At 40.6% G+C, this 144179-nt stretch overlaps 1 protein-coding gene across 1 annotated transcript; it reads right to left on the reverse strand.

The window, feature by feature from the left end:
• Positions 1-23741: 23741 nt before the first annotated feature.
• Positions 23742-118874, reverse strand: LOC128689604 (uncharacterized). Its single transcript, XM_070087680.1, is given in 3 exon segments — positions 23742-25006; positions 118064-118188; positions 118826-118874. Coding segments are annotated over 3 exon segments (1128 nt in total). The 3' UTR covers positions 23742-24052.
• Positions 118875-144179: the final 25305 nt, after the last annotated feature.

Consider the following 144179-nt stretch of genomic DNA (forward strand, 5'->3'; position numbering starts at 1 on the left):
TTTCGCCAGGAGGGGGGTATCAGCCCCCTTCAGCCCCTTTCAGCCCCTTTCAGCCCTGAGGGGCCCAGCCCTCTCAGAAGGGGCAAGCATCTTGTTTACTGCTACAGCAAGTAATTGATAGCAGATGCAGTATGAGTATGGGACGTGGTCGCTTCGACCGACGCTCCTTGCAGTGTTGCAAAGTGTAGTTTAATAAGAGACAGTACAACTCTTACTTTAGCAGGACAATTAAGGAAAATTCTGCTCCCTCTTTATTACCATAGTAAAGATAGTGGACATTGTTGTCTATGCTTAAGACAGCAAGAATCAAACATTCTGCTTTACTTCATCGAGGAAGTGGCATGGAAGCAAAAGTACTAGGTCAGCTTTTTCTTTGTGCTAGGGGAATAACAGCGTGGGGTGCTGTGGTGTCTTCAGATTACTTTTGACTCTACTGAGAGTGACACTGACGCCAGGATAACCAACAAAGAACGATCTGTGCATTAGTGTGAACAATTGTCTCATAAAACACAATAAACACTTAAGAGAAGTGTGATCAGCTTCTTTAGTGATAAGATTGTGAACAATAAAGACAAATCTTGTGGAACATAGTGTACCAGTGTGCGTATTCCTAGACTATGGAAGACGGACATCCAAGGACACTTCAGCTTCTATCAAGTCACCGATATCTGCCGAAGGTGTGAAGAACACCATATCTCACGCTACAAGAGCAAGGTAGGTTACGAATTTCTTGTAGTACGGGGGACTGTGCAGTTCTTGAGTCGCAAGAAGTTTGTAATCAACCTATAGTCGGCAATAAGGTGCAGACTTTTGAGTCCAAACAAGTATGTAATTTGTCAGCCATTAGTGAATGAAATATGCTGACGTAACACCCCCTAGGGGTAATTTATAATCTTACAAATTATAACTCTTGACAGCCCGTTGAGAGATGACATCGACAGCTTCTCAAGACCTCGTCTGCAGGGGCGGCTGTGCAGGCGATGAGCTGTCTTTCTAAGTTACGTACAAACTCTTTAAACTTAGCTGGTAATGCCATTTCTCAACATATTGGTCGTGCTCGAACCGGATAAAGGCCACACTGTGGTCCAAATATGTTGTTCTACAGTGTACAAATAACCTACGAGCCAAGGTCCTTCGAAAAAAGCTGTAAAACTAGTGTTTTACAATTTAAATCAGTATAAATGAGTCCCTCCAGACTCAATCACAGAGAATGGGCAGCCAAAAGAAAACGGGCGCTCACCCAGCGTTCACCCAAAGAAAACGGGAGCTGGGTGACTCACCCAACAAGAAAACGGGGGATGGCACCCGGCATCCACTGCTCAAAACTTTAAGAAGTGCTGACTAAGACAACAACAACCCCAGTGATGTTCGGTTTGTCTGAGTGTATATACACATAGTGTTTATAATGTTTATAGACAGAAATTAAGAGACAATATTGTGTTAAAGTTTGTTTCTTATAGATCTACCTGTTATGTTAAAGGAACTTATATATAAAGTGTAAGCTTTCAAATATATATTAACAGTGACATTTATATGTGTGTAAGTAATATTCACGTGTGATTTACAGTTATACAGTGACATAGTGTATAGTGAATGAAGTGTATAACGTTATTTACGATTAATCACCGTGGTCAGGCTGACACGGCAAACTCAAGCCATAAACACCAGCCATATGTACTCTGTACCCTTCATGGTCATTGACCCTGAGGTTAAACTTAGTGGGTCAGTAGTGTCTGACTCGATTATTGCTGACTTAAGCATAACAAAAACTCAGCTGTTTATAGCAGTACAGTGTTTTTTAAACACTCTAAGTGTGGTGCTAGAATTTACAGTATACCATTAAAATGGCTTGTTTGAAAACTCAGTTTCAGTCTTTACAGACTAAGATTACAGAATTAGAAAATCTAATTTCAGTATGTATAGGATTAACTCAAGATACAAATATAGATTTTGATGATCTCGAGGTCAAATTTGGATTACTTACACAACGTCTGAAAATAATTAATTCAGACTATACACATTATGAAAAGGAATTTCTTGAATCAGATCCATCTGAGGATGAAATTAAAAATGTTTTGGATACTTTTAGTAATCAACAGTTAAGGTGAACAGGAGTACAGGCTATCTGCCGCAAAACTTTGTCACAGAGACCTACTGTAACTAGTGGTCAAACACCTGTTACACCTGTAACAACAACAAGTGTCCCATTACCAAGCTTACCTACATTGTCATTACCTATTTTCCAAGGTCATAATTATGAAGAATTCATTAGTGGTTTTCAATCCATAGTAAATTCACGAACTGACATAGATGAGATTGCTAAGTTCAATTACATTAAATGTCTTGTGAAGGGAGAACCCTATGAACTGATTAAGTCATTTCCGGTGGTTAAAGGTAATTATCAAATAGCCTTACGTGTCTTAGCAGACAATTACTTCGATGCTGACAAGGCTAGAGTTAGACATGCAGTCTTAATATCAAGCTTGAAGCCACCCAAACATTGTTTTTCAGACTTACAGGCATTTAGAATCACATTAGACAATAGTCTCAGACCTCTAGGTGCTAAATATGAAATATGACCTAAGGCAATGTGATTGGTTTATCAGTGGTATTGTACAGGATAAGTTGTCACCACAAACTATTGATCGATTAAATATTATGTTCAATAAACGCTATTTCACTTGTGAAGAAATTAGCAATGGTTTACAAACAATAGTTTCATGCATGCAAGCAACGAGACAAGATGAAATATCCACAAATCTGGTGGATAATAAACCTTCAACTCAGTACAAAAAGAGTATACCTACTCCCACTAAAACACAGAATTGGAAATCCCATATAGGCATTTATCAGGCTGTGAATACAACAGACAGTAAACAGACTGTCATACATAAACGTACTCCAAAATGTGTACTTTGTGACGGAACACATTGGGCACAGTACGTACTGTATTCAATACACATCAATGGAGGCACGTAAACAACGTGTTCATCAGCTGAAAAGGTGCATCAAGTGTTTAGGTGAACACAAGGGAGGTAAATGCTCACTGAAGAAGTGTTTTAAATGCAAGGGTATGCATCATACAGCATTATGCCCAAATACTTTTGCTGAACAGCAGCAGACTTCCACAGAATCAGGAAGTCAACAAGCAACAGCATTAAATGTGAGAGATAAGTTTAAAGCAACTGCTCTCCCGATAGCTCGAGTTGAGTTATCTAATAAATTACACAAAACCAATGTGCTAACACTATTTGATCAAGGCTCACGAAGGTCCTTCATAAGAAGATCAGTGTTGCAGAAACTGAATAAACAACCCTATGCCAAAATACAGTTAGAAATAGCTGGTTTTTTCCACAATTCTGGTAAACAGACATATGACCTAGCCAGAATCACTGTTGGTCTAGGAAACAGGAAAAAGACAGTAGAAGCTGTGGTAGTAGATGATTTGCCTAAGTCTGTGCAGATCCAGGGATTAAAAGAAACAGTTGCAGCACTGAAAGCAGCTAAGGTCAAGTTAGCCTGTCCTGACATACAGACGGACACTATTAGTCCAATTGATTTAATCATTGGAAGTGATTATTATCACTGTTTTGTGCAAAATATAGTAAGTAAACATGATGTTCACTTGCTGAAAACAGCAGGAGGCCACATGATATGTGGTCCCATTCCCTCTCAAAGTGGGAAAGAAGCTGATATTGATTCGGTGGAAAATGTACTAGTTACAAGAATAACCGCTGATCATGTACCACAGCAAAAATTATCATTACTGGAAGAAATGAATGAACCAGTTGATAAGTTGTGGGATTTAGATGCGATAGGTATTGATGTAAATAAACCAAGCCCACAAGAGTCTCAGACTTATAACCAATATTTGGACACTGTCAAATATAAAGATGGACAGTATTGAGTTAGGTTACCATGGAAATTAAATCCACCACAACTACCTAGCAATTATCGCATGGCTTTCGGACAAATGAAAGCACAAATACATGAGCTCAGGAAGAATCCAAAGCTACTGACTGTCTATGATAATATCATACAAGAACAGTTGGACAATAAATTCATTGAGGAAATAGTCGAAGATAAGTTGAAGACAGAAGCTCATTATCTCCCGCACCAGGGAGTCAGAAAGGATTCTGAAACCACTCCACTACATGTTGTATATAATTGCAGCGCACGTGCAAATAAAGATGTAGCAAGTCTTAATGACTGTCTGATGACCGGACCCTCACTAACTGAGAAGCTTGGAGACGTGCTTATGAAATTTCGCACAAACCCATATGCCTACACGGCTGATATTTCCAAGGCTTTCTTAAGAGTAGGACTACAAGAAATAGATAGAGATTATACTCGATTCTTGTGGCCTGAAAATCCACATGATCCTCAAAGTCCTGTGAAAACTTATCGTTTCAAATCAGTATTATTTGGTGCAACATCCTCTCCATTCTTACTAGAAGCTACTCTAAATACACATTTGAAGAAATCTGAAAGTCCCTTCAAAGAAATCTTGAAGAAAAGTTTCTATGTGGACAATCTTCAAGGTAGTGTGAATAAAGAGGAAGATTTGAAATCCTTATACAGAGAAGCTAACAAGGAGATGAAAGAAGCAAATATGCCTCTAAGGATGTGGAATACAAATTCAAAACAATTAAGGGAACTTATCAAAGAAGATTTCGCTGAAACTGAAATTCCTGATTGCAACAATATGCTGGGACTTAATTGGAACACACAGGAAGATACTTTGAGTCTCAAAAAGATAAACAATAAATCATGCAGTACACTCACTAAACGTAGTTTACTGTCAGAGGTATCACAATGTTTTGATCCTCTAGGACTCGTCTCACCAATTACCATAAAGGGTAAAATACTTATGCAAGATGCATGCAAGCTCAACATTGGATGGGATGAGAATTTGCCTCTAGAAATGAGTCAAGCATGGGATGAAATATCCAAGGAGTTTAAACAACTTCATCAAATTCAATTTCCCAGACAAATAGGTCAAGAGGGAAACAAGTACACATTACATGTGTTCTGTGATGCGTCAACCAGAGGTTATGGCGCTGTAGCTTACAAGAGTAATGCTGAAGGAAGTACACTAATTACTTCAAAGGCCAGGGTAACACCCTTGAAGGTCAGAACAGTACCACAATTGGAACTGACAGCACTCTATGCAGGTACAAAATTAGCTGTCTATCTCAACAAAGTACTTGATCATCTCACTATTGAAAAAACCAGTGATCTGGAGTGATAATGAAGCAGTTCTCCAGTGGTTAAGAAATAATAAGAGTAAGTTGGTCTATGTACAGAACAGAGTAGCAGAAATAAAAGAGATGCAGAGAGATTATCTCTTTCTTCACGTCTCTACATAAGAGAATCCAGCTAACATGTTGTCACGTGGTGTCCCACTCAAGAAATTTGTGGATAATAAATTATGGCTCCACGGATAGAACTGGCTCTCTAATGAAAATAACTGGCCTCAGCAAAAAGCTCACATTGTGCCAGAAGAAACAGTCTGCTTGAACACAGCAGAAATAAGTTGTGTAAATACTGCAGACACAACAGAAATAGTCATTGATGGATCTAAATACTCATCTTTGGGTAAACTCTTAAGAGTTACAGCTCTTGTCCATAAATTCATTAAAGGAATAAAACCTGATTATGAATATCTTGAACCCATTAAATACTGGATGAAACTAATACAGAAAGATGTTTTCTCTACAGAATATAAATTTCTAGAAACACAAGATAAATCCCCAAAGAAACCTGTCATGATTAATTCGTTAGGACTTTATCTCGACTCAGAAAAGATTATAAGATGTCGAGGAAGAATTCATAATCCTTCACTACCTAAAGAAGCCATACATCCAATATTGATCCCCAAGAACCATTGGCTAACAAAACTGATTGTGCAAAACGCCCACAGTAACGTGTTACACGGTGGGGTAGTTGACACACTTTGTCATATACGACAATCCTACTAGATACCTTAAGGTCGACAAAGTGTGAAAAAACAAATAAGGGACTGTATTGCTTGTCGTCACTATGATATGCGAGTATGTCAGTATCCAGGTCCACCTCCATATCCCTCTGAAAGAGTTTGTCATATCACTCCATTTGAGGTGACAGGTGTAGATTACACTGGACCAATAATTTTAACCAAAACAGTTGACAAAGTTCCCATCAAGGTGTACATCTGTTTGTTCACTTGTGCTACGACTGGAACAGTACATCTAGAAGTAGCCACTGACATGTCTGCTGAAACCTTTATCAAACATATTCAGAAGGTTTGCAGCCAGAAGGGCATGTCCCAGACTGATGATTTCAGATAATGCAACGAACTTTGTTGCTGGTGCTGCTTATATAAGCAAGATCTTTGATCAACCAAAAGTACAACAGATGCTGAATCAACGCAGTTGTCGTTGGAAATACATTCCTCCTAAATCTCCATGGCACGGCGGATTTTATGAAAGAATGACCGGCATTGTAAAACGTTGTTTAAGGAAAACTCTTCATCGTCAGAGAATAGACGTAGAAGAATTCCGTACAGTTGTGACTGGAATAGAAAATAGATTTAACAACAGACCTCTAACTTATGTTACCGATGATCTGGACAATTTAGAAGTGTTAAGTCCATCTCATTTACTCCATGGCAGATGGCTCGAATCTGTTCCTCCCATGAATGATAAAGAAATCATAGAGGATCCTACTTATTTTGAACCTGAGCAACTCAGACGTAAATTCAAACACCTTAATAAAGTGATTGAACGTTGGGAGAAAATTTGGCGAGAAGACTATCTCACCTCATTGAGAGAACACTTCTACGGAGCTGGTGTTCCTGAAAATCACAAGTCCTTAAGACCTGGTGACATAGTGATTATTGACAATGATGGTCCGCGGTCCCAATGGCCACTTGGAAAAATTGTGACCATATATCCTGATGCAAATGGAATCATCAGGACAGTTGATGTTTTAAGCAAAGGTGTAGTGAATAAGCGGACAATAAATAAACTAGTACCGTTAAAATTACACAGTGTTGAAAACAAAATTAGTGATTCTCCAGAAACCACACAGACTAAAGCTGTTCAAAAAAGACAAGCAGCAGTGGTGGCGAGTGAGAAAATCAAATTAATGTTAAGTGATGAATAGTTCACCTGCAACGAACCTCCTCCACTCCCCAGTGTAGAGAAATTTTCTCCAGGAGAGAGGTATCAGCCCCCTTCAGCCCCTTTCAGCCCCTTTCAGCCCTGAGGGGCCCAGCCCTCTCAGAAGGGGCAAGCATCTTGTTTACTTCTACAGCGAGTAATTGATAGCAGATGCAGTATGAGTATGGGACGTGGTCGCTTCGACCGACGCTCCTTGCAGTGTTGCAAAGTGTAGTTTAATAAGAGACAGTACATCTCTTACTTTAGCAGGACAATTAAGGAAAATCCTGCTCCCTCTTTATTACCATATTAAAGATAGTGGACATTGTTGTCTATGCTTAAGACAGCAAGAATCAAACATTCTGCTTTACTTCATCGAGGAAGTGGCAAGGAAGCAAAAGTACTAGGTCAGCTTTTTCTTTGTGCTAGGGGAATAACGGCGTGGGGCGCTGTGGTGTCTTCAGATTACTTTTGACTCAACTGAGAGTGACACTGACGCCAGGATAACCAACAAAGAACGATCTGTGCGTTAGTGTGAACAAAGTGTCTCATAAAACACAATAAACACTTAAGAGAAGTGTGATCAGCTTCTTTAATGATAAGATTGTGAACAGTAAAGACAAATCTTGTGGAACATAGTGTACCAGTGTGCGTATCCCTAGACTATGGAAGACGGACATCCAAGGACACTTCAGCTTCTATCAAATCACCGATATCAGTCGAAGGTGTGAAGAACACAATAGCTCACGCTACAAGAGCAAGGTAGGTTAAGAATTTCTTGTAGTACGGGGGACTGCGCAGTTCTTGAGTCGCAAGGAGTTTGTAATCAACCTATAGTCGGCAGTAAGGTGCAGACTTTTGAGTCCAAACAAGTATGTAATTTGTCAGCCATCAGTGAATGAAATATGCTGACATAACACTCCCTAGAGGTAATTTATAATCTTACAAATTATAACTCTTTACAGCCCGTTGAGAGATGACTTCGACAGCTTCTCAAGACCTCGTCTGCAGGGGCGGCTGTGCAGGCAATGAGCTGTCTTTCTAAGTTACGTACAAACTCTTTAAACTTAGCTGGTAATGCCATTTCTCAGCAGACATAACACCCCCTAGGGGTAATTTATAATCTTACAAATTATAACTCATTTACAGCCTGTTGAGAGATGACTTCGACAGCTTCTCAAGACCTCGTCTGCAGAGGCGGTTGTGCAGGCGATGAGCTGTCTTTCTAAGTTAAGTACAAACTCTTTAAACTTAGCTGGTAATCCCATTTCTCAACATATTGGTCGTGCTCGAACCGGATAAAGGCCACACTGTGGTCCAAATACGTTGTACTACAGTGTACAAATAACCTACGAGCCAAGGTCCTTCGAAAAAAGCTGTAAAACTAGTGTTTTACAATTTAAATCAGTATAAATGAGTCCCTCCAGACTCAATCACAGAGAATGGGCAGCCAAAAGAAAACGGGCGCTCACCCAGCATTCACCCAAAGAAAACGGGAGCTGGGTGACTCACCCAACAAGAAAACGGGGGAGGGCACCCTGCATCCACTGCTCCAATCTCGAAAATTGCTGACTACGACGACAACAACAACCCAACTGATGTTCAGTTTGTCTGAGTGTATATACACATAGTATTTATAATGTTTATAAACAGAAATTAAGAGACAAGATTGTGTTAAAGTTTGTTTCTTATAGATATACCTGTTATATTAAAGGAACTTATATATAAAGTGTAAGCTTTCAAATACATATTAAAGGTGACATTTATATATGTGTAAGTAATATTCACGTGTGATTTACAGTTATACAGTGACATTTATAGTGTATAGTGAATGAAGTGTATAACATCGTTATTTACGATTAATCATCGTGGTCAGGCTGTGTGGAGAAATTTTCTCCATGAGGGGGGTATCAGCCCCCTTCACCCCCTTTCAGCCCTGAGGGGCCCAGCCCTCTCAGAAGGGGAAAATATCTTGTTTACTGCTACAGCGAGTAATTGACCCCAGATGCAGTACCAGTATGTGACGTGGCTCGACGCTCCGTGCGGTCCTCTGTTGCAAAGTGTAGCTTAATAAAAGACAGTTCATCTCTTACCTTAGCCAGACAATTAAGGAAAATCCTGCTCCCACTTTATTACCATAGTAAAGATAGTGGACATTGTTGTCTATGCTTAAGACAGCAAGAAACAAACATTCTGCTTTGCATCATCGAGGAAGTGGCAAGGAAGCAAAAAGTACTAGGTCAGCTTTTCCTTTGGGCTGGGGGCAGTGATGGCATGGGGTGCTGTGGCGTCTTCAGATTACTTTTGACTCTACTGAGAGTGACACTGACGCCAGGATAACCAACAAAGAACGATCTGTGCATTAGTGTGAACAAAGTGTCTCACAAAACACAATAAACACTTAAGAGAAGTGTGATCAGCTTCTTTAGTGATAAGACTGTGAACAATAAAGACAAATCTTGTGGAACATAGTGTACCAGTGTGCGTTTTCCTAGACTATGGAAGACGTGGACATCCAAGGACACTTCAGCTTCTATCAAAACACCAATATCTGTCGAAGGTGTGAAGAACACCATAGCTCACCCTACAAGAGCAAGGTAGGTTACGAATTTCTTGTAGTACGGGGGACTGCGCGGTTCTTGAGTCGCAAGGAGTTTGTAATCAACCTATAGTCGGCAGTAAGGGGCGGACTTTTGAGTCCACACAAGTAAGTTTGTCAGCAATCAGTGAATGAAATATGCTGACATAACACCCCCTAGGGATAATTTATAATCTTACACATTATAACTCATTTACTGCCCGTTGAGAGATGACTTCGACAGCTTCTCAAGACCTCGTCTGCAGGGGCGGCTGTGCAGGCAATGAGCTGTCTTTCTAAGTTAAGTACAAACTCTTTAAACTTAACTGGTAATGCCATTTCTCAACAGGCTGACACAACAAACTCAAGCCATAAACACCAACCATATGTACTCTGTACCCTTCATGGTCATTGACCCTGAGGTTAAACTTAGTGGGTCAGTAGTGTCTGACTCGATTATTGCTGACTTAAGCGTAACAAAAACTCCGCTGTTTATAGCAGTACAGTGTTTTTTAAACACTCTAAGTGTGGTGCTAGAATTTGCAGTATACCATTAAAATGGCTTGTTCGAAAACTCAGTTTCAGTCTTTACGGACTAAGATTACACAATTAGAAAATCTAATTTCAGTCTGTATAGGATTAACTCAAGATACAAACATAGATTTTGATGATCTTGAGGTCAAATTTGAATTACTTACACAATGTCTGGAAATAATTAATTCAGACTATACACATTATGAAAATAAATTTCTTGAATCAGACCCATCTGAGGATGAAATTAAAAATGTTTTGGATACTTTTAGTAATCAACAATTAAGGTGGACAGGAGTACAGGCTATCTGCCGCAAAACTCTGTCACAGAGACCTACTGTAACTAGTGGTCAAACACCTGTTACACCTGTAACAACAACAAGTGTACCATTACCAAGCTTACCTACATTGTCATTACCTATTTTCCAAGGTCATAATTACGAAGAATTCATTAGTGGTTTTCAATCCATAGTAAATTCACGAATTGACATAGATGAGATTGCTAAGTTCAATTTCCTTAAATGTCTTGTGAAGGGAGAACCCTATGAACTGATTAAGTCATTTCCGGTGGTTAAAGGTAATTATCAAATAGCCTTACGTGTCTTAGCAGACAATTACTTCGATGCTGACAAGGCTAGAGTTAGACATGCAGTCTTAATATCAAGCTTGAAGCCACCCAAACATTGTTTTTCAGACTTACAGGCATTTAGAATCACATTAGACAATAGTCTCAGATCTCTAGGTGCTAAATATGACCTAAGGCAATGTGATTGGTTTATCAATGGTATTGTACAGGATAAGTTGTCACCACAAACTATTGATCGATTAAATATTATGTTCAATAAACGCTATTTCACTTGTGAAGAAATTAGCAATGGTTTACAAACAATAGTTTCATGCATGCAAGCAACGAGACAAGATGAAGAATCCACAAATCCAGTGGATAATAAACCTTCAACTCAGTATAAAAGGAGTATGCCTACTCCCACTAAACCACAGAATGGGAAATCTCATATAGGCATTTATCAAGCTGTGAATACAACAGACAGTAAACAAACTGTCGCACATAAACGTACCCCCTTAAATTTTTTACTTTGTGATGGAACACATTGGGCACAGTATTGTATTCAATGCACATCAGTGGAGGCACGTAAACAACGTGTTCATCAGCTGAAAAGGTGCATCAAGTGTTTAGGTGAACACAAGGGAGGTAAATGCTCACTGAAGATGTGTTTTAAATGCAAGGGTATGCATCATACAGCATTATGCCTAAATACTTTTGCTGAACAGCAGCAGACTTCCACAGAATCAGGAAGTCATCAAGCAACAGTATTAAATGTGAGAGATAAGTTTAAAGCAACTGCTCTCCCGATAGCTCGAGTTGAGTTATCTAATAAATTACACAAAACCAATGTGCTAACACTATTTGATCAAGGCTCACAAAGGTCCTTCATAAGAAGATCAGTGTTGCAGAAACTGAATAAACAACCCTATGCCAAAATACAGTTAGAAATAGCTGGTTTTTTCCACAATTCTGGTAAACAGACATATGACCTAGCCAGAATCACTGTTGGTCTAGGAAACAGGAAAAAGACAGTAGAAGCTGTGGTAGTAGATGATTTGCCTAAGTCTGTGCAGATCCAGGGATTAATAGAAACAGTTGCAGCACTGAAAGCAGCTAAGGTCAAGTTAGCCTGTCCTGACATACAGACGGACACTATTAGTCCAATTGATTTAATCATTGGAAGTGATTATTATCACTGTTTTGTGCAAAATATAGTAAGTAAACATGATGTTCACTTGCTGAAAACAGCAGGAGGCCACATGATATGTGGTCCCATTCCCTCTCAAAGTGGGAAAGAAGCTGATATTGATTCGGTGGAAAATGTACTAGTTACAAGAATAACCGCTGATCATGTACCACAGCAAAAATTATCATTACTGGAAGAAATGAATGAACCAGTTGATAAGTTGTGGGATTTAGATGCGATAGGTATTGATGTAAATAAACCAAGCCCACAAGAGTCTCAGACTTATAACCAATATTTGGACACTGTCAAATATAAAGATGGACAGTATTGAGTTAGGTTACCATGGAAATTAAATCCACCACAACTACCTAGCAATTATCGCATGGCTTTCGGACAGATGAAAGCACAAATACATGAGCTCAGGAAGAATCCAAAGCTACTGACTGTCTATGATAATATCATACAAGAACAGTTGGACAATAAATTCATTGAGGAAATAGTCGAAGATAAGTTGAAGACAGAAGCTCATTATCTCCCGCACCAGGGAGTCAGAAAGGATTCTGAAACCACTCCACTACATGTTGTATATAATTGCAGCGCACGTGCAAATAAAGATGTAGCAAGTCTTAATGACTGTCTGATGACCGGACCCTCACTAACTGAGAAGCTTGGAGACGTGCTTATGAAATTTCGCACAAACCCATATGCCTACACGGCTGATATTTCCAAAGCTTTCTTAAGAGTAGGACTACAAGAAATAGATAGAGATTATACTCGATTCTTGTGGCCTGAAAATCCACATGATCCTCAAAGTCCTGTGAAAACTTATCGTTTCAAATCAGTATTATTTGGTGCAACATCCTCTCCATACTTACTAGAAGCTACTCTAAATACACATTTGAAGAAATCTGAAAGTCCCTTCAAAGAAATCTTAGAGAAAAGTTTCTATGTGGACAATCTTCAAGGTACTGTGACTAAAGAGGAGGATTTGAAATCCTTATACAGAGAAGCTAACAAGGAGATGAAAGAAGCAAATATGCCTCTAAGGATGTGGAATACAAATTCAAAGCAATTAAGGGAACTTATCAAAGAAGATTTTCCTGAAGCTGAAATTCCTGATTGCAACAATATGCTGGGACTTAATTGGAACACACAGGAAGATACTTTAAGTCTCAAAAGGATAAACAATAAATCATGCAGTACACTCACTAAACGTAGTTTACTGCCAGAGGTATCACAATGTTTTGATCCTCTAGGACTCGTCTCGCCAATAACCATAAAAGGTAAAATGCTTATGCAAGATGCAGGGAAGCTCAAAATTGGATGGGATGAGAACTTGCCTCTAGAAATGAGTCAAGCATGGGATGAAATATCCAAGGAGTTTATACAACTTCATCAAATTCAATTTCCCAGACAAATAGGTCAAGAGGGAAACAAGTACACATTACATGTGTTCTGTGATGCGTCAACCAGAGGTTATGGCGCTGTAGCTTACATGAGTAATGCTGAAGGAAGTACACTAATTACTTCAAAGGCCAGGGTAGCACCCTTGAAGGTCAGAACAGTACCACAATTGGAAGTGACAGCACTCTATGTAGGTACAAATTTAGCTGTCTATCTCAACAAAGTACTTGATCATCTCACTATTGAAAAAACCAGTGATCTGGAGTGATAATGAAGCAGTTCTCCAGTGGTTAAGAAATAATAAGAGTAAGCTGGTCTATGTACAGAACAGAGTAGCAGAAATAAAAGAGATGCAGAGAGATTATCTTTTTCTCCACGTCTCTACCCAAGAGAATCCAGCTGACATGTTGTCACGTGGTGTCCCACTCAAGAAATTTGTGGATAATAAATTATGGCTCCACGGACCGAACTGGCTCTCTAATGAAAATAACTTGTCTCAGCAAAAAGCTCACATTATGCCAGAAGAAACAGTCTGCTTGAACACAGCAGAAATAAGTTGTGTAAATACTGCAGACACAACAGAAATAGTCATTGATGGATCTAAATACTCATCTTCGGGTAAATTCTTAAGAGTTACAGCTCTTGTCCATAAAATCATTAAAGAAATAAAACTTGATTATGAATGTCTTGAACCCATTAAATACTGGGTGAAACTAATACAGAAAGATGTTTTCTCTACAGAATATAAATTTCTAGAAACACAAGATAAATCCCCAAAGAAACCTGTAATGATTAATTCTTTAGGACTTTATCTCGACTCAGAAAAGATTATAAGATGTCGAGGAAGAATTCATAGTTCTTCACTACCTAAAGAAGCCATACATCCAATATTGATCCCAAAGAATCATTGGCTAACAAAACTGATTGTGCAAAACGCCCACAGTAACGTGTTACATGGTGGGGTAGCTGACACATTTTGTCATATACGACAATCCTACTGGATACCTCAAGGTCGACAAAGTGTGAAAAAACAAATAAAGGACTGTATTACTTGTCGTCACTACGATATGCGAGTATGTCAGTATCCAGGTCCACCCCCATATCCCTCTGAAAGAGTTTGTCATATCACTCCATTTGAGGTGACAGGTGTAGATTACACTGGACCAATAATTTTAACCAAAACAGTTGACAAAGTTCCCATCAAGGTGTACATCTGTTTGTTCACTTGTGCTACGACTAGAGCAGTACATCTAGAAGTAGCCACTGACATGTCTGCTGAAACCTTTATCAAATTATTCAGAAGGTTTGCAGCCAGAAGGGCATGTCCCAGACTGATGATTTCAGATAATGCAACGAACTTTGTTGCTGGTGCTGCTTATATAAGCAAGATCTTTGATCAACCAGAAGTACAACAGATGCTGAATCAACGCAGTTGTCGTTGGAGATACATTCCTCCTAAATCTCCATGGCACGGCGGATTTTATGAAAGAATGATCCGCATTGTAAAACGTTGTTTAAAGAAGACTCTTCATCGTCAAAGAATAGACTTGGAAGAATTCCGTACAGTTGTGACTGAAATAGAAAATTGAGTCAACAACAGACCTCTAACTTATGTTACCGATGATCTGGACAATTTAGAAGTGTTAAGTCCATCTCATTTACTCCATGGCAGAAGGCTCGAATCTGTTCCTCCCATGAATGATAAAGAATCATAGAGGATCCTATTTATTTCGAACCTGAGCAACTCAGACGTAAATTCAAACACCTTAATGAAGTGATTGAACGTTGGGAGAAAATTTGGCGAGAAGACTATCTCACCTCATTGAGAGAACACTTCTATGGAGCTGGTGTTCCTGAAAATCATAAGTCCTTAAGACCTGGTGACATAGTGATTATCGACAATGATTTTCCGCGGTCCCAATCGCCACTTGGAAAAATTGTGACCATATATCTTGATGCAAATGGAATCATCAGGACAGTTGATGTTTTAAGCAAAGGTGTAGTGAACAAGCGGACACTAAATAAACTAGTGCCATTAGAATTACACAGTGTTGAAAACAAAATTGGTGATTCTCCAGAAACCACACAGACTAAAGCTGTTAAGAAAAGACAAGCAGCAGTGGTGGCGAGTGAGAAAATTAAATTAATGTTAAATGATGAATAGTTCACCTGCAGCGAACCTCCGCCGCCCCCCAGTGTGGAGAAATTTTCTCCAGGAGGGGGGTATCAGCCTCCTTCAGCCCTTTTCAGCCCTTTCAGCCCTGAGGGGTCCAGCCCTCTCAGAAGGGGCAAGCGTCTTGTTTACTGCTACAGTGAGTAATTGATCGCAGATGCAGTACGAGTATGCGACGTGGTCAAGCGACCGCTGCTCCTTGCAGTCCAGTGTTGCAGAGTGTATTTTGATAAGAGACAGTACATCTCTTACTTTAGCAGGACAATTAAGGAAAATCCTGCTCCCACTTTATTACCATAGTAAAGATAGTGGACATTGTTGTCTATGCTTAAGACAGTAAGATTTAAACATTCTGCTTTGCTTCATCGAGGAAGTGGCAAGGAAGCAAAAGTACTAACTCAGCTTTTCCTTTGTGCTGGGGGCAGTGACGGCGTGGGGCGTTGTGGCGTCTTAAGATTACTTTTGACTCTACTGAGAGTGACACTGACGCCAGGATAACCAACAAAGAACGATCTGTGCGTTAGTGTGAACAAAGTGTCTCATAAAACACAATAAACACTTAAGAGAAGTGTGATCAGCTTCTTTAGTGATAAGATTGTGAACAATAAAGACAAATCTTGTGGAACATAGTGTACCAGTGTGCGTATTTCTAGACTATGGAAGACGTGGACATCCAAGGACACTTCAGCTTCTATCAAGTCACCGATACCTGTCGAAGGTGTGAAGAACACCATAGCTCACGCTACAAGAGCAAGGTAGGTTACGAATTTCTTGTAGTACGGGGGACTGCGCAGTTCTTGAGTTGCAAGGAGTTTGTAATCAACCTATAGTCGGCAGTAAGGGGCGGACCTTTGAGTCCACACAAGTAAGTTTGTCAGCCATCAGTGAATGAAATATGCTGACATAAGACCCCCTAGGGGTAATTTATAATCTTACAAATTATAACTCATTTACAGCCCGTTGAGAGATGACTTCGACAGCTTCTCAAGACCTCGTCTGCAGGGGCGGCTGTGCAGGTGATGAGCTGTCTTTCTAAATTAAGTACAAACTCTTTAAACTTAGCTGGTAATCCCATTTCTCAACAATTATTATTATTATTATTATTATTATTATTATTATTATTATTATTATTATTATTATTATTATTATTGTTATTATTATTATTATTATTATTAACTGGTGGCGGTATTGGTACAAGTGCTGCATATAGTGGGGAGTCAGGAAAAACTGCATCAGTAGGAAATCCAGCCACAATGAATCCTAGCAAACAAAAATCACGTTTGTGCAGTTTCTGTCTTCGGTATCTGTAGGCATGGAATATCAGGAAAAGCAGGTGGGACGAGCAATTTTGATCATCCAAGAAAATGCCACTACCTCATGACAACAAGAGTATTCAGTTCTTCTTGTAATCTATTTCATCAGTCCATGAAAGACAAACTTACAGCATATTCTGCCAGATACACCATTTAAAGGGGACCAGATCCCACAAACCTTGGGAAACAAACCAAGGTAGTTACAACTACTTCATAGAAAGACTTTATAGTACCAGGAAGAAAAAAACTGGTAGGAAATAACAGAAATACTATACCACATCGGATCACTACTGGAGTGGAGGCACAGTCAGTGGCCCCCACTCCAGGACAACAGATAATAATGCCAGCAAATAGAGGGCCCCCAGCATACAATCAATACAACAACATTTGTATTTGTAAATATACAGGATCTAAAGTCATAAACCAACAACAAAATACCTTTCATCAGAGGATTCTTCAAAGAGTCCATTGCAAAGTTTGCAGCTTTCACAGAGACCCACATAAAAGATCACTTTGACGACGAAATATGGATCCCAAGGTACAACTTATTCAGATATGACAGAAAGAACAGGCAACAAGGGGAAGAGGTGGTTGGCCTGTATGTCACAGAATCATTCATTTGCTCAGAGTTACTAAACACAAATTATGTAGTTGATGTTTTGGCAGTAAAGACTCTCATTGTGGAATGTACACAAGCCACTGGAGTTTACCTGGAGTTTACCTGGAGAGAGTTCCGGGGGTCAACGCCCCACCGGCCCGGTCCGTGACCAGGCCTCCTGGCGGATCAGAGCCTGATCAACAAAGCTGTTACTGCTGGCTGCACGCAAACCAACGTACGAGCCACAGCCCGGCTGGTCAGGAACCGACTTTAGGTGTTTGTCCAGTGCCAGCTTGAAGACTGCCAGGAGTCTGTTGGTAATCCCCCTTATGTATGCTGGGAGGCAGTTGAACAGTCTCGGGCCCCTGACACTTACTGTATGGTCTCTTAACGTGCTAGTGACACCCCTGCTTTTCATTGGGGGGATGTTGCATCGTCTGCCAAGTCTTTTGCTTTCGTAGAGAGTTATTTTCGTGTGCAAGTTCGGTACTAGTCCCTCTAGGATTTTCCAGGTGGATATAATCATGTATCTCTCCCGCCTGCGTTCCAGGGAATACAGGTTCAGGAACCTCAAGCGCTTCCAGTAATTGAGGTGTTTTATCTCCGTTACGCGCGCCGTGAAGGTTCTCTGTACATTTTCTAGGTCAGCAATTTCACCTGCCTTGAAAGGTGCTGTTAGTGTGCAGCAATATTCCAGCCTAGATAGAACAAGTGACCTGAAGAGTGTCATCATGGGCTTGGCATCCCTAGTTTTGAAGGTTCTCATTATCCATCCTATCATTTTTCTAGCAGATGCTATTGATACAATGTTATGGTCCTTGAAGGTGAGATCCTCCGACATGATCACTCCCAGGTCTTTGACGTTGGTGTTTCGCTCTATTTTGTGGCCAGAATTTGTTTTGTACTCTGATGAAGATTTAATTTCCTCGTGTTTACCATATCTGAGTAATTGAAATTTCTCATCGTTGAACTTCATATTGTTTTCTGCAGTCCACTGAAAGATTTGGTTGATGTCCGCCTGGAGCCTTGCAGTGTCTGCAATGGAAGACACTGTCATGCAGATTCGAGTGTCATCTGCAAAGGAAGACACGGTGCTGTGGCTGATATCCTTGTCTATGTCAGATATGAGGATGAGGAACAAGATGGGAGCGAGTACTGTGCCTTGTGGAACAGAGCTTTCCACCGTAGCTGCCTCGGACTTAACTCTGTTGACTACTACTCTCTGTGTTCTGTTAGTGAGGAAATTATAGATGTCTTTTATGTGCGGGTTATTTGTGTATAGATCCATCGACCGACTTTTCCTGTTATTCCTTCAGCACGCATTTTGTGCGCTATTACGCCATGGTCACACTTGTCGAAGGCTTTTGCAATGTCTGTATATATTACATCTGTTCTAAACCCATGTTGCCCTGGGTTGTGTAACTGATGGGTTTCTAGATGGGTGGTGATCTTGCTTCTTAGGACCCTTTCAAAGATTTTTATGATATGGGATGTTATTGCTATCGGTCTGTAGTTCTTTGTTGTTGCTTTACTGCCCCCTTTGTGGAGTGGGGCTATGTCTGTTGTTTTTAGTAACTGTGGGACGATCCCCGTGTCCGTGCTCCCTCTCCATAGGATGGTAAAGGCTCGTGATAGGGGCTTCTTGCAGTTCTTGATGAACACGGAGTTCCGTGAGTCTGGCCCTGGGGCAGAGTGCATGGGCATGTCATTTATCGCCTGTTCGAAGTCATTTGGCGTCAGGATGACATCAGATAGGCTTGTGTTAACCAAATTCTGTGGCTCTCTCATAAAAAATTCATTTTGATCTTCGACTCTCAGTCTGGTTAGCGGCTTGCTAAAAACTGAGTCATATTGGGACTTGAGTAGCTCACTCATTTCCTTGCTGTCATCTGTGTAGGACCCATCTTGTTTAAGTAGGGGCCCAATACTGGACGTTGTTCTCGACTTTGATTTGGCATAGGAGAAGAAATACTTTGGGTTTCTTTCGATTTCATTTATGGCTTTTAGTTCTTCCCGCGATTCCTGACTCCTATAAGATTCCTTTAGCTTAAGTTCGATGCTTCCTATTTCTCTGACCAGTGTCTCCCTACGCATTTCAGATATATTGACCTCTTTTAGCCGCTCTGTTATTCTTTTCCGTCGCCTGTAAAGGGAGCGCCTGTCTCTTTCTATTTTACATCTACTCCTCCTTTTTCTTAGAGGAATAAGCCTTGTGCATACATCGAGTGCCACCATGTTAATCTGTTCTAGGCATAAGTTGGGGTCTGTGTTGCTTAGTATATCTTCCCAGCTTATATCGGTTAGGACTTGGTTTACTTGGTCCCACTTTATGTTTTTGTTATTGAAGTTGAATTTGGTGAATGCTCCCTCGTTATGTCGGTCTGGGGCTCCGCGCATACATGTCTGAACCTCAATTGATATGGTGACATTTCTTATCAGATCATCATTGTTAGTGAAGATGAGGTCTAGTGTATTCTCCAGTCTAGTAGGCTCTATTATTTGCTGGTTTAAATTGAATTTTGTGCAGAGATTTAAAAGCTCGTGTGAGTGTGAGTTTTCATCAGAGCTGCCTCCTGGTGTTATTACTGCAACAATATTATTTGCTATATTCCTCCATTTTAGGTGCCTTAAGTTGAAATCCCCCAGGAGCAAGATGTTGGGTGCAGGAGCTGGAAGATTTTCTAGACAGTGGTCAATTTTTAACAGCTGTTCCTGGAATTGCTGGGATGTTGCGTCCGGAGGCTTGTAGACTACCACAATGACTAGGTTTTGGTTCTCGATCTTTACTGCTAAAACTTCCACTACATCATTTGAGGCATTAAGCAGTTCTGTGCAAACAAGGGACTCTGCAATGTACAGGTCAACCCCTCCCTATTGCCTGTTCACTCTGTCACATCTGTATAGGTTGTAACCTGGGATCCATATTTCGTTGTCCAAGTGATCCTTCATGTGGGTCTCAGTGAAAGCCGCGAACATTGCCTTTGCCTCTGCAAGCAGTCCACGGATGAAAGGTATTTTGTTGTTTGTTGCTGGCTTTAGACCCTGTATATTTGCAAAGAAGAATGTCATCGGACTGGTGATATTATTGGTACTGGGGGGGGGGTATTTTTTTTCTGGCATTAGTATCTGTATCTGTTGGTTTGGAGTGGAGGCCATCGACTGTGCTTCCACTCCAGGAATGACTGGATTTGGTGTACGATTTCTGCCATTTCCTGCCAGTTTTTTTTTTCCTTCCTGGCACTAAAAAAACTCTCACTCTTGAGTGGCTGTGGCTACCCAGGTTTTCCCATGGCCTGGATGTTTTGTATCTTTTTGTCCCCTTAAGATGGTGTGCCTGGCAATTTAAGTTATAGCACAGTCTTTCCTGTACTGAAGAGGTACACATTTCAGGGTGAAAAAGCTTACAGGAAGAGAGTTTGCATTTTCCTGTTGTCATATGGGCACGGCATTTTCTAGGGTGGTCATAGTTGCACATCCCATCTGTTTTTCCAGATTTCCCATGTCTGCAGATACCAAGTGCATAGTATGTGCACAGGCTTGGTTTCCGTTTGCCTTGGGTTTCTGTGACTGTATTCCCTGTTGGTGCATGTTTACCTATCTTATTCCTATCCTCCCTAGCACCAACAATGGAGCTCCCACCCGTTGTTTTTGGTAATATATCCTCACTATTGCTAGTGGAGTCCTCTTGTTTGCTATTTCCTGTGGTATTTCTAGTTTGCAATATTGGTTTTATCTTATCTTTGACTACACTTATTTCCCCACTACGGCTCCTGTCCCCTATGAGGTCATTTATATGCATTCCTTCCTGCGTATAATTCCCGACTACCTGGACAAAATCTCCAGCTTCACCATTACTGTCTCCCAAGACAGCACCTCCAGCTTCACCATTACTGTCTCCCAGGACAACACCTCCAGCTTCACCATTACTGTCTCCCAGGACAGCACCTCCAGCTTCACCATTACTGTCTTCCAGGACAGCACTATCAGCCCCACATTTACTAACTACCAGGACATTACCTCCAGCCTTACAGTTTCTGACTACATGGCCAGTATCAAGGGCAGTACCATTCAGTCCAGACTTTTTATGTTCCCATCTGTTGTAGAAAGCTTCCAGGTTGTCTATGAAAGCAGCTTTGATGTTATCCTCTTTTAATACCCTTGTGATTTTAGTCCACAGATTTATCTCATTTGGGCATACCCAAAAACACTTCCTTGTTTTAATACTGCTTGTAGCTAGTTCTTGGATATCTGCACAAGGGGCGTGACACCAATTTCCACAAAAATGACAATTTATCCATGTGGAAGCCCGTTTGTTTGATTGATTGCAGACTACACAGAGCTTCATAATGATTTGAATGGTTGATTTACTGTAATTCTACTAGCAACCTCTTGAATACTCTATTAATAACCTCCTTAAATGAAGCTCTAGCTATTTGTATTTCTATTTCTAACTGTACTTGTATATTAGGACAGCTTACCGGAGTACGCTCCTGAAAATTGATAACTGTCTGGAAAATACGAAAAATAGCAGTATCAAAGTCAATACACTCAAATCACAACATAATCGATGCACAGACATGTATGTGCAGGGCTCCTGACCAGCAAAATGAGATCCGTTATGAAGGTGCCTTCATCAAATTCAATTTCAATATCAAAAACATCCAGTGGGATCAAATTAGCGATGTCCTAAATAAAGCAACCTGGGAAGATATCCTAAACAACACTGATCTGAAGCTTTGCCTGGAAAGAATTAACTCTGTGGCACTTGAGGTATGTTCAAGGCACATTCCCCAGAGAAAAAAAGAAGAGATGTAAACCAGAAAGAGAGAGATGCTCCCTCTACAGGCAAAGGTGAAGAATCACAGAGCTGCTCAAAGGGGCCAGTATATCTGGAATACAGAAGGAGGAACTGGCCAGAGAAATAGAAAATATCAAAATCAAGCTTAAGGAATCATACAGGAGCCAAGAAACACAGGAAGAACTTAAAGAAATAAATGAAATTGAAAGAAACCCAAAATATTTCTATTCTTAAGCCAAATCAAGGCAAAAACCACATTCAGTATTGGACCCTTGCTTAAATGAGATGGGACTTACACAGATGACAGCAGAGAAACGAGTGAGCTACTGAAGTCCTAATATAACTCAGCATTTAGTGTGCCATTAATCAGACTATAGGTCGACAATAAATATTTTTTTATGACTGGGACTTAAGGTTTGGTTAATTCTGGGCCCCTGGCCCAGACTCGTGGAATTCCATATTCATCAAGAATTGCAAGAAACCCCTTTCACATGACTTAAATATTCTATGGAGAGGAAACATAGTCACAGGAATTACAATTGGTTTTTAAGTCCTGTGCAAGCCGGGGATCAATAATAAGGCTACGGAGGCATCGTGTAGTTTTGTTGGGTTCTTGGTACACAAGCAGTGTGTTTAAGTTGTGCAGGCCCTAAGGGCCATGCCTGTGAGAGAGAGTGATGGAATAGACCTTGTTGACTGAGTGAAATCGGCTGCCAGAGTGTGGCAGGGTAAGTATGGCACAGGCTGAGATTGGTAGGCCTATGCCACTAGGTGGTGTCACCACCACAGTGCCACGAAATATGAACCCAACTGGGCATACATCTTTTGGCCACCTACCCATGGTCATCCTCGACCATGATTGACAAAATAAAAATTCGGGCTCTCTCAGGAACAGGGCACAGAACACAGAATAAAAACATATATATACCTGTGGACATGGACAAAAAAAACTTCCTTCACGGAGGGAAGAAAAAAAGTGGAATGTGCTAAATATCGTGGTCCAAGGCAGTGAGCCTCGGCGGGCATCACTGTAGACAGCCATTTCTGTCTGCTAGTTTCATATTCCACGGCACTCAGGTGCTGCCCTCTCTAGGCCTGCCCAAGTCAGTGGGACGCTGGACCCACTCGCTCTCACTCCACGGCCTACTGACTCGAGAGGTTCAACTGCTCCCCTCCACGGACTGGCTATCGGTCATTTCCTCACCTTGCCCGTCGTGTACTCACTCCTATCCAATTAAAGCCAAACTAGTCCACGGCCGTATCTTTGCTACCTACGCTACCCCCATCGGCACTAAACCGCTGTTCAACAGCAAGAACAGCAATAACAGTGGTGGCAGCGGTGGGATAAACAAGACAGAATTTTTTTTTCAGATATCAGCAGCAAAACACCTTTTAACACCCAGAGAAAAGGGTATTTGTAATTTATGTGACAAATGCCACTCAAAAAAATTAAACACACAAAAATATTTGGTATCTATTCATAGCTGAAATATGCCATGCTTACTTATGTCAGAAATTTTAAACATATCTTGAGATAAACAAATATGTACAAATGACTTACAGGAAATACTGTACAAGGAAGGTGCACACAGGCAAATCCAATATAATAAAGAGGCTCTAATAGCACAGGATCAAGAGTTCAAGGAATTTTGGTTAAGCTATGACAAGTGAGATTCATGTGTTGTACACATCCGCTGCCTTCAAGGATTTCCCAACAGTCTGAACTTACTCTAAACAACACTACAGAAACAAAAGATGCAGTATTTAGATTTTCATTTTTTTACCTCTCCCAACTTGAGTGGGAGATTCTGGAACTTTCCTCTTCAGCATGCCCATAGCCTCAATCATCTTCTGTGAAGGTTGTCTGCGGCGTTTCCCAGTATCTTCTCCTGCGGTGCCATCTGTAACTTCGTCTACGTCTTCATCACCTACACCTTCTGCGTCTACTCCATCTGTGGTGGCAGAGATAACACCTGCTTCGTCTTCCTCTGCTACATCTCCCAGGCAAGGTATAGATGCACCAACCTCAGCTCGGTCATCTGACCCATCTCCATCAAGGCTTGGCATGCCAGGTCCCACTTCAGTTGCCTCTTCACTAGCGCCATTCTCATTTTCTGTGGGCTGCTTTTCACCAAGCTTGACCAGGGACCCTACGACACTCATGGTTTCTAGTGCACCTGTATCCCCAACAACTGCACCACTTGATGTTACTGGCACACCACTTGTTTCTTGGTTGTGTGTAAGTACTTGGCCTTCCATCTGTGTCAACACCTGCTCAACTGGGTCTAGTCCTTCAACAACCTGGCCTCCATTTACTGCAGCTCCCAGGTCTCCTTGAACCATTTCAGCCGGCACAAAACTGATGTTGTCGCCTTCTTGCACTGCAGCATAAGTCTGACCAGATCCAGTAACTACACACTGCCCCTCAACCATTTGGAGGGTCTGTTCTGAACCATAGTCAGCAGTCTGAAGGATAGCCTGGCCAGATGACAATGCTTGTTGTAGTTCTTCTAGTGTAGTAGGTGAGGACTCCTGCTGCTGGTGCTGTTGAGTGTGATGCCCTCCACCTACACTCTCCTCTGACTGATGTAGTTGCTGTACCTGTTCCTCTTGCACCTACTGGGGCTGCTCTTGTATAACCTGTTGCACTGTTTGTTGTGGTTGTGTCTGCTGCACAGCTTGCTGATGTACAGTTTGTTACGGCCGCATCTTTGCTACCTACACTACTCCCATCGGCACTAAACCACTGTTTAACAGCAAGAACAGCAATAACATCACTGCATGTCTTCCTGCGTTTGGCCAGATACTGCAACATGGGGGAAACATCACTGCAGCTGTGCTATGGTACGGTCTCATCTGGAATGGTGGAGCAGTCATTGTGGAGTAGTTGCTGCAGGGTTCACTCAACCTAGGGCACATCCTGCTGGTGCCCTCGAGTGAGGCATTGTCAGTACTTGGCAACTGGGCAGGCATTCTTCTGAAAAGCAACTCAGGAGGACATTTCTCGACTGGTACTGTCGATGGGGCTGTCACTACCGGTGAGAATGGAATGAGTCACAGCAGGGACGACTCAGGCAAAACATATGGGAGTTGTATCAGCATACACCATAACTGAAGTGAGCGGGCTAGCAGTCAAAGTGACATCATATTTTGTGCAGGCTGCTCACTGAAGCTGTGACATGAGTTAGACAGTTGCCTGCTAACAGGGCTACTGTGGCTTGACGATGTCATCCTCTTGACAGTTGGAGTCATAGCAAAGGTTAGTCTAAGCATCCTCACACTAGTTTTCTACACATAACTACACACTGATGGTCAGGAGGTGAGTGAAACGAGTCTCAACGGGAAGTCGTAGTAGGTACGACTCTGGCATGGCATCTACGAATGGAGAGCTTAAGAGTTTTCTGTACATGGGGGCTCAGATGCTCATAAACTGATGCCTAGACTGACTGGTGTCAATTGTCAAATGGTCACAGTGCAGTGACATGTAACACGAGGGTGTTACCAATGGTCTGGGCTCAGACCACATTGTGGTCTACAAACACATCTGGGCTCAGAACACACATCGGGACACACACAAAACTGCATACACCCTGCACTGCACATGTGGCTACTGGATGGCTTGCACTAGCAAAAGATGCTTTTCTGTGCAAACATCGACACTAGGCATTCACGAACATATGAGAACACTAGTGAGGAACACTGACTGAGAGGAATTAACACGTGACATATCTTCTTTCAGTCCTTGACAATACTGCAACAAATTGCTCACTGTGAAACTATAACACTGTCGATGTGACATCATGTGGTGATATCAGGTGTGACATCATGTGTGGTTACATCGTGAGGTAACGTCGGGGCAGACGTCCTGTGTGACGCCAGGCAGACGTCGCGAGGTGACATTGGACACACATTGCAAGGATACATCCTAGAGTGACGTCAAGCAGCATTGTTGGTGATATTGGGCAGACGTTGTGAATGCCATCGCGAGATGATGTCGCATGGTGATGCCAGGCAGCAAACAACAGCATGTGGCTTTGGACATCTGGCTTGATAAGTCACGTGGCTCGCTCCACATGGCTTGTAGATCCAAGTGGCCCTATCCACATGTGGCTTCATGATCCAAGTGGCTTTGAGTGACCTCGGGCACTTGGATACACAGTTCTGGCTAAGAACTCACACTGAATTCATAAAAAAAAAACAGCAGAGAGGGAGTGAGAGTGTAGTGATGTATGGTGGTGTGAAATGAGCATGGGTAGTGTACGGAGACGAGAATCCTGCCGCTTCTTCTGCACCCCACTTACCCACTTGGAGAATCAATCACACTAGATGCAGAGCACCACGCAAACTCACTTCTGACTTGCTGAAATAGCCATGCTGAGCTGAACAGCAGCAACAGCAAAATCATAGTGGTGCCACTGAACACATGACTGAAGAACAGTGTGGGATGCTGTAAAGATCCAGGTGATGCCATGAAGATTTCTTGAGGAAAATTCTGCAAATTTCGACCTGCATCCTGCTGAACCTGTGACTGAATGATGAAATTTCAGACACGACTTCAAGACAACTCATAGAGAGATGGATGCTTCTTGTATGGGGCGATGAAGTGGAGACAATATCTTCGGCTGCCTTCCTTCTTGCTGCGACCACCGCTTGCACGAGTCTTGCAATTGATTTGAGTCCTGTGCAAGCCAGGGATCAATAATATGGCTTCAGAAGTGTCATGTAGTTTAATTGGGTTCTTGATATACAGGTAGTGTGGTCAAGTTGCTCAGGCCCTGATGGCCTTGCCCAGGAGTGACAGAGTAGACCTTGTTGACTGAGTGAAGTTAGCTGCCAGAGTGAGACAGATTAAGCATGGTGCAGGCTGAGATTGGTAAGTATTACAACCCAGGTACTCAAAGGCCTGTTATCCTGGGTGTAAAGTGAGCAAGATAAACACAGCAGAAAAACTTTGAATTATATTATCCTTCACTAAGTATAAACAGTAGTATATACACTATATACACTATGTTCAGCAATAGGTATTAGTGCACGCCACGGTAATCAAGGCAAAATTTAAGCCAGTAGAAAGCAGACCACTGTGCTTCAACAAGCTCTTGAATGGAAATGACAAGGGTGAAAACGTGAATGGTAACCACGTCACCTTTACAATTGCCAGATCCACCGTTTCATTGGCTGAACCTAGACACTGATCTGATGATGGGGCCCTGATCGACCGACCCTTAGCATCTGGTTTGCTGGTTGGTGAGGCAGCCTATGCAAGTGTGTTAACATGCTCCGAATAAAGATTACACACTCTTTGCATGCAACAGTAGGCCTATGCCACTAGATGCCAGCACCATAGTGCCACGAAATGTGAACCCAGCTGGGCATACACAGGGGTCATCCCACATTCACAAAAAAATAACAGCTATAGCCCCACTCCACAAAGGCGGTAATAAAGCAATTTTAAAAAAATGCAGACCAGTAGTATTAATGTCCCACATCATAAAAATCTTTGAAAGGGTTCTAACAAGCAAGATCCTCAACTACCTGGACACCAGATAATTGCACAACCCAGGACAGCATGGGTTTAGAGCAGGTCGCTCCTGCCTCTAATAACTAATGGACCACTATGACATGGTCTTGGATGCACTTGAGGACAAACAAAATGCAGATGTAGTATACATAGAGTTTGTGAAAGCCTTCAGCAAGTGCGATCATGGTGTAATAGCACACTAACTGAGTGATAAAGGAATAACAGTAAACGTGGGTAGATGGATCTATGACTTCCCAACCAACAGAACATAAAGAATAATGATAAACAGAGTAAAGTCAGAGGCGGCTGCAGTGAATAACTTTGTTCCACAAGGTACAGTACTCACTCCCATCCTTTTCCCCATCCTCATATCTGACACAGACAGAGATGTAAGCCACAGCACAGTGTCCTTCTTTGCTGACGATACCAGATGGACCTCAGAAAACATTATGAAGTTCAATGAGGACAAATTTAAATTTCTCCGCAATATAAAACTCGGGGAAATAAAAACTGGATCGGAATATAAAACAAATTCCAACAACACAATAGAGCGACAAGCTAATGTGAAGGACCTGGGAGCGATAATATTAAAAAATTTCACTTTCAGAGATCCCAACAATGTATCTACCACATCTGCTAGGAAAATGATAGAATGGATAATGAGAACCTTCAAAATTAAAGATGCCAAGCCAATGATGATTTTTTTTCAAATAGCCAGTTCTCTCTAGGTTGGAATACTGTACACTAACTTCCCCAACCAAGGCAAGAGAAATTGCTCACCTGGGGTCAACGTAAAGAAATTCCCTGACCAGTCACACTGGCGTGAAGTGTATTCATATGCCCACCCATCGCAGAAGTGATATGATCCCAATGATAAGAGAATACCTTAAGCTGTATTGATGACTTAGTAATACAGCACACTATCACAAATTATTTATGTTGTTGGTTCTGTTCACCAATCTACTGGTGCAGCTGGTAGTGCTGTTGTTGTCTTACAGAGTGATGGCTCTCAAAAAAAGCCATCAATAACTCTCATAAAGAGCATCAATAACTGCTCCTCTACCCTTCAAATTGAATTTATACTCAAATGCGTCCATTTGGCACTTTAATTGTAACTGGTTCTCTATCATCCATAAATGTTCTCAACTCCTCAAATTTCAACTGTGACAAGCTTGTGTCAGAAACCAGACACAAGTGTGATAGGATTGTGGACAGTGGAGTCGGAGTGCACCTTCTGTGGATTCCGTCTCACATTGGCCTTCAGATGTATGATAGAACTGATGAATTGGCTTAGATATATACGTTCACAGAGGGAGTGGATTACAATCTTGAGCTGTCAGTTATCAGTTTGAGAACAATAATACGAAAAAAATTTCAACCTACTTTATTGACCTAAGACTCAGGGAGACTGGCACCAGTCAATCCAACTATCATCATTCTAACATGCAGGAGGAGCCACATGTCTATGGTGCATCCAACAAAATAAGCAGACTCTTGAATGTCACTACCGCCCGGCTCCGGCTGGGTTACAGGTATCTTTGGCAAGTTAAATCATCACCACCAGATGTAGACCAAACGAAATGTAAACTTTGCTAGATGGACAATTGTCACACCTTGCGTGATTTTTGTACTGGAGTACAATAAAATTAATGAATTCAGAGACAACTCACTCAGAAATGCTCAAGAAATGTCAAAGAATTTTATCCACAAACCATTCTCGAGAAATACCCTGTCTTTACTCACTGTAAATAGAGCATTACCACTTGTGTGTGTGACCTATTAATTTTTTGCGTAAATAACTCATTACTATTGTGACCAGATATAAACATGTAAATAATTCATTACCTTTGTAACTTGTTCAGGTATCAAAACTTTGTGGCCCAGTCCCTAGACCCATTATGTACCTTTGTAATTCTTTGCTACCGCCCACAGGATGGGTATGGGGTGACTACCGCCCACAGAATGGGTATGGGGTGACTACCGCCCACAGAATGGGTATGGGGTGACTACCGCCCACAGGATGAGTATGGGGTGACTACCGCCCACAGGATGGGTATGGGGTGACTACCGCCCACAGGATGAGTATGGGGTGACTACCGCCCACAGGATGGGTATGGGGTGACTACCGCCCACAGGATGGGTATGGGGTGACTACCGCCCACAGGATGAGTATGGGGTGACTACCGCCCACAGGATGGGTATGGGGTGACTACCGCCCACAGGATGGGTATGGGGTGACTACCGCCCACAGGATGGGTATGGGGTGACTACCGCCCACAGGATGGGTATGGGGTGACTACCGCCCACAGGATGGGTATGGGGTGACTACCGCCCACAGGATGGGTATGGGGTGACTACCGCCCACAGGATGGGTATAGGGTGACTACCGCCCACGGGATGGGTATGGGGTGACTACCGCCCACAGGATGGGTATAGGGTGACTACCGCCCACGGGATGGGTATGGGGTGACTACCGCCCACAGGATGGGTATGGGGCGCATAATAAAGATGCTAAACTTTAACCATTGATTAGCACATAATGGGACCAGGAACTGCTCCCAGAAGTTTTAATAGTAAAATAAGTTACATTGGTAATGCACTATGTATTTACAACTTACTAATATTGTAACAAGTATAATGAGTTATTTATTTATTTATTTATTCTTAACACATGGGCAGTTTCCCACTAAGCATGACCCGGAAAAGAACACTTTCATTATCACTCATTTCATCACTGTTTTGCCAGAGGCGCGCCGATATTACTATTCAAAAGCCGCAACTTATCTCCACCCCTCCATCAGAGTGCAGGCACTGTACATCCCACCTCCAGGACTCAAGTCCGGCTAAGAAGTTTCCCTGAATCCCTTAATGAATGTTACTTTGCTCACACTCCAACTGCACGTCAAGGCATAAAACCCATTTGCATTCACTCGCTCCTAACACTTTCACGCACTCTTGCTGGAAGTCCAAGCCCCTTGCTCACAAAACCGCCTTTATCCCCCTCCCTCCAACCTTTCTTAGGACTACCCCTACCCCGCCTTTCTTCCACTACAGATTTATACACCCTCCAAGTCATTTTATTTTGTTCCAGCCTCTCTAAATGTCCGAACCACTTCAACCCCTCCTCAGCTCTCTGGATAATATTTTTAGAAACCCCACACATCCTAATCTCCAAAATATGGATTCTCTGCATAAAATTCGTACCACACATTGCCTTCAGACACAACATCACTGCTTCCAGCCTTCTCCACGTTGCAACATTCACAACCCATGCTTCACACCCATATAAGGGCATTGGTACCAGTATACTCTCATACATTCCTCTCTTTGCTTCCATGGATAATGTTCTTTGTCTCCATAGACTCCACACTGCACCACTCACCTTTTTCTCTTCGTCAGTTCTGTGGTTTACCTCGTCTTTCATATACCCATCTGCTGACAAATCCACTTCCAGATATCTGAACACATTCACTTCCTCAATGCTGCCTCTCTCCAATCTGATCTCCAGCCTTTCATTACCTAAATGTTTTATTATCCTCATCACCTTGTTAGCTCCTATATTCACTTTTAATTTCCTTCTTTTAGATACCTTCCCAAATTCGTCCACTAGCTCTTGCAACTTCTCTTCAGAATTTCCCAAAAGCACAGTGACATTAGCAAAAAACAACTGCATCAACTCCCACTTTATGTTAGATTCTCTATCTTTTAATCCCACACTTCTTCCCATCACCCGAGCTTGCACTTCTCTTACAGCTCCATCTTAAAAATTTCCCCGAGTTAAGCCTGAATGCCTTCCACATCCCCCCCCCCAGGCGCTGTATAATCCTCCGGGTTTAGCGCTTCCCCCTTGGTTATAATAATAATAATAATCCATCTTAAAATATATTAAACAACCATGGTGACATCACGCATCCCTTTTCTTAGGCCTACTTTTACTGGGAAATGATCTCCTTCTCTCCTACATACTCTAACCTGAGCCTAACTATCCTCGTGGCCCGGTGGCCTGGTGGCTAAAGCTCCCGCTTCACACACGGAGGGCCCGGGTTCGATTCCCGGCGGGTGGAAACATTCGACACGTTTCCTTACACCTGTTGTCCTGTTCACCTAGCAGCAAATAGGTACCTGGGTGTTAGTCGACTGGTGTGGGTCGCATCCTGGGGGACAAGATTAAGGACCCCAATGGAAATAAGTTAGACAGTCCTCGATGACGCACTGACTTTCTTGGGTTATCCTGGGTGGCTAACCCTCCGGGGTTAAAAATCCGAACAAAATCTTATCTTATCTCTCTTATCTTCTCATAGAATCTCTCAACTGCTTTCAGTAACCTACCAACTATTCCATACAATTGCAACATCTGTCACATTGTATCCCTGTCCACCCTAACATATGCTTTTTCCAAATCCATAAATCAACGAATACTTCTTTACCCTCATCTAAATACTGTTCACTAATATGTTTCACTGTAAACATTTGGTTTACATATGAATTAATCGCAAAAAATTACATTGTAGCGCAAATGGAGTTTAATTCTTATTTGTAATAACCTATATTTTACAAGGCATGACTGAATTTAAACATGTTTACGTGGTAATAAGTATTTAAAATATGTAAAGCAAAGGGATTTTTACAAAATGGCTGATAATACACAGCCGTGGATATAATACTTCGAAATTTTTTGATTATCTAAGAGTGAATTGTTTCTGAATTCATAATATTTTTCACATTCTTCTCAATTACGCAGTGTGTGATAATATTTCCTTTAACAAAGTTTGCACTTAATTATTACTACATCAGCTGGTAGTGTAAACACAGATAGCGGTACCTGGCAGCTGGTAGTGTAAACACAGATAGCGGTACCTGGCAGCTGGTAGTGTAAACACAGATAGCGGTACCTGGCAGCTGGTAGTGTAAACACAGATAGCGGTACCTGGCAGCTGGTAGTGTAAACACAGATAGCGGTACCTGGCAGCTGGTAGTGTAAACACAGATAGCGGTACCTGGCAGCTGGTAGTGTAAACACAGATAGCGGTACCTGGCAGCTGGTAGTGTAAACACAGATAGCGGTACCTGGCAGCTGGTAGTGTAAACACAGATAGCGGTACCTGGCAGCTGGTAGTGTAAACACAGATAGCGGTACCTGGCAGCTGGTAGTGTAAACACAGATAGCGGTACCTGGCAGCTGGTAGTGTAAACACAGATAGCGGTACCTGGCAGCTGGTAGTGTAAACACAGATAGCGGTACCTGGCAGCTGGTAGTGTAAACACAGATAGCGGTACCTGGCAGCTGGTAGTGTAAACACAGATAGCGGTACCTGGCAGCTGGTAGTGTAAACACAGATAGCGGTACCTGGCAGCTGGTAGTGTAAACACAGATAGCGGTACCTGGCAGCTGGTAGTGTAAACACAGATAGCGGTACCTGGCAGCTGGTAGTGTAAACACAGATAGCGGTACCTGGCAGCTGGTAGTGTAAACACAGATAGCGGTACCTGGCAGCTGGTAGTGTAAACACAGATAGCGGTACCTGGCAGCTGGTAGTGTAAACACAGATAGCGGTACCTGGCAGCTGGTAGTGTAAACACAGATAGCGGTACCTGGCAGCTGGTAGTGTAAACACAGATAGCGGTACCTGGCAGCTGGTAGTGTAAACACAGATAGCGGTACCTGGCAGCTGGTAGTGTAAACACAGATAGCGGTACCTGGAACAAAGGTGAAGTGATTTCCAGAAGTATGCTGATTTTGTTCTATTTGCCATAGACATGTGGCTTCTTTTGTTTGACAGTAATGATAGCTTGACTGACTGTTGTCAGTCTGCCTCTCTCTCAAGTTAATGAAGTTCAATTGAAGTTGTTTTTGTACTAATTTTCTTTTACCACTCATTGACAACACAAAGCTGTACTCTGCTCACTCCTTGAAGGCAAGCGTCTTAGCTCAGTCATCAATTCTATCATGCATTTGAAATTCTAATGCGAGAGGGAATCCACAGAAGATATACTTTGACTCCAGTGTCTACAGTTCAACTATACCTGTATCAGGTTTTGACATGAACATGTCACAATTGATATTCATGGAGTTAAGAGCATTTATGCAAGAAAAACAGTCATTTGCAATTAAATCATCAACTTTAGATTCATGGACACATTTGAGTGGAAGAAGTACATCAAACATTTACTTTGATGGGTAGAGGCCCAGCTGTTGATGCGTGCTCCAATTTTTATATGAGAACCGTCACTCTGTATGACAACAGCAGCACTACCAGCTGCACCATTGGACTGGTGAACACAACCATCATCAAACATAATTTGTGGAGGACAGTGTTGTGTGACTAAGATGTCAATACAAGCATTGGCTTCAAGAAAAAGCTTTGATTTTGATGTAAAAAAGTTTTTTGGGAAAAAAGTGAGGAGCAGTGATTTGGAAATATGTTATCTCCCATGGTGCAGGAGAGAGTCGTTGTTGCCTTCCCTGACACAGATAGTGTATCTTATGTTCGGAGGTCAGTTCCAGTTTTCGTGATCCATTTCACGGAATGCTCACCTGTGACGAAGAAAGTTTGGAGGGCTCGAATTCAAGGAATTTATCTGATTATAAAAACATTAATTTCTTTCTGTGAATCAAACTCTGATGGTTGAGATATCAATTTCTTGACTCATTCGTGGTATTTTACTCAAACCATAGATATACTAGGATGATCCTCATTGCTATATTTTACAGCTTTTCAAGCTCTCCAAGCTTACTGTGAAGTACAAGATAAGCCGAAATGCAGCATAGCTAAGAAGTGATCTGATATAAGCAAAATATTCACTATACTCACATTAGGAACATAGGTAAAATCCTGCTACAACCCTAAGTACTCAAACTCTCAGTTTTTTTTCTTTGTATTGACTTACTCTTATTTTTTCTTTGTATTGACTTTGTATGAACGAAACCCAAAATTTGATCATCCCAAAAATCTCGGATATTATTCTAACTCCACAAGACTTTGAAGAAGCAATTAATGACATGCCCATGCACTCTGCCCCAGACCCAGACTCGTGGAACTCCGTGTTCATCAAGAATTGCAAGAAGCCCCTATCGCGTGCCTTCAGCATTTTATGGAGAGGGAGCATGGACACAGGGGTCATTCCACACACACTAAAAACAACAGACATAGCCCCACTCCACAAAGGTAGCAGTAAAGCAAATTGCAAAGAACTACAAACCGATAGCACTAACATCCCATGTCAAAAAATCTTTGAGAGGGTTCTAAGAAGCAAGTTAGCCAATCACCTAGATACCCATCAGTTACACAACCCAGGGTAACACGGGTTTAGAGCAGGTCGGTCCTGCCTGTCCCAGCTACTGGGCCACTATGATAAGGTCCTGGATGCTATAGAGGATAAACCAAATACAGATGTGTGTGTGTGTGTGTGTGTCTGTGTGTGTCTGTGTGTGTCTGTGTGTGTCTGTGTGTGTACTCACCTATTTGTGGTTGCGTGTGTGTGTACTCACCTATTTGTGGTTGCAGGGGTCGAGTCTTAGCTCCTGGCCCCGCCTCTTCACCGGTTGCTACTGGGCCCTCTCTCTCCCCGCTCCATGAGCTTTATCAAACCTCGTCTTAAAACTGTGTATGGTTCCTGCCTCCACTACGTCATTTTCTAGGCTATTCCACTGCCTTACAACTCTATGACTGAAGAAATACTTCCTAATATCTCTCTGACTCATTTGTGTCTTCAATTTCCAATTGTGGCCTCTTGTTTCTGTGTCCCCTCCCTGGAACATCCTGTCTTTGTCCACCTTGTCTATTCCACGCAGTATTTTATATGTCGTTATCATGTCTCCCCTGACCCTCCTGTCCTCCAGTGTCGTCAGGCCGATTTCCCTTAATCTTTCTTCATAGGACATTCCCCTTAGCTCTGGAACTAACCTTGTTGCAAACCTTTGTACTTTCTCTAGTTACTTGACGTGCTTTATCAAGTGCGGGTTCCAAACAGGTGCTGCATACTCCAGTATGGGCCTGACATACACGGTGTACAGTGTCTTGAACGATTCCTTACTAAGGTATCGGAATGCTGTTCTCAGGTTTGCCAGGCGCCCATATGCTGCAGCAGTTATCTGGTTGATGTGTGCTTCCGGAGACATGCTCGGTGTTATACTCACCCCAAGATCTTTCTCCTTGAGTGAGGTTTGCATTCTTTGGCCACCCAGCCTATACTCGGTCTGTGGTCTTCTGTGCCCTTCCCCTATCTTCATGACTTTGCATTTGGCAGGATTAAATTCGAGAAGCCATTTGCCTGACCAGGTATCCAGTCTGTCCAGGTCTCTTTGAAGTCCTGCCTGGTCCTCATCAGATTTAATTCTCCTCATTAACTTCACATCATCTGCAAACAAGGACACTTCTGAGTCTAACCCTTCCATCATGTCGTTCACATATACCAAAAATAGCACTGGTCCTAGGACCGACCCCTGTGGTACCCCGCTCGTCACAGGTGCCCACTGTGATACATCATTACGTACCATGACTCGTTGTTGTCTCCCTGTCAGGTATTCTCTGATCCATTGCAGTGCCCTTCCTGTTATATGCGCCTGATGCTCTAGCTTCTGCACTAATCTCTTGTGAGGAACTGTGTCAAAGGCCTTCTTGCAGTCCAAGAAGATGCAATCAACCCACCCCTCTCTCTCGTGTCTTACTTCTGTTATTTTATCATAAAACTCCAGAAGGTTTGTGACACAGGATTTGCCTTCCATGAATCCGTGCTGGTTGGCATTTATACTCTTGTTCCATTCCAGGTGCTCCACCACTCTCCTCCTGATAATCTTCTCCATAATTTTGCATACTATACACGTCAATGACACAGGTCTATAGTTTAGTGCCTCTTTTCTGTCTCCTTTTTTTAAAAATGGGAACTACATTTGCCGTCTTCCATACCTCAGGTAGTTGCCCAGTTTCCAGGGACGTGTTGAAGATTGTGGTAAGTGGCACGCACAACATATCTGCTCCCTCTCTAAGGACCCACGGGGAGATGTTGTCCGGTCCCATTGCCTTTGAGGTATCGATGTCCCTTAGCAGTTTCTTCACCTCCTCCTCATCTGTATGTATGTCGTCCAACACTTGTTGGTGTATTCCTTGCTGGTGTCCCCATCTGGTCTGTCCCCCCAGAGTCCTTCCTGTCTCTACTGTAAATACTTCCTTAAATCTCGTGTTGAGCTCCTCACATACCTCTTGATCGTTTCTTGTGAGTTCTCCACCTTCTTTCCTCAGCCTTATCACCTGGTCCTTGACTGTTGTCTTCCTCCTAATGTGGCTATACAGCAGTTTCGGGTCAGATTTGACTTTCGATGCTATGTTGTTTTCATACTGTCGCTGGGCCTCCCTCCTTATCTGTGCATACTCGTTTCTGGCTCTTCTACTAATCTCCTTGTTTTCCTGGGTCCTATACCTCCTGTACCTTTTCCATTCTCTGTTGCACTTAGTTTTTGCCTCCCTACACCTTCGGGTAAACCAAGGACTCGTTTTGGTCTTCCTATTATTTCTGTTTCCCTTGGGAACAAAACTTTCCTCTGCCTCCTTGCACTTTGTTGCCACATATTCCATCATCTCGTTTACTGATTTTCCTACCATTTCTCTGTCCCACTGAACCTTCTGCAGGAAGTTTCTCATACCTGTGTAGTCCCCCCTTTTATAGTTTGGCCTGACCCCTTCAGTTCCTGTTACCTTCTCCACTTGTAACTCTACTATATAATCAAAACTCAGAACCACATGATCGCTAGCTCCAAGGGGTCTCTCGTAAGTGATGTCCTCAATGTCTGAACTGCTCAGGGTGAACACAAGATCCAGTCTTGCTGGCTCATCCTCCCCTCTCTCTCTGGTTGTGTCCCTGACATGTTGATGCATGAGGTTTTCAAGTACCACATCCATCATCTTGGCTTGTGTGTGTGTGTGTGTGTGTGTGTGTGTGTGTGTGTGTCTGTGTGTGTGTGTCTGTGTGTGTGTGTGTTTGTGTGTGTGAGTGTGTGTGTGAGTGTGTGAGTGTGAGTGTGAGTGTGTGTGTGTGTGTGTACTCACCTATTTGTACTCACCTATTTGTGGTTGCAGGGGTCGAGTCACAGCTCCTGGCCCCGCCTCTTCGCTGATTGCTACTAGGTCCTCTCTCTCCCTGCCCCATGAGCTCTATCATACCTCGCCTTAAAACTATGTATGGTTCCTGCCTCCACCACATCACTTTCTAGGCTATTCCATGGCCTGACTACTCTATGACTGAAGAAATACTTCCTAACATCCCTTTGATTCATCTGAGTCTTCAACTTCCAATTGTGTGTGTGTGTGTGTGTGTGTGTGTGTGTGTGTGTGTGTGTGTGTGTGTGTGTGTGTGTGTGTGTGTGTGTGACTCAACAATCAATATTTGCACCAATAACTTATTACAGTTGTGACCGGGTGTGGAAGTGTGAATTGCTCATTACACTATAATTTGTTCATGATTGTAGCCGTGTATAAACGTAAGTAACCATTCTTACAGAATTCATTGCCTTTGTAACTTGTGAGCTCATTACCTTTGTACCTAGTTCAGCTATCAAAACTTTGGGGGCCCAGTCCCTGGACCCATTACGTACCTCTGTAATCTGTAAATACCTTCGTAACTTGTCATGATTGTGACCAGACCTACCTGGAGTTCATTGCCTTTGTAAATTGTGAGTTCATTACCTTTGTAAATTGTGAGTTCATTACCTCTGTAACTTGCTCAGCTATCAAAACTTTGGAGTCCAGTCCCTGGACCAATTATGTACCTCTGTAATCTTTTGATTACCGCCCACAGGATGGGTATGGGGTGCATAATAAGCATATTAAACTAACTAACAAGTGTGACCATGGTGTAATAGCACACAAAATGCGTAATAAAGGAATAACGGGAAAAGTTGGTAGATGGATCTACAACTTCCTGACAAATAGAACACAAAGAGTAATAGTAAATAGAGTAAAGTCCCAGGCAGCCATGGTAAAAAGCTCTGTTATACAAGGCACAGTACTCGCTCCCATTCTATTCCTCATCCTCATTTCTGACATAGACAGAGATGTACGCCATAGCCCCGTGTCTTTTTTTGCGGATGACACCCGGATTACCATGGCAGTGACCTCCATCGAAGACATCGTGAGACTCCAAGCGGACATCAACCAAATCTTCGAATGGGCTACTCAAAACAATATGAAGGTCAACGAGGAGAAATTTCAACTACTCAGATATGGAAAGCTTGAAGAAATTAAAAATGTGTCAGGGTATACAACAAATTCTAACCATACAATAGAGCGGGAAAGTAATGTGAAGGACCTGGGAGTGATAATGTCAGAGGATCTCGCCTTCAAAGACTACAACATGTATCAACCTCATCCGCTAGGAAAATGATAGGATGAATAACGAGAGCCTTCAAAACTAGGGACACCAAGTCCATGATGATTCTCTTCAAATCGCTTGTGCTCTCTAGGCTGGAATACTGCTGTACACTAACGGCCCCCTTCAAGGCTGGCGACATTGCAGACCTGGAGAGTGTACAAAGAACTTTCACGGCACACATAAGTACGATAAGGCACCTAAACTACTGGGAACGGTTGAAGGTCCTTGATCTGTATTCCTCGAACGCAGGCGAGAGAGATACATGATACATATAAACTTGGAAGGTCCTTGAGGGATTGGTACCAAACCTGCACGCGAAAATCACTCGCTATGAAAGCAAAAGACTCGGCAGGAGATGTAACATTCCCCCGGTGAAAAGCAGGGGCGCCACGAGCACACTGAGAGACAACACAATAAGTGTCCGGGGCCCAAGACTGTTTAATTGCCTCCCAGTATACATAAGGGAGATTACCAATAGATCCCTGGCTGTCTTCAAGAAGGCGCCTAAAGACAGTACCTGACCAACAGGGCTGTGGTTCGTACTTCAGCTTGCGTGCGGCCAGCAGTAACAGCCTGGTTGATCAGACCCTGACCCTAATCCACCATGAGTCCTGGTCTCAGACCGGGCCTCGGGGGCGTTGACCCCCGAAACCTTCTCTAGATAAACTCCAGGTAAACTTGATATATGCAAGTGCATGGCCTCTTATACTGTAATGATCAAGCTTAAGTAGGATGCTGCGGTCTACTGTATCAAAAGCTTCCTTAAGGTCGATAAAGAGTCAAACGGGTATTATTTTTTCGAGTGCTGTGTAAATTACGTCTAGCATTTTTATTATTGCGTCATTTGTTTTTGTTTCTCGTGAAGTCAAACTGGCAGGGGTTGAGGATGCTTTGTGATGTTATGAAGGAATATAACCCTTTGTGTATGAGATTCTCGAAGATTTTGGAAAGTAAAGACAAGTTTGATATTGTCCTATAATCTATAACATGGTTAAAAATATTTTGGGAGTTCGATAACCGCATATGTAAATGATTACATCGTCAGCAAACTTAATCATATAATGATTAGTCTGATTGATACAACATTTAATCAAGCATTAATCAGAATATTGACTGTGGGGTTCCTAATTCAAAGTCTTTAGTTGCAATTCTATGCCCCTGGAATAAAAGACAAAGATTTACTGCTGGACAGGTAGCCTTTAATCCAACGAAGCCATCCCCCTAAATCCATTCTGGTAGGCTGAATAATGATTACATGTCTGTTAAGTATGTCAAATGCAGCCTTGAGATCAAAGAGCATAGTGTAAAAGCTGTCGTGTGCAGGATGAGGAAGGCTGCCATGCAATGATGCACACTGCTTCCACTCCTTCCATGCATGGAACTTTGTTGCTGGGCGGACAAAAATTTATTGATTCTGTGTATGAGGCGATTCAGGAATATCCTCTTAAATGTATTACACAAGCAGCTAGTAAGAAATATTGGGAGAAATGCATTTTGTTGATTGAGTTTGGAATGGAAAAAATGAGACTATTAGTCCAAGATTTACTGAGCTTCCCAGTTACTTAGCCCATAGTGTATATTTTAAATAAAAGATTTCCTTTAAGTAGATTTGATTTAGTGCATCCTCGAGTTCAATTCTAGCTAAAAAATATTTGCAATTACTATCCTTGTAAAACATGAAACAAACCAGTCTCTCTCTGGCATAATAAATAGCATTAAGTTTTGTGTGTTAATTGATGGGTAAATTGTAATAGCTAAATGTAGCAGCCCAAGCATAGATTAATTCATTCTCTGTGTTGAGGATCTGTCTGCGACACCTGACGTCTTGTTACCCTTAATTCTATTTACATCACTCCATGCCGAGCTAAGTTGGGTGTGGACACAGACCAATAATAAATGCTTCCCAGTCTGTCTGTCGTAGCTATCACACACTCTCAGGCAGCAACGAAGGCATTTTGAGAGCTTCAGCAATTCAGAGGTTAAATTATTTCCATAGGCTAGGACTGTTATAACAGTACGTGTCGATGCTCGAAGTTGGGAATCCTTATAGTATATACAATTATTATAACAACTAGTTGACTTTGAAATACAAGGAAGTGGTGGAAACCGAGTTAATATTATCTACAAAGTCGTTGTTAAAGCTCTTGGCAGAAGAACATTCATAGAATTATACCAATCGGCAACACGAGCAATAAAACTGTCAGGCTAGTCAGGGGTAACATGCAAGCATTTCTGTTTGAATATCCCTCCAAGGAGGATATTATTACCAATATTGATAGTGGTTAATCTTGGAAGATGCTCTGATTCTATATCTGTTACAATGAAAAGTTCACAGCTGGCAAGGGTAATGATGTCTTCATACATGTTTGGGGGCTCAAAATAACCTCCACTCTGCATTTCATCATGAATATTTAAGAGTGGCAAAAATAATTTACCAATAAGGTTACTAAAGGAGTTTCCAATATTTTATGTTTAGCGTCGTAATGGCGAACAATGACTTCATTATTTATTCAATAAATATTCATTGAACATCACAATTTATTCAGTAAAATTGACAGATTAGGACCTATGCCACACTACAACCCATACTGGTGAAAATTTTAAACCAATTACATGAGTCATTCTCCAGTTATGACTCGGATTCCAACGATTTTTTTTTTTTGACTGAGAATACTGTGATAGGTCCATAAAATAAAACTTATTAGAAGCATACATATTAAACACGCTGAAAACAGAGATTCTTACATAAATCCTAACACCATGGCACTGAAGGCCTTTGTCTTATTAACTGCATGAGATTGATGGGGGAAGCATTTTTTTTTAATAAATGAAACAAGATATAATAAATTTGAGGTTATATGAGGGGTAATTTAGGGCATGGGGATCTTCCAGGGACTCTGCTCTTGTAGTCAAACATCAATGGGTTCAGCAGTTACTTTATTGTCAAGGTCAGGAAATCTTTTTCTTATGCAATGTTACAATTAAGAATGGAAAAACTTCCGTGACCCCAGTTCTGTCACATAAGTCTTGGGAGAGTTTCTCACCATAAAAGTGAAGTTTATTTCTAAACAGCTGACAGACGCTGTCCATTTGGTTTGCATGTCCCTCTGCTAACTTTAAAATGTGCTTCCACTTTTTGGCACAGTTCACTGTGGGTTTTTTTTCCTGTGAATTTATGACAGTTGGCATCATCACAGATATCCCCCCACTACTTACACTAAAGATGACAATAGTCCTTGACACCGATACAATCAACAACAATGTCACCATCACTACACTCATTACCATCATCGACACCATCTCCACCCTGAACACTGTTTTATTATCATCAACAACACCCTAAACGCCATTTCGTTCCACTGAAATGTGTCAGTCACTCTGGGAGTTAGAGCGTCACATCGAGAGTGCAAGAGATTCGCACACAACACCTCAGGCGACCCAGAAGCCTTCGGCCTAATGCTCTGCATAACAGTGGCTTTCTGCACGCACACCTAAATGTAACCCATTTCTGTACAAACATTGTAGCATACTGAAATAAAGATTATTATTAAATGATACTCTCAGGACCAGAGGTTTGGTGTGCTGCCTCAAGGACACCAGTGGAAATAAGTAACTTTTTCTGTTGTTGCTTTTTTTTTTAGGGGGGGGGATTACCCTAGGTAATTTATGCTATGTATGATAATTGTACCTATGTGTACCTGTGCCTAAATAAACTTGCTTACCTCCAGGTAACCTAATAACGGCGACTTTTCCTTTTTGCATACAACTGGGACTAATGAGGATGTCATACACCATCGTGGTGCATGACAGGAGCTGGGAGTCCACCTGCTTACCATCGCATAAAGATGTCCATGACCCCTCCATGAGTCTGAATATCGGTTAATGATTGACTTCAAGTAATTGTGTTGAGCACTCAGCTAGGAAAGGCTCACCAGAGCTCCATCGCGTTTATTTCCAACATTAGTCGTGTAGAATTAGACACATGTGCAACAACTGGGTATTTTTATTTAAGTAGACTTTTCGCCAACTAGTGGCTGTGCAATACAGAAGACTGGAGAGGTAAACGAGGTAATCAGTCCCTCAGCCTAGGATGAGGGACTGATTACCTCATTCTTCAGTTTTCTGTATTTACATATAAAGCCACTGGTTGGCGAAACGTCTACTTATTAAAGATACCCAGCTCTTGCACATGTGCCTAATTCAGTAACTTGTCGGTATTATATACCATTAATGTTTGATTGCTTGATTACAGTCAGTGTGCATCACACACAATCACATTACTGCATACCATCAATGACTAGCTTTAATGCACAGTATTTCACAGTCTGAATGAATGCATCATGTGTGATTCATGGGGTGACTTCTAATCTGTGTTGGAGATCTGCCACTCAGGATAAGGGGAAGGGGATGGAATAGGGTAAGCTAACCTGTATGTAGGGGCAGGTTTAGATCTTCACAAGCCTCGAGGTGATCAACGCCATACTAGAGTGCATCATCTCTTGGGTATCTAAAACTGCAGCTAGTGTTCTCTTATAACTCTCTCTTGTCAAACACATTCGTGTTGTGATATCTGATAAACCCTCTGTATATAGTGTGAATAACTGTAAATAAGTTTTTGGTGGTGGGAATAATTACGGTAAATCAGAAATTAACATCTGGAGTATACTTTGTTCCTCATTCTCTTGATTGTTCTATTGACTGCACTTATGATGTTCTGCATAGCCAGGTACAACAAGCCTTTACAAGTATCAAGTACATGATTATTATGATTATCTAACACTCCCAGGACCACAGGTTTAGTGCGCTACCTCAAGGACCCCAGTGAAAATAAGTTTCGGACTTTTTGGGTTATCCTACGTGATTTATACTATGTATGATAATTGTACTTATGTGTACCTGGGCCTAAATAAACGTGTTGCTTGTTGCATTGTTTTATTGCTGCTTGGCATTGCTGATTATCTTGCTTTATTGCTATTTAGCAATTGTTCCTGTTAAGCATAAGTGAGGCATTTACTGATGTCACTCGCATTACGTGCGTTTCCTAGATTATCTCTGCAGCTTTGTTGTCATATGCTTTTTCTATTGCCATTGAACATCGTTGCCATTTAACTACTGTGCAGTTAATGTCTGATCCATCAATTATAGCTTCTCTGTCTCTATCTGATGTGTCTAATGTCTGCTCTAATGAAGCTTCCCAACCCTTTGAATTATGTCACATGTGGTGTACAAATTGTCTTTGTAAAAGGCTTCAGAGAAGGTAATCATTACTATCATTAATATTATCAGTATTATTATTACTACTTATAATAATAATACTATTCATATCTAATTAATGTGAGATACACAACCCATAGGTTCGAACCCCCCCCATCTACTTCACTAGTGGTTCACCAATGCTTTTTCCTCACCCATACTTCTTTCATAGCCTTGACGAGCCATATCAAGCACCCCGTCGGGGATGAGTACACTAGGGCTTCGACAGGATCCGACGGTCGGGCGTACCCATGCCCCTGCCGGAGAAACCGATGGAAGTCATGAGATACACCTACTAACTGACAACTGTATGGGATTACCCTGTGGAAATTTATTTGGTCCCTAAAGTTCCACAGGACAGATCCAGCATGGCCGTAATGGGACGGCTGAGCTGGGTAGCCCTTAAACCCTCCCAAACAAACAGCATTTTTCTCTAGTTGGCATGGATTGTTGGTAGGCATTTATTTAATTTATAGATTTACTCTTCAGGGAAGGAGTAGGTAGTTTTACTGGTAGTACACTAATATTAGGATTATTGAGTCAACTGTAGATAATAATAATGTAGACCTAAGACCTTAACATAGGTAGTAATAGGCCGATAATGTAGGCAAACACTAGGTTAAGTTAGCTAGGGAGAACTGGCAGCCCTAGCTTGAATGACGAGGCGCGGGTCTCAAAGACACAATAGCGTCCTTCTTAAGACAGACACCAACTGGACAAGATGTGCCATGATCAGCAGACGGCGCCCCCCACGTGTCTTCACATTTGAGACCTGGAGAAATATGGTAGAGGCACTTCAATGTACCATAGATGACCTCCTCCGTCAGGCCCATACAGTAAGACAAGACCTCCACTTTATCTCGTAGATTTCTGGCCAGTGTCTGGGGAGATTGTGAGTGAGTTGATCTGTGGGCCCGGTGTGCAACAGGCAGTGCATGCCCAGTAAGTACCAGTGTCTCAAGGCAGTCTGGAAGCTAGTGTCCGTGTCTGCATAGTTATACTAGGGGATACATACCCTCTTGGATATAGGAATTTCTGAGGTGCAGGCAGGACACTAATAACGATTGAATATTGCAGGAATTAAGGCTCCCGGTTGCACGTGGTTTCTGAGGGGAAGTCCAAAGGGGCTAAGGCTAAGTAAGTTAGTCCTTTATATGTGCATGCAGGCGAGTTTTCTTGCAACATCAATCATTTGTGAAAATCTGTCCTATAAGCCACTTGTGAGGCTGAGGTACCCACCTCAGAGCTCGGTGTCAACAGAGTTTGCCAGGGTAGGTGACTCACTTGGAGGCAGTCCACACAAATTTTCACATACCCCTTCATTGGTATAGTATGTTTTAAACTTATCACAGTCTGTGTTAAAGGTATTTGATGCAGCCGGGAGTTTACTTACTAGTGTTGATGCGACAGATGTTTAGAAGGAACTAAACAATTTGCCATTTTAGTATTTTCACCCAGTAACTCTATGCAACTGAGAATATAGTGAAATGAATACTTAGTGTAACATCAGTGAAGTATCATAAACATCATTATTATTGTTGTAAATGTTACAAGACTAGATTAGGTAGTAGGCTGGTAGACAGCAACCACCCAGGAGGGTACTACTGTCCTGCCAAGTGAGTGTGAAAAGGAAACCTGTAATTGATGGTAGGATTGATGGTAGGATTGCTGGTCTCTTTTTCCTGTCTCATAAACACGCGGGATACCAGGTACATCATGCTTCTTCTACTTACACTTAGGTCACACTACACATGTATATGTATACGTGTATATGTATACCTAGGGTTATAACTTTGTTACTTTTTTCCAAATAAAACATCTGTATCATAAATCGACGAACTTTTGTTTGAAGACAATGAAAAAGTCCCTAATTCCTCTCAGCTTTCAAAAAAGGTCACCCCTAAATAAGAACTATGAATCACCATATATCTGCATTACTACTCATATGTAGCAACCTAGGAAAGTACTAATTGGCAACTCAAATTAATGAAAAATATTAATAAAAAGAATAATAAGAGAAGGAGATTAGCAAACCACAATTTATCAGCTGTCTGCATCACGTTCTGGACAGGATTCTCCGTTTAGTAATGGATGAAAATCTTGGTGCTAAAACCAGTTCTCCAAACATCGAGTTTCCATTTGTATCCCAACTGGTGAAGAATTATGAAGAACTAAAGGCACAGTTTGTTAATGGAACAGAGATCCTCCATAAATCAAGATGGAGAAATAATATGAAATTTTTGTACCATCTGACACGAACGTTTAGATTCTTTGAGAAAAAGGGCACTTTCCTTTGATTAACTTTCAGAAAATTCCAAACATCAGCAATGCGAGGTGGAATTCAAGAGCCATTCTAGCTATTCTTGCATTCATTCTTATACCTACAAGACGGAAGACTTTGGAGAAGATATGCAGATTCATTCCATTACACTGGGGTCGTCCCACAGTGCCGTGTATTCCTTTGCAGATGACACCCGAATCTGCATGACAGTGTCTTACATTGCAGACACTGCAAGGCTCCAGGCGGACATCAACCAAATCTTTCAATGGGCTGCAGAAAACAATATGAAGTTCAAAGATGAGAATCAGGCTGGTTATTGAGTGCCATTGTACAGAATAAATTAAGCTGTAAAACACAAGTATCACAAAGGTTATTTTGGTCTGGAGGAAATAAGACTAGGTCTACAAGAATTAATTGTTCAGTTGCAGACGAACCAACTAACTCATTTTAAAGATGCAACACATAATAACTCTGAGGTATCTGTCAAGTTACACAAAGGGAAAAATTATCCCAATGTTAATAATCAAAATTCAATTCCTAAACAGAGTTGCATAGGTGCATATCAAGTAGCAGGAATCAGAAATAATGATTCTCCACAAGGTAAGAAGAATAAGTACCCTCCTAAGAATAGCCCAGTTAATAAGAAACCAGTCAAAGAAAAGAGAGATTGTCTCTTCTGCAAGGGTACTTATTTTTCTAAGAATTGCAATGCATACAATTCATGGAATGATAAAGTTGAAAGATTGGAGGAACTTGACAGATGTATCAGATGTCTAGGTAATCACAATGTAAAGGATTATCATGCCAAATTAAACAACTGTTATCAATGTCACAATAGAAGACACCATATAGTCATGTGTAAGGGTCTATATGATAATGTTGATAATAATGATAACGTTGACAATCCAGACACAACAGTGGCTAATGTAAAAATTGCTGCTAATGTTAATAATGATGGTTTTGCTGAAGTAGCCTTACCTGTGTTACAGGTAAAAATTGATGGCATAAATCAAAAAATGTAACTGCATTATTAGACCAGGGACCCCAGCGTACTTTCATAAAACGTAAATGTCTGATGGTATGAAAGTACAGATGGGAGATCCTACAGCTCTAAAATTATCTGGTTTTCTCTCAGATAAAAGGGCTCAATTGCTTGACAATGTTTATGTAACCGTCAGGTTGGGCAATGAGAAAAAAAGTGTTAATGCAGCAATTGTAGATAGACTTATAGAGAAAATATCTACAATAGGGCTTAGTAAAGCTACAGAAAGACTTTCACATAATGTAAATTTAGCACCTTCTGATGTAAATGATGATTCTGTAGGCCCAATAAATATTTTGATAGGTAGTGGCTATTATGCCTCCTTTGTAAAGGGTATGGTAAAGAAATGTGGTGTCACCCTTTTGAAGACTGCAGGAGGCCATGTAATGTATGGTAGGATTCCTCGTAATAACAATGCATGACTAGAGGAAACTGTAAATACTGTAACTGTGTGTCTTACTCATGAAATCGTGCCCCAGTATAATTCTTCCATAGAAGATGGTGTTGAACCAGTGCATAAATTGTGGAAATTAGACAGCATTGGAATAAATGTAAGTGAAGAAAGCCCAGACGATTCTTTTACTCAGGAACAGTACCTGAGAGATGTAAAATTTGAATCTGGACAATACTGGGTACGACTTCCGCGGAGACTGAACCATCCAGAATTGCCCACTAATTACTGAATGGCATATGGACAATTAAAGGCTCAACTTCGCGAACTGAGTAAGACACCAGAATTGTTGACTGCCTATAATGATATAATTACTGAACAGTTAATTAATAAATTTATAGAAGAGGTACCTCCTGAGCAAGCCAAAATTTATGGTCACTATTTGCCACATCACAGAGTGAAGAAGGATTCTAAGACCACTCCTCTGAGGATTGTGTTTAATTGTAGTGCCAGGAGTAACAAAAATGTACCTAGTTTAAATGACTGTTTGATGACAGGTCCGTCATTGACGGAAAAATTAGGAGATATCTTATTAAATTTCAGGATGAAGAATTATGCCTTTACGGCTGACATAAGTAAAGCTTTCCTAAGAGTGGGTTTACAAGAGGCTGACCGGGATTGTACCCGCTTCTTATGGCCTGAGAATCCTAGTGACCCACTTAGCCCTCTGAAAACCTTTCGCTTTAGGAGCGTATTATTTGGTGCTACATCCAGTCCGTTCCTACTTCAAGCGACGATAAATGCACACCTTAAACGTACGGGAAGTGCACTGAGTAAAGTAATGAGCAAACAATTTTATGTGGACAATTTCCTGGGTGTGACGTCAACTGAAGAGGAACTGTTAATGACTTATGGAGAGTCTAATAAAATAATGCAAGGTGCAAATATGCCTCTGAGGGAATGGAATAGTAATTCGTCCAAATTAAAGCACAAAATAAGTAAATATTACCCTGGAGATGAAGTGCAAAATGTAGTAATGTATTGGGATTAACTTGGGATACTGAGAGAGATTTGTTAATGTTAAAACCTAATAATTACTGTATGCCCAATAAATTAACTAAGAGAGTTTTGCTTGCTGAAGTTTCCAAATGTTTTGATTCATTAGGTTTAGTGTCACCCCTTACTATAATTACTATAAGAGGGAAATTATTAATACAAGAAGCATGGAAGCTTAAATGTGCTTGGGATGAAACTCTACCTGAGGAATTCATTAACAGGTGGGATGAATTAATTGGTGATTATGAAAAAAATTCCAATGTTGGAGTTGCCACGCCAGGTGGCCAATCCAAATGGGAAAAATATACTCCACATTTTTTGTGATGCTTCAAAATTGGCATATGGAGCAGTTGCTTACCTTCAATGTAATTGTGTTATTTCTCTTGTTATTACTAAGGCTAAAGTGTCTCCAATTAAATCATGTACCATACCTCAGTTGGAATTAACAGCCATTTATGTAGGTGTCAAATTAGCTAATTATATAAGAAATAAGTTGCAGGACATAAATATTAGCGACACTGTAATTCGGTCTGATAATGAGGCATCCTTACAATGGATTCGTAATGGAAACAGTAAAATTGTGTACGTACAAAACAGAGTCGCTGAAATTAATCAGATGCAAGAGAAGTATAATAGTTTGGATCAGCATATGTTAACATTTAATCATATACCTTGTGATGAGAATCCAGCTGATTTCTTGTCTCAAGGTTTACCTTATGCTAAATTTATAAATGCTGTATCATGGTTTAAAGGACCAGGCTGGTTGGTAAATAAAGCTAATTGGCCTGTACAAAAGGCGTATATTGCTCCTGTTGAAATTACTGTGACCACCACTCCTATAGTTTGTCCTTCCTTAGCCATTGATATAAATAGGTATTCTTCTTTACCCAAACTAAGTTGGTGTTTAAATTTCTAAACAAGATGAATATCTCATATAAGTTTTCACATCCTCTTGAATATTGGATAAAGAGGGTACAGGAAGAAATCTATAGAAATGAGATTAAATTGATGATGGAAAGTAAAATTTTGAAAGGTTTCATAATAGAGAAAATGGGACTGTATTTAGAGAACAATGTAATTAGGTGCAGAGGTAGGTTACAAAATGCTGAATTGGGTGATTATGCTAAACACCCTATCTTACTCCCCAAAACTCATCATCTAACAAATTCAATTGTTTTAAATGCCCATAGAAATGTAATGCATGGTGTGGTACAAGATACCTTAAATTGTATTAGGGAAACTTTCTGGATTCCACAGGGACGGCAAAGTGTAATATGTCGCCGTGTGGATGCCAGATCCTATATGTACCCAGGTCCTTCACCATTGCCAAAGGAGCGTGTACAATTAGTGAAACCATTTGATGTAACAGGTGTAGACTATAGTGGTCCAATCATTTTAACCAGTACTTCAGATGGTGTTCCACTGAAAGTGTATGTATGCTTGTTCACTTGTACTGCTACTAGGGCAGTTCATTTAGAAGTGGCTCATGACTTGTCTGCAGAAACGTTTATACAGCTGTTTCAAAAATTTGCAGCTAGGAAATCCTGTCCGAGATTGACGATTTCGGATAATGCCACAAATTTTGTAGCAGGTGCTAAACACTTGATAGAATTAAATAATAGTAACGATGTTCAATCTCTGTTAACCCAGCGAGGGTGTACCTGGAAATTTATTACTCCTAGAGCCCCTTGGCAGTGGGGGGCTGTACGAAAGACTGATAGGCACAGTGAAGAGGTGTCTCCGTAAAGTACTACACCGGAAGAGAATTAATTTGGAAGAATTCCGTGCAGTGTTAGTGGAGGCGGAGAATCGTATAAATAATAGGCCTCTCTCGTACATGAGTGATACACCTGATGCAGATGTAGTAACCCCTTCTCACCTAATAAGTGGAAGGAAATTGGAAGCTGCCCCTGTCTATAGAAATAATCCTGAAGAAAGTGATGAAGATTACAATAATGCGGCAGTGTTGTGTGATAAATTTAAAATGTTAAATAAAGTAATTGATCATTGGTCTAATGTGTGGAGTAAGGAATATCTTCTTACACTACGTGAACACTTTTATGGTGCGACAGAGGCAGTAAATCGACAGAACATTCAACCAGGTGACATTGTGTTAATTGATACTGAGCAACATCGAACATTGTGGCCTCTGGGCAAAGTATTGACATTGTACGCAGATGCACAAGGTGTTGTCCGGAATGTCAAAGTGTTGTGTCATGGCCAAGAGAGTTTATGCACAATTAATAAATTGATTCCCTTGGAATTAAATGGCATTCAATCAAATGTAAATGAAAATCTAAGGGAAAGTGACACGAGTGATACGGAAGGTAACAATGACCAAGTGATGCAGGAAGATGAAATCATAGTAAGACCTACTAGGAGAACAGCCACTCAAGCCAGAACTGGCTGGAATCGTCTCCTAAAGGAAGGAGTAATTTGAGTCGTTTAGCAACTAACTCTACCCGGCCGCAGTGTGGAAAATATATAGTATATTTTCAGAAAATAGTGTATTTGTATGTAAATTAATAAAATATATTGTATTTAATAAAATTTATATTTTAAAAAATGGGAAGCTCGGCGCCTGTGCGGACGAGCAGGGAGACTCGCCATTGTGTTTTGAATGGAGTACAAAAACGTTAGTGAAAATAAGGTGTATAATTTTCGTCGCTCTAGAGGTTATATTGAGCTTACACCTCTCCAATAGTAGCCGAAATTATTGGATGTGCATTTCCGCATAATTTGAGCATTAAATCGATGTACAGGACAGCTCCAGGAACCTCAGATAAGCTATCTAAATTATGTTTGTAATTCTGGCCAGTATTATCATCATAAATTTAGTTAGTGTGAGGTTTTTGAGTATTATACACAGTAATCTCCAGACTAATTGGTGAGTGTTATGATTATAAATTCTCCTTCTGTAATATAAATGTGTATATGTAATCATTTATTAATTTTAATATACAGTCCACAAAAATTATAATAATTTTACCAGAATTCCTGGTGTGTATGTACATTTCATTTGCAATTAATATAGGTCTAGAGCAACTTGTGGAGAAATAGATGGTAGATATCGAAGGGGGACATTTTTGCGACCTAGATGTTCTAAAAATTCCTACTTGTTTCTGTAACTTTGATAAATAATAATTATCTTTGTTACCATTTACTTGTATATATGTAATGAGATTCATCCAGGTAAATGTAATTTTCCACAAACTTTTCCTAATCTGATTAATCGTGACATCTGTTGCAGCATGCAAATGAAAAGGTCAGAATTGGGCAAAAACCTTTGGGATGTGATGGAATGGGAGATTCGTAGCATGCATATTCAGCCAACAAAGCTGCAACAACTACGTGAAGAATTCAGGCTGTTCTGGGGGCAAAGAAGATCCCTACCCAAAATTAGAATGGTGCACCTAATAAAGTGGCCACTGAGTGTAGGAAATGACAGCTATGTGCTGAAGATCTGCTTTGTTCATAAAACATCCTTGTGGAAGCCACGGCACTGCCAGAGGATTAAATATCCATGTGAGATAGTATCAATATCAAGGGAATGCTCGCTCAGAAGAATTTAGGTGGCAACAGAAAATCAAGAAAGTAAATCCAAAATGTTTGGGAGTGATGAGAGATCATACTGTTTCGGTTAATGTGATGAAGTTTCCTGTGGAATTACTGTTAAGATTTGGTTATAAACTATTTTTTTGGGAGTTTTTAATTTTTAATTTCATTCTTATGTGTATGAAATAGGCTATCCTGAGAGATGACAATTCAAATTGATAATAACTCCAGCCATACTGGAACGAAGCCTTTGAAGGTCCCGTAGCTGATGAACCCTTGCTGAAATACTTGACGATATCCTCATTACCCAACAGAAGTCTTTCAGTTCAGGTTGAAAGATTTAAAACCTTGTACGAGCCTTATCCTGCATGGTGGAATATGACAGGGAAAGCTTTACCTTTGGTTTCCCGTGTGTAATTATATACAGTAGAATAAGGTAGCAGCACACTGTTGATGTATCCAATTTTGTTAAATTAAAACAACAGGCATAGCCCCACTCCACAAAGGCGGTACTTAAGCAATTACAAAGAATTACAAACCAATAACACTAATGTCTCACGTAACAAAAATCTTTGAAAGGGTTCTAGGAAGCATGATTGCCACCCACTTAGATACTCATCAGCTGCACAACCCAGGGCAGCATGGGTTTAGAGCAGGTCGCTCCTGCCTATCCCAACTACTGGTCTTTGATGCTCTGAAGGACAACAAAGTGCAGATGTAGAATATACAGACTTTGCGAAAGCCTTCGACAATTGCGATCACTTGTAATAACACACAAAATGAGTGATTATGGAATAACAGTAAAATTGGGTACATGGATCTACAACTTCCTAACAAACAGAACACTCTTCGTAACAGTAAACACATAGAAGTCAGAGGTGGCTACAGTGAAAAGCTCTGTTCCACAACGTACAGTACTCGCTCCTATCCTGTTCCTCATCCTCATGTCTAACATAGACAGAGATGTAAGCCACAGCACTGTGTCTACCTTTGCCGATGACACCTCAGTCTGCATGATAGTGTCGTCCATCGAAGACACTGCAAATCTCAAAGCGAACATCAACCAAGTCTTTAAGATAGGATGTAACAAAGTACATTGAACACTTTCATGACTGCCAGCTAGGGGGGAACCAGGGCATTACATTAAACAGGTGCCTTTGGGCCCTATACCTGGAGTATACCTGGAGAGGATTTCGGGGGTCAGCGCCCCCGCGGCCCGGTCTGAGACCAGTCCTTATGGTGCATCAGGGTCTAATGAACCAGGTTGTTACTGCTGGCCGCGCATAAACCGATGTACTAACCAAAGCCCGGCTGATCAGGTACTGTTACAAAAAGGCGATATCCATAAAGTATAGACTTCTCCAGAGAATAATAGGTTTCTTACCTCTAGCATTCAGCCTGTTTCTGGTTTTTGTAACAAGTGATCAGAAAGCATTCTGGTCCAGTTATCCTTTAAAATTATGATAATGGTGCTTTAGGATTGCAGCTGATATAACACTAACTAACGAAATAAAAATATTAACAAAGTTGTCTAGGTGAATTTGATATAATTTAGGATGTAACCTCCTACACTTCTCTTGTAGTGCAAAGTTCTATTGTACATACAGTAGTATAGTGCTGAAGGCACATTTCGTAACAGTACGACTCTTAAGTACCGTCTGGTACATTACTATCAAGTATAAAAGTGCTAGTACATACAATTGTGTGTGTGAATGTGTGCGTGTGTGCTCAAAGTGCTCGTTATGTCTCAGTAAGACTCGACTCGACTCTACTTAGACTTAAAAAGTGGCTGACTAGACATCCTCAAATAATCTGTCTTCTTGACCAACAAAGCAATCAAAACAGTTTGCTTGAACAATATGACGAATCATTCGCCAACAGCAATAATGTAACAAACAGCAGCACAGCGTCAGGAACAAGGAGACAAAATAACGACCCTAACTGGGGACCATCAGCAGATCCTCCGTGAAAGTCATAAACTCTCTTAATACTGAATGTAAGTTCAGCATAACCATATCCCCGACTACGATAGTGCGTAGATGACACAAAATAGGTCAGAAGCTTTAGCTTGAGACCTGGGTTGACTTAGTGTCATTATAACAACTTCAGTGAAACGTCAAAAATCACAAAATCTGAACAATGCTCTGTGAACAGTTACACACAATTACAAGAAGTATGTTTCGGCTCACCAGTGAAATCATACTCTACCAGAGTCTAAATAACGAACGAACAGAGATGAGAGACATACTCCCCAGACTAGGAGCAGATGGAGAGAGAGCCGTGCTGGTCTAGCGATGACCAGCTGTAGAGAGAGAGCGATTTCTCTACTACAGGCCTCACATTCAATTCAATTCAATTCAATTCAAAGTTTATTCTCTATAAGGATTACAATGCTGAGTTAACAGAAATTTGGTTATTGTGTGGTTTACATGTAGTAAAATTGTGATTACAGAGTGTACCACTAGAACGCTTAGCATGGCTAGGCATTTCGGGCATACTTAGTTTTATTCTTAATTGTAAAATATTACAAATTATGAGGTAAGTTGGTATTATGGCTAAGTGACTAAATACTAGTTTGTGAGTTTAGCAATGTGAATGCTTTTGTTTTGGCACAGTACATAGTTTCAGTATTGGAGTATCACAGGATTCATTATTTTAAGATTGAGATTAATATTTCTGTTTATGGTCAAATGAGTGAGTGAGTGTAAGTGTGAACCATCAGGTGGTATTCGTGTAGTTAGTTGACGGGGTGTATCAGGGAGATAAGATGTTTTCTAATGGTAGTTTTGAAGGTGATGAATGTGTCTGCAGTTCTAGAGTTCTCAGGTAGGGTATTCCAGATTTTAGGGCCTTTGACATACATTGAATTTTTGTAAAGGTTTAGTCGGACACGGGGAATGTCGTAGAGATGTTTGTGTCTGGTGTTATGCCTGTGGGTTCTGTCACAACTATCAAGAAAGCGCTTTAGGTCAAGGTTGATATTAGAGTTTAAGGCCCTGTAGATGTAGATTGCACAGTAGTAAGTGTGGATGTACTGAACTGGGAGTAAGTTTAGGTCTATGAAGAGTGGGGGGGGTGTGTTGCCAGGGATGGGATTTAGTGATTATTCTTACTGCAGCTTTTTGTTGGGTTATTATTGGCTTTAGGTGTGTTGCTGTAGTTGATCCCCAAGCACAAATAGCATAGGTGAGGTATGGATAAATAAGTGAGTGGTATAGTGTGAGAAGGGCATTTTGCGGCACGTAGTATCGTATCTTGGAGAGGATCCCAACCGTTTTGGATACTTTTTTGGTTATATGCTGGATATGGGTGCTGAAATTCAGGCTGTTGTCAAGGTATAAGCCTAGGAATTTGCCCCCATTATTTCTGGTAATTAGAGTGTTGTCAATCTTAATGTTAATTTGAGCATCTCCTGCTCTGCTACCAAACATAATATAGTAGGTTTTGTCAGTGTTAAGCGTAAGTTTATTGGCTGTCATCCAAGTCGATATTTTAATCAGCTCCTCATTCACAATGGTATTGAGGGTGGCAAGATTAGGGTGAGAGATGACATAAGTCGTGTCATCAGCAAAGAGAATGGGTTTCAGGTGTTGGGATACGTTTGGAAGGTCATTGATGTATATGAGGAAGAGCAGGGGACCAAGGACACTTCCCTGCGGAACTCCAGTATCAAGTGGCCGTGTTGCTGATGCTGTGTCTTTAATGGTGACGTACTGATACCTATTAGTAATGTAAGATTTGAAATAAGCAAGCGCATGGCCTCTTATACCGTAATGATCAAGTTTGTGGAGTAGGATGTCGTGGTCTACTGTGTCAAAAGCTTTTCTTAGGTCAATAAAAATTCCTAGCGGATATTCCTTATTTTCCAATGCTGTGTAAAGCAGATCTAGCATTTTTATGATTGCATCATTAGTGCTTTTATTTTTCCTGAATCCAAATTGGTAGGGGTTGAGTATGTTTTGAGCCGTTATAAATGAATACAGTCTCCTGTGCACGAGTTTCTCAAAGATTTTGGATAGCAATGGTAAGTTAGATATTGGCCTATAGTTGTTTAAGTCTGTAGGGTCACCACCTTTATGTATTGGTGACTCGCCCGTGCTACTCCACCAATGGTGCAAGTTACCGCCTGACACAAACAAGCAGTAGTTAGCAAAGCAGTTTGCGATGGTGGACAGCCAATCACAAATCTTTCAACAGCGAGCACAGTGAAAAGTGTAACTGTTACATCCTACCTACATACACAGCTAATATACTAAGTCAAATAATAATATAAAGCAAGATATTTTAATTTTAGCTATTAATGAAAATATAAAATTATACGAAATAAAATTATACGAAAAGGTAAATATGTACATACAATTTACATTACATACAATGGGTTCCATTCAGGGGGCACAATAGATACTGAATTTAGGTGCCTGTCTAGTACCTTCCTGAAGACAGACAGGGGTCTATTGGTAATCCTTCTTATGTATGCTGGGAGGATGTTGAACAGTCTTGGGTCCCTAACACTTATTGCATTGTCTCTTTGTGTACTCGAGGTCCCATTGCTTTCCATTGGGGGAATGTTATCTCCTGCTGAGTCTTTTGCTTTCATAGGGAGTGATTTTTGTGTGGAAATTTGGTACTAATTCGTCTATGATTTTCCAAGTGTATATTATCATGTATCTTTCTCGCCTGCATTCCAGGGAATACAAATCCAGGGACATCAACCGTTCCTAGTAATTTAGATGCTTTATCGTAGTTGTGTGTGCTGTGAAAGTTCTCTGTACATTCTCCAGGTCAGAAATTTTGCCTGCCTTGAAGGGGGCGATTTGTGTACTGCAGTATTCCAGCCTAGAGAGAACAAGCGATTTGAGGAGAATCATCGTGGGCTTGGCATTCCTAGTTTCGAAGGTTCTCATTATTCATCCTATCATTTTTTCCAGCAGATGAGGTAGATACATTGTTGTGTTCTTTGAAAGTGAGATCTTCTGACATTATTCCTCCCAGGTCCTTCACATTAGTTTTTCGCCCTATTATATGGTCAGAATTTTTTTTAAACCCTAATAGTTTAGTTTCCTCAAGTTTTCCATATCTGAGTAGTTGAAATTTCTCTTCACTGAGCTTCATACTGTTTTCTGCGGTCCATTTGAAAATTTGGTTGATGTCCGTTTGGAGTCTTGCAGTGTCTGCGATGGAGGACATTGTCGTGGCAATTCGAGAGTCATCCGCAAAGGAAGACACAGAGCTATGGCTTGTTTCTTTCTATGTTAGATATGAGGATGAGGAACAGGATGGGGGCGAGTACTGTGCCTTGTGGAACAGAGTTGTTCACCGTAACCACCTCAGACTTTACTATGTTTACCATTGCTCTTTGTGTTCTATTTGTTAGAAAGTTATAGATCCATCTATCAACTTTTCCTGTTAATCCTTTATCACGTATTTTGTGCACTATTACACCGTGGTCGCGCTTGTCGACGGCTTTCACAAAGTCTGTTTATACTACATCTGCATTTTGCTTATCCAGGACCTCGTCATAGAGGTTCAGTAGCTGAGACAGGCAGGAGAAACCTGCTCTAAACCTGTGTTGCCCTGGGTTGTGTAACTGATGGGTATCTAGGTGGATGGCGATCTTGCTTCTTAGAACCCTTTCAAAGGTTTTTATGAACTGGGATGTTATCGCTATCAGTTTGTAGTTTTTTGCAATTGCTTTACTGCCACCCTTGTGGAGCGGGGCTATGTCTGTTGTTTTTAGTGACTGTGGGATGACTCCTGTGTCCATGCTCCTTCTTCATAGAATGATGAACATGGAGTTCCACAAGCTCGGGCCTGAAGCAGAGTGCATGGGCATATCATTAATTGCCTTTTTGAAGTCTTGTGGTGTTAAGATAATATCAGAGATTTTTGAAATGACCAAATTTTGAGTTTCGGTCATAAAAAATCATTTAGATTGTCTAGTTAACGGCTCGCTGAACACTGAGTCATACTGGGACTTTAATGTCTCATTCAAGTCTTTGCTGTCATCTGTGTAGGTCCCATCTCGTTTAAGGAAGGGTCCAACACTGAGCGTTGTTTTCGGTTTACATTTGGCATAAGAAAAAAAGCATTTTGGGTTTCTTCCAATTTCATTGATGGCTTTAAGTTCCTCATGAGAATCTTGTCTCCTGTAAGCTTCCTTAAGCTTAAGTTCGATGTTTACTATATATCTGACCAATGCCTCCCTTCGTAGATATACCTCTTCTGTGATGCTTTGCCTTCACTGAGGAAGCATCTTTCTCTTTCTAGACATCTTCTCTTTCTTTTTCTTAGTAATGTGCCTTGAGCTGACTTCAGAGTTAATTCCGCCAGAGGTTCGGAATGTTGTTTAGCATAATTTCCCAGCTTGGTGGTTGACTTTTCCTAGTTATGTTTTTGTAACTGAAGTATTTTGTGAATTCAAATCACATTTTGTTGGTCAGGAGTCCTGCACATACATGTCTGTACCTCTGTTATGTTGTGATCTAAGTGTATTGTCTTTGATACGATAATATTATGTATCAGATCGTTAGTGAAGATGAGGTCCAATGTATTTTCTAGTCTTGTAGGTTCTATTATTAGCTGGTTTTAGGTGAATTTGGTGCAGAGATTTAATATTTCGAACAAAGTAGCACAATAGATTTTCCAGACAATGGTCAATTTTCAAAAGTTGCTCCTGGAATTGCTGGGAAGTTGCATCCGGAGGCTTGTATACAATCACAGACAAGATTTTGGTTTTCGATTTTACAAAAACTTCCACTCTGTGACGTACATAATAGGTTTTAACCTGAGATCCATATTTCGTTGTCAAAACGATCCTTTATGATTGCATTTGACTTCGTGAGCATTCCCTTGAAGTAAGGTATTTTGTTGTTTGTTGATGGCTTTAGACCCTGTATGATTGCAGTGATAAATGTCGTTATACTGATGGAATTTAGGGGGGCTTTGTATGCCTGCTTTAATATCTGTTGTTCTGGAGTGGAAGCCAATGACTGCCCCTCCATTCCAGAAGTGTTTTCAGTTGGTGTAAGATTTCTGTCATTTCTTGCCAGCCTTTTTTTCCTTCCTGGCACTAAAAAGCCTCCTTCTCTGGAGAGGTTTTGGCTCCCCTTTTTTGTTTCCCATGGTCTGGGTGATCTGTATCTTCTTGTCCCGTTTAGATGGTGTGCCTGACAGTATATGGTGTAGCATTGTCTTTCATGGAGTGACGAGTGACACATTTCGGGGTGAAATAAGTTACAGGAAGAAGATTTGCGCCCTCCTGTTTTCATGTGGGTGCGGCATTTTTTGAGATGGTCAAAAGTGCATGTCCCACCTGTATTTCCAGATATACCATGCCTGCAGATACCCAAGGCATAGAATTTGGATTTTTGTTTCCAGTATTTTTTGTGGCTACATTCCTTACTGGTGCAATTTTTTCTGTTGCCCCACTTCCTACAGCCCCTGTCCGGACATCAGTGCATCCGGCAAATGGGGCACCATTTAAGTACTTCTAACTGACTGAGTAGGGCCTCAACTGAAGTCTTAGTCACGTAATCAGTTTCTTACTATAATACTCGACAAGGCAGTTAGATACCCCTGAGTGCTGCCAATGTGTACCATTAACATCAAGGCCATGCCCTGAAATTGAGCAAACCTTCTCGGCGGCCTTTCACTCCCAATCGTAAGGTGCTCTTGAAAGATTCTATCAAACCCTAAAGACCATGATACGAACTTGCTGCCTACATTTTCTTACAGACTGGGACGAGTCCTTATCCTATCTGTTCTTCACTATCATAGAAACTCTACTGGATTCCACCAGCTATATCCCCTTTGAGATGTTGCTCAGCCAAGTTTTAAAAGAGAGCAGTTGGTTTGAATGTGACTAAAGTAAAGCTTCACCTTTTTACTTAGATGATTTTATCTACTGCTGTTTTCAAGCAGGAGATAAAATTGTCGAGGAACCAGTGACTGGTCATACTCTGAAGGTGGATTTTGTTGACTCTATGCAGATAGAGAAGAAGACTGGCCTCATTTATGTGGTTGCTCATGTAAATCACTCTCCGAGGGGTACGATTTACCACCTGAACAAAATAAAACTGTTTCATGAACCTCACTCTCCAGAAAATATCATATCTTCTGTTCCCACAAACTCTAGTGCTGAGCTAGATTCATAACAAAAGATAAGTGGAATGGAAGCAGACTGTTCGGCCCACAACTGAAGTGAAAATAACCATTGTTATGGCCTTACCTCAAAATTACTCCGACATCATTTTGGATGTCTAAAGTATATAACCTTGATTTTCATGTGGGAGTGTTCACTGCTAAACCGATCAGTTTATGTCCTTACAGAGAACATTCCGAGAAGCCTAAACTACTGCAACAATAGATTACCTTTCTAACTGAAAATGACTTAGTGAAAGAGTCCACAAGCATATGGGTATTTCTTTGCATATTAATAAAGAAGTCAGACGGAGTGCGGAATGTGCACGGGCTACAAGAAAATGAACAAAGTCACAATATTAGACTATTCCTTGAGGAAGAATACTATCTCATCTTCAACTCACCCAGACACGATACCACCAAGAGAAGATACATAGTCCTCCCCACCAACTCCGTCACCAAACACGTCTCCATCTTTTATAATACCGCATTCCTAGTATCTACCTCTATATCCACCACAATTAAAGATGTCCCCAGTAAGGGACACCACCAGCTTCAGTCCTCCAAACATGTATTTCAGAACACCAATATGCAAGCAGAATGGATGATTTGAGAAATGTCTGTTTTGCACAGAAACTCTCACATCCAGCGAAGGCGAAGTATCACAGAGCTACTCCAAGGGGCGAATCTGTCTGAAATATGGATGGAGGTACTGGCCAGAGAAATAGAAAATATCGAACTCAAGCTTCAAGAATCATATGGGTGCCAGGAAACCCGGGAAGAACTTAAAGCAACAAATTGAAACCCAAAATATTTCTTTTCCTATGGTAATTCTAGGGCAAAAACCACATCCAGTATTGGACCCTTGATTGCAAGAAATGAGTGAGATACTGAAGTCCCAATCTGACTCAGTGATTAGTGAGCCTTTATTTTTTATGACTAAGATTCAAAATTTGGTTAATTCCCGAATTTCTGATATAACCCTAACACCCTGGGACAGAGTGCCCATGCACTCTGCCCCAGGCTCAGACTCGTGTTTATCAAGAACTGCAAGAAACCCCCTCTTGCGTGCCTTAAATATTCTATGGAGAGGGAGCATATATACAGGGGTCATCCAACAGTCACTATAAACAAAGGATACAGTCAGAAGCGGACTTGGTCTTAAAATCGGCCCGAGCATCCTTTACCTATCACGTCTGCTCAACCACTGTCAGTGCGACGCTAACAGACTGCTGAGGGGCAGGGGTGTGAGAAATTACGTGTACGAACTTCACTCTTGTGTTCATACAACTAAGGTAATTATTACTTACCAATTTTTGTTGCACCTCTGAGGTAAGTGGGACTTAAGACATTTAGGTCGCAGGAAAGTGCCTCCCTCGATGCCCACAACCCTCAAACCATTCTCACAAAAGTTGGACCTATTATTAGTTAATTGTATTTAAGAAATCAGTAGTTCTGGTAATTAATTTGTGTGGACTGTATTAAATTGGGGTTGACTTAACAAGAAACACGTGGTAGGGTGGATTACATTATAATAGTATATGGTGAACACATTTATTACAAATTTTTATAATCACACTTATAAATTTGGACCACCGGTGGAACACACCCTAACGCTACCTAGCTATCTACAAATAAGAAGGCCAACGTAAAACTACTGTACAAATGGGTGCAGCACTTAGTCAAGGCGTGATGCGGTGAAGTCACCGGTGTCCTACATTTTCCAATTTGACCACTCTATTGTAGTGGTTTCCCACATATCTTCTTTCCAGGTTGCAATGTAGGGCATTACCGCATTATTTTCTAGTCGTCTGAGGCCGTTCCACTCCAATTTAGTCCGATGAAGACCGATACCATTTGCCAGTTACTGGGAACACTCTTCGCCAAATTTCCAATATGGCGTCTCCCTCCCTCCGCCCGTCTCTCTCATCCACTGGTTCCTTTTTCAAACGTAAATTAATTTTAAACCAACAGCAACACAATTTTCACTTATTTACATTATAGAAAATTTATGCACTATAAATCTGGAAAAATTATATCAAAATTTTTCACAAGAGGCATGTTTTCATTGCTCAGCTAAGGAGTGTTCCATTTTCGTCTCAATCTTTACCTGGAGAGTTCCGGGGGTCAACGCCCCCACGGCCCGGTCTGTGACCAGGTCTCACGTGATCAACCAGGCTGTTACTGCTAGCCGCACGCAGTCCAACGTACGACCCACAACCCGGCTGGTCAGATACTGACTTTAGGTACCTGTCCAGTGCCTGCTTGAAAAGAGCCAGGGGTCTTTTGGTCTTTTACCCAGCCCAGCAGCCCACATGGTATTGCCCAAATGCCCATGTGGCCAGTCTGCCTTTGGATACAGCCCCATTTATAATAATAATAATAATAAATAATAATAATATAATAATAATAATCTTTATTTTTACAAGTACTGTACATGTACAAGGTATACAAGCCTAGCTGGCATCATTGACATACAACAACAACAACAACGACGATAGAGTTTAGGTATGACCCCATGCAGTGGCATGCAGAGGTTTGGTGATGCCCGGGCCAATTCCTTGATTGTTTGCCCCAAAAGACTCAAGTATAAGGCCTAGTATTCAAATTCAAATTCAAATGTTTATTTCTCTGTAAAGATTACAATGGGTGGTTTACATATTATAAAACAATAGGGGACCAAGATCACTTCCCTGTGGCACTCCAGTATCAAGTGGTCGTGTAGATGAGGTTGGGTCCTTAATGGTGACATATTGATACCTGTTAGTAAGGTAGGATTTGAAATATATAAGTGTGTGGCCTCTTATACTGTAATGGTCAAGTTTTTGGAGCAGGATGCCGTGGTCTACTGTATCAAAAGCTTTCCTTAAGTCAATAGTCCTAATGCACTCGGAAATGTTATGAGAAAGGAAGACATTTTGAATACGTAAACACAGATGAAACATGAAATAAGCACTTAATTCGATTGAAATATAAATCAACCAAATTTAAGTTCTTTTCCCCAAATGATACCTCCTGTCACAAAACACTGGAACTACTTCTCTTTTTACATCAGCTGTGAGAAATTCTTTTTCGATGTTTATTAAAACCAGGTTGGTTAGTCGCTCCTGTGACACTGAAGACCTCAAACAGCCAACGTCAAGGGTCCTTAATGCTGGTGAGGGGCTCTTGATCTACGGAATTAGATCTGTGCTCCAGTTCCCTAAATTAATATTAATAATTATAACTGTGGAAATTTATTCTGTCCTAAAGTTCCACAGGGCAGATACTGCGTACAAAGATCCCATCAGGTAGTGGATAGAACAGCTTGGTAGGGTGGCCCTTACACCCACCCAAAACACACACATACACCCGGGTTGGCGAAGGTGGTTGGAAAGGTACATGTGAAGGCTTACTCAGCCCTGTAACAACTTCAGTATTACCAAGGCTGGCTCCTCAGGAAAATTAATGAATAGAAAAAGAATGATAAGTCAAATATAAACACTTTATTATTTAGAAATGAAAATATAAAACAATTAAATATGAATTTTTATCCTACTTGAAAGAGAAATGAAAAATGAAATATAAAAATATCTGGATTCAACGCTGATATGTACAGTTAGACTGGGGTATCTGGTTGATGTTGACACCACATGTTGTAGAAACTGTAGTCATTGCTGATGATGGTTGGGGGGGTCACAGATGTTGAGTGACATCCCAACAACTAGTTCTTCACAGAGTCTTTAGCCTTGAATGGTCCATCAGGATGATAGGAACACAGGTCTTTCACCACTGCAAAGATGAGAGGTAGTTGCCTGGGGTTGACTACACTTAGGTATGCAGATAAAATGGTGACGTCCCAGAGCTTATGTAAAGTTCGTCTCTTTCAACACTGTTTCTTTGGTTGTCTGATGACCCGAGCTGACATTCCAAGCTAAAAAGAGACAAAGGTTACCCACTGCCTAAAAAATCACTCTCCATGATAAGTAAAGTATTTAAAAAACATGGTGATTATCTAAAAGCACATGGAAATCAAGGCAGAATGAACTACGTCTTAAAATTGGTTAAAAGTGAAGCTTTTAACCAATATATCCATTAAAAACAGGAGCAGAGGCTTTTACTTACAGTTGTGTTGGGAGCTGTGAGTCAAGTGATTACCATTTGGTCGGAGCCCCACACGTCACCTTTCTGGGTGGAAAAAGGGGGAGGGGATAGCAGGAGCTAGACACTGACCCTACCTTAACAAGCAGACTGGCAATCAAACTATCGTCACCATATACTCGCTTGCTACTCCTATCTGTTGAACTTTTCCCTCACAGTACATCTTAATTGATAGATTTACCCTTCAGGGAAGAAGTAGGTAGTTTATACTGTTAGTACACTAATATTAGGATTATTGAGGCAGCTATTGATAATAATAATGTATACCTAAGACCTTAACGTAGGTAGTAATAGGCCGATAATGTAGGCAAACACTAGGTTATGTTAGCCAGGGAGAACTGGCAGCCCAAGTTTGAATGTTGGGCACGGGGTTTTGAGACCACAGTGCCCTTCTTCTAAGACCAGACACCGTCGGAGCAACAAGTGCCATGATCAGCACGCGGCGCCCCCACGTGTCTTCACATACTAGACCTGGGGAAATCTGGTGGAGGCACCTCGGCGTACAGTAGATGTCCTCCTCCGTCAGGCCCATACGGGATTCTGGCCAGTTTCTGGGAGGAAATTGCGAGTGAGTTGAGCTGTGGGCCTTTGTGAAGGCAGACAGCCCATGACCAGTACCTACCGGCATCTCTTGTCAGCCTTAGAAACTAGTGTCACTTTCTGCATAGTTATACTAGGGGATACACACCCCCCTTGGAAACAGGAATTTCTGAGGTGCAGGCAGGTCACTAATAACGACTGAATATTGCAGGAATTCAGGCTCCCGGTTGCACGTGGTTCTGAGGGGAAGTCCAGAGGGGTTAAAGCTTAGGGAGGTTGAAGACCAGAATAGATTCTCCAACAATAAGTAAGTTAGCTCTTTATTCGTGCATGCAGGCGAGATTTTCTTGCAACATCAGTCATTTGTCGAAATCTGTCCTATAAGCCACTTGTGAGGCTGAGGTGCCGACCTCGGAGCTCGGTGTCAACAGAGCTGGCTAGGGTAAGCAACTCACAGGGAGGCAGTCGAGACAAATTTTCACAATAATAATAATCACAAGCGAGTGAGCTTCAGTTCCTTAAATTAATAATATTAATAATAATAATAATAATAATAATAATAATAATAATAATAATAATAATAATAATAATTGTGGAAAATACTGTATATATTTTCCAGAAATTCAGTATTTATATGTAAATAGATGGCCATACTGTATTTAATAATATTTATGTCATAGAAAACGGAAAGCCTGCGTCTGCGCAGACGAGACTCGCCATCTTGGTTTTGAATTTTGTACAAACATTGGTGTAATGGGAAGAATTTTTCGTGCTCTAGAGGTTAAAATTGTGTTGACACCTCTCAAATAGGAGGCGAAATTGGTGGATGTGCATTCCTGCATAACATGAGATATCAGACGACTGGACAAGACAGCTCCAGGAACCTCAGATAAGCTCTCTAGATTTGTGTGTAATTCTGGCCAGCATTATTTTCATAGATTTAGTTAGAGTGAGGTTTTCTGAGTATGATACACATTAATCTCCAGTCAAATTGGTGAGTGATATTAAGATATATTTTCCTTCTGTTATGAAATTGTGTATATTCATAACCATTTATTATTTTTAATATACAGTCCACAAATTTATATATTTACCAGTATTCCTGGTGTATGTATATTTCATTTAATTAATAGGTCCAGAGCAACTTGTGGTTATGACAGTGGTAGGTATCGAAGGGGGACATTTTTTGCGACCTAGGTGTCCCAAATTCCTACTTGTCTATGTAACATTGATAAATAATAATTATCTTTGTTATCATTTACTGTTATGTACATAATTAGTTACATTCAGATAAATGCAATTTTCCACATTTAATTTGCCCGTTGGTCCTTCTTGAACCGGAGGTAATTAGTGAAGTCATTAATTAGTTGAAGGAGGGGTGTTAATGTTGCAGTTTAAAAACTGTAGTGTAAAGCACCCTTCTGGCAAGACAGTGATGGAGTGAATGATGGTGAAAGTTTTTCTTTTTCGGGCCACCCTGCCTTGGTGGGAATCGGCCAGTGTGATAATAAAAAAAAAATTAATTAGTTAATTACTTAATAATTATATGTGAAATGACAGGAGGTGGATGTTAAGTTCACAAATTTACTTAATGTGTAGTGGATTATAATTATTACAATATTAATTTTGATAAGCTACGCTCGTCTGGCTAAGTTTATATTAATTTGTATAATACTAATTTGATAAGACAATTCTGGCCAAGATTTATATCAGTGTATGTGTAATTGATAAGACAAGTGTGGATAAAGATTATATTGTGCATAATATTAATTTTGCTATGCCAAATTCTGGCAAGGATTTATTAATTTGTATAATATTAATTTTGATGAGCCAAGTTTGTATTAATGTACATTTAAAATTTATATTATACATGTAATTGCTAAGCTCAAGTAGCTAAGAGTTATTCAAAGGTAAGTTGTATCAGTGTTGTAAGTTGTAATCAGTGTTATTAATAAACACAACAATAAATAAATAAATATAAATCAGGAACGTACGCGGTAAGCTGTCCAATACACAAGTACAGTTAGAAATAGAACTACAAATAGCTAGAGCTTCATTTAAGGAGGTTATTAATAGAGTATTCAAGAGGTTGCTAGTAGAATTACAGTAAATCAACCATTCAAATCATTATGAAGCTCTGTGTAGTCTGCAGTCAATCAAACAAACGGGCTTCCACATGGATAAATTGTCATTTTTGTGGAAATTGGTGTCACGCCCCTTGTGCAGATATCCAAGAACTAGCTACAAGCAGTATTAAAACAGGGAAGTGTTTTTGGGTATGCCCAAATGAAATAAATCTGTGGACTAAAATCACAAGGGTATTAAAAGAGGATAACATCAAAGCTGCTTTCATAGAAAACCTGGAAGCTTTCTACAACAGATGGGAACATAAAAAGCCTGGGCTGAATGGTACGGCCCTTGATACTGGCCATGTAGTCAGAAACTGTAAGGCTGGAGGTGATGTCCTGGTAGTTAGTAAATGTGGGGCTGATAGCGCTGTCCTGGGAGACAGTAACGGTGAAGCTGGAGGTGCTGTCCTGGGAGACAGTAATGGTGAAGCTGGAGGTGCTGTCCTGGGAGACAGTAATGGTGAAGCTGGAGGTGCTGTCCTGAGAGACAGTAATGGTGAAGCTGGAGATTTTGTCCAGGCAGTCGGGAATTATACGCAGGAAGGAATACATATAAATGACCTCATAGGGGACAGGAGCCGTAGTGGGGAAATAAGTGTAGTCAAAGATAAGATAAAACCAATATTGCAAACTAGAAATACCACAGGAAATAGCAAACAAGAGGACTCCACTAGCAATAGTGAGGATATATTACCAAAAACAACTGGTGGGAGCTCCATTGTTGGTGCTAGGGAGGATAGGAATAAGGCAGGTAAACATGCACCAACAGGGAATACAGTCACAGAAACCCAAGGCAAACGGAAACCAAGCCTGTGCACATACTATGCACTTGGTATCTGCAGACATGGGAAATCTGGAAAAACAGACGGGACGTGCAACTATGACCACCCTAGAAAATGCCGTGCCCATATGACAACAGGAAAATGCAAACTCCCTTCCTGTAAGCTTTTTCACCCTGAAATGTGTACCTCTTCAGTACAGGAAAGACTGTGCTATAACTTAAATTGCCAGGCACACCATCTAAAGGGGACAAAAAGATACAAAACATCCAGGCCATGGGAAAACCTGGGTAGCCACAGCCACTCAAGAGGGAGAAGTTTTTTAGTGCCAGGAAGGAAAAAAAAACTGGCAGGAAATGGCAGAAATCGTACACCAAATCCAGTCATTCCTGGAGTGGAACCACAGTCGATGGCCTCCACTCCAAACCAACAGATACAGATACTAATGCTGGAAAAAAAATCCCCCCCAGTACCAACAATACCACCAGTCCGATGACATTCTTCTTTGTAAATATACAGGGTCTAAAGCCAGCAACAGACAACAAAATACCTTTCATCCGTGGACTGCTTGCAGAAGCAAAGGCAATGTTCGCGGCTTTCACTGAGACCCACATAAAGGATCACTTGGACAACGAAATATGGATCCCAGGTTACAACCTATACAGATGTGACAGAGTGAACAGGCAAAAGTGGGGGGGGGCTGTACATTGCAGAGTCACTTGTTTGCACAGAACTGCTTAATGCCTCAAATGATGTAGTGGAAGTTTTAGCAGTAAAGGTCGAGAACCAAAACCTAGTCATTGTGGTAGTCTACAAGCCTCCGGATGCAACATCCCAGCAATTCCAGAAACAGCTGTTAAAAATTGACCACTGTCTGGAAAATCTTCCAGCTCCTGCACCCAACATCTTGCTCCTGGGGGATTTCAACTTAAGACACCTAAAATGGAGGAATATAGCAAATAATATTGTTACAGTAATAACACCAGGAGGCAGCTCTGATGAAAACTCCCACTCACACGAGCTTTTAAATCTCTGCACAAAATTCAATTTAAACCAGCAAATAATAGAGCCTACTAGACTGGAGAATACACTAGACCTCATCTTCACTAACAATGATGATCTGATAAGAAATGTCACCATATCAAAAACAATATACTCAGATCACAACATAATTGAGGTTCAGACATGTATGCGTGGAGCCCCAGACCGACATAATGAGATTAGTCACGAGGGAGCATTCACCAAATTCAACTTCAATAACAAAAACATAAAGTGGGACCAAGTAAACCAAGTCCTAACCGATATAAGCTGGGAAGATATACTAAGCAACACAGACCCCAACTTATGCCTAGAACAGATTAACTTGGTGGCACTCGATGTATGCACAAGGCTTATTCCTCTAAGAAAAAGGAGGAGTAGATGTAAAATAGAAAGAGACAGGCGCTCCCTTTACAGGCGACGGAAAAGAATAACAGAGCGGCTAAAAGAGGTCAATATATCTGAAATGCGTAGGGAGACACTGGTCAGAGAAATAGCAAGCATCGAACTTAAGCTAAAGGAATCTTATAGGAGTCAGGAATCGCGGGAAGAACTAAAAGCCATAAATGAAATCGAAAGAAACCCAAAGTATTTCTTCTCCTATGCCAAATCAAAGTAGAGAACAACGTCCAGTATTGGGCCCCTACTTAAACAAGATGGGTCCTACACAGATGACAGCAAGGAAATGAGTGAGCTACTCAAGTCCCAATATGACTCAGTTTTTAGCAAGCCGCTAACCAGACTGAGAGTCGAAGATCAAAATTATTTTTTTATGAGAGAGCCACAAAATTTGGTTAACACAAGCCTATCCGATGTTATCCTGACGCCAAATGACTTCGAACAGGCGATAAATGACATGCCCATGCACTCTGCCCCAGGGCCAGACTCATGGAACTCTGTGTTCATCAAGAACTGCAAGAAGCCCCTATCACGAGCCTTTTCCATCCTATGGAGAGGGAGCATGGACACAGGGGTCGTCCCACAGTTACTAAAAACAGACATAGCCCCACTCCACAAAGGGGGCAGTAAAGCAACAGCAAAGAACTACAGACCGATAGCACTAACATCCCATATCATAAAAATCTTTGAAAGGGTCCTAAGAAGCAAGATCACCACCCATCTGGAAACCCATCAGTTACACAACCCAGGGCAACATGGGTTTAGAACAGGTCGCTCCTGTCTGTCTCAACTATTGGATCACTACGACAAGGTCCTAGATGCACTAGAAGACAAAAAGAATGCAGATGTAATATATACAGACTGAAAATTTGTGTGGGCTGCCTCCAAGTGAGTCGCCTACCCTGGCAAAATGTTCTCTACAACACTTGAAACAGTCTCAACTCCCTTAGTCGGTGAACCCTTTGGTTATAGGTGGTGAAGTTTGAACACCCTGAACTAGCATGATCTTCTTCACAAAACACGCACGGTCTCATAATGGCCGCTTGAGTGACTTCTTCCTTTTCTCTGGGGGTGGAGGACTTTTTTTTTTTATTATTATTATCACACTGGCCGATTCCCACCAAGGCAGGGTGGCCCGAAAAAGAAAAACTTTCACCATCATTCACTCCATCACTGTCTTGCCAGAAGGGTGCTTGACACTACAGTTTTTAAACTGCAACATTAACACCCCTCCTTCAGAGTGCAGGCACTGTACTTCCCATCTCCAGGACTCAAGTCCGGCCTGCCGGTTTCCCTGAACCCCTTCATAAATGTTACTTTGCCCACACTCCAACAGCACGTCAAGTATTAAAAACCATTTGTCTCCATTCACTCCTATCAAACACGTTCACGCATGCCTGCTGGAAGTCCAAGCCCCTCGCACACAAAACCTCCTTTACCCCCTCTCTCCAACCTTTCCTAGGCCGACCCCTACCCCGCCTTCCTTCCACTACAGACTGATACACTCTTGAAGTCATTCTGTTTCACTCCATCCTCTCTACATGTCCGAACCACCTCAACAACCCTTCCTCAGCCCTCTGGACAACAGTTTTGGTAATCCCGCACCTCCTCCTAACTTCCAAACTACGAATTCTCTGCATTATATTCACACCACACATTGCCCTCAGACATGACATCTCCACTGCCTCCAGCCTTCTCCTCGCTGCAACATTCATCACCCATGCTTCACACCCATATAAGAGCGTTGGTAAAACTATACTCTCATACATTCCCCTCTTTGCCTCCAAGGACAAAGTTCTTTGTCTCCACAGACTCCTAAGTGCACCACTCACTCTTTTTCCCTCATCAATTTATGATTCACCTCATCTTTCATAGACCCATCCGCTGACACGTCCACTCCCAAATATCTGAATACATTCACCTCCTCCATACTCTCTCCCTCCAATCTGATATTCAATCTTTCATCACCTAATCTTTTTGTTATCCTCATAACCTTACTCTTTCCTGTATTCACTTTTAATTTTCTTCTTTTGCACACCCTACCAAATTCATCCACCAATCTCTGCAACTTCTCTTCAGAATCTCCCAAGAGCACAGTGTCATCAGCAAAGAGCAGCTTTGACAACTCCCACTTTGTGTGTGATTCTTTATCTTTTAACTCCACGCCTCTTGCCAAGACCCTCGCATTTACTTCTCTTACAACCCCATCTATAAATATATTGAACAACCACGGTGACATCACACATCCTTGTCTAAGGCCTACTTTTACTGGGAAAAAATTTCCCTCTTTCCTATATACTCTAACTTGAGCCTCACTATCCTCGTAAAAACTCTTCACTGCTTTCAGTAACCTACCTCCTACACCATACACTTGCAACATCTGCCACATTGCCCCCCTATCCACCCTGTCATACGCCTTTTCCAAATCCATAAATGCCACAAAGACCTCTTTAGCCTTATCTAAATACTGTTCACTTATATGTTTCACTGTAAACACCTGGTCCACACACCCCCTACCTTTCCTAAAGCCTCCTTGTTCATCTGCTATCCTATTCTCCGTCTTACTTTTAATTCTTTCAATAATAACTCTACCATACACTTTACCAGGTATACTCAGCAGACTTATCCCCCTATAATTTTTGCACTCTCTTTTATCCCCTTTGCCTTTATACAAAGGAACTATGCATGCTCTCTGCCAATCCCTAGGTACCTTACCCTCTTCCATACATTTATTAAATAATTGCACCAACCACTCCAAAACTATATCCCCACCTGCTTTTAACATTTCTATCTTTATCCCATCAATCCCGGCTGCCTTACCCCCTTTCATTTTACCTACTGCCTCACGAACTTCCCCCACACTGACAACTGGCTCTTCCTCACTCCTACAAGATGTTATTCCTCCTTGTCCTATACACGAAATCACAGCTTCCCTATCTTCATCAACATTTAACAATTCCTCAAAATATTCCCTCCATCTTCCCAATACCTCTAACTCTCCATTTAATAACTCTCCTCTCCTATTTTTAACTGACAAATCCGTTTGTTCTCTAGGCTTTCTTAACTTGTTAATCTCACTCCAAAACTTTTTCTTATTTTCAACAAAATTTGTTGATAACATCTCACCCACTCTCTCATTTGCTCTCTTTTTACATTGCTTCACCACTCTCTTAACCTCTCTCTTTTTCTCCATATACTCTTCCCTCGTTGCATCACTTCTACTTTGTAAAAACTTCTCATATGCTAACTTTTTCTCCCTTACTACTCTCTTTACATCATCATTCCACCAATCGCTCCTCTTCCCTCCCGCACCCACTTTCCTGTAACCACAAACTTCTGCTGAACACTCTAACACTACATTTTTAAACCTATTCCATACCTCTTCGACCCCATTGCCTATGCTCTCATTAGCCCATCTATCCTCCAATAGCTGTTTATATCTTACCCTAACTGCCTCCTCTTTTAGTTTATAAACCTTCACCTCTCTCTTCCCTGATACTTCTATTCTCCTTGTATCCCATCTACCTTTTACTCTCAGTGTAGCTACAACTAGAAAGTGATCTGATATATCTGTGGCCCCTCTATAAACATGTACATCCTGAAGTCTACTCAACAGTCTTTTATCTACCAATACATAATCCAACGAACTACTGTCATTTCGCCCTACATCATATCTTGTATACTTATTTATCCTCTTTTTTTTTAAAATATGTATTACCTATAACTAAACCCCTTTCTATATAAAGTTCAATCAAAGGGCTCCCATTATCATTTACACCTGGCACCCCAAACTTATCTACCACACCCTCTCTAAAAGTTTCTCCTACTTTAGCATTCAGGTCCCCTACCACAATTACTCTCTCACTTGGTTCAAAGGCTCCTATACATTCACTTAACATCTCCCAAAATCTCTCTCTCTCCTCTGCATTCCTCTCTTCTCCAGGTGCATACACGCTTATTATGACCCACTTCTCGCATCCAACCTTTACTTTAATCCACATAATTCTTGAATTTACACATTCATATTCTCTTTTCTCCTTCCATAACTGATCCTTCAACATTACTGCTACCCCTTCCTTTGCTCTAACTCTCTCAGATACTCCAGATTTAATCCCATTTATTTCCCCCCACCGAAACTCCCCTACCCCCTTCAGCTTTGTTTCGCTTAGGGCCAGGACATCCAACTTCTTTTCATTCATAACATCAGCAATCATCTGTTTTTTGTCATCCGCACTACATCCACGCACATTTAAGCGTTCTCCACAACACTTGAAACAAAGTCTCAACTCCCTTAGTCGGTGAACCCTTTGGTTATAGGTGGTGAAGTTTGAACACCCTGAACTAGCATGTTCTTCTTCACAAAACACGCACCGTCTCATGCTGGCCGCTTGAGTGACTTCTTCCTTGGCTCTGGGGGTGGAGGACTTGGCCTGGGCATAATATGAGCCAACCCTAGTAGGAGGTGGCTTACCTTTATCTCTCGAGTATCTGGAGGGGTTGATCGATTCCAGCTTGGTCGGCAATTTCTTCCCCCGACCTATGCTCAGGTGAGACACGAGCTCTCCCAACCCCTCAACGATCTGTTGTATTGTGAACCGGTTCGTCCGATATTTTAAGTGCAACTCGTGCACTGTAGTGCCAGCTAGTTTCCTCTGAATCACCTGACTGATGACCTGGAGTTTACCTGGAGAGAGTTCCGGGGGTCAACGCCCCCGCGGCCCGGTCTGTGACCAGGCCTCCTGGTGGATCAGAGCCTGATCAACCAGGCTGTTGCTGCTGGCTGCACGCAAACCAACGTACGAGCCACAGCCCGGCTGATCAGGAACCGTTCTGACTTACCCCAATCATGTAAATCTTTAAGACTATTCGTCAAAACTCATAACTTCGATTCAGAACTTCTCTAGGCTCTGACGGTCATGGCGACAAGCCTCTAGATCCAACGTGTCCTTTAATTGGTCTTTGGCATGTTGGTAATTGGTGTCGGTGGTTTGGTAATGCCGGACCAAGTCCAAGGCTTTACCCTTGAGCTGTGAACGTAAATATTGTAATTTGACGGCATCTGACAAATCGCCTCTGTCATCTATCTGGGCTTTAAACTGATCCCAGAAAGCAATGTATTCTGTTAAGGTTCCGTCGAACGTTGGTAAATTCAACTGGGGCAATCTGGGCAACACATTAACAGGCGTGCTGTTGTTCGTGTTCCTTGAAACATTTGCTCCCCCTGCTGTACCGGCCTTCAAAGTTTTTAGTAACTGCCTGCAGAGTCTCATCTCTGCTTTACACTCTTCCCTTCGTTCGTCATAGTCTGTCCGTGCTACTTCGACTGTATATTCAGACTCACCTGTAGTATAGGCCTCTGTCTCATAAAGGATAAATGATCTCTCAAAGGCCTCCAGTCTTCGCTCCAAAGGTTTCAGGCAACTCTCTAGTTCCTCCCGGTCTACTTCCTGATCTTGCCTGACAGTACGACACTCCTCAAATGCTTTGCTCAGGCTTCCCTTATAGGCTCCCATAGACCGCTTTAATTGACTTAGAGCTGGGACAGCTGGTACTACATCTTCACCTACCATAGTTGCGGTTTAGTTAAGATCACAGTACTAATTTGTACTTCAATTAGCCCACCCCACAGCACGAACGGTATTAGGTGAGAATGAACGAGTCTCAAGGCTTCTCAACAAGCTTGACAACTACCTTTATTATATTGACTCTACTCTGAATCAAAAATGTACACTGTTAGCTCTCAAATCCCAATCAAAATGCATATCGATGTGAAAGCTTAACCTAGCACTTTCTTGTACAATGTCAGCAAATAATTACAGGACTTAACCTAGTCTCAGGTACAATTCACAAATCCCACATTAAAATGAATCAAAGACAATGAAAATCGCACAATGAAAAGTGCAGTATACAAATTAAAATCACTTGGTTAACACAAATAAATTCAACAATTCAACTTGTGAAACAGTGAATGAATGTGTGTAAACAGCTTGACCTAGCTTACTCAGTCTAGCGTGGATGGTTGGATAAGGTAAATCCTAACCTAACTAGTGTGCTAGCTTAATTTAACCTAGCTTTAGAAATCCCTGTAAATAATAACTATGTTAAATCTGTCCTAGCTACTATAACTGTTTTAAATATTGCACAAGCCTAGCCTAACTGTGGCTACCTTGCAAATCCACTGTAAGTAATCAACACACAAGTCTCCTACTCTGGATTACTTGTAATCACTGTAAATAATTAAATTCACAAGCTTCTCTAGCCTACCTGGCCTGCCTGTAAATTACTGCAAATAACAACTTCTGTGTATAGTCAGCTTGGCCTAGCCTCTGTGTAACTCTTGGCCTAGGTGTGCTAACTTAACCTAACTCTGTTAAACTGGTTCCTAACTGTGGCCTAGCTATGATAGCTTAACCTAGCAATTCCACTTCACGGTTTTCGAAGGACCACTTTTTTGAAAATTTGTGTGGACTGCCTCCAAGTGAGTTGCCTACCCTGGCAAACTCTGTTGACACCGAGCTCTGAGGTCGGTACCTCAGCCTCACAAGTGGCTTATAGGACAGATTTTCACAAATAATTGATGTTGCAAGAAACTCGCCTGCATGCACGTGTAAAGGACTAACTTACTTGCTGTTGCAGTGTGTATCCTGATCTTCAACTTCCCTAAGCTTAGCCTTAGCCCCTTTGGACTTCCCCTCAGAAACCACATGCAACTGGGAGCCTTAATTCCTGCAATATTCAATCGTTATTAGTGACCTGCCTTCACCTCAGAAATTCCTATATCCAAGAGGGTATGTATCCCCTAGTATAACTATGCAGACACGGACACTAGCTTCAAGACTTACGAGAGACACTGGTACTTACTGGGCATGCACTCCCAACTGCAACACAGGCCCACAGATCAAACTCACTCACAATTCTCCCCAGACACTGGCCAGAAATCTACGAGATAAAGTGGAGGTCTTGTCTTGCTGTATGGGCCTGACGGAGGTCATCTACTGTACATCGAGGTGCCTCTACCAGATTTCCCTAGGTCTCAAAAGTGAAGACACGTGGGGGCGCCGTCTGCTGATCACAGCACGTCTTGTCCAATTGGTGTCTGTCTTAAGAAGAACGAGCTGGTCTCTCTTCCAGACCCTCGTCTCTTCGTTCAAACTAGGGCTGCCAGTTCTCCCTAGCTAACTTATCCTAGTGTTTGCCGACATTATCGGCCTATTACTACCTATGTTAAGGTCTTAGGTCTACATTACTATGATCTACAGTAGCCTTAGTAAACCTAATATTAGTGTACTAACAGTAAAACTACCTACTCCTTCCCTGAAGGGTAAATCTATAAATTAAATAAGCTTACCAACAATCCACGCCAACTCGAGAGAATGCTTTGTTTTTGGAGGGTATAAGGGCCACCCAGCTCAGCTGTTCCATTATGGCCATGCTGGATCTGTCCTGTGGAACTTTAGGTACCAAATAAATTTCCACACAGACTTTGCAAAAGCCTTCGACAAGTGTGACCATGGCGTAATAGCGCACAAAATGCATGCTAAAGGAATAACAGGAAAAGTCGGTCAATGGATCTATAATTTTCTCACTAATAGAACACAGAGAGTAGTCGTCAACACAGTAGTCTGAGGCAGCTACGGTGAAAAGTTCTGTTCCACAAGGCATAGTACTCGCTCCCATCTTGTTCCTCATCCTCACATCCGACATAGACAAGGATGTCAGCCACAGCACCGTGTCTTCCTTTGCAGATGACACCCGAATCTGCATGACAGTGTCTTCCATTGCAGACACTGCAAGGATCCAGGCGGACATCAACCAAATCTTTCAGTGGGCTGCAGAAAACAATATGAAGTTCAACGATGAGAAATTTCAATTACTCAGATATGGTAAACACGAGGAAATTAAATCTTCATCAGAGTACAAAACAAATTCTGGCCACAAAATAGAGCGAAACACCAACGTCAAAGACCTGGGAGTGATCATGTCGGAGGATCTCACCTTCAAGGACCATAACATTGTATCAATTGCATCTGCTAGAAAAATGACAGGATGGATAATGAGAACCTTCAAAACTAGGGAGGCCAAGCTCATGATGACACTCTTCAGGTCACTTGTTCTATCTAGGCTGGAATATTGCTGCACACTAACAGCACCTTCCAAGGCAGGTGAAATTGCTGACCTAGAAAATGTACAGAGAACCTTCAAGGCACGCATAACAGAGATAAAACACCTCAATTACTGGGAGCACTTGAGGTTCCTAAACCTGTATTCCCTGGAACGCAGGCAGGAGAGATACATGATTATATACACCTGGAAAATCCTAGAGGGACTAGTACCGAACTTGCACACAAAAATCACTCACTACGAAAGCAAAAGACTTGGCAGACGATGCAACATCCCCCCAATGAAAAGCAGGGGTGTCACTAGCACGTTAAGAGACCATACAATAAGTGTCAGGGGCCCAAGACTGTTCAACTGCCTCCCAGCATACATAAGGGGGATTACCAACAGACCCCTGGCATTGGACAAGCACCTAAAGTCGGTTCCTGACCAGCCGGGCTGTGGCTCGTACGTTGGTTTGCATGCAGCCAGCAGCAACAGCCTGGTTGATCAGGCTCTGATCCACCAGGAGGCCTGGTCACAGACCGGGCCGCGGGGGCGTTGACCCCTGGAACTCTCTCCAGGTAAACTCCAAGTAATGCATTGCATCATGGCTGAAAATGAGAAAATTAATATAGAAGACAAACATGTGAAATATAGAGTAAAGAAAGCATCAATACAGGCTAGAAAAGTTCATGTAACCAAGGCATATAATAAGTGCTTGGAATTAATGAATCAAGAAACTGTGAATACTTATGATTTAAAATTGTACTTAGATGCTTTAGGGAATAGATATAATTCATCCAAATTATATTACAACAAATATGAAGGAGATTTATTAGTAAACTGTGTAGATGAGACTGAAATAGATCTCATGATTAATCAGTATTATGAATTAGAGGAAAAGATTTTTTCTTGTAAAAGTCAGGCCTTGAATAAACTAAAATGTGTAAACCAGGCAGTTAGTCAGTCTGCTCCAACAAATAACATGTCTTTGCCAAAACTCCCAGAATTGTGTTTGCCTGTGTTTAATCCTGGAGAAAATTGGGAGGAATTTTGGTAAATTTTTAAAGCAGCTGTGCATGACAGGAGTTTACCTGGAGTTTACCTGGAGAGAGTTCCGGGGGTCAACGCCCCCGCTGCCCGGTCTGTGACCAGGCCTCCTGGTGGATCAGAGCCTGATCAACCAGGCTGTTGCTGCTGGCTGCACGCAAACCAACGTACGAGCCACAGCCTGGCTGATCCGGAACTAACTTTAGGTGCTTGTCCAGTGCCAGCTTGAAGACTGCCAGGGGTCTGTTGGTAATCCCCCTTATGCGTGCTGGGAGGCAGTTGAACAGTCTCGGGCCCCTGACAGTTATTGTATGGTCTCTTAACGTGCTAGTGACACCCCTGCTTTTCATTGGGGGAATGGTGCATCGTCTGCCAAGTCTTTTGCTTTCGTAGTGAGTGATTTTCGTGTGCAAGTTCGGTACTAGTCCCTCTAGGATTTTCCAGGTGTATATAATCATGTATCTCTCCCGACTGCGTTCCAGGGAATACAGGTTTAGGAACCTCAAGCGCTCCCAATAATTGAGGTGTTTTATCTCCGTTATGCGCGCCGTGAAAGTTCTCTGTACATTTTCTAGGTCGGTAATTTCACCTGCCTTGAAAGGTGCTGTTAGTGTGCAGCAATATTCCAGCCTAGATAGAACAAGTGACCTGAAGAGTGTCATCATGGGCTTGGCCTCCCTAGTTTTGAAGGTTCTCATTATCCATCCTGTCATTTTTCTAGCAGATGCGATTGATACAATGTTATGGTCCTTGAAGGTGAGATCCTCCGACATGATCACTCCCAGGTCTTTGACGTTGGTGTTTCGCTCTATTTTGTGGCCAGAATTTGTTTTGTACTCTGATGAAGATTTAATTTCCTCATGTTTACCATATCTGAGTAATTGAAATTTCTCATCGTTGAACTTCATATTGTTTTCTGCAGCCCACTGAAAGATTTGGTTGATGTCCGCCTGGAGCTTTGCAGTGTCTGCAATGGAAGACATTGTCATGCAGATTCGGGTGTCATCTGCAAAGGAACACACGGTGCTGTGGCTGACATCCCTGTCTATGTCGGATATGAGGATGAGGAACAAGATGGGAGCGAGTACTGTGCCTTGTGGAACAGAGCTTTTCACCGTAGCTGCCTCGGACTTTACTCTGTTGACGACTACTCTCTGTGTTCTGTTAGTGAGGAAATTATAGATCCATCGACCGACTTTTCCTGTTATTCCTTTAGCACGCATTTTGTGCGCTATTACGCCATGGTCACACTTGTCGAAGGCTTTTGCAAAGTCTGTATATATTACATCTGCATTCTTTTTGTCTTCTAGTGCATTTAGGACCTTGTCGTAGTGATCCAATAGTTGAGACAGACAGGAGCGACCTGTTCTAAACCCATGTTGCCCTGGGTTGTGTAACTGATGGGTTTCTAGATGGGTGGTGATCTTGCTTCTTAGGACCCTTTCAAAGATTTTTATGATATGGGATGTTAGTGCTATTGGTCTGTAGTTCTTTGCTGTTGCTTTACTGCCCCCTTTGTGGAGTGGGGCTATGTCTGTTCTTTTTAGTAACTGTGGGACGACCCCCGTGTCCATGCTCCCTCTCCATAGGATGGAAAAGGCTCGTGATAGGGGCTTCTTGCAGTTCTTGATGAACACAGAGTTCCATGAGTCTGGCCCTGGGGCAGAGTGCATGGGCATGTCATTTATCGCCTGTTCGAAGTCATTTGGCGTCAGGATAACATCGGATAGGCTTGTGTTAATCAAATTTTGTGGCTCTCTCATAAAAAATTCATTTTGATCTTCGACTCTCAGTCTGGTTAGCGGCTTGCTAAAAACTGAGTCATATTGGGACTTGAGTAGCTCACTCATTTCCTTGCTGTCATCTGTGTAGGACCCATCTTGTTTAAGTAGGGCCCCAATACTGGACGTTGTTCTCGATTTTGATTTGGCATAGGAGAAGAAATACTTTGGGTTTCTTTCGATTTCATTTATGGCTTTTAGTTCTTCCCGCGATTCCTGACTCCTAAAGGATTCTTTTAGCTTAAGTTCGATGCTTGCTATTTCTCTGACCAGTGTCTCCCTACGCATTTCAGATATATTGACCTCTTTTAGCCGCTCTGTTATTTTTTTCCGTCGCCTGTAAAGGGAGCGCCTGTCTCTTTCTGTTTTACATCTACTCCTCCTTTTTCTTAGAGGAATAAGCCTTGTGCATACATCGAGTGCCACCGAGTTAATCTGCTCTAGGCATAAGTTGGGGTTTGTGTTGCTTAGTATATCTTCCCAGCTTATATCGGTTAGGACCTGGTTTACTTGGTCCCACTTTATGTTTTTGTTATTGAAGCTGAATTTGGTGAATGCTCCCTCGTGACTAATCTCATTATGTCGGTCTGGGGCTCCGCGCATACGTGACTGAACCTCAATTATGTTGTGATCTGAGTATATTGTTTTTTGATATGGTGACATTTCTTATCAGATCATCATTGTTAGTGAAGATGAGGTCTAGTGTATTCTCCAGTCTAGTAGGCTCTATTATTTGCTGGTTTAAATTGAATTTTGTGCAGAGATTTAAAAGCTCGCGTGAGTGTGAGTTTTCATCAGAGCTGCCTCCTGGTGTTATTACTGCAACAATATTATTTGCTATATTCCTCCATTTTAGGTGCCTTAAGTTGAAATCCCCCAGGAGCAAGATGTTGGGTGCAGGAGCTGGAAGGTTTTCCAGACAGTGGTCAATTTTTAACAGCTGTTCCTGGAATCGCTGGGATGTTGCATCCGGAGGCTTGTAGACTACCACAATGACTAGGTTTTGGTTCTCGACCTTTACTGCTAAAACTTCCACTACATCATTTGAGGCATTTAGCAGTTCTGTGCAAACAAGTGACTCTGCAATGTACAGACCAACCCCCCCCCCCTTTTGCCTGTTCACTCTGTCACATCTGTATAGGTTGTAACCTGGGATCCATATTTCGTTGTCCAAGTGATCCTTTATGTGGGTCTCAGTGACCTAGCCTGTGTAACTAAATTATTTTACCTCAAAGGACAGGTAAGAGGAGATGCTCACATACTGATACAAGCCTTTCCCAATGTAGATGACTCTTACAAGGAAGCAGTTGACTGGTTGAAGGTCACTTATGGTAATATAGAACAAAGTAGGTTGGATCTAGTGAATATCATTGTTAATTTAAAATCTCCAGATAACACTTACAAAGGTTTACAGCAGTTTAGAGTTAAACTGGAGAGCACTCTCAAAACTTTAAGTAAAAAATATAATCTGAAGGAATCAGACTGGTTATTGAGTGCCATGGTACAGAATAAATTTAGCTGTAAAACACTTCAATGGCTCTCAAACAAATATAACAAGGGTTATTTTGGTCTGGAGGAAATAAGACTAGGTCTACAAGAATTAATTGTGCAGTTGCAGACCAGCCAACTAACTCAATTTAAAGATGCAACATATAATAACTCTGAGGTATCTGTCAAGTTTCACAAAGGGAGAAATTATCCCAACAGTAATAATCAAAATTCATTTCCTAAAAAGAGTTGCATAGGTGCATATCAAGTAGCAGGAATCAGAAATAATGATTCTCCACAAGGTAAGAAGAATAAGTACCCTCCTAAGAATAGCCCAGTTAATAAGAAACCAGTCAAAGAAAAGAGAGATTGTCTTTTCTGCAAGGGTACTCATTTATCTAAGAATTGCAATGCATACAATTCATGGAATGATAAAGTTGAAAGATTGGAGGAACTTGACAGATGTATCAGATGTTTAGGTAATCACAATGTAAAGGATTGTTATGCCAAATTAAACTTCTGTTATCAATGACACAAAGGAAGACACCATATAGTCATGTGTAAAGGTCTATATGATAATGTTGATAATAACGATAATGTTGATAATCCTGACACAACAGTGGCTAATGTAAAAATTGCTCCTAATGTTAATAATGATGGTTTTGCTGAAGTAGCCTTACCTGTGTTACAGGTAAAATTTGATGATAAAAGGCATAAATCAAAAATTGTAAATGCATTATTGGCCAGGGATCCCAGCGTACTTTCATAAAACGTAAATGTCTTGATGGTATGAAAGTACAGATGGGAGATCCCACAACTTTAAAATTGTCTGGTTTTCTCTCGGATAAAAGGGCTCAATTGTATGACACTGTTTATGTAACTGTCAGTTTGGGCAATGAGAAAAAACGTGTTAATGCAGTAATTGTAGATAGACTTCCAGAGAAAATATCTACAGTAGGGCTTAGTAAAGCTACAGAAAGACTTTCACATAATGTAAATTTAGCACCTTCTGGGGTAAGTGATGATTCTGTAGGCTCAATAAATATTTTGATAGGTAGTGACTATTATGCCTCCTTTGTAAAGGGTATGGTAAAGAAATGTGGTGTCACCCTTTTGAAGACTGCAGGAGGCTATGTAATGTATGGTAGGATTCCTCGTAATAATAATTCATGACTAGAGGAAACTACAAATACCATAACTGTGTGTCTTACTCATGAAGTCGTGCCCCAGTATAATTCTTTCATATTATTATTATTATTATAATCAAGGGGGAAGCGCTAAACCCGGAGGATTATACAGCGCCTGGGGGGGGGGGATGTGGAAGGCATTCAGGCTTAATTCGGGGAACTGGAGCACAGATCCAATTCCCTAAATCAAGAGCCCCTCACCAACATCAAGGAACCTTCCTTGAGGGGATAATTCTTTCATAGAGGATGGTGTTGAACCAGTGCATAAATTGTGGGAATTAGACAGCACTGGAATAAATGTAAATGAATTAAGTCCAGACGATTCTTTTACTCAAGAACAATACCTTAGAGATGTAAAATTTGAATCTGGACAATACTGGGTACGACTTCCGTGGAGACTGAACCATCCAGAATTGCCCACTAATTACAGAATGGCATATGGACAATTAAAGGCTCTGCTCCGCGAACTGAGTAAGACACCAGAATTGTTAACTGCCTGGTATTATATAATTGCTGAGCAAGGCTCAAGGTGGACATCAACCAAATCTTTCAGTGGGCTGCAGAAAACAATATGAAGTTCAACGATGAGAAATTTCAATTACTCAGATATGGTAAACACGAGGAAATTAAATCTTCATCAGAGTACAAAACAAATTCTGGCCACAAAATAGAGCGAAACACCAACGTCAAAGACCTGGGAGTGATCATGTCGGAGGATCTCACCTTCAAGGACCATAACATTGTATCGATCGCATCTGCTAGAAAAATGACAGGATGGATAATGAGAACCTTCAAAACGAGGGATGCCAAGCCCATGATGACACTCTTCAGGTCACTTGTTCTATCTAGGCTGGAATATTGCTGCACACTAACAGCACCTTTCAAGGCAGGTGAAATTGCTGACCTAGAAAATGTACAGAGAACCTTCACAGCGCGCATAACAGAGATAAAACACCTCAATTACTGGAAGCGCTTGAGATTCCTGAACCTGTATTCCCTGGAACGCAGGCGGGAGAGATACATGATTATATACACCTGGAAAATCCTAGAGGGACTAGTACCGAACTTGCACACGAAAATCACTCACTATGAAAGCAAAAGACTTGGCAGACGATGCAACATCTCCCTAATGAAAAGCAGGGGTGTCACTAGCACGTTAAGAGACCATACAATAAGTGTCAGGGGCCCGAGACTGTTCAACTGCCTCCCAGCATACATAAGGGGGATTACCAACAGACCCCTGGCAGTCTTCAAGCTGGCACTGGACAAGCACCTAAAGTCGGTTCCTGATCAGCCGGGCTGTGGCTCGTACGTTGGTTTGCGTGCAGCCAGCAGTAACAGCCTGGTTGATCAGGCTCTGATCCACCAGGAGGCCTGGTTACAGACCGGGCCGCGGGGGCGTTGACCCCCGGAACTCTCTCCGGGTAAACTCCAGGTAGAGGTACCTCCTGAGCAAGCCAAAATTTATGGTCACTATTTGCCACATCACGGAGTGAGGAAGGATTCTAAAACCACTCCTTTGAGGATTGTGTTTAATTGTAGTGCCAGGAGTAACTAAAATGTACGTAGTTTAATTGACTGTGTGATGACAGGTCCGTCGTTGACGGAAAAATTAGGAGATATCTTATTAAATTTCAGAGTAAAGAATTATGCTTTTACGGCTGACATAAGTAAAGCTTTCCTAAGAGTGGGTTTACAAGAGGCTGACCGGGATTGTACCCGCTTCTTATGGCCTGAGAAGCATATTGACCCACTTAGCCCTCTGAAAACCTTTCGCTTTAGGAGCGTATTATTTGGTGCTACATCCAGTCCGTTCCTACTTCAAGCGACGATAAATGCACACCTTAAATGTACGGGAAGTCCATTGAGTAAAGTAATGAGCAAACAATTTTATGTGGACAATTTCCTGGGTGTGACGTCAACTGAAGAGGAACTGTTAATGACTTATGGAGAAGCTAATAAAATAATGCAAAGTGCAAATATGCCTCTGAGGGAATGGAATAGTAATTCGTCCAAATTGAAGGACAAAATAAGTAAAGATTACCCTGGAGATGAAGTGCCAAAATGTAGTAATGTATTGGGTTTAAATTGGGATACTGAGAGAGATTTGTTAATGTTAAAACCTAATAATTACAGTATGCCCAATAAATTAACTAAGAGAGTTTTGCTTGCTGAAGTTTCCAAATGTTTTGATCCACTAGGTTTAGTGTCACCCCTTACTATAAGAGGGAAATTATTAATACAGGAAGCATGGAAACTTAAATGTGCTTGGGATGAAATTCTACCTGAGGAATTCATTAACAGGCGGGATGAATTAATTGGTGATTATGAAAAAATTCCAATGTTAGAGTTCCCACGCCAGGTGGCCAATCCAAATAGGAAAAACGTACTCCACATTTTTTTGTGATGCTTCAGAATTGGCATATGGAGCAGTTGCTTATCTTCAATGTAATAGTGTTATTTCTCTTGTTATGTCTAAGACTAAAGTGTCTCCAATTAAATCACGTACCTTACCTGGGTTGGAATTAACAGCCATTGATGTAGGTGTCAAATTAGCTAAATATATAGGAAATAAGTTGCATGAGATAAATATTAGTGACACTGTAATTTGGTCTGATAATGAGGTATCCTTACAATGGATTCGTAATGGAAACAGTAAAATTGTGTACGTACAAAACAGAGTCGCTGAAATTAATCAGATGCAAGAGAAGTATAATAGTTTGGGTCAGCATATGTTAACATTTAATCATATACCTGGTGAGGAGAATCCAGCTGATTTCTTGTCTCGAGGTTTATCTTATGCTAAATTTGTAAATGCTGAATCATGGTTTAGAGGACTGAGCTGGTTGGTAAATAAAGCTAATTGGCCTGTACAAAAGGTGTATATTGTTCCTGTTGAAATTACTGTGACCACCGCTCCAATAGTTTGTCCTCCCTTAGCCATTGATATAAATAGGTATTCTTCTTTACCCAAACTAATCAATGTAACTAAGTTGGTGTTTAAATTTCTAAACAAGATGAATATATCATATAAGTTTTCACATATTCTTGAATGTTGGATAAAGAGGGTACAGAAGGAAATCTATGGAAATGAGATTAAATTGATGATGGAAAGAAAAATTGTGAAAGGTTCCATAATAGAGAAATTGGGTCACTTGTTCTATCTAGGCTGGAATATTGCTGCACACTAACAACACCTTTCAAGGCAGGTGAAATTGCTGACCTAGAAAATGTACAGAGAACCTTCACGGCGCGCATAACGGAGATAAAACACCTCAATTACTGGGAGCGCTTGAGGTTCCTGAACCTGTATTCCCTGGAACGCAGGCGGGAGAGATACATGATTATATACACCTGGAAAATCCTAGAGGGACTAGTACCGAACTTGCACACGAAAATCACTCACTACGAAAGCAAAAGACTTGGCAGACGATGCAACATCCCCCCAATGAAAAGCAGGGGTGTCACTAGCACGTTAAGAGACCATACAATAAGTGTCAGGGGCCCGAGACTGTTCAACTGCCTCCCAGCATACATAAGGGGGATTGCCAACAGACCCCTGGCAGTCTTCAAGCTGGCACTGGACAAGCATCTAAAGTCGGTTCCTGATCAGCCGTGCTGTGGCTCGTACGTTGGTTTGCGTGCAGCCAGCAGCAACAGCCTGGTTGATCAGGCTCTGATCCACCAGGAGGCCTTGTCACAGACCGGGCCGCGGGGGCGTTGACCCCCGGAACTCTCTCCAGGTAATCCAGGTGCAGAGGTAGGTTACAAAATGCTGAATTGGGTAATTACGCTAAACACCCTATCTTACTGCTCAAAACTCATCATCTAACAAATTTAATTGTTCTAAATGCCCATAAAAATGTAATGCATGGTGGGGTACAAGATACCTTAAATTGTATTAGGGAAACTTTCAGGATTCCACAAGGACGGCAAAGTGTTAAAAGGGTGATTAAGTCTTGTGTAATATGTCGCCATGTGGATGCCAGATCCTATATGTACCCAGGTCCTCCACCATTGTCAAATGAGCAATTTGAGTTGTTTAGCAACGAACTCCGGCCGGCCGCAGTGTGGAAAATACGGTACATATTTTCCAGAAATTCAGTATTTATATGTAAATAGATAGCCATACTGTATTTAATAATATTTATGTCATAGAAAACGGAAAGCCTGCATCTGCGCAGACGAGATTTGCCATCTTGGTTTTGAATTTTGTACAAACGTTGGTATTGTGGAAATTTATTTGGTCCCTAAAGTTCCACAGGACAGATCCAGCATGGCCGTAATGGGACGGCTGAGCTGGCTGGCCCTTAAACCCTCCCAAACAAACAGCATTCTCTCTATTTGGCGTGGATTGTTGGTAGGCATTTATTTAATTTATAGATTTACCCTTCAGGGAAGGAGTAGGTAGTTTTACTGCTAGTACACTAATATTAGGTTTACTAAGGCAACTGTAGATAATAATAATGTAGACCTAAGACCTTAACATAGGTAGTAATAGGCCGATAATGTAGGCAAACACTAGGTTAAGTTAGCTAGGGAGAACTGGCAGCCCTAGCTTGAATGACGAGGCGTGGGTCTCAAAGACACAATAGCGTCCTTCTTAAGACAGACACCAACTGGACAAGACGTGCCGTGATCAGCAGACGGTGCCCCCCGCGTGTCTTCACATTTGAGACCTGGGGAAATCTGGTAGAGGCACCTCGATGTACCGTAGATGACCTCCGTCAGGCCCATACAGTAAGACAAGACCTCCACTTTATCTCGTAGATTTCTGGCCAGTGTCTGGGGAGATTGTGAGTGAGTCTTATCTGTGGGCCCAGTGTGCAACAGGCAGAGCATGCCCAGTAAGTACCAGTGTCTCATGGCAGTCTGGAAGCTAGTGTCCGTGTCTGCATAGTTGTACTAGGGGATACATACCCTCTTGGATATAGGAATTTCTGAGGTGCAGGCAGGACACTAATAACGATTGAATATTGCAGGAATTAAGGCTCCCGGTTGCACATGGTTTCTGAGGGAAAGTCCAGAGGGACTAAGGCTAAGCTTAGGGAAGTTGAAGATCAGGATATATGCTGCAACACCAAGTAAGTTAGTCCTTTATACGTGCATGCAGGCGAGTTTCTTGCAACATCAATCATTTGTGAAAATCTGTCCTATAAGCCACTTGTGAGGCTGAGGTACCCACCTCAGAGCTCGGTGTCAACAGAGTTTGCCAGGGCAGGTGACTCACTTGGAGGCAGTCCACACAAATTTTCACAGGTGTAATGGGAAGAATTTTTCGTGCTCTAGAGGTTAAAATTGTGTTGACACCTCTCAAATAGGAGGCGAAATTGGTGGATGTGCATTCCTGCATAACTTGAGATATCAGACGACTGGACAAGACAGCTCCAGGAACCTCAGATAAGCTCTCTAGATTTGTGTGTAATTCTGGCCAGCATTATTTTCATAGATTTAGTTAGAGTGAGGTTTTCTGAGTATGATACACATTAATCTCCAGTCAAATTGGTGAGTGATATTAAGATATATTTTCCTTCTGTTATGTAATTGTGTATATATATATAACCATTTATTATTTTTAATATACAGTCCACAAATTTATATATTTACCAGTATTCCTGGTGTATGTATATTTCATTTAATTAATAGGTCCAGAGCAACTTGTGGTTATGACAGTGGTAGGTATCGAAGGGGGACGTTTTTTGCGACCTAGGTGTCCCAAATTCCTACTTGTCTATGTAACATTGATAAATAATAATTATCTTTGTTATCATTTACTGTTATGTACATAATTAGTTACATTCAGATAAATGCAATTTTCCACAATAATAATAATAATAATAATAATAATAATAATAATAATAATAATAATAATAATAATAATGATAATAATAATAATAATAATAATAATAATAATAATAATAATAATAATAATAATAATAATAAATAATAATAATATAATAATAATAATAATAACGAGGAGCTTCAGGTCACCACTAGTAGGCGCAGCAAATGCCAAAACATCCGCTGAGCAGTGGAAGTATTTCTCTCGTGCTTTGCTTGCATTTCGTAGTTATTTTGTCAAATTTCATTTTTCTAACCATGAGTCATAAGTGCAAAGGATAGTGCTGGGAAGAAAAAGAGGATGATGTGCATGGAATTAAAGCATGAAATCATAGATAAACATTCTGTTTTCAGAAGGGGAAGAATGGGAAGATATGGTCAGCACGGAATGAATTAAATAGGCCATATTATAGCCTATTTTATTCAACATAAATTGTGGCATGCTTGTGTCAGAAGCCAGACACAGGTATGGTAGGATTGTGGACAGTGGAGTCAGAGTGCACATGCTGTGGATTCCATCTCACATTGGTCTTCAGATGCATGATAGAACTGATAAATTGGCTAAGCTGTATGCTTACAAAGAGGGAGTAGATTACAATCTTGGCTTGTCAGGTAGTAGTTTGAGAACAATAATACGAAAAGAACTTCAACTGAATTTTATGGACTTAAGGCTCAGGGAGATTGACACCAGTGAGTCCATCTATCATATACATCAATGACCTTCCAAACGTTTCCCAACACCTGAAACCCATTCTCTTTGCTGATGACACGACTTATTTCATCTCTCACCCTAATCTTGCCACCCTCAACACCATTGTGAATGAGGAGCTGATTAAAATATCGACTTGGATGACAGCCAATAAACTTACGCTTAACACTCACAAAACCTACTATATTATGTTTGGTAGCAGAGCAGGAGATGCACAAATTAACATTAAGATTGACAACACTCTAATTACCAGAAATAATGGGGGAAAATTCCTAGGCTTATACCTTGACAACAACCTGAATTTCAGCACCCATATCCAGCATATAACCAAAAAAGTATCCAAAACGGTTGGGATCCTCTCCAAGATACGATACTACGTGCCGCAAAATGCCCTTCTCACACTATACCACTCACTTATTTATCCATACCTCACCTATGCTATTTGTGCTTGGGGATCAACTGCAGCAACACACCTAAAGCCAATAATAACCCAACTAAAAGCTGCAGTAAGAATAATCACTAAATCCCATCCCTGGCAACACACCCCCCCCACTCTTCATAGACCTAAACTTACTCCCAGTTCAGTACATCCACACTTACTACTGTGCAATCTACATCTACAGGGCCTTAAACTCTAATATCAACCTTGACCTAAAACGCTTTCTTGATAGTTGTGACAGAACCCACAGGCATAACACCAGACACAAACATCTCTACGACATTCCCCGTGTTCGGCTAAACCTTTACAAAAATTCAATGTATGTCAAAGGCCCTAAAATCTGGAATACCCTACCTGAGAACTCTAGAACTGCAGACACATTCATCACCTTCAAAACTACCATTAGAAAACATCTTATCTCCCTGATACACCCCGTCAACTAACTACACGAATACCACCTGGTGGTTCACACTTACACTCACTCACTCATTTGACCATAAACAGAAATATTAATCTCAATCTTAAAATAATGAATCCTGTGATACTCCAATACTGAAACTATGTACTGTGCCAAAACAAAAGCATTCACATTGCTAAACTCACAAACTAGTATTTAGTCACTTAGCCATAATACCAACTTACCTCATAATTTGTAATATTTTACAATTAAGAATAAAACTAAGTATGCCCGAAATGCCTAGCCATGCTAAGCGTTCTAGTGGTACACTCTGTAATCACAATTTTACTACATGTAAACCACACAATAACCAAATTTCTGTAAACTCAGCATTGTAATCCTTATAGAGAATAAACTTTGAATTTGAATTTGAATTTCAATTTGAATTCTATCATGCAGGAGCCACATATCTATGGCGCATCCAACAAAATAAGCAGACTCTTGGATGTCACTACCGCCCGGCTCCGGCTGGGTTACAAGTATCTTTGGCAGGTTAAATCACAACCACCAGATGTAGACCAAACGAAATGTAAACTTTGCCAGATGGACTATTGTCACACCTTGCGTCATTATGTACTGGAGTGTGATCAAATTAATGAATTTAGAAACAACTCACTCAGAAGTGTTCAAGAAATGGCTAAGTATTTTATCCACAGTGGTATATTACAGACCATTCTGGAGAAATACCCTGACTTTGCTAGCTGTAAATAAAGCATTACCACATGTGTGCATATGTGTGCATGTGTGTGTGTGTGTGTGTGTGTGTGTGTGTGTGTGTGTGTGTGTGTGTGTGTGTGTGTGTGTGTGTGTGTGTGTGTGTGTGTGTGTGTGTGTGCGTGTATGTGTGTGCACTCACCTAGTTGAGATTGCAGGGGTCGAGTCCAAGCTCCTGTGTACTCACCTATTTGTACTCACCTATTTGTGGTTGCAGGGGTCGAGTCACAGCTCCTGGCCCCGCCTCTGTGTGTGTGTGTGTGTGTGTGTGTGTGTGTGTGTGTGTTTGTGTGTGTGTTTGTGTCTGTGTATGAGTGTGTGTGTGTGTGTGTGTGTGTGTGTGTGTGTGTGTGTGTGTGTGTTTATGTGTGTGCACTCACCTAGTTGAGATTGCAGGGGTCGAGTCCAAGCTCCTGTGTGTATGTGTGTGTGTGTGTGTGTGTGTGTGTGTGTGTGTGTGTGTGTGTGTGTGTGTGTGTGTGTGTGTGTTTGTGTGTATGTGTATGAGTGTGTGTGTGTGTATGAGTGTGTGTGTGTATGTGTGTATGTGTGTGTGTGTGTGTGTGTGTGTGTGTGTGTGTGTGTGTGTGTGTGTGTGTGTGTGTGTGTACTCACCTATTTGTACTCACCTATTTGTGGTTGCAGGGGTCGAGTCCTAGCTCCTGGCCCCGCCTCTTCACCGGTTGCTACTAGGCCCTCTCTCTCCCCGCTCCATGAGCTTTATCAAACCTCGTCTTAAAACTGTGTATGGTTCCTGCCTCCACTACGTCATTTTCTAGGCTATTCCACTGCCTTACAACTCTATGACTGAAGAAATACTTCCTACTATCTCTCTGACTCATTTGTGTCTTCAACTTCCAATTGTGGCCTCGTGTTTCTGTGTCCCCTCCCTGGAACATCCTTTGTCCACCTTGTCTATTCCACGCAGTATTTTATATGTCGTTATCATGTCTCCCCTGACCCTCCTGTCCTCCAGTGTGGTCAGGCCGATTTCCCTTAATCTTTCCTCATAGGACATTCCCCTTAGCTCCGGAACTAACCTTGTCGCAAACCTTTGTACTTTCTCTAGTTTCTTGACGTGCTTTATCAAGTGCGGGTTCCAAACAGGTGCTGCATACTCCAGTATGGGCCTGACATACACGGTGTACAGTGTCTTGAATGATTCCTTACTAAGGTATCGGAATGCTGTTCTCAGGTTTGCCAGGCGCCCATATGCTGCAGCAGTTATCTGATTGATGTGTGCTTCCGGAGACATGCTCGGTGTTATACTCACCCCAAGATCTTTCTCCTTGAGTGAGGTTTGCAGTCTTTGGCCACCTAGCCTATACTCTGTCTGTGGTCTTCTGTGCCCCTCCCCCATCTTCATGACTTTGCATTTGGCAGGATTAAATTCGAGAAGCCATTTGCTGGACCAGGTGTCCAGTCTGTCCAGGTCTCTTTGAAGTCCTGCCTGGTCCTCATCAGATTTAATTCTCCTCATTAACTTCACATCATCTGCAAACAGGGACACTTCTGAGTCTAACCCTTCCGTCATGTCGTTCACATATACCAAAAATAGCACTGGTCCTAGGACCGACCCCTGTGGGACCCCGCTCGTCACAGGTGCCCACTGTGATACATCATTACGTACCATGACTCGTTGTTGCCTCCCTGTCAGGTATTCTCTGATCCATTGCAGTGCCCTTCCTGTTATATGATGTGTGTGTGTGTGTGTGTGTGTGTGTGTGTTTATGTGTGTGTGTGTGTGTGTGTGTGTGTGTGTGTGTGTGTGTGTGTGTGTGTGTGTGTGTGTGTGTGTGTGTAATGTGTGTGTTTTGTGTGTGTGTGTGTGTGTGTGTGTGTGTGTGTGTGTGTGTGTGTGTGTGTGTGTGTGTGTGTGTGTGTGTGTGTGTGTGTGTGTGTGTGTGTGACTCAATCAATATTTGCACCAATAACTCACTACAGTTGTGACCGGGTGTGGAAGTGTGAATTGCTCATTACTCTAAAATTTGTTCATGATTGTAGCCATGTATAAACGTAAGTAACCATTCTTACAGTATTCATTACCTTTGTAACTTGTGAGTTCATTACCTTGTACCTAGTTCAGCCATCAAAACTTTGGGGCCCGATCCCTGGACCCATTGTGTACCTCTGTAATCAGTAAATACCTTTGTAACTTGTCATGATTGTGACTAGACCTACCTGGAGTTCATTACCTTTGTAAATTGTGAATTCATTACCTCTGTAACTTGCTCAGCTATCAAAACTTTGAGGCCCAGTCCCTGGACCCATTATGTACCTCTGTAATCTTTTGACTACCGCCCACAGGATGGGTATGGGGTGCATAATAAACATATTAAACTAACTAAATTATTCATTCTAGAATATCATGTTTCTATATTATAGTACGCATGTGCTGTTTATTATGTCATATTAGATCAATTGTGAAAGACAAATAAGCCGTAGCATTGATATTAGCATCATACTGAAGTATTTTGTCCTGCCTCCCGAGAGCAGGAATTCCACTGTAACGGATTAATGGCATTTCAATTAATTTCAGTGAGGAAAACTGGTTTGATATACAAGCAAATTGAGGTATGAGCTAGGTCACGGAACTGTTTAAACTTGTAAGTTGAGGTTCCACTGTATTTCGGGCCATGACGCCTCCTATTATCAATCCACTGCTCTTACCATCATAGTTTCCAAATTACACCAAACTTTTCTTTAAAAGTTTGGTGTAATGTTTGGATTATTATTATTACAATCAAGGGGGAAGCGCTAAACCCGGGGGATTATACAGTGTAATGTTTGGAAACACACAATTGTCTTTCAACTTGTCAATTTGGCTTTCGTAAGGGCTTATTCATTATTGACCTCTTATTTTATTTGGATACCTGTGTTTGTAATGCCTTTGTTATTAAGCACTTGGTTATCACAGTTTTTTTTTTTTTTTTGATCTTGAAAAAGCATTATGGCATCTTGGCCTTAGCTCATTCCTTAGGCCTTCTAGGCAATCTACCACTTTTCCTTAAAAAATTCTTGTGTCCGGGATAATAATATGGTTTTGCCCTAACCTTGTCCAGGCTGAAGGTGTCCCTCAGGGTTGTGTTCTTAGCAGCACTCTTTTTCTACTCGCTGTCAATGACCTTGCCTCTGTTTGCCCATCTAATATTTGATCGTCAATTTATATTGATAATTTTGCTATAGCTTATGCAAGCACTGACTGTCACTTAGTACCAACCTCTCTCTTCAGAATGTTATTGACTGTGTTTCCCACTCATGGCTTTAAATTTTGTTACTTAAACACATCAGATCACTTACACAAGATGCTCCATTATCTCTAATGCCACATTATACCATATGGTTCCTGTATCCCTAACTGAGATAGTCAAGTTTCTTGGCCTTCTGTTTGATAGATGGATGTCCTGGAAACCTCGCATAACCTCTCTGAAAGCAACCTGCCTTAGCCGGCTGAACCTCTTTTAAACTCTTACCCTTCTTTCTTGGGGCTAATAGACAAACTCTCCTTCATCTTCATTCTATCCTAACCTTACTGAAACTGGATTAAAGCAACCAGCTATATTCTGCACTTTCTAAACTTGATCCAATTCATCATCAAGGGTTGTGTATGAGTTTAGGTGCTCTTCGTTCTTCTCCAGCCGAGAGCATCTATGCAGAGGCAAATGTTCCATCTTTTCACAATGAGTGTGACGCCCATTGTTTCTGATATTTTGTCTGTTCTCATGACCATGATCCTACTACATACAGGATGGTAACAGTCGTTAGTAGAAGCCTTTTATTTGATGGCAGTCCCTCTTTACTATACGTATCTCTTGTTCTCTTTGTATCCACTCTCTAACCATACCCCCGGCCGGGATTGAACCCGCGGTCATAGAGTCTCAAAACTCCAGCCCGTCGCGTTAGCCACTAGACCAGCTAGCCACAATAAGATTCATCCAACTAGGTATATTTCTACACCATAGGAAGGTTAGCACAGGCACCTCTGTGACCACAAATGCAAGTTTTTTACAGACGAATCTCCAGCTAGCGTGGCCGTGACGAACTCTAGCTCAAGTCCCTTCACTGCCGTCAACATGACTCAAGAAATCGTAATGACACGATTGCAAACAAACCATACCCCCGGCCGGGATTGAACCCGCGGTCATAGAGTCTCAAAACTCCAGCCCGTCGCGTTAGCCACTAGACCAGCTAGCCACAATAAGATTCATCCAACTAGGTATATTTCTACACCATAGAAAGGTTAGCACAGGCACCTCTGTGACCACAAATGCAAGTTTTTACAGACGAATCTCCAGCTAGCGTGGCCGTGACGAACTCTATGGTGTAGAAATATACCTAGTTGGATGAATCTTATTGTGGCTAGCTGGTCTAGTGGCTAACGCGACGGGCTGGAGTTTTGAGACTCTATGACCGCGGGTTCAATCCCGGCCGGGGGTATGGTTTGTTTGCAATCGTGTCATTACGATTTCTTGAGTCATGTTGACGGCAGTGAAGGGACTTGAGCTAGAGTTCGTCACGGCCACGCTAGCTGGAGATTCGTCTGTAAAAACTTGCATTTGTGGTCACATAGGTGCCTGTGCTAACCTTCCTATGGTGTAGAAATATACCTAGTTGGATGAATCTTATTGTGGCTAGCTGGTCTAGTGGCTAACGCGACGGGCTGGAGTTTTGAGACTCTATGACCGCGGGTTCAATCCCGGCCGGGGGTATGGTTTGTTTGCAATCGTGTCATTACGATTTCTTGAGTCATCCACTCTCTCTTGGCTTCTCCTCATTTACCCCCTTTGTATGTCCATCCAGCATCTAACAATGTCTGTTCTTCCCCACTTCCATGTTTGAAAGCTCAATTAACTACTACTGCTTCTCACTCTCTTTTTCTTAACCACTTCTAGTCCCATTCTCATGTCATTGCAGTTCACATTGATGGTTCTATACACAAATAACCCGCACATAAAAGAGAGAAGCTTACGACGACATTTCGGTCCGACTTGGACCATTTACAAAGTCACACTAACCAGAAGTGGAGCAGGACGGCCCGGTGGCCTGGTGGCTAAAGCTCCCGCTTCACACACGGAGGGCCCGGGTTCGATTCCCGGCGGGTGGAAACATTCGACACGTTTCCTTACACCTGTTGTCCTGTTCACCTAGCAGCAAATAGGTACCTGGGTGTTAGTCGACTGGTGTGGGTCGCATCCTGGGGAACAAGATTAAGGACCCCAATGGAAATAAGTTAGACAGTCCTCGATGACGCACTGACTTTCTTGGGTTATCCTGGGTGGCTAACCCTCCGGGGTTAAAAATCCGAACGAAATCTTATCTTATCTTATCTTATAGGCAGGAAGAGGTGGTGGTAGTGGTAGTAGTAGTAGTACAAGAACATGTGTCTTAATTATGACACATGTGCGGCGTCTGGGTGTCTTTGTTGTGGACATTTCGCCATCCAGTGGCTGGCTGGATGGCGAAGCGTCTATGATAGAGATGCACGGGTGTTGCGCATGTGTCTTAATTTCATCTTGTCGGTATTATATACCATTCTTGCACTACTACTACTACTACTACCACCACCTCTTCCTGCCTATATATAGCCGTCCTGCTCCAATTCTGGTTAGTGTGACTTTGTAAATGGTCCAAGTCGGACCGAAACGTCGTCGTAAGCTTCTCCCTTTTATGTGCGGGTTATTTGTGTATTGTTCCAGTCACGGTATTGTGCCTTTTTTTATTTATTGATGGTTCTATATCCACTAAAGAAGTCAGGTTTGCAGCAGTTTTTCCTGAGTTGTACAAGGTCATTTATTAAACTCAGCTAGCATATTTACAGCTGAGTTGTATGCAATTCTCATGGCTGTTATACATATTGCATCCTAGCCTACCTCAACATTCGTAGTAATTTCAAACTCCTTTAGTGCTTTACAGGCTATCCATAATTTTGAATCTCCTCATTCGCTAATTATCCACATACAACTTTGGCTGTACCACATTTCTAGTAAAAACAAAGACATCATTTCCCGTTGGATCCCTGGACATGTGGATGTTCAGGACAATGAGCAGGCAGACTCTGCTGTGCAGTCAGCTGTTGATGGCCTCATTTCATATAGGGGTATTCCATTCTCAGACTATTTTTGCAGTAATCTATAGACAACTTCACAACCATTGGCAACAAGAGTGATTATCCATAACACACAATATTCTGTCAAACCTTGTCTGGGTTTCTGGTCTTCATCTTATCATCACTGTCACATTAGGGACATTACGTTCTCCTGCCTGTGTATTAGACGCACACGTCTTACTTGTGGGAATCTCATGGAGACCCTCTCAGTGCCACTTTGAGAATTGTCAAATTCCAGTGTCAGTTCACCATCTCTTAATAGAGGGTCCTGTCTATAATAATAACAATAATAATAATAATATTTTTATTTCTTCTCCATGGGGAAGTGGAACAGAATTCTTTCTCTGTAAGCCATGTGTGCTGTAAGAGGCGACTAAAATGCTGGGAGCAAGGGGCTAGTAACCCCTTTCCCTGTATAAATTACTAAATTTAAAAAGAGAAACTTTTGTTTTTCTTTTTAAACTGGTTGTATCCCACCCTCCCTTGGTGGGATACAGCCAGTTTGTTGAAAGAAGAATATGAGTAAACACTACAGTGAGCTGAATGAAGCTATATAAGGAGAGCAATTAATATTTTACCATTATTATTATATTTATTTAAGTGCTAAACCTGTAGGGATCATACAGAACTTGGGAATGGGAGACAGTTACATTCTATCCATGGTGGAGGAGGACAAGTCCAATTCCATGATCAAGAGCCCCTCACCAGCATCAAGGAACCTCCACTGCAGCATAAAAAGAATAAGGCTTTGAGGAAATTATCTATTATAAGTAAGGGCTCTCTAAAAGGATATATATAATTACTGAATTATGTTATTTTTATTTAAAATACTAATAAAATGCTGCTCTGTTTACTCAGGTATGGCATAAATTGTGAAATGGGAATATTTTTTGTCATTACTACTGCTTCTTAACCCTTTGACTGTTTTGGTTATATATATGCATCTTACAAGCCAGTGTTTCGGACGTATATATTCTCAATAATTCTAGCGGCTTCAAATCAAGCAAGAGAAAGCTGGTAGGCCCACATGTGAGAGAATGGGTCTGTGTGCACCACATAAAAAAAATCATGCAGCATGCAGTGCAAATAATGAGAAAAAAAAACTGACCGTTTTTTTTTATTAAAACACCAACTTTGAGGTGCATTTTTGTTTAGTATTTATCGCTGTATTCTCGTTTTCCTGGTCTCACGTGATAAAATGGAAAACATATTGCAGAAATAGAGATGATTTTGATTAGTTTCACAATGAAAATGACCTTGAAATTGAGCTCAAAGCAGCGGAAATGTTCGATTTTTACCAATGTTAAGAGTAAGCAAATCACACCACATGTCCAATACACATCAACAGGGGAGTCTAATATTCTTTCCCTAGTGCACTGATATTATTTATACTATTTTTACAATAATGCAGTAGTCTGCATAACAGTAAATTTTGTATTTTTTGTATGAATAAAAAATCAAAACAGAAAGCAATATGTACTAATATAAGACGGGCCTAGAGATGTGACTTATGAACAGAGGATATGTTATTTTAGTGCCAAGAATGTCTACATTGTTTATTCTGGACCCTATTTTGAAATTGGCATCTTTTTTAATTTGCGCATAATTGGCCAAATTGCCAGTTTCTGACTACTTTATTGAGTAGTTCAAATCGGTAAATAGGCGGTCTTTTGTACTCAACTGATAGAAAAAATGGAGTTCTAAAGAAATAGCTATGAGTTTGGTCAGCTGGAACAACGGAATTGGCCAAAAACAGGGCTCAAAGTCAGCGAAATCACCGATCTGTATATGTCACCGAGACCGCTAACTTGGCGGAGCGTAATTCCGTGAGTTTTCTACCAAATTTCGTACTTTTGGTGTCATTACCATTGGGAAAAGATTCTCTTTTTTTTTTTCAAAAAATTTTGCAACATAGAATGAGTTTCAGAAAGGGGCTTGCAACAGTTAAAGGGTTAATGCTTGCCTAAGTCTTCTTAGCAATTTCCAATAATTTGATATACAGATAGTATACAGTATAATAAATATATCGTAAACAATGAACATTGAACCAACTAAATCCTGTTAACAACATAAGTAAGAGATATAGCATAAATAGATCATAATAATGTACTGGATTATTATAATTAAACCACATCAATAAAAATTTCAATTAAAAAATGCAAACAAAATGTTTAATGAATGAAATTTACCGTGTTTTGTAATTAATAACTTGTTACTTCTAGATTTCTTTTCTGGCATGTAAAGTTCTGTGAGGTTAAGTTTGTGTACTGGAATACCCTTGATACTTAAGATACTGAGGTCAATTGTTGCATTTTTTCAACATTGTACAAGTTGTTGCCATAATAAATTTGGTAAATATATTCACATGAAAATATCTGATTAATTAGACAACTAATATATATAAATATTTTAGAAATATTATAAAATTGATCACCTTAACATTATAAACTATAAAAGTTCTTATGCTGATTAAACACAGAACTGCCAAGACAAACAAATACAGAAAAATTATCAGAATAAACAGTAAAATTCACACTTAAAGAATATAAAAGTATTCATAGCTGCAAGTTATCATATATCATATTGCATGTATGTTCTTAATGAATTAGGGAAGTTACACCGGCCATCACCCTACCTCAGTGGGAGACGGCTGAAGTGTTAAAAACAACAACAGTGAATGTGTTTCCATTTTTGTGTCACTCTACCCCTGTGAGAAAGGGCCATCAAGATCCCCTCAGGTCTCATGGTGGATCAGGGCCTGATCAACCAGGCTGTTACTGCTGGCCACATGTAAACCAACATGTGAACTACAGTCTGGCTCGTCAGGAACTGACTTTAAGTGTCAGTCCAGTGCCTTCTTGAAGACAGCCAGGGGTCTATTGGTAATCCCCCTTATGAATAACTTATGCATAAACATAGTTCACAAAATGTGAAAAAAATTGTATTATTTCACTGTGTCCCCAATATCAGTCTGCCACTGTCATTGCCATACTAATGTTTCAGGTGACTCTTTATAGTAATATAATAAGTTTTGGGGCACTTTGATGCTTGTAAAAAAGTGGATGGTGTCACTAGAGTGCCTGTCCCCTATGGCACCACAGCAATAATTTGAACATGTGACTGACTGAAAGAGCAATGGCCTGCACACTTAGCAGACTGTTAAAAGTTATGATGGTTTTATAGCCCAAAATTGTGATGCAAGCATGTTCTATGACTTGTCTAAATACAATTTTATTTTCATAAAATTTTTAGGTGATTTTTTCTAGGCTTTAGTGCTGTAAAAGCATCAGAGATTTCTGCCAGAAAAACAAAATAAAAATTTTATGTATTGCTAAAAACTGTGTTTATTTGATGTATTTTATTATTATTATTATTATATTCAAAATAAAATTATAAACCAATATGGCTCACACAGAACTTCTTATCAAATACTGAAAGGTTAAGTTTTTAAAGATTGAAGGTCAACATGTAATCCACATTATGTTTGATACAGTACATTAATTTTAAGGTTTTATTTATTACAAATTAGAAATAGTGTATACAGAAATAGAGTAATCCCTTGAGTTACAATATTAATCTGTTTCAGAAGACATATTGTAGCTTAAAAAACCCAAAATACGTACTAGTTTTATGATAAATCCAAGACCCAAAAAGTGCAGCTTTTACTGTGCCTTGGAGGTGCACATTCACAGATATAACTTGCAGCCACTGGATCTCCCTTTAACAGCTTATCTCTTATCCATAACAGCAATCTTTGCATCTCTATGATAATTTCTCTGCTTGCTTGAGATGGTTGATCGTGGAAAGCCATACTGATGCACCAATGCACTAAATTCTTGCTTGATCTTCAGAGAAATGGCCTGTTTACTGTGCACTTTAGGAGCCATGATGACTTGGTAAAGCCAAAGATGGTGTAATTTTAACACATTCATTTATGAAGGGCATATAATCCAGTTTCTGCAGGCAACATATGTGACAGTTTCAAACTGACGAGTAAACAATAAACTGTAGTACAAACTCTGCTATTGACTTAGATGCTACCACAGAAACATTCAACCCCATTGCTGATTGGATGCTAAGCCACCCTCACAGACCCTCACTCCTAGTGACTCAGATCCTGCCCAAGAGATAAGCTACTGTATCACTGGTTGGCTAAGGCCCACCCACACAAGAACTGATGCTCCTACTAGCTTAGACACTGCCCAAGAGGCAAGCTACCACATTGCTGGTTGGGTGACCATAATAATATTAATACAGTAATAAAAACAACAATAATAATCTTTATTAATACTAATACATAATACAACTATTACAAACCTAGCTGATGTCAGTGCCATGCTACTGTACATAGAAAGCCCCTTGGTATGCAGAGCATTTTGGGCAACTTAGGTTAATCTCATTCTCTAGGATGCAACCCACAACAGTTGTACCATCATATGTTTATTACCTAAAATGTTCAATTGCAACTCAAACTAAATTCTTCTATGAGTGTAAATTGTAACTAAAAATTATCATAACTCAAGAAACCACTGTTAAGACAAGCTGAAACTGTGAGGAATATCTAAGAATTACAAGAAATATACAGAATAAGAATCATTCCGTTTCTGATATAACCCATCAAAGCAATTCAATGAGTTATTTGAAAATATCTACCAAAATGAATTGTTCAAAATAACCAAGATATGTACCAATGCAATGACAAAATTAAAACAAGTAAAACAATTTTAGACTAAGTGTGTAGAACCTGACAACATAAAATTTAGAGAAACTGCACGTGGCTTCCCTAGCTCAACCAATAGAGAGCATTCGGACAGTTAACATCAAGTCTTCCTGTTGACTTTTCAATTAAACTAAAATATTCTATGATGGAATGCTTAATATCACATAAAACAAACAAAACATGCTTAGACTTTACATAAATCTCTTTGGAAAAAGTGTCTGACCTACAGCCGCACCTCCTCTTCATTAGTTACAAATATTCGTGTGAATGAAAAAAAAATTACTCAAACTGTTATGAAAATATTTCACAAAAGAGGTGGATTTAAAGATATTATGGAATATTTACTGTATTTTGTCAAAATAAGATGATTTTAAAAAGTTCCAAATTAACTATACACCTAATCTACCAAAATAAAAAAAAAAAAATTACTAAGGAATAACTGGTGGCTTTTAGTTTATGGAGTTGTAATGTGATGACAAGTAGCAGAGTGGCACTAAAACATGAATATTTTCTTTATGCTGGTTCTCAATGTATTTTCCCACAATTCTTTTGCTTATTAGTACTACATGAGGTTACATTACACTTTGCTAAAACTACCAAATATACTGTAAACTGAGAGGTGAGTGCCTATATACTAGAGGAGGAATAGGAATGTTTCAGTCTAGAGGATTATCTGAACTCCCTCAACTACCTCAAGTCATACCTCAGCAACAGAAGCCAATATGTGTATGCAAATGGGGCAAACTCTTCTGCACAACCAATTACAGTTGGTGTCCCACAGGGAAGTGTCCTTGGCCCTCTTCTCTTTCTCCTATACATAAATGACCTACCAAATGCTTCGCAATTACTCAAACCCACACTATTTGCAGATGACACTACATACGTCTTCTCCCACCCGAGCCCAGTCACGCTAGCCAATACTGTAAATACAGAATTACAGAAAATATCTACCTGGATGAGGACTAACAAACTTACACTAAACATTGACAAAACCTACTTCATTCAGTTTGGTAACAGAGCTACAGATGTCCCTCTTAACATAATGATAAACGGATCACCTATCACAAAGCTAACAGAGGGAAAATTCTTAGGAATCCACCTTGATAATAGACTCAAATTTCATACACATATACAACAAATTTCTAAGAAAATTTCCAAGACTGTAGGCATACTATCGAAGATACGGTACTATGCTCCACAGTCAGCCCTCCTGGCCCTTTATCACTCTCTTATTTACCCCTATCTCACCTATGGAATTTGTGCATGGGGCTCAACAACAAGTAACCATCTCAGACCACTAATTACCCAACAAAAGGCTGCAGTTAGAATGATAACAAATTCTCACTATAGGCAGCACACTCCACCAATATTCAATACACTAAACCTATTCACCATACAAAACATTCATACTTATTACTGCACCTATTACATACATAGAACACTTAACTCTGATATTAACCCTCCCCTCAAACATCTCCTTGCCAACCTCAACAGAACACATGACCATAACACAAGGCACAGATCACTCTTTGATGTTCCTCGTGTCCACCTCACACTATGCAAAAACTCAATGCACATAAAAGGCCCTAAAATCTGGAACTCATTACCTGTAAATATAAAAGAAACACTACCTGTTTATAAATTCAAGTCTCTTCTCAAAGATCACTTACTCACCCAAAACCAAATAAATACTGAATAACTGAACCTTATAAATTGTATATCTTAAATGTTTCTCACAATTATATCACATAAATGTTAAACCTAAAACCCAATCTAACTTTATTATTTTTTAAATACACTACCTAACAGAATACTCCATTCTACTGAATGTACAACAATGCATACAACCATATGACCTGTCTTTGTAATACTCACTTGTGCTTTATAGTAATCTGTTTACATTAAAGTTTTATCACCGATGTCATCATTGCTTAGTTCATCTTAAGTTAATTTTAAGCCAGCCCGTAATGCTATGCATAGTATAAGTGGCTTTGGCATACTGCTCTTTTCTGTATTTTTTGTACCTCTGTATGTGTGCACAAATTTTTAAATAAATAAATAAATAAAATAAAAACTGTAATGACAGCATGCTTTTGGCAAGACAATGACTGATTGAATAAAGGTGAAAGTGTCTCTTTTTTGAGTCATCCTACCTAAGTGGGAGACAGCCAGTGTGTTAAAACAAAATGAACTTTAGGTACTAGAATATGCTAATGAAAATAAAAACAGCAATAAACTCAATGCTATGGGCTGTAACTTGGATGATCAGATAACAAAGAACAAAGGCTGAAAAGTGTAAAAGAATGCAAATGCAATCGTCATAAACTGTGAACTGACCATATTCAGAAGAAGAATTGTCCTTAACCCTTTCACTGTCAGTCCCAGTGTACCAAGGCTTTGAAGCCAATGTCGGTCCCGTAGTATGACACCTTGAACTCAGCTCACTCAGGTAAACTGTGAACAGTAAATTTGGGCCTAGATATGAAAAAATAAGTTTATGTGGTAAGTGTGCACCATAAAAAAAATTCAGCAGCACACAGCGCAGTGAGAAAAAAACGCAACCATATTTTTAGCGTAAAACAGCAAGTTTGTGGTGTGTTTTCGTATGGTTTTTATGATTGCATTCTCAGTTTTCTTTGTCTCAATTGATAGAATGGAAGATATATTACTAAAATAAAGATGATTTGATTGGTTTCAGGATGGGAAGTTTCTTGAAATTGAGCTCAAAGTAGCGGATAAGTTCAATTTTCACCGATATTCAAGAGTAAACAAATGATGTCACTCATCCAATACAAGTCCAACTGCCCAGTCTAATACACAGTCACGAATGAGTTGACATTATTTATACAATTATTACAATAATGTAGTAGTCTGCATATCACTAAATCTTCCATTTTTGCCTGGATAAAAATTTCAAAATGGAAAGCAAGCATAATTTAACCCTTTGACTGTTTCAGGCCCCTTTCTGAAACTGTCATTCTATGTCACCAAATATTCGAGAAAAAAAAAAATCTTATGAAATGATAGAGAATCTTTTCCCGATGGTAATGACACCAAAAGTTCGAAATTTGGTCGAAAACTCACGGAATTACGCTCCCGCGAAGTTAGCGGAATCGGCGACATGTGTATCGGTGATTTCGCCGACTTTGAGCCCTGTTTTCTGCCAATTTCGTTGTTCCAGCTGACCGAACTCATAGCTATTTCTTTAAAACTCCATTTTATCTATCAGCTGAGTACAAGAAACTGCCCATTTACCAATTTGAACTACCCAATATAGTGGTCAGAAATTGGCAATTTGGCCAATTTCACACAAATTAAAAAAGATGCCAATTTCAAAATAGGGTCCAGAATAAACAAGGTAGACATTCTTGGCACTAAAATAGCATATCCTCTGTTCATTAGTCACATCTCTAGGCCCCTCTTATATTATTATTGCTTTCAATTTTGATTTTTTATTCATACAAAAAAATATAAAATTTACTGTTATGCAGACTACTGCATTATTGTAAAAATGGTATAAATAATATCAGAGCACTAGTGAAAGAATATTAGACTCCCCAGGTGACGTGTATTGGACGTGTGGTGTGATTTGTTTACTCCTGAACATTGGTAAAAATTTAACATTTCTGCTAATTTGAGCTCAGTTTCAAGGTCGTTTTCATCATCAAAGTAATGAAAATCATCTCTATTTCTGTAATATGTTTTCCATTTTATCACCTAACACCATGAAAACGCGAATACAACGATAAATACTATATGAAAATACACCTCAAAGTCGGCGTTTTATTCCAAAAAAAACGATCTGAGTTTTTTTTTTCTCATTACGCAATGTGTGTTGCAGGATTTTTTTTATGTGGTGCACACTGATCACACAGACCCATTCTCTCACATGTGGGCCTACCAGCTTTCTCCCGCTTGATTTGAAGCCGCTAGAATTATTGAGTATATATACGTCAAAAACATTGGCTCGTAAGACGTATTTATACGTCGAAAACAGTCAAAGGGTTAAGAGAGGTATGGAGACATAATCATAGGTAGTAGGTTGGTAGACAGCAACCACCCAGGGAAGAACTACCGTCCTGTCAGATGACTGTGAAACAGAAACCTGTAACTGTTTTGCATGATGGTAGGATTGCTGGTTTCTTTTTCTGTCTCATAAACACGCTAGATAACAGGGATATCTTGCTACTCCTACTTACACTTTGGTCACACTTCACAGACACGCACATGCATATATATATACATACATCTAGGTTTTTCTCCTTTTTCTAAATAGCTCTCGTTCTTCTTTATTTCTTCTATTGTCCATGGGGAAATGGAAAGGAATCTTTCCTCAGTAAGCCATGCGTGTCGTATGAGGCGACTAAAATACCGGGAGCAATGGGCTAGTAACCCCTTCTCCTGTAGACATTTATTAAAAAAGAGAAGAAGAAAAACTTTATAAAACTGGGATGCTTAAATGTGCGTGGATGTAGTGCGGATGACAAGAAACAGATCATTGCTGATGTTATGAATGAAAAGAAGTTGGATGTCCTGGCCCTAAGCGAAACAAAGCTGAAGGGGGTAGGGGAGTTTCGGTGGGGGGAAATAAATGGGATTAAATCTGGAGTATCTGAGAGAGTTAGAGCAAAGGAAGGGGTAGCAGTAATGTTGAAGGATCAGTTATGGAAGGAGAAAAGAGAATATGAATGTGTAAATTCAAGAATTATGTGGATTAAAGTAAAGGTTGGATGCGAAAAGTGGGTCATAATAAGCGTGTATGCACCTGGAGAAGAGAGGAATGTAGAGGAGAGAGAGAGATTTTGGGAGATGTTAAGTGAATGTATAGGAGCCTTTAAACCAAGTGAGAGAGTAATTGTGGTAGGGGATCTGAATGCTAAAGTAGGAGAAACTTTTAGAGAGGGTGTGGTAGGTAAGTTTGGGGTGCCAGGTGTAAATGATAATGGGAGCCCTTTGATTGAACTTTGTATAGAAAGGGGTTTAGTTATAGGTAATACATATTTTAAGAAAAAGAGGATAAATAAGTATACAAGATATGATGTAGGGCGAAATGACAGTAGTTTGTTGGATTATGTATTGGTAGATAAAAGACTGTTGAGTAGACTTCAGGATGTACATGTTTATAGAGGGGCCACAGATATATCAGATCACTTTCTAGTTGTAGCTACACTGAGAGTAAAAGGTAGATGGGATACAAGGAGAATAGAAGCATCAGGGAAGAGAGAGGTGAAGGTTTATAAACTAAAAGAGGAGGCAGTTAGGGTAAGATATAAACAGCTATTGGAGCATAGATGGGCTAATGAGAGCATAGGCAATGGGGTCGAAGAGGTATGAGGTAGGTTTAAAAATGTAGTGATAGTGTGTTCAGCAGAAGTTTGTGGTTACAGGAAAGTGGGTGCGGGAGGGAAGAGGAGCGATTGGTGGAATGATGATGTAAAGAGAGTAGTAAGGGAGAAAAAGTTAGCATATGAGAAGTTTTTACAAAGTAGAAGTGATGCAAGGAGGGAAGAGTATATGGAGAAAAAGAGAGAGGTTAAGAGAGTGGTGAAGCAATGCAAAAAGAGAGCAAATGAGAGAGTGGGTGAGATGTTATCAACAAATTTTGTTGAAAATAAGAAAAAGTTTTGGAGTGAGATTAACAAGTTAAGGAAGCCTAGAGAACAAATGGATTTGTCAGTTAAAAATAGGAGAGGAGAGTTATTAAATGGAGAGCTAGAGGTATTGGGAAGATGGAGGGAATATTTTGAGGAATTGTTAAATGTTGATGAAGATAGGGATGCTGTGATTTCGTGTATAGGGCAAGGAGGAATAACATCTTGTAGGAGTGAGGAAGAGCCAGTTGTGAGTGTGGGGGAAGTTCGTGAGGCAGTAGGTAAAATGAAAGGGGGTAAGGCAGCCAGGATTGATGGGATAAAGATAGAAATGTTAAAAGCAGGAGGGGATATAGTTTTGGAGTGGTTGGTGCAATTATTTAATAAATGTATGGAAGAGGGTAAGGTACCTAGGGATTGGCAGAGAGCATGCATAGTTCCTTTGTATAAAGGCAAAGGGGACAAAAGAGAGTTCAAAAATTATAGGGGGATAAGTCTGTTGAGTATATCTGGTAAAGTGTATGATAGAGTTATTATTGAAAGAATTAAGAGTAAGAAGGTGAATAGGATAGCAGATGAACAAGGAGGCTTTAGGAAAGGTAGGGGGTGTGTGGACCAGGCGTTTACAGTGAAACATATAAGTGAACAGTATTTAGATAAGGCTAAAGAGGTCTTTGTGGCATTTATGGATTTGGAAAAGGCGTATGACAGGGTGGATAGGGGGGCAATGTGGCAGATGTTGCAGGTGTATGGTGTAGGAGGTAGGTTACTGAAAGCAGTGAAGAGTTTTTACGAGGATAGTGAGGCTCAAGTTAGAGTATGTAGGAAAGAGGGAAATTATTTCCCAGTAAAAGTAGGCCTTAGACAAGGATGTGTGATGTCACCGTGGTTGTTTAATATATTTATAGATGGGGTTGTAAGAGAAGTAACTGCGAGGGTCTTGGCAAGAGGCGTGGAGTTAAAAGATAAAAAATCACACATAAAGTGGGCATTGTCACAGTTGCTCTTTGCTGATGACACTGTGCTCTTGGGAGATTCTGAAGGGAAGTTGCAGAGATTGGTGGATGAATTTGGTAGGGTGTGCAAAAGAAGAAAATTAAAAGTGAATACAGGAAAGAGTAAGGTTATGAGGATAACAAAAAGATTAGGTGATGAAAGATTGGATATCAGATTGGAGGGAGAGAGTATGGAGGAGGTGAATGTATTCAGATATTTGGGAGTGGACGTGCCAGCAGATGGGTCTATGAAAGATGAGGTGAATCATAGAATTGATGAGGGGAAAAGGGCGAGTGGTGCACTTAGGAGTATGTGGAGACAAAGAACTTTGTCCTTGGAGGCAAAGAGGGGAATGTATGAGAGTATAGTTTTACCAACGCTCTTATATGGGTGTGAAGCATGGGTGATGAATGTTGCAGCGAGGAGAAGGCTGGAGGCAGTGGAGATGTCATGTCTGAGGGCAATGTGTGGTGTGAATATAATGCAGAGAATTCGTAGTTTGGAAGTTAGGAGGAGGTGCGGGATTACCAAAACTGTTGTCCAGAGGGCTGAGGAAGGGTTGTTGAGGTGGTTCGGACATGTAGAGAGAATGGAGCGAAACAGAGTGACTTCAAGAGTGTATCAGTCTGTAGTGGAAGGAAGGCAGGGTAGGGGTTGGCTTAGGAAAGGTTGGATGGAGGGGGTAAAGGAGGTTTTGTGTGCGAGGGGCTTGGACTTCCAGCAGGCATGAGTGAACGTGTTTGATAGGAGTGAATGGAGACAAATGGTTTTTAATACTTGACGTGCTGTTGGAGTGTGAGCAAAGTAACATTTATGAAGGGGTTCAGGGAAACCGGCAGGCCGGACTTGAGTCCTGGAGATGGGAAGTACAGTGCCTGCACTCTGAAGGAGGGGTGTTAATGTTGCAGTTTAAAAACTGTAGTGTAAAGCACCCTTCTGGCAAGACAGTGATGGAGTGAATGATGGTGAAAGTTTTTCTTTTTTGGGCCACCCTGCCTTGGTGGGAATTGGCCAGTGTGATAATAAAAATAATAAAAAATAATGGAGACATAACTAATGAACAGAGAAAAATGTTATTTTAGTGCCAGGAATGTCTGCATTGGTTATTCTGGACCATATTTTGAAACTGGCATCTCTTTAAATTTGTGTGAAATTGGCCAAATTAACAATTTCTGATCACTTTATTGGGTAGTTGAAGTAAGTAAATTGGCAGTTTCTTGTACTCAATCGCCAGAATAGAAGGAATACTAGTGAAACAGTTATGAGTCTGGTCAACTGGAACAATAGAACTGGTCAAAAATAGGGCATAAAGTGGGCAAAATCACTGATGCATAAATATTGCTGACCACTAAATTTGCAAGAGCGTAATTCTATAAGATTTCAATCAAATTTAGTACTTTTGGTTTCTTTACCTTCAGAAAAAGATTATCTATTATTTTTATTTACAATAGTTTTTTTTTTTAAATTCTTCAACACTGGGAGCAAGTTTGTAAGCAGGAGTCGTGACAGTGAAAGGATTAAGGGAGGTACCTTTATGCTGGTGAGAGGCCTTGATCCAAGGAAGAGGACCTATCCTTCCCTCTCTTGAATTAAACCTGATTGCCTTCCATTCCCCATGTTCTTCATGGCCCCCTGCCAGCTCAGCACTTTCCACTGATAATAATAATAATGGAACAAGTGTTAAAAGCCTGGGTAACAGATTAAAGAAACATGGCCATTTCAGTGTCAACAAAACCAATTCTTTCTTTCAACACACCAGCTGTATCCCACCAAGGCAGGGTGGCCCAAAAAGAAAAACAAAAGTTTCTCCTTTTACATTTAGTAATATATACAGGAGAAGGGGTTACTAGCCCCTTGCTCCTGGCATTTTAGTCGCCTCTTACAACACGCATGGCTTACGGAGGAAGAATTCTGTTCCACTTCCCCATGGAGGTGAGAGAAAATAAACAAGAACAAGAACTAGTAAGAAAATAGAAGAAAACCCAGAGGGGTGTGTATATATATGCTTGTACATGTATGTGTAGTGTGACCTAAGTGTAAGAAGTAGTAGCAAGATGTACCTGAAACCTTGCATGTTTATGAGACAGAAAAATGGACACCAGCAATCCTACCATCATGTAAAACAATTACAGGCTTTCGTTTTACACTCACTTGGCAGGACAGTAGTACCTCCCTGGGCGGTTGCTGTCTACCAACCTACTACCTAGACAAAACCAATTATCCAAACAAAATTAATGGCAAAATATATATAAGCCAGCATGTGGCATTTGTCATGACCTAGGAAAGGTTGGAGGGAGGGGAGGTAAAGGAGGTTTAGTGCTGAGGGGACTGGACATCCAGCAGGGTGTGTGTGTGTTAGATAGGAGTGGAGGCAAATGGTTTTTGGGACTTAACAAGCTGTTGGAGTGAAAGCAAGGTAACATTTTGTGAAAGGATTCAGGAAACTGGCTAGCTAGACTTGAGTCCTGGAGGTGGGAAGTACAGTGCCTGCACTCTGAAGGAGGTGAGGGGATATTTGCAGTTTGGAGGGGCACCTCTGAGCACCTCTGGCAAGACAGTGATAAGAGTGAAGATGGTGAAAGTGTTTCTTCTTCTTCTTCAGGTCACCCTACCTGGGAGACAGCCAGTGTTTTAAGAAAAACAAATGTGACAATATACATACTATCAGCAGTAGGGATGAGGATAATTAAAATGACTTTTCTCAAAGATCACTATAAAAAAAAAAAGTGAATCTAATTTTAAGTCCCCAAAGGTGGTAATGCTAAATAGTAAGTAAATAACATACTCTATAACAGGTTTCTTAAAAATCATTCCAAAATTAGGGCAGGTCAACATAAAATAAGGAAACTGTTTGAATCAAAGATTATAATCAAAGCAGAGTGCCAATTAGTATCTGAGCAAGTGATCAAAAGGAAACATTTGTGTTGAGTGTAACAGATGGTTTGAACATTTTACAGGCTGTAGTAGCATGAATTACTGGTGAAGTTGTAAGTGTTGATACAGAAGTGGTTAGAAACTGTCTGCTCATTTTGAAAGAAATTATTGAAGAAAATGTCTATGGTACACTTCATCACAAATGTCCAATATGGATGAGAAAGGGTTACTTAATTAGAAATACATGCCAGCCAGAACATTTACTTCTACTGAAGATAAGATTTTGCAAAGTTTTTAAGACATCCAACAGCTTCTCAACTCTTCTGCCTCAATGGATTGTTTCTGAGAAATTTAACCACTAGTTCTTACTTGTTCACCATTCCGAAGAGACCTGAGGCTAAGAAGGGTTATTCATTACATCTCCCTGCTATTTGGAAAGTGAACTAAAAAATTTAGGTTACAATAAAAATTATATAAAAATGGTGTAATTTGCATTTATACCCAGCTGTGAAAAATTATTATCCATTGAAGTTATTGTTTAGATACCAAACACTATTTCCTTGCTTCACCTCTCCCGGCTTATCTGGGACACTGGTGATGAAAATAAACTGACACTAAGGGACTAATGGCAAGACTGTAATAAAACTAAAACCACTGACAACATGTTATGTAAAAGAACGTGCATAACTAATGCGACATTTTATTGTGGCGACATTTTCCTCTCCACTAACTTGGTTGAGCCATAACAGCTTGACAAATCTTTTAGAGAGTGAAGCATTGCCACAATATAATGTTGCACTAGTTGTAGTGTCCTTTTACCTAACATAATGCTGGTAATTCCATCAAGATTATTACACTGACATCATGAAGTTGCAGTTTGAAGTCATTACATACTGAAGTTTTATAACAAATAATCTAGCCTAAATGTGCCAAAAGTTACCATGGATTAAAGAGATGCTATAATGACAGAAATTCAATATGAATTCAGAGAGATAATGGCAGAAATTATATGCAAAGTGGAACTGGAAAAAAAAAAAAGAAAAATATGGACTCAATAATGTAGAAAAATCTGACATGGTGGAGTTTTAGTCTCACAGCAAGAACTTGTCAAATGAAGACCTGATGCAAATGGAGCAACATCGCCCTAAGGAAAAGGCTACTTAAACACAACCACCTATTCAAATATCAACTTCAAAAAGAGTATAAGGGGCTTCATTTATCTGGAAGCAGTAACAGCAACTATCATTACAGCACATTCAAAAAATACAATAAATACAGCTCTGCATATAGCAAGACAAGACTAATGACACTCATTGCTACAAGGAGCTGTAATAGCTAGAAAAAAAAGTGGTTCAACAGTCTCTGGACAGCAAATAATAAAGCTCAGAGAAGAGTTCCCAAAAGAGCCAGCTTCCTCCTTTGATAATTTAGGATTTTACAGTTTCATCCCCAATGAAAGAAGCAGATGATCATGCCCCTTTGTCTAAATAACTCCACTGCACCTTAATCCATCAAGCCCCTATCATCAAACTCTTCAACCAATTACAGTTAAGTGTCACCATGATAATTTCATAAAGACATAAGAAATAAATGACTGAAAAGCACTATTTATCAAGACTAAGAAGCAATATCATTATGTCATTTCACATGATCTTTACTAGTCATGTGACATGGCCTAATGCAACTAGTTCTGTCTTGGTAGAGAATAGTGTTCTATCAGATAATTTTATATAATAGTTTAATTTTATACAATATTTAAACATTACTCTCAACTTGCAATAATACCTTTTTGCATATGTTACGAGTATGGCCATACCCGATATATTTTATACTAGGAAGAAGAAAATTAAAAGTGAATACAGGAAAGAGTAAGGTAATGAGGATAACAAAAAGATTAGGTGATGAAAGATTAGATATCAGATTGGAGGGAGAGAGTATGGAGGAGGTGAATGTATTCAGATATTTGGGAGTGGACGTGTCAGCGGATGGGTCTATGAAAGATGAGGTGAATCATAGAATTGATGAGGGGAAAAGGGTGAGTGGTGCACTTAGGAGTATGTGAGAGACAAAGAACTTTGTCCTTGGAGGCAAAGAGGGGAATGTATGAGAGTATAGTTTTACCAACGCTCTTATATGGGTGTGAAGCATGGGTGATGAATGTTGCAGCGAGGAGAAGGCTGGAGGCAGTGGAGATGTCATGTCTGAGGGCAATGTGTGGTGTGAATATAATGCAGAAAATTCGTAGTTTGGAAGTTAGGAGGAGGTGCGGGATTACCAAAACTGTTGTCCAGAGGGCTGAGGAAGGGTTGTTGAGGTGGTTCGGACATGTAGAGAGAATGGAGCGAAACAGAGTGACTTCAAGAGTGTATCAGTCTGAAGTGGAAGGAAGGCGGGGTAGGGGTCGGCCTAGGAAAGGTTGGAGGGAGGGGGTAAAGGAGGTTTTGTGTGCGAGGGGCTTGGACTTCCAGCAGGCATGCGTGAGCGTGTTTGATAGGAGTGAATGGAGACAAATGGTTTTTAATACTTGACGTGCTGTTGGAGTGTGAGCAAAGTAACATTTATGAAGGGGTTCAGGGAAATCGGCAGGCCGGACTTGAGTCCTGGAGATGGGAAGTACAGTGCCTGCACTCTGAACGAGGGGTGTTAATGTTGCAGTTTAAAAACTGTAGTGTAAAGCACCCTTCTGGCAAGACAGTGATGGAGTGAATGATGGTGGAAGTTTTTCTTTTTCGGGCCACCCTGCCTTGGTGGGAATCGGCCAGTGTGATAATATAAAATAATAAATACAGTGGACACCCGCATAACGATTACCTCCGAATGCGACCAATTATGTAAGTGTATTTATGTAAGTGTGTTTGTACGTGTATGTTTGGGGGTCTGAAATGGACTGATCTACTTCACAATATTTCTTATGGGAACAAATTCGGTCGGTACTGGCACCTGAACATACTTCTGGAGTGAAAAAATATCGTTAACCGGGGGTCCACTGTATATACATGTATATATATGTATATATATAAATATATATATATATATATATATATATATATATATATATATATATATATATATATATATATATATATATATATATATATTTTTTTTTTTTTTTTTTTTTTTTTTTTTTTTTTTTTCAACAAGTTGGCCGTCTCCCACCGAGGCAGGGTGACCCAAAAAAAAAAAGAAAGAAAATCCCCAAAAAGAAAATACTTTCATCATCATTCAACACTTTCACCACACTCACACATTATCACTGCTTTTGCAGAGGTGCTCAGAATACAACAGTTTAGAAGCATATACGTATAGAGATACACAACACATCCCTCCAAACTGCCAATATCCCAAACCCCTCCTTTAAAGTGTAGGCATTGTACTTCCCATTTCCAGGACTCAAGTCCGACTATATGAAAATAACCGGTTTCCCTGAATCCCTTCACTAAATATTACCCTGCTCACACTCCAACAGATCGTCAGGTCCCAAGTATCATTCGTCTCCATTCACTCCTATCTAACACGCTCATGCACGCTTGCTGGAAGTCCAAGCCCCTCACCCACAAAACCTCCTTTACCCCCTCTTTCCAACCCTTTCGAGGACGACCCCTACCCCTCTTTCCTTCCCCTATAGATTTATATGCTTTCCATGTCATTCTACTTTGATCCATTCTCTCTAAATGACCAAACCACCTCAACAACCCCTCTTCTGCCCTCTGACTAATGCTTTTATTAACTCCACACCTTCTCCTAATTTCCACACTCCGAATTTTCTGCATAATATTTACACCACACATTGCCCTTAGACAGGACATCTCCACTGCCTCCAACCGTCTCCTCGCTGCTGCATTTACCACCCAAGCTTCACATCCATATAAGAGTGTTGGTACTACTATACTTTCATACATTCCCTTCTTTGCCTCCATTGATAACGTTTTTTGACTCCACATATACCTCAACGCACCACTCACCTTTTTTCCCTCATCAATTCTATGATTAACCTCATCCTTCATAAATCCATCCGCCGACACGTCAACTCCCAAGTATCTGAAAACATTCACTTCTTCCATACTCCTCTTCCCCAATTTGATATCCAATTTTTCTTTATCTAAATCATTTGATACCCTCATCACCTTACTCTTTTCTATGTTCACTTTCAACTTTCTACCTTTACACACATTCCCAAACTCATCCACTAACCTTTGTAATTTTTCTTTAGAATCTCCCATAAGCACAGTATCATCAGCAAAAAGTAACTGTGTCAATTCCCATTCTGAATTTGATTCCCCATAATTTAATCCCACCCCTCTCCCGAACACCCTAGCATTTACTTCTTTTACAACCCCATCTATAAATATATTAAACAACCATGGTGACATTACACATCCCTGTCTAAGACCTACTTTTACCGGGAAGTATTCTCCCTCTCTTCTACACACCCTAACCTGAGCCTCACTATCCTCATAAAAGCTCTTTACAGCATTTAGTAACTTACCACCTATTCCATATACTTGCAACATCTGCCACATTGCTCCTCTATCCACTCTATCATATGCCTTTTCTAAATCCATAAATGCAATAAAAACTTCCCTACCTTTATCTAAATACTGTTCACATATATATGTATGTATGTATGTATGTATGTTTCTCCATGGGGAAGTGGAACAGAATTCTTCCTCCGTAAGCCATGCGTGTGGTAAGAGGCGACTAAAATGCCGGGAGCAAGGGGCTAATAACCCCTTCTCCCGTATAAATTACTAAATTTAAAAGAGAAACTTTCGTTTTTCTTTTTGGGCCACCCTGCCTTGGTGGGATACGGCCGGTTTGTTGAAAAAAAAAAAATAATGGTAATATTGTTATATTATATTGTTAGGCGTTCATAATAGTGTTACTGTCATGTAGTGGGAAACCATTAATTACATTGCCGGTTAGCAGTTCAGGTACTAACGTCTCCCTCAGTCATATGATCGACCTGACGCCCGCTTACCACTCAGTGGTAGAGTCAGTAGGTTCACCACCCTTACTCTGAGTAGGTTCCCACACTCGCTCAGAGTAGGTTCTCACTACTCGCTCTGAGTAGGGTCCAACTCAGGGCAGTAGGTTCACCTCCTTTGCTCTGAGTATATTCACAGCACTGAGTAGATTCATACACTCTTCTGTGCAGATTTAGGCGCTCAGCCTTAAACACAATTCCTCGCTCTAGATTACTGAGTTCCAGACAACATGTACTCTTATGTATAACACTACAAGAGAGAGAGCTTTGTATCACATACTAAGTTTTATATGGATTCTTTTATAATAAAGATCACATTTTATTTAGTCAGATCAGTCTCCTAATAATAATCCCCATATTAAAATGGCATGTGTCTAAGGACAACTAGACCAGAGCTGGATTCGACATCATGTTACGGAAAGGGGCCAAAACAGGCCTATAGACATGGCCTCTGACGTAACAAATGGGGGCCTGTCCAGGAGGCCTTTTGATCCAAGGTGTTGGAGACAATGGCCATTTCGACCAACTATATCTACAGTCGAACACCCAGAGTAGTTTCCTCTCTTGTGGACTAAACATATATTTTCCAAATGTCAGGACCTTAGGAGGCACAAGTATACTTTCCTGCTGAAGTTCTAAGGCATCAGATAGGGGAGCTAGGTCCCAACTTAATGTTCAACATTATAAAGAAATCTCTAGAGCGGGAAGTTGGTAACTTGAGTTTTAATATTGACTCCAAGCAATGATGGCTACTGATGTTTGGCTCTTACCACTCTCCCAGAAGACAAGCAACTACTGGGTATAAGAAACTGTCTCTCCCCTATTCCTATTCCATTACTGAGTGGAGTGAAAGGATTGATTTTGGCAGATTCTTGGTGTCCCCCTATATGTTTGGAGCTCTGACGATTGGCTTGTCTCCCTTTCTGTTGTTGATACCATGGGCATCCACACAACAGGAGTTAGCATGGTTGGTGCTGCTGTTCGCGCCCCTAGTATGACCAAGAATTTCAGTCATTTTCGGTGGGTCACTGCTGTCCTGGGATGAAGTATATCATCGTAGTTGGTATACTGAAAGGATACAAGTTAAGTGATGACATTTAGGAACAGAACCTACTCTGGTTCCTTGATGTCCGCTGCAGGTTAATGTGGACTTCATTAATCTGTTCTGCAGCCTCATTGGCATTGCTGGTTCAGCTACTGGTCTAGCTGATACTGCTGGTGCCTCTTTGTGTGCGATTTCTGCATATAGAAATCATTTTAGTATTGGTCTTATTGTCGACACTTTGCCAACATTGAAGACTAAGATGAGAAACAAGATTTGTATTTGTTCAAGCTTTTATGGACACAGTGTGGTGTGACATTATCACCACTGGCCCAATGTGATGAGTAATGATCGGAGGTGAGGTGTTAGTCAATGCCGACGCTACAGTCATGGATCACACTACAACCTTGGGTGACTCTACACCCACGGATGAGATGTTAGTCACTGTTGACGCCCTCAGTCACAGGTGACGTGACAGAGAATTCTTCAAAGAATGCCTACAGGAGTAATAAGAGTCATCAAATTACTGTCACTGGAGACATAACAGTGCTCTTGACAGGATATTTAAGACGGGAAAGTCATGGTCTGAGTCTGACTTACCAAAGGCACTCATGGCAAGAGACATGTGATTTCTCGTATTGTTTTCCTCATGTGTGAGCCAGCGATTGTCTTCCTGTCTCAGTTATGGTCGGAGACGCTGCTTCAGCAACTTGCGATGTGGCACAGCTGCAGGGAGACATAAAGAAACTAGCTTACTCTGACACACTAGCCTCTGTACCACGAGTTAGTCCCTGAGCAGGAGTCTGCATACACCTCCCGCATCACTAAACTGACCATCTCCGATGATTTCTCCGATGTACACTTCAGCACTTTCGCTCGTCATCTTTGGTCTTCAGAGTACAGAAGTTGCCCTCATCATCGACAATTTCTGCATAGTCTTCAGAGGCACTACCGCTGCCTCTGGGCTTCTCTTCCAGTCTTGGAGCTGTGTCATGAGCTCCTGCTGCTGGCCCTCACTCCCCTTAGTGTTCCAGAGGGAAGTACGACTGCTTTGTCGACCAGGTAACATGTCTGAGGTCAGTAAGGGACTCGGCAATTGGCGACGCTGAGACAGGTAACGCTCAGAGCTTCTGCCGTTCCCGCTACATTGAGCTGGTATCTACATTGTGGTAGAGAGCACGAATGTTTAGTTCAACTTGATAGGCAAAGTTTTACCACTTAAATTCTGATATTTGTCAAGACAATATTTTGTTTAATACAGTTTAAGTACTGAACTCACTCCATATTTGTGATAAAAAGATGGAGACGTTTTAACAGCTGAACTGTTAGTACAGAACAGATTTTGAACCAAAAATATTTACTTAAGGAATTTTAAATATGCATTGCCTTGAAGATGCATAGAGTAATAAGTTTGAGTATGAGAAAATTAGACTGTTTTATAAAGACTATTTAAGATTTATAAATTTTATATTTAATAGCCAAGTTATCTCTATTTTCTCATGTTTAATAACTTTTTGTATATCAACAGTAGTATTGTTGTGTATTGGTAAATTAAGGAGATTGTTGGAGAAAGAATCTGAGTGTAAGGTGTTATACAGATGTTGAGTGGCACGGTATGCAGACCGGATGCCACCCTTCTCACACACCATGTCCCTCAAGCTATCCAAACGCAGTTGTCGTGACAGAGGTCCTTACTGCAATGTATTCCACTACCACTGTAGGAGCGGAATATTATCATCTCCTTCACTCAAGACTGTGATGAAATGCGGTCTCATCCACTTCTGTGAAGCTCTGTGAAGTCATGATTGTCTACATGTTGCTGTCTCTACATGTACACAGATACGCTGATGTGCAGCCCAAGTGTATGAAGCATATGTTAGTGGTAGACACTGAAATCCAGAGCAGCATGGCTCAAGAGTGAATTATCTTTTCATGAAATATTTTTTTTTGGTTTGAAATATTGTTTGGTTTAAAAAGCAGAAACCTTATCACTTTTCTGGGGCGACCTGCGGTCGTGAGGGGGAAGGTGTTACGAGTATGGCTATACCCGATATATTTTATACTAGGATGTGCTCCTTTTTATTATTATTATATATATATATATATATATATATATATATATATACAGTGGACCCCCGGTTAACGAACTTTTTTCATTCCAGTAGTATGTTCAGGTGCCAGTACTGACCGAATTTTTTCCCATAAGGAATATTGTGAAGTAGATTAGTCCATTTCAGACCACCAAACATACACGTACAAACGCACTTACATAAATACACTTACATAATTGGTCGCATTTGGAGGTGATCGTTAAGCGGGGGTCCACTGTATATATATATATATATATATATATATATATATATATATATATATATATATATATATATATATATATATGTGTGTGTCTTTTTCTGTCTCAAAAACACGCTAGATAACAGGGATATCTTGCTACTCCAACTTACACTTTGGTCACACTTCACAGACATGCACATGCATATATATATACATACATCTAGGTTTTTCTCCTTTTTCTACATAGCTCTTGTTCTTCTATTGTCCATGGGGAAGTGGAAAAGAATCTTTCCTCCGTAAGCCATGCGTGTCGTATGAGGCGACTGGAATGCCGGGAGCAATGGGCTAGTAACCCCTTCTCCTGTAGACATTTACTAAAAAAGAGAAGAAGAAAAACTTTATAAAACTGGGATGCTTGAATGTGTGTGGATGTAGTGCAGATGACAAGAAACAGAAGATTGCTGATGTTATGAATGAAAAGAAGTTGGATGTCCTGGCCCTAAGCGAAACAAAGCTGAAGGGGGTAGGGGAGTTTCGGTGGGGGGAAATAAATGGGATTAAATCTTGAGTATCTGAGAGAGTTAGAGCAAAGGAAGGGGTAGCAGTAATGTTGAATCATCAGTTATGGAAGGAGAAAAGAGAATATAAATGTGTAAATGCAAGAATTATGTGGATTAAAGTAAAGGTTGGATGCGAGAAGTGGGTCATAATAAGCGTGTATGCACCTGGAGAAGAGAGGAATGCAGAGGAGAGAGAGAGATTTTGGGAGATGTTAAGTGAATGTATAGGAGCCTTTGAACCAAGTGAGAGAGTAATTGTGGTAGGGGACCTGAATGCTAAAGTAGGAGAAACTTTTAGAGAGGGTGTGGTAGGTAAGTTTGGGGTGCCAGGTGTAAATGATAATGGGAGCCATTTGATTGAACTTTGTATAGAAAGGGGTTTAGTTATAGGTAATACATATTTTAAGAAAAAGAGGATAAATAAGTATACAAGATATGATGTAGGGCGAAATGACAGTAGTTTGTTGGATTATGTATTGGTAGATAAAAGACTGTTGAGTAGACTTCAGGATGTACATGTTTATAGAGGGGCCACAGATATATCAGATCACTTTCTAGTTATAGCTACACTGAGAGTAAAAGGTAGACGGGATACAAGGAGAATAGAAGCATCAGGGAAGAGAGAGGTGAAGGTTTATAAACTAAAAGAGGAGGCAGTTAGGGAAAGATATAAACAGCTATTGGAGGATAGATGGGCTAATGAGAGCATAGGCAATGGGGTCGAAGAGGTATGGGGTAGGTTTAAAAATGTAGTGTTAGAGTGTTCAGCAGAAGTTTGTGGTTACAGGAAAGTGGGTGCGGGAGGGAAGAGGAGCGATTGGTGGAATGATGATGTAAAGAGAGTAGTAAGGGAGAAAAAGTTAGCATATGAGAAGTTTTTACAAAGTAGAAGTGATGCAACGAGGGAAGAGTATATGGAGAAAAAGAGAGACGTTAAGAGAGTGGTGAAGCAATGTAAAAAGAGAGCAAATGAGAGAGTGGGTGAGATGTTATCAACAAATTTTGTTGAAAATAAGAAAAAGTTTTGGAGTGAGATTAACAAGTTAAGGAAGCCTAGAGAATAAATGAATTTGTCAGTTAAAAATAGGAGAGGAGAGTTATTAAATGGAGAGTTAGAGGTATTGGGAAGATGGAGGGAATATTTTGAGGAATTGTTAAATGTTGATGAAGATAGGGAAGCTGTGATTTCGTGTATAGGGCAAGGAGGAATAACATCTTGTAGGAGTGAGGAAGAGCCAGTTGTGAGTGTGGGGGAAGTTCGTGAGGCAGTAGGTAAAATGAAAGGGGGTAAGGCAGCCGGGATTGATGGGATAAAGATAGAAATGTTAAAAGCAGGTGGGGATATAGTTTTGGAGTGGTTGGTGCAATTATTTAATAAATGTATGGAAGAGGGTAAGGTACCTAGGGATTGGCAGAGAGCATGCATAGTTCCTTTGTATAAAGGCAAAGGGGACAAAAGAGAGTGCAAAAATTATAGGGGGATAAGTCTGTTGAGTCCTAGGTAGTAGGTTGGTAGACAGCAACCGCCCAGGGAGGTACTACCGTCCTGCCAAGTGAGTGTAAAACGAAAGCCTGTAATTGTTTTACATGATGGTAGGATTGCTGGTGTCCTTTTTTCTGTCTCATGAACATGCAAGATTTCAGGTACGTCTTGCTACTTCTACTTACACTTAGGTCACACTACACATACATGTACAAGCACATATATACACACCCCTCTGGGTTTTCTTCTATTTTCTTTCTAGTTCTTATTCTTGTTTATTTCCTCTTATCTCCATGGGGAAGTGGAACAGAATTCTTCCTCCGTAAGCCATGCGTGTTGTAAGAGGCGACTAAAATGCCGGGAGCAAGGGGCTAGTAACCTCTTCTCCTGTATATATTACTAAATGTAAAAGGAGAAACTTTCGTTTTTCCTTTTGGGCCACCCCGCCTCGGTGGGATACGGCCGGTGTGTTGAAAGAAAGAAGTCTGTTGAGTATACCTGGTAAAGTGTATGGTAGAGTTATTATTGAAAGAATTAAAATTAAGATGGAGAATAGGATAGCAGATGAACAAGGAGGCTTTAGGAAAGGTAGGGGGTGTGTGGACCAGGTGTTTACAGTGAAACATATAAGTGAACAGTATTTAGATAAGGCTAAAGAGGTCTTTGTGGCATTTATGGATTTGGAAAAGGCGTATGACAGGGTGGATAGGGGGGCAATGTGGCAGATGTTGCAGGTGTATGGTGTAGGAGGTAGGTTACTGAAAGCAGTGAAGAGTTTTTACGAGGATAGTGAGGCTCAAGTTAGAGTACATAGGAAAGAGGGAAATTATTTCCCAGTAAAAGTAGGCCTTAGACAAGGATGTGTGATGTCACCGTGGTTGTTTAATATATTTATAGATGGGGTTGTAAGAGAAGTAAATGCGAGGGTCTTGACAAGAGGCGTGGAGTTAAAAGATAAAGAATCACACATAAAGTGGGAGTTGTCACAGTTGCTCTTTGCTGATGACACTGTGCTCTTGGGAGATTCTGAAGAGAAGTTGCAGAGATTGGTGGATGTATTTGGTAGGGTGTGCAAGAGAAGAAAATTAAAAGTGAATACAGGAAAGAGTAAGGTTATGAGGATAACAAAAATATTAGGTGATGAAAGATTGGATATCAGATTGGAGGGAGAGAGTATGGAGGAGGTGAATGTATTCAGATATTTGGGAGTGGACGTGTCAGCGGATGGGTCTATGAAAGATGAGGTGAATCATAGAATTGATGAGGGGAAAAGGGTGAGTGGTGCACTTAGGAGTCTGTGGAGACAAAGAACTTTGTCCTTGGAGGCAAAGAGGGGAATGTATGAGAGTATAGTTTTACCAACACTCTTATATGGGTGTGAAGCATGGGTGATGAATGTTGCAGCAAGGAGAAGGCTGGAGGCAGTGGAGATGTCATGTCTGAGGGCAATGTGTGGTGTGAATATAATGCAGAGAATTCGTAGTTTGGAAGTTAGGAGGAGGTGCGGGATTACCAAAACTGCTGTCCAGAGGGCTGAGGAAGGGTTGTTGAGGTGGTTCGGACATGTAGAGAGAATGGAGTGAAACAGAGTGACTTCAAGAGTGTATCAGTCTGTAGTGGAAGGAAGGCGGGGTAGGGGTCGGCCTAGGAAAGGTTGGAGGGAGGGGGTAAAGGAGGTTTTGTGTGCGAGGGGCTTGGACTTCCAGCAGGCGTGCGTGAGCGTGTTTGATAGGAGTGAATGGAGACGAATGGTTTTTAATACTTGACGTGCTGTTGGAGTGTGAGCAAAGTAACATTTATGAAGGGGTTCAGGGAAACTGGCAGGCCGGACTTGAGTCCTGGAGATGGGAAGTACAGTGCCTGCACTCTGAAGGAGGGGTGTTAATGTTGCAGTTTAAAAACTGTAGTGTAAAGCACCCTTCTGGCAAGACAGTGATGGAGTGAATGATGGTGTAAGTTTTTCTTTTTCGGGCCACCCTGCCTTGGTGGGAATCGGCCAGTGTGATAATATAATAAATAATATATATATATAGATATATATATATATATATATATATATATATATATATATATATATATATATATATATATATATATATATATATATATATATATAAAATATATGTGTGTTAATGGTAATATTGTTATATTATATTGTTAGGCATTCATAATATTGTTATTGTCATGTAGCGGGAAACCACTAATTACAGTGCCGGATAGCAGTTCAGGTACTGACGTCTCCCTCAGTCACGTGATCGACCTGACGCCCGCTTACCACTCAGTGGTAGTCAGTATGTTCACCACCCTTGCTCTGAGCAGGTTCCCACACTCGCTCAGAGTAGGTTCTCACTACTCGCTCTGAGTAAGGTCCAACTCAGGGCAGTAGGTTCACCTCCTTTGCTCTGAGTATATTCACAGCACTGAGTAGATTCATACACTCTTCTGTGCAGATTTAGGCACTTAGCCTTAAACACAATTCCTCGCTCTAGATTACTGAGTTCCAGACAACATGTACTCTTATGTATAACACTACAAGAGAGAGAGCTTTGTATCACATACTAAGTTTTATATGGATTCTTTTATAATAAAGATCACATTTCATTTAGTCAGATCAGTCTCCTAATAATAATCCCCATATTAAAATGACATGTGTCTAAAGACAACTAGACCAGAGTTGGATTCGACATGTTCTTACGGAAAGGGGCCAAAACAGGCATATAGACATGGCCCCTGACATAAAACATACCTCTCAATATTATGACACTTCAGAAACGTTTTACTAAAAATGTCTACGGTACCAAAAAATACTAATGGCTATTAAGCGAAAACTGGAGGTAAAAAGACACTAAGGGCAAAGAAAGTTTTCATTACTATGATGTTTCACCCCCTGGGAGCTTTATCATAAAGCCTCCAGTAGGTGAAACATCAAATTAATAAAAGATGTCTTTGTTGAAAGTGTCTTCTTATTTCTCTCATTAAGTCAATGGGAAATTAAAAATTTTGCTTTACAGATGCCCCTTATTTTATACTGCACAAGCGCTTCAGGCCTGTAGCAGCTCAAACACATCATAAATACTAATGGGAATGTATATAATATATATGGAATTTCTAAGAAATAAGACAGTGTACAATAACAAAGTCATATAAGTCCAAGAAACCTTTACGTTGTGATACTTTCAAGCCGCCCTTTTTAAGTAATACTGTACATCTTTGAGGTATAACAAGGACTACATGAACTTTACTTGAGTATCTACTTTAACCCTTAAACTGTCCAAATATAGATCTACATTTGCACACGTAGCGCTCCAAACGTAGATCTGCATTTTTTACATAAGAAACAATGTAAAATCGAACGTAAGTCTATGTTTGGAGCACTACGCGTGCGAATGTAGCCCTACGTTTGGACAGTTTTAGCATTAATATCTGTTTTTATTTACTCAAGATATAAATAACTTAATGCTCTGCATCCTTTCTACTTCTTCTTCTTCTTCTTCTTGTTGTGTAGTTCCACTCCTGGAAAAAAAAAGGAATTAAATGAGCTCTGGATCTTACTTGAATCACATCATGTCACAAAAACATCACACAATCAAATACAATTATATGAAAGTAAAAAAGGGAGCAAGGAGCTAGTAACTCCTTCTCCTGTATACATTACTAAAGTTAAAAAGAGAAACTTTCATTTTTCTTGGGCCATCCTGCTTAGGTGGGATGTGGCCAGTTTGTTGAAAGAAGACGAAGAAAGTAAAAAACATCACGATGTTTTGTTATAGTTTTCAAGGAAGAATCTTAGGTCAGTAGCAACATTATAGTTCAGGGTAGACAAAATATAGTTTATATCTGCAGCTTCAAGTCATTAACTGTGGATCTCATAATGTATGACAAAGCAGTAGGCTTCTTGTTAGATTCAAAATATGCTGAGGACTGAATATCATTAGGTCTAACAGCAAATCATGTGGCATAAAAAATGAAGTGATATATAATACCAAATGAAAGTTTGGAGATGTGGAGACAACTGACAAGAAAGAAGCCCATAACTAATGCTGAGATACGTACAGCACTTCACTCTACAGCATTACGATAAAGCAGTCATTTTCAATTATACCCATTCCTCATTTATTCAGATTTCCTACAATAAATATATTGAACAATAAGATACAATACCATGACTGGAACAATATACAAATAACCTCCATATAGGAGAGAGAAAAGCTTATGACGACGTTTTTGTCCATCTTGGGCCATTTACAAAGTCATACTGACAGAAGGAAGTGAGTGAGCCAGTATATAGAGGCGAAGAGAACAGAAACAAGAGAAAGAGAGGAAGAACAAGACATTTTCGGGGCACAAAAATAAAACTGTTAGACTTACCAACACAAATAGTGCCCTTTTCTATCATGTTAGAGATCACAGTCATCCTACTGACTGGTCCTCTGCCAAAACTATCTATCCCACTTCTAACCTACACAGCCGTCATCTTATTCACATTGTTAACCCTTTCAGGGTCCGTGCTGTAGATCTACGGCTATACGTTGAGGGTCCAAACCGTAGATCTACACCAAAATTCTAGAGGCGTCAAATTTAGTGCGAGATGGCTGGTAGGCCTACATCTGAGAGAATGGATCTGCGTGGTGTGTGTGCACCATAAACAAAAATTCTAGGCGCCCGCATGGCATTGTGGGAACGCCACCTCAGTTACCTTTGTTTACCATGCCTTGTCACAAGGCAGCTCTCACTCCAAGGCGAACTGGGACTCTGCTCTTCCTATCTGATAGTTCTGACTCTGATGGAAGTGGAAATAAAGGCAAATTCTATGGCTTTGATCAATTAATGACCGAAAGGAATGACCAGGATATCAAAAATAGTGCAGAAAATCCTGACGATCCTCAGCCTTCTATCTCTGGTGTGGGCACGTCTCAGTCACGTTCAGTTGTACCTTGTCGCAATAGAAAACTAATATTTTCGCATGGCCAGGCCTCAGACTTCAGTAATGATGATGATAGTGATGTGGATTGTGATTTTATTGCTCTTGACGATCATTCGAGTAGTGATAGTGAGGAATCATATTCACTAGTGAAGCGTTGGTATATACGCCGCTGCATGCACTTGGGGAGTGTTTCCTATGCAGTGCCAAGGGGACGGAGTACATCCTGGAGTACATCCTGGAGTACATCCCGGAGTACATCCCATGGCCCTACACCAGGAATAGACAGTAAAAGTGAGGATGATGTGGCTACACTTGGCATGGATGGACCACAGGCATCAGTAGGTGGTGATGGCGGTAGTGGTGATGGTGGTAGTGGTGATGGTAGTGCCACGGCCATGCATGACTCACCAGCCCAGGCTGGGACCCACGCCGCTGACTCATCAGCTCAAGGACGAAGCGGAGCATCAGCCACCACCCCACTACAACCACAACTACCACCACAGCCAGCTTATGATGTCCAGTATCCACCAGCAAACCATATCTGGGATTGGCAGCAAAATCCCAATTTTGTTCCCAAGCCCCACCAGTTTGACGACTCTCAAAGTGGAATTCTACCAACTTGTTTCCTTGGAAACACTGCAAATGAACTGGAATTCTTTGACCTATTCTTGACCAGCCCTTGATGGAAACTATTGTCAGGGAAAGTAACAAGTATTTTGAGTACACCAAGGCAAATACAATCATATCACCACAGTCAACTGACTATAAGAAATATTGTGAAGTAGATTAGTCACAGACAGTACAAACGCACTTACATAAATACACTTACATAATTGAAAATCGATGACACACTGTGGCTGTGGCTGAAATGTATTTGATTTTTGCAACTATAATGCTTATGCCTCATATCTATAAGCATAATATAAAATCATACTGGTTCACAGATCGGCTAATTTGTACCCCAGCCTTCAGTGAAATCATCCCAGTGAACAGGTTTATCTTACTGTTACATATGTTGCACTTCTCTGACAAAACCAGGCCTGACAGAAGTGACAGGTTACACAAGATTAGAAATGTTTTTATGCATCTGAAACAAAAGTTCAACATGTACTTTTATCCATTCAAGAATCTTGTAATTGACGAGTCTGATTTTGTTCAAAGGTAGACTGTCATTCAAGCAGTATAAATGTATACTGAGCAAGGGGAAATGCTTTGGTATAAAACTGTTTGTATTCCGTGACTGTGACAGTGGCCTGGTATTGGATATTATTGTATACACGGGAAGTAAAACATTGAAAGATACCAGGATGTTATTGGGTATCTCAGGTGACGTAGTGAGAAACATGATGGCACCTTATCTTAGTAAGGGGCATACATTATATACTGATAAATGGTACACAAGTCCTTTACTCAGTGATTTCTTGTGAGTGAACATGACAGATGTGTGTGGCACAGTGCATTCTAATTGTAAACATATGCCCAGGTTCAATGCAGGCACTCGTAGTGGTGAGGTTCAGGTGTTTACTGCCAATGACATCATGACATTACGGTGGCATGACAAATGAGATGTCGCATTGCTGACAACCATTCACCCTAACAAAATGCAAGACAGTGGCAAAGCTGATAGAGTAACTAATGAACGTATTCGAAAACCAGTGACAGTGATTGACTATACACAAAACATGCATTTGGTTGACAAATGTGACATGCAAATAGGCTTTGTTGATTGTGTTTGTAAGAGTTACAAGTGGTACATGAAACTTTTCTTCCATCTCATGGATATTTCAATGCTCAATGCATATAATACATACCAAATAAAGACCAGAAATAGACCGCCGTATGGTGAATTTTGTTTGTCTGTTGTCAGACAACTCATTATGAAGTACCAGGTAACAATAACTGCTATACAAAACCGTCCTTGAACTCCTCAGGAAATACCCAAGCATTTGAGGAGGGAAGGTGATCACTTCATAATACAGCTTCCTGCAACTAAGAAGGAATTTGCTCAGACGAGATGTGTTGACTGTGCACAAACAAAATGACGGCAACAAAGACGCAAAGACACTTGCTTTATGTGTGAGGAATGTGAGGTACCTCTGTGCATGATACCTTGTTTCAAGGACTTCCACAAGCTGCAGCAGTTCTAAAAACATGTCCAGTGACTGTACATATGTAAATATATAATAGAACATTAGTATTATACAAGATTTGTGCATGTTTATTGTAGTAAACAGTAGTGGTAAACAAAATTTAAATAATAACTTTAGTGCGGTTATTGTGTTCAATACAGTGAGTGTATATGTATACATTATATACAGTATTGGTCTCACAGGCCACAAATGTTACTAGAAAAAGAAAAAAATTAGAAAAGAAAAGAAAAAAGTATAAAAAACGTAAAATAAAGAAATGCGATTTTGTGGAAATCGCTGATGTTGCCGCCACCCAGTCATTTTGGGTCAACTTCTCGCCTCTGTATCTCGGTAAGTACTGATCAGAATTTTTTTTTTGTTTTATTACCTTCAGAAAAACATAATCTTTAACACTTTCAGGGTCCAGAGGCCTATTTTCAAAGTGCACACCAGGGTCCAAGAATTTAAAAAAAAAATTTTTGTTATTTTTTCTTATGAAATGATAGAGAATCTTTTTCTGAAGGTAATAAAACAAAAAGTATGAAATTTGATGGAAAATTTACGAAATTATGCTCACATGAATTTTGATGTGTCAGTGATAGTTACGAATTGGCGATTTTGCCGACTTTGACTCCCATTTTAGGCCAATTACATTATTCCAATCAACCAAATTCTTAGCTATTTCACTAGTATTACTTCTATTCTATCGATTGAGCACAAGAAATCGCCAAGTCAACTGTTTCAACTACAAAATAAAGTGATTGGAAATTGATAATTTGGCCAATTTAACACAAAGTTCAAAATATTCCAATTTTAAAATAGGGTCCAGAATAAACAATGTAGGTATTCCTGGCACTGAACTAACATTTTCTCTGTTCAACAGTTATGTTTTGAGGCTTTACAAATGAATTTCATTTTGATTTTTTTTATTCACATAATGAATTTTTATTCAAACCAAAAAATAGAAGATTTACTGTTATGCAATATTGTAATAATTGTATAAATATCATCACCACATTTGTGAATGTATATTAGACCCACCAGCTGGCGTGTATTAGACGTGTGAGGTCGTTTGTTTACTCTTGAACATCAGCAAAAATTTAACATTTCTGCTACTTTAAACTCAGTTTCAAGCCATTTCCAGTGCTAAAACCAATCAAAATCATCTCTATTTCTGTTTTTTTCTCTCATTATACACTGTGTGCTGCAGGATTTGTTTTATGTGGTGCACACATACCACAAAGATGTATTCTCTCATATCTAGGCCCAAATTTACCATTCACAGCTTATCAGAGTGAGCTGAGCTCATGGCGTAGATCTACGGTTTGGACCCTGAACATAAAGCCGTAGGTCTACGGCACGGACCCAGAAAAGGTTAACTCTGTAAGAAAAAAAAAAATTTTTTTCAAAATTTCTGGGACACTGGGGCACCCCTTCAAATTTTGTCTTTGGACCCTGAAAAGATTAAATGCTCCAAACCTCAGAACACTTGTGACTTGACTTGATCCTTTCTTCTTCTCTATCTCTTCTCCTTTTCTTTTTTTCTTATTTCTTTCTTTGTTTTTCTTTTCTTCTGCCTAGTGTGTTCTGTCCTTCAGTTTTTTTCCCTTCTGTGTTTTTGGTTCTACCTTTCATGGGCCCTTAGCTCTCCTGCAGTGCTCCTTTTCTTGTCTGTAGACTTACCCCACTTCTAGCACTACTACTACTACTACTACAACTACATCTACCATTCATTTACTACTATTACTGCTTCTACCTCCTATCTTTCCTAATACTATATTATTAATACTACTACTACTACTATTACCCCCTTTGCTCCCCTTTCTATCTCTTGTGGCACAAACTATTCTTCTTACTTTTCACTACAACTACTTCTTCTACTACTAGTTCCACTACCACTACTTCTTGTTCCTCCTCTCTTTCTCCTGTCCCTTCCTCTTTGCCTCTATACAGTGGAACCTCTGGTCACAACCATAATTTGTTCCAAAACTCGGGTTGCGACCCAATTTGGTTGTGACCCAAACCTAATTTCCCCACTAGATTGTATGTAAATACAATTAATCCATTCCAGATCCCTAAGAACTGTATGTAAATATTGTTTTTTTAAATTTTTAAGCACAAAAATAGTTAATTATACCATAGAATGCACAGTGAAATAGCAAACTAAATGTAAAAACCTTGAATAACACTGAGAAAACCTTGAACAACAGAGAAAAACTAACATTGCAATGGCCGAGCAGTGAACTCTGTTATTTATTGTCCAATTTCTGTCATTTTTGGTGTACGTCAAGAAGCATCTTTCCATCATACATTGCCTAAGTTTCAATAAGATAGCCCAACAAACAAATGAGAAAAAAATATTCGCCAAAAGTCATATATGGCAAGTCCTAGCCAGGTACTGGCACTGTGAGAAGCTGTTTGGGCACTACCTGCTGATAAAACATTGCTAATCCGAATTTCTCACAGTCGTATTTACTGTAATTTATGAATAATCAAAGTTTGAAAAATCCTTAATTATACAAAATAATGCACAGTTTAACCCTTCGAGGGTCGAGAACCCCGATCCTAAACTCGTTCTCAGGGTCAAAAAATATTCGAAAAAAAAAAAAAAACTTTTTCTTATGAAATGATAGAGAATTTTTTTGTGAGTGTTACAGGTCAAACAAAAAATTTTTGCGATCAATACTTATTGAGGTATGGAAGTGTGAAGTTGACAGAAAGTGAACCGCTTACGGCAACATCACTGAGTGCTGGTCACGCGGTCATAGTTTATTTTTTCTACTTTTTTTATTTTATTTTTTAGCATTTAATGTTTTCAAGTAACTTTTATAGCCTGTGAGACCAATACATGTATAAGGCATATTTTGTTTATATTCACTTGTATGCTACACAATAACTGCATAAACATTGTTGTCATTATATTTGTGATAAATGGTTTAAAACCGACAAGTTGAAGACTGAGATACTCATGCAACATATGGGAATCTTTATAGAGGAAACGTTTCGCCACACACTGGCTTCGCCTCACCTGACTACAGTATATAAGCAACTTCCACGGCCCTATGCTGTACTTTCTACAAGACTGATGGACTGAACGCATCAACTCCAGGCTGAGGGACTGATTACCTCAAACTCCTACTCTCCTTATACCCTTCTGTTTTGTATTGGACTGATGAAGCCACTGTGTGGCAAAACATTTCCTCAATAAAGATTCCCATATGTTGTATAAAGACAAAGAGAGGTTAAGAGAGTGGTGAAGCAATGTAAAAAGAGAGCAAATGAGAGAGTGGGTGAGATGTTATCAACAAATTTTGTTGAGAATAAGAAAAAGTCTTGGAGTGAGATTAACAAGTTGAGGAAGCCTAGGGAACAAATGCATATGACAGTTAAAAATAGGAGAGGAGAGTTATTAAATGGAGAGTTAGAGGTATCAGGAAGATGGAGGGAATATTTTGAGGGATTGTTAAATGTTGATGAAAATAGGGAAGCTGTGATTTTGTGTATAGGGCAAGGAGGAATAACATCTTGTAGGAGTGAGGAAGAGCCAGTTGTGAGTGTGGGGGAAATTTGTGAGGCACTGGGTAGAATGAAAGGGGGTAAGGCAGCTGGGATTGATGGGACAAAGAGAGAAATGTTAAAAGCAGGAGGGGATATACTTTTGGAGTGGTTGGTGCTATTATTTAATAAATGTATGGAAGAGGGTAAGATACCTAGGGATTGGCAGGGAGAAGGCATAGTTCCTCTGTATAAAGGCAAAGGGGATAAAAAAGAGTGCAAAAATTATAGGGAAATAAGTCTGTTGAGTCCTAGGTAGTAGGTTGGTAGACAGCAACCGCCCAGGGAGGTACTACTGTCCTGCCAAGTGATTGTAAAACGAAAGCCTGTAATTGTTTTACATGATGGTAGGATTGCTGGTGTCATTTTCCTGTCTCATAAACACGCAAGACTTCAGGTACGTCTTGCTACTACTACTTACACTTAGGTCACACTACACATACATGTACAAGCATATATATACACACCCCTATGGATTTTATTCTATTCTCTTTCTAGTTCTTGTTCTAGTTTATTTCCTCTTATCTCCATGGGGAAGTGGAACAGAATTCTTCCTCCGTAAGCCATGCGTGTTGTAAGAGGCGACTAAAATGCCGTGAGTAAGGGGCTTGTAACCTCTTCTCCTGTATATATTACTAAATGCAAAAGGAGAAACTTTCGTTTTTCCTTTTGGGCCACCCCGCCTCGGTGGGATACGGCCAGTGAGTTGAAAGAAGAAGTCTGTTGAGTATACCTGGTAAAGTGTATGGCAGAGTTATTATTGAAAGAATTAAGAGTAAGACTGAGAGTAGGATAGGAGATGAACAAGGAGGCTTTAGGAAAGGTAGGGGGTGTGTAGACCAAGTGTTTACAGTGAAATATATAGGTGAACAGTATTTGGATAAGGGTAGGGGGATTTTTGTGGCATTTATGGATTTAGAAAAGGCGTATGACAGAGTGGATAGGGGGGCAGTGTGGCAGATGTTGCAGGTGTATGGTATAGGAGGAAGGTTAGTAAAAGCAGTGAAGAGTTTTTATGAGGATAGTGAGGCTCAGGTTAGAGTACGTAGGAGAGAGGGAGATTATTTCCCAGTAAAAGTAGGCCTTAGACAAGGATGTGTGATGTCACCGTGGTTGTTCAATATATTTATAGATGGTGTTGTAAGAGTAGTGAATGCTAAAGTCTTGGCAAGAGATGTGGAGTTAAAAGATAAAGAATCAAACACAAAGTGGGAGTTGTCACACACAAAGTTGCTCTTCATTGATGACACAATGCTTTTGGGAGATCCTGAAGAGAAGTTGCAGAGGTTGGTGGATGAATTTGGTAGGGTATGTAAAAGAAGAAAACTAAAAGTAAATACAGGAAAGAGTAAGGTTATGAGGATAACAAAAAGATTAGGTGACGAAAGACTGGATATCAGATTGGAGGGGGAGAGTATGGAGGAGGTGAATGTATTCAGATATTTAGTAGTGGACGTGTCAGCAGATGGGTCTATGAAGGATGAGGTGAATCGCAGAATTGATGTGGGGAAGAGGGTGAGTGGTACACTTAGGAGTCTGTGGAGACAAAGAACTTTGTCTGTGGAAGCAAAAAGGGGAATGTATGAGAGTATAGTTGTACCTACACTCTTGTATGGGTGTGAAGTATAAGTGATGAATGTTGCAATGAGGAGAAGGCTGGAGGCAGTGGAGATGTCACGTCTGAGAGCAATGTGTGGTGTGAATATAATGCAGAGAATTCGTAGTTCGGAAATTAGAAGGTGTGGGATTACCAAAACTATTATCCAGAGGGCTGAGGAGGGGTTGTTGAGGTGGTTTGGACATGTAGAGAGAGTGGAACAAAACAGAATGACTTTGAGAGCGTATAAATCTGTAGTGGAGGGAAGGCGGGGTAGGGGTCGGCCTAGGAAGGGTTGGAGGGAGGGGGTAAAGGAGGTTTTGGACTTCCAACAAGCATGCATGAGCATATTTGATAGGATTGAATGGAGACAAATGGTTTTTAATACTTGACGTGCTGTTGGAGTGTGAACAAAGTAACATTTATGAAGGGATTCAGGGAAACCGGCAGGCCGGACTTGAGTCCTGGAGATGGGAATTACAGTGTCTACACTTTGAAGGAGGGGTGTTAATGTTGCAGTTTTATAACTGTAGTGTAAAGAACCCCTCTGGCAAGACAGTGATGGAGTGAATGATGACGAAAGTTTTTCTTTTTCGGGCCACACTGCCTTGGTGGGACTCGGCCGATGTGTTAATAAAATAAAAAAAAAAATGTTGCATAAGTATCTCAATCTTCAACTTGTAATTATATTGTTTACAAAACATGTTTACACAAACCAACAATAGAAAATGTGTTTTTATTACTAATTTTCTATATTATATATACAGTGGACCCCCGCATAATGATTACCTCCGAATGCGACCAATTATGTAAGTGTATTTATGTAAGTGCGTTTGTACGTGTATGTTTGGGGGTCTGAAATGGACTAATCTACTTCACAATATTTCTTATGGGAACAAATTCGGTCAGTACTGGCACCTGAATATACTTCTAGAGTGAAAAAATATCGTTAACCGGGGGTCCACTGTATATACACGTAAAGGAAGGTGGGGTAGGGGTCGTCCTCAAAAAGGTTGGAGGGAGGGGGGTAAAGGAGGTGTTGTGGGCGAGGGGTTTGGACTTCTAGCAAGCGTGCGTGAGCGTGTTAGATAGGAGTGAATGGAGACAAATGGTATTTGGGACCTAACAAGCTGTTGGAGTGTGAGCAGGGTAATATTTAGTGAAGGGATTCAGGGAAACCGGTTATTTTATATAACCAGACTTGAGTCCTGGAAATGGGAAGTACAATGCCTGCACTCTAAAGGAGGGGTTTGGGATTTTGGCAGTTTGGAGGGTTATATTGTGTATTTTTTATACGTATATACTTCTAAACTGTTGTATTCTGGGCACCTCTGCAAAAACAGTGATTATGTGTGAGTAAGGTGAAAGTGTTGAATGATGATGAAAGTATTTTCTTTTTGGGGATTTTCTTTCTTTTTGGGTCACCCTGCCTCGGTGGGAGACGGCCGACTTGTTGAAACAAAAAATACAAAAAATACATGTATAGAGTCACTGGACATGTTCCTAGAAGTGCTGCAGCTTGTGGAACTCTTTGAAACATGGTGTCATGCACAGTGGTGTTTTACTCTCCACGCATAAAATGAGTGTCTGCATTTTTGTGGGCATTTTTTTTCTTTTTTGTATGTGCAGACAAAACACCTCTTTGGAGCAGTTTTCCTCAAAGTAGTACCAGGCAGTTGTGTTAGGTAGTGATCACTAGGCCTCAGATGAGAGGGTAGTTGATGATCAGTTCGCAGGTGTTGTTACTTGGTATTTGAATAATATTTGTCTGATGACAGACAAATAAAATTTGTCATATGGTGGTCTGTTTCTGGTCCTCATCTTATACATATTATAAGCACTGAGCATGGAAATGTCCACAAGATGGAAAAAGAGTTTTATGTACCACTTATAACTCTTGTGAACACAATCAGCAAACCCAATTTGCATGTCACATTTGTCCATTGAGTGCATATTGAGGGTGTAGTCCATCATAGTTGCAGGTTTTAGAATGTGTTCATTGGTCTCTCTACTCTGACTGCCAGTGTCTGTCATTTTATTTCAGTGAACATAAATGTTAAACCTAAAACCCAATCTAACTTTATTATTTTTTAAATACACTACCTAACAGAATACTCCATTCTACTGAATGTACAACAATGCATACAACCATATGACCTGTCTTTGTAATACTCACTTGTGCTTTATAGTAACCTGTTTACATTAATGTTTTATCACTGATTTCATCATTGCTTAGTTAATCTTAAGTTAATTTTAAGCCAGCCCGTAATGCTATGCATAGTATAAGTGGCTTTGGCATACTGCTCTTACCTGTATTTGTTGTACCTCTGTATGTGTGCTCAAATTTTTAAATAAATAAATAAATAAATAAAAACTGATGACAACAGTGTGGCATCTCAATTGTCATGCCACCAAAATGCCATTATGTCACTGGCAGCAAACGCCTGCGCCTCACCTCTAGGAGTGCCTGCGTCAAACTTAGGCATATAGGCACTGTACCCCACACATCTGCCAAGATAAATGACTTCTTCTCAACCATAGGATCTAATCTTGCCAGTAAAATCCCACATACCAATGCCCATGCTGGGGACTATCTAGATGGGAATTTCCCAAATTCCTTCTATCTTGGTCCAACTGAACCCACCGAAGTCACTGAGATTATAAAGTCACTTAAAAATAATTCAGGGAACCTGTCTCATGTCCCACCATTATTGTACAAGCAAGCGGCCCATGTCCTTTCGCATGCTATTTCATTACTTTTTAACAAGTCACTAGAAACTAGCACCTTCCTGAAACTACTCAAGACAGCAAGGGTTACACCAATACATAAAGGTGGTGACCCTACAGATGTAAACAACAATAGGCCAATATCAAACTTACCATTGCTATCCAAAATCTTCGAGAAACTCATGCACAGGAGACTGTATTCATTTATAAAGGCACAAAACATACTCAACCCCTGCCAATTTGGATTCAGGAAAAATAAAAGCACTAATGATGCAATTGTTAAAATGCTAGATCTGCTTTACACATCATTGGAAAATAAAGAATATCCGCTAGGAATTTTTATTGACCTAAGAAAAGCTTTTGACACAGTAGACCACGGCATCCTACTCCACAAACTTGGCCATTATGTTATAAGAGGCCATGCACTTGCATATTTCAAATCCTACCTTACTAATAGGTATCAATATGTCACCATTAAAGACACAGCATCATCAACACGGCCACTTGATACTGGAGTTCCGCAGGGAAGTGTCCTTGGACCCCTGCTCTTCCTTATTTACATCAATGATCTTCCAAATGTATCCCAACACCTGAAACCCATTCTCTTTGCTGACAACCCGACTTATGTCATCTCTCACCCTAATCTTGCCACCCTCAACACCATTGTTAATAAGGAGCTGCTCAAAATATCAACTTGGATGACAGCCAATAAACTTACACTTAACACTGACAAAACCTACTATATTATGTTTGGTAGCAGAGCAGGTGCTGCCCAACTTAACATTAAGATCGACAGCACTCTAATTGCCAGACATAATGAGGGCAAATTCCTAGGCCTATACCTCGACAACAACCTGAATTTCAGCACCCATATCCAACACATATCAAAATAAGTATCCAAAACAGTTGGGATCCTCTCCAAAATACGATACTACGTGCCGCAAAATGCCCTTCTCACACTATACCATTCACTCATTTATCCATACCTCACCTATGCTATTTGTGCTTTGGGATCAACTGCACCAATACACTTAAAGCCAATAATAACCCAACAAAAAGCTGCAATAAGAATAATCACTAATTCCCATCCCTGGCAACCCCCCCCCCCCACTCTTCATAGATCTAAACTTACTCCCTGTTCAGAACATCCACACTTACTACTGTGCAATCTACATATACAGGACCTTAAATTCCAATATTAACCTTGACCTAAAATGCTTTCTTGATAGTTGTGACAGGACCCACAGGCATAACACCAGACACAAACATCTCTACGACATTCCCCGTGTCTGACTAAACCTTTACAAAAACTCAATGTATGTCAAAGGCCCTAAAATCTGGAACACTCTACTTGAAAACTCTAGAACAGCAGACACATTCATCACCTTCAAAACTACTGTTAGAAAACATCTTATCTCCCTGATACACCCCATCAACTAACTACATAAAAACCACCTGGTGGTCCACATTTACACTCACTCATTTGACTATAAGCACAGAAATACGTATCCTAATCTTAAAATAATGATTCCTAACTAGTCATAAGTTTGCCTGTGATACTCCAATATAGAAACTATGTATTGTGCCAAAACAAAAGCATTCACATTGCTAAACTCACAAACTAGTATTTGTCACTTAGTATTTAGTCACTTAGTATTTAGTCAACTTACTCCACAATTTGTTATAATTTTGGGTTAAGAATTAATCTAAGTTTGCCCGAAATGCCTAGCCATGCTAGGTGTTCTAGTGGCCCCCTCTGTAATTAGTATTTTACCACATGTAAACCACACAATAACCAAAATCTGTAAACCCTGCATTGTAATCCTTATAGAGAATAAACTTTGATTTGATTTGATTTGATTTGATGTTGTTGCGGCCCCCTGCCAAACTAGCGGTTAAATAGTTAACCTGCCGGCCGGCAGTACCACTGGGTACGTCATCAAACCCAATGTGGGGACTGCTGAGCCGGCCTTAGAGCAGTAAGTTCCTGAGTGCCTCACGGTGCACATCTAAGCAGTAGGTACCTGACCACCTAAGGGTACAGTCTACTGGCTTTAGTAACAGTATGTACCTGAGCGCCTCAGGATACGCACCTAAGCAGTAGGTACCTGAACACCTAAGGGTACACGTCTACTGGCTTCAGCAACATTAAGTACCTGAACTCCTCAGGGTACACATCTACGCAGTAGGTACCTGAACACCTAATCGTACCTATCTACTGGCGTTAGAAGAACCGCTCACCGCAGTTCACTGAGTCTGTTGGCCTCAGTTACTTGACGGCCGCATTCAGTGAGCTTGCAGCATGGTGTTCGGCTAGCGGTGTGTCAACCGGCTTTGGAGAGGATTTACTGGACTACCGGTGATGTCTGTGGACTCACCGTCTACGTTGATCAACTGTGGGCCAGAATCATCAGATGCTGTTTGGTGGGACATTACATGAAGAAAAGGTTGGAGTGTTACACTGAACTGGGCCAGGACCGTAGTGTGACACTTAAGGACGTATGATGGAGTGGAACACTGAGATATGCACAGGACCGTAGTGGAACACTGAGATGAAAAGGGTGTCGTGTGACACTGAAGATGGCCTGGTTGTAGTGTACACTGAATAGTGTCATGTGACTGGCCTTGTGTCGTGAGAAGCAGTTGATTGTAATTTATTATTATACAAATGTTATTTATAATTTATTATTTTAGCATAGAGATATATATATATAGTGACAGTAGTGTCAAGAAAGTTGTACCCTGTGTAGGGTTACGAATTATTTATTATTTTAGTTAGATGCTAATTATAATTTATTATAGTAACATGTACATATCATATATCATAGTTCAAATACCTCTAGATCAAAGATAGTTGATTTATATATATTAAAGATTAATTGATTTTAATGTGTATTTATGTATCCCGAACTCTTTATTACAAAAGGAGTAAATCTTACCATCTTTTAAAAATTACTTTTTTGTAATAGATGTTCACTCGCAAAAAAAAATCACTGAGTAAGGGGCTTGTGTACCAGTTATCAGTATATAATGTATGCCCCTTACCAAGATATCATTCCATCATTGTTATAACCACATCACCAGAAATACCCAATAACTTCCTGGTATCTTACAATGTTTTACTTCCAGTGTACACAATAATATCCAATACTAGACCACTGTAGCAATCACAAAGTACAAACAACTTTATACCAAAGTGTTTCCTCTTGCTTGGTATATACTATTTGAACGACAGTCTACCTTTGAATAAAATCAAAGACTCATCAATAACAAGCTTCCTGAAGGGATAAAAATACATACTGAATTTCTGTTTCAGATATGTAAACACATTCCTAATCTTATATAACCTGTCTTTTTCTGTCAGGCCTGGTTTTGTCTGAGAAATGTAGCAAACGTAATAGTAGCACAATTGAATTCACTGGTATTATATCACTGAAAGCTGGGGTTGAAATCAGGTGGTCTGTCGATCAAAATGATTTGACAGTGTGCTTATACACATGTGCATAAACATTACTGTGACAAAGAAAAGATACATCTCAGCCACAGGTGTCTCTTTCCATTGGTGTAAGCATGATCTTGGTGAAAGAACTGTTTGCTTTGGTGTACTTGTAGTATATGTTGCTTTCTTTTCTTTCAACAAACCGGCTGTATCCCACCGAGGCAGGGTGGCCCAAAAAGAAAAACTGAAGTTTCTCTTTTTAAATTTAGTAATTTATACAGGAGAAGGGGTTACTAGCCCCTTGCTCCCGGCATTTTAGTCACCTCTTACAACATGTATGGCTTACGGAGGATGAATTCTGTTCCACTTCCCCATGGAGATAACAGGAAATAAACAAGAACTAGTAAGAAAATAGAAGAAAACCCAGAGGGGTGTGTATATATATATATGCTTGTACACATACGTGTAGTGTGACCAAAGTGTAAGAAGAAGTAGCAAGACGTGCCTGAAATCTTGCATGTTTATGAGACAGAAAAAAGACACCAGCAATCCTACCATCATGTAAAACAATTACAGGTTTCCATTTTACACTCACTTGGCAGGACGGTAGTACCTCCCTGGGCGGTTGTGTTGCATTCCCTGACAATAATTTCCATCACAGGTTCATCAAAGAATACCTGAAAACATTTCAGTTCCAGCATTGTTCCCAAGTGTACAAGATGGCTGTATTCCACTTTGACTTTCATCAAAGTGATGGGGATTGGGAACAAAATTGGTACTTTGTTGCCAATCCCAGGTGTGGTTTGCTGGTGGGTACTGGATATTGACAGGTGGTTGTGGTTGTCGAGGTTGTGGTTGAGGAGGTTGGTGTGGTGGGTGGGTGGGTGAGGGTGGGCTTTGTTGTAGTTGAGTTGACTCAGCGGCATGGGTAGTACCAGCATGGGCCGCTGCTGGTGCATCGTGGCGCATGGCACCACTACCATCTGATGACACATGCACATTATTCATCCCTACTGTAACAATATCATCTTCATTTTCACTATCTGTTCCTGTTGTACAACCACGGGATGTACTCCAAGATGTACTCCTTACCCTTGGAATAGCATATGGCACACTACCAGAGCGCAGATAGCGTTGTATATACTGACACTTCACTGGAGAATGTTCCACTTCACTCTCACTACTGGAACTATTTTCAAGAGCTTGGAGATCATATTCACTATCGCTATCATCAGCACTGCTCACATCTGAGTCCTGGACACGGGAAAATGCGAGTTTCCTCTTTCCTTCTGGTACAACTGGACATGAACAAGATGGCCCAGCACCAGAGGTGGAAGGTTTAGGGTCATCTGGGTTTTCATCACTATTACCACTATTATCTTCATTATTTTCAGTCATAAACTCCTCAAAACCCTGAAATTCTTCTTCACTGACACTTCCAACTGTGTTTGAATTGTCACTTGGGAACAAAAGAGTCCCAATTCGCCAAGGAGTAAGGTGTTTCTTACTACGAGGCATGGTGAACAAGTCATACTGAAATGGCATTCCCACAATGCGCCAAGATGAGATTTTTTTTACACTGTGCACACTGACTGCACAGATCCATTCTCTCACATGTAGGTCTACCAGCTTTCTCCCTCTTGATGTGACTGACCCCAGGTGTTATGAGGTATGTACAGTGGACCCCCTGTTTATGATATTTTTTCATTCCAGAAGTATGTTCAGGTGCCAGTACTGACCAAATTTGTTCCCATAAGGAATATTGTGAATTAGATTAGTCCATTTCAGACCCCCAAACATGCACATACAAACGCACTTACATAAATACACTTACATAATTGGTCGCGTTGGGAGGTGATCGTAAAGCTGGGGTCCACTGTGTATGTACGTGACCGACCCTCAAAGAGTTAATAGAGAAAAATAACTTAAATAACAGAGTTAGGTGTATACAAACAACAGAAGTGGGGAAAATTGGCGCATGCAAAAAAATGGCATGGAATGTGAAAATTAGCGCAGCTGTATTTGTTCGGCATCCGATTATGTGTTCATGACCAGATGCAAAAATTTAGTAAATTTTTTGGTCGTGAACCGATTTGTTCATGTTCAGAAGCATTCATGACCAGAGGTTCCATTGTATACTGGCTCACTCACACACACACTCCATTTTGTCAGTGTGACTTTTGAATAGCCCAAGATGGACCAAACAGTCATCATAAGCTTTTCTCTCTCCTATGTGAGGGTTATTTGTGTATAAATGTATTCACCACTCACTATAAGCTAAGTACAAAAAACTGTTGTCCAGATGGGCTGAGGAAGGGTTGTTGAGGTAGGTTCGGACATGTAGAGAGATTATGGAGCGAAACAGAATGACTTCAAGAGTGTATCAGTCTGTAGTGGAAGGAAGGCGGGGTAGGGGTCGGCCTAGGAAGGGTTGGAGGGAGGGGGTAAAGGAGGTTTTGTGTGCGAGGGGCTTGGACTTCCAGCAGGCATGCGTAAGCGTGTTTGATAGGAGTGAATGGAGACAAATGGTTTTTAATACTTGACGTGCTGTTGGAGTGTGAGCAAAGTAACATTTATGAAGGGATTCAGGGAAACCGGCAGGCCGGACTTGAGTCCTGGAGATGGGAAGTACAGTGCCTGCACTCTGAAGGAGGGGTGTTAATGTTGCAGTTTAAAAACTGTAGTGTAAAGCACCCTTCTGGCAAGACAGTGATGGAGTGAATGATGGTGAAAGTTTTTCTTTTTCGGGCCACCCTGCCTTGGTGGGAATCGGCCGGTGTGATAATAAAAAAAAATAATAAAAAAAAAATGTATTCACCACTCACTATAAGCTAAGTACAAAAATATTTTAAGGTAAGTAATGTGTGTACTATATATGCATTTTTTAGGCCCAGCTCTATTGCTCATGTAATATATGATAGTGTAAACATGTTAAAATGCATTTGAAGGTGAAAAAAATCTGTTTCACTTTCCAGCACTTTTTGCTTTGTAGTCTGGAACCTAACCTGCTGTATAAGAAGGGCCCTTCTGTATTTATAACTCCTTGCAGAGGGTTGAGAGAGAGTATACAGTAGGGCCCCACTTATACGGCAGGTTAGGTTCCAGGCTACTGCCGGAAAGCAGACATCGCCGGAAAGCAGAACGCCATTTTTCCCACTTATAAATGCATATAAATGCCAGATAATAAGTTTACACTAACATATTTTAAGTTAGCAATAGAATTAGGCATTAAAAAACAATAAAAAGTAAAATACATGTACACACACAGTACACTCATTATTTACCTCAAAATATTTGTAGTCTTAATGCAGGGCAAAAGGTGATTAGTATTTACTGTAAGAGTTAGGTGTGGCAGCCCTCCTGGCCACCCCACCCACACATAATATACTACGATGATGCTTAAAGCTCACTAGAATGATAAAATGCATATACAGTACACTCATTACTTACCTTAAAATATTTATAGTCTTAATGTAAGGTGA

This window comes from Cherax quadricarinatus, chromosome 22, assembly GCF_038502225.1.
Source record: "Cherax quadricarinatus isolate ZL_2023a chromosome 22, ASM3850222v1, whole genome shotgun sequence".
Lineage (NCBI taxonomy): Eukaryota > Metazoa > Arthropoda > Malacostraca > Decapoda > Parastacidae > Cherax > Cherax quadricarinatus.